The sequence below is a fragment of the Cupressus sempervirens genome, chromosome 4, assembly GCF_028749045.1.
Source record: "Cupressus sempervirens isolate cs-2001-9-10 chromosome 4, ASM2874904v1, whole genome shotgun sequence".
Classification (NCBI taxonomy): domain Eukaryota; kingdom Viridiplantae; phylum Streptophyta; class Pinopsida; order Cupressales; family Cupressaceae; genus Cupressus; species Cupressus sempervirens.
Window position 1 is genome coordinate 691,280,285 of NC_143121.1, and position 139,716 is coordinate 691,420,000.

General features: G+C 34.8%; 2 protein-coding genes across 2 annotated transcripts; both read right to left on the minus strand.

Annotated features, from left to right (window-relative positions):
- Nucleotides 1-27,601: 27,601 nt before the first annotated feature.
- LOC149563158 (cysteine-rich receptor-like protein kinase 10) lies at nucleotides 27,602-96,025 on the minus strand. Its single transcript, XM_089826553.1, has 12 exons — nucleotides 94,998-96,025; nucleotides 94,716-94,856; nucleotides 94,469-94,611; nucleotides 94,175-94,385; nucleotides 93,858-94,092; nucleotides 93,586-93,736; nucleotides 93,260-93,491; nucleotides 29,674-29,807; nucleotides 29,352-29,562; nucleotides 29,028-29,262; nucleotides 28,766-28,916; nucleotides 27,602-28,669 (listed from the first exon to the last, which is right to left on the minus strand). Exons 1-12 carry the CDS (start codon nucleotides 95,821-95,823, stop codon nucleotides 28,343-28,345), a joined length of 2,997 nt encoding a protein of 998 aa, XP_089682679.1. The 5' UTR covers nucleotides 95,824-96,025; the 3' UTR covers nucleotides 27,602-28,342.
- Nucleotides 29,682-31,073, minus strand: LOC149563159 (antimicrobial ginkbilobin-2-like protein). Its single transcript, XM_089826552.1, has 3 exons — nucleotides 30,194-31,073; nucleotides 29,915-30,077; nucleotides 29,682-29,816 (listed from the first exon to the last, which is right to left on the minus strand). Exons 1-2 carry the CDS (start codon nucleotides 31,047-31,049, stop codon nucleotides 29,920-29,922), a joined length of 1,014 nt encoding a protein of 337 aa, XP_089682678.1. The 5' UTR covers nucleotides 31,050-31,073; the 3' UTR covers nucleotides 29,682-29,816; nucleotides 29,915-29,919.
- Nucleotides 96,026-139,716: the final 43,691 nt, after the last annotated feature.

Below are 139,716 nucleotides of genomic sequence, written 5' to 3' on the forward strand. Positions count from 1 at the left end.
TTATAGCCATTGAACCTGCTCTTTGAATACCAACTTGAGAATCATCAATAGAAATGCCTTCCTCTAAGAATAAAGGATTAAAGTAAACATTGTCTTCATAGAGGACATTAGCATCCAAGGATTTTGAGCACAAGGTTGGAGTAACTACATCATAAGAGTTTTCTTCACTAGATTCCTCCATGAGATCCCTTGCTAACTCATTACTTTCTTCATCATGGTCATTCTTCTCATAGAAGCTCTTTGGCATAGGATTTCCTATTTGATAAAAAGACTCAAAAAGAGGATTTCCTTGAACTTTGAATGATCTATAGGATTTTGATTGCACTTCTATTGGATTAGATGAACTTGTCTTCATATCCATATAGCTTTCATCTTCAATACATTCAATGATATCTATCCCCTTTTGAATCATCATTTCTTCTCCAAGACATTTTTCATGAAATGTGAAAGTTGGCATGCATGATAGAGAATAAAGGCTAGATATTTTATTTTCTTCTATTTGAAGCTGATTTTTAGATTTTTCATCAACCAATCTTCTAATCACAAGTTCATCAGTATCATCAAATGTAAAGGTCTCCAATTCCTCAGGGAAAGCAGATATTTGTAGAAGTTCATTGGTGCTTTTATCTCTATCAATGGTAGTGGTTTCAAATTGTGTCATAACATCTAAAGTATTGATGTCATCAATAGATTCATCATCTTGAATGATCATTGAAGGATGAATGGTAAGATCTTCTCCACATAAGAATTCATCATCTAAAGCATTGAGGCACCAAGTAGGAATAAAAGTATTATAAAATTAACCTTGATCCAGATTTCCCTCATCTTCAATCATATGTTGCATAGTTTCTTGAGATTTTGATATTTGTTTTTGTTTCTCATTAGGATTGAGATGATTGAATACTTTCTCCTTGTTTTTGAAATTTTCACAGTGATAACTTGATACATTACTAGACCCTTCTTCTTCTATAGGCACCATTTCTCGACCATCTTCATTAGACATAGGATCCCCTTCTTCTTTCATGCATGAAGATTTAGATGAATCCTTTCTAACATTTGGATCAAGAGATGTTCTACTACCAATAAAATAATTCTTGCATGGGTCTTCTTTCTCAAGTTCTTGTAGTGTTTGAAGTAAAGAAGGATGTACTTTGTTAAGATCCAGGCGTGCATTGCCGTACAAGCTTTTTAAAAACTCAACTTGATTGGGATCAATGGAAGTATGATTTTGATGAGAAGTAGGTATAAGTGTTGGGACACTTTTTATACCACCATTATCCATCCTTGAGTGACATGAATCATTTTTCTGATCAAATTCCTCCTTATAATCATACGTTGAACTTCTTTTTGAAAATGGTTTTGGCTTGTGAGAGAAAAAATGATTATCTTTACCATCTTCTTCATCTATCTTTTGCAAGGTTTGGATCAAAGATGGATGGATTTTTTCTAGATCTAGTTTTCTTCCACCATAGAAACTCTTCATGAAGTTAGCCTGCTTAGGATCAATGAAAATCTGATTTTGTTGAGATACAGGTGCATGAGAGACATTTTTAGTAGTCCTCATTGCTGATTTAGATGAAGCACATTTTTCAGCAAGGCCTTCTTTATTTTTATATGCTAAATCTTTTTCCAAGAAGGATTCTTGATTAGGAAAAAGAAAACCATAATCCTTTCTATCCTCTTCTTCGATCTTTTGCAAAACCTGAAGTGGAGATGAACTATTTTAGGATTTAGCCTCCTGCCACTATAAAAATTCTTCAAGAATTCAACTTGCATAGGCTCATCAGGAATCTTCTTCTTGGGATATGAAAAGTATTCATCATTACTGTCACTCTCAAATTTTCCCTTGTACCATACCATGATTCTGAATGTCCAACTTCAAATAGACTCATCGATAATCAATCTTTAAAATAGAGTCACCACCTTCATTTAAAAGAAGGTACCTTTTCAACCATGTTACTGATTATTGTTCACTTGGTCTTGGATGTGACCAAGATTTTGCATGTTTCCTCTTGGAATAGCTACTATTCTTTCAATGACTATGACGTTCTGACCAATAGGAGCTCTTCATAAGATTTCTCCAAATTCTTCTTCTTCTTCAAGTGCTTGATGATATTGTTGTGCACTTCATCTACACCTCTAGGCTATGGTGTTCAAGTCTGAAATAATATCCTCCTAGGTGCCTTGGAAGCCAAGATTTGGTTGGAGAATAGGATAAATGTTCTCATGTGGCAATACCATCTTGCTCCATTAGAGGCAACTGAATAATCTTTCTTGTTTGATTCCTAGTAGAGTTGCTAAAAAATTGTTGGTAAATAGATTTGTCACTATAAAAATTGTCCAACGGAGTGTATGTGGCAAACTATTCACAACAGTTGGATAGGCCCTTGGTATGCAGCTTCCTCTAATTTTAGAGGGGTAGCTCCCTCCTATGATATAATTTTTAAAGATTTTCAAATAAAGAATCTAAAATTTTAAAGATCGAGAGAAAGCCGTTAAGGAGGAATGCACCACATGACCTCACAACTTTCTTGAGTCAACATTGAGTGATAACAAAGGCAATCAAGAACTACGCTTGAAAATTACCTTTATTACCATTTTGATTCAAGATTCATAAATGTTCACACAATACCGTGAGAAAATTACTACAAAAGAATCAGTAGTTTATACTGCAACAATCTTGATTTTAGAACAAGAAACCAAAAGCATCTCTCATTTCATTTTCTTGCACAAAGAACACAATAGAGATTTTCAATTTCAGAGATAAAAGTTGTACATACTTTCCAAAATTTGTCTCCTGATCAAAATTTCAGCATAGTGTTCCCTTATTCTAAAGTCCAAAAAGTCCTCCTTACAAAGCCAAAAATGACTCCTTATATAGACACAAAGTTTAAGAATTAACTACCTCCCAATTATGTGTTTTGGGAGGGGTTAATTACCCTCTACAAAATTAACCTATATGACCTAAAACTTAGAACTTACATACTTTGGTAAGAAGATTGAATAATCAATCCTTATTGATCCCCTTGTGATCTTTAGATCATTTATCCAAATTACATCACTTTATTAATGAAGGCATTTCTATCTTATCATGCTGCTACATATCGATACATGATATCACTAAGGTTAGCCTTCCCATTCTTTGAGAGAATTTCTAAATAACTATTAGGAACCTCCATTTTTGACAAGACTTGATTATTAATTGCCATAGCTGCCTTGAGAATTTGATTGGTGCATTCTCGATGATGTTGCAACTACTTCCTTGCATTGTTGCCATCCCCATTTAGCTTCTTCCACCATGTTATTTTCATTTGATCAAAGAGATCCAATCCATCACTCAGAAGGCCATTCTGAGCATATCCTATTTCTAGAGCTTTTAAGCGACCACATGCTTGCATAACTTTGACGGTGTGTGTATTTGGTTTCACATTTGCTAATCGCATTTCAGAAAAGACTCCTAGGGCTTCATCTCGATTCTTATGCTTTCTATACCCTAAGATAATAGTAGTCCATGAAGTGACATTGGGCTTCTAACCAACCAATTGCATATGACAGAAGATTCTCAAGGTTTCATCTAGTCTCCTAATTTGTGCCAGGCCAGTAACTGCAGAATCCCATGAAGTTTTGTTTTCATGAGGCATTCCTTTGAACACGTGCCACGCATCATCCCCACTCCTACATTTTTCATACATATAAATGAGAGAGTTCCCCACAAGGAGGTCTGACTCAAATCCACATTTTATCAAAAGAGCATGAATCTATTTTACCAGTTGTAAGGCCTCCATTCCAGCACAAGAATTAAGAGCAGTTGTAAAAATTAGATCATTTAGCCTTACACAGTCCTTGTGCATTTGGAAAAAGAATGTGAGGCTTTCTCTAATGTGTACTTGCCTTAAATAATCTATCATAATGGTAGAAAAAGAATGAATATATGGGTTATGCAGTCTATCAAAACCTAAATGTGCATATACTATACTACCACATTTGGCATACATAAGAACCAATTTTTCTTTTAGAATGTCTTCTTCATGTCCAATTCTTAGAATGAAGGCATGGATTTTTTTACCAGAGGCCAAACATTTAAGTGATGCAGAAATCTCCAAAAGAGATGCATAGGCATTTGAGTCTTGTTTTTGCAACTTATATGTTTCAACTAGCACTGCAACTATCACTGCTCTTACTTTGAGCAAAGGTCGCTGAGAAATGGTCCTCTAAGTGAGAGATAGTTATTATTGTTGGGTTTCATAAGCTACATGTGAGGCCTTGTTCCAATGCTACTAGGCTGGGACACACTAGTAGAATAGTGGCAATGGTCACCCAGTTTGGCTCTGATCCTATCATTAACATATCATAAAAGAACTTCAAGACATCCTCACATGGGCTACTATGAATGTAACCTACAATAATTGTTGTCCATGAGACCATAGTTGGCTTCATACCTTCCATTTGCATTTGAGAAAATAATTTTTAGGCCTTCTCAACCTATCCATTCTGTACATATCCTATGATCACAACATTCCATGTAAAGACATCTGGTTTCATTTTTTCTGACTGCATTTAAGCGAAGACTTTCATGGCATCATCAACATTTCTTTGAGCATGCCCTATAATAATTGAATTCCATGTCACCACATTTTTTTCCAGGCATTTTATCAAACACAAGACGTGCACTATTTATTGCCACATTTTCCATACATTTTCACAAGGGTAGTCCCAACAACAACATTTGAGTCAAACCCCATCCTAATTCAATAATCGTGAATCTATTTGCCTAGTATTCTTCATTTAGCATACATATTTCAAAAGCTCAAGCTTCACATTAATAAAATTATCCTGTTACAGTGGCGAGAAACATCCCATCCGCTTGTGCACATTCTTCATTTTCCATTTTTTGGCATTGATTTCTCTGACTTCATACTCTAGGAGAGGAAGATTGGATGTGCATTCGATGCCAAGGAAAAAGATTTTGGTTCAATCACAATTGATTGTGTTTCGTAGTTCTATAGTTTCATATTCCTTCCAACTTTATTTCTCAAGATCTTCCAGTGGATGTCACCATAATTTTGTCATGTTTTCATGTGGATATGACTCATCTTTTGATCTGCAACCTTTATCAACTTAGTTAGAGAGGTTAATTAACCACCTCCAAAATACGTCTTTTGGAGATTAACTTTAACCTTTTAAAAAGTTAATGATGGGAGAGAGAATATGTAATTTTTGAGAGGTTAATTAACCACCTCCAAAATACATAATTTGGAGCTTAACCTTAACCTTTTGAGAGCTTAATTAACCATCTCCAAAATATGTAATTTGGAGCTTAACCTTAACCTTTTGAGAGGTTAATGGTTAATGATGCAATTGAAAATACATATTTTTGGTTCTTCCATTAACCTGCAATAACTTTGGACTCGGAAGTTGGATTTTGAAAATTCAAAGTGCTGGATGGAGCTGGGAATGAGCCAAAGACATTGAAGGGCATACTTTCTCAAAAACTCAAAGAGGAAGTGATAATTTTAATGCTTAAAATGAAGCATATTTTGGAAATAACCATAGCATCAAAAAGGTAAGAATTGAGGTGATTTGATATCCAAGTAACAATAATGTAGTTTGTTATAAATGTGTTGATATCGAGTTTGTCATATTTTGTACATCACTTGATATAATCTTGTAAAAATATTTAATTAGGTCATGAGCACTTTTTTCAATAGAACCACACACATGACTCTATCAAATGGCCTAAAAAAATAGCACATTATGGATGAAATTGATTATTAATCTTCTCATAATCATCATATATTATAAATCTACTCCACTAGTACAAATAAAATCATCACCAAAACTTCAAAGAAGCCCTTCTTGGAACCTTTTAGATGCTAAACCTTTCAACATTAGGAACTCCAAATAAATGAAATAAAGAGATAAATAAAGTTAGTGTTGTTCTTGATATTTATAGGTTAACATTATGAAAGTAAAATTATATTCTAGGTTTTTAAATTAAACTATAAAAAATTTAAAATGAAAACTAAATTATAATAATATAGAAAGAAATCTCATTTGAATTTGAATGCTATGTTTATTAAATAAAAACTAAATTTTATTAATACAATAATATAATATTTAAACTAATTTACATTCATTAAAAAAAAATTGAAATAAATTTTAATAACAAAAGTAAAATTATATTACCAAACGATTTCTAAAATAAAGAAAATTTATTTTAAAATGTACACATTAGAAAGTTCCTAAATTAGGTTTGATTTGTTTTATAAGAATTCTTAGTTAGATTTGATTTCTTTAAAATTAGAAGTTAGTAAACTTTATCAACAAAAACACATAATTGATTGATTTTGAATTGATTTTTGTATGAATTATCCAATATATTAGAATATTTTTATGCAAATCCTACCTATACTAGTCTATAACTATATCAATAAATATGGGTTCACTAATCTAAACACCAACACTACTATGCATCATTACTGTAAAGGTTTAAACAAGCTAATAATTAAAAATTGACCTACAACTTCATATTTATAGTGTGCAAAAAGTCTATGTTATTTGATGTATTTTAAGATTTAGTAGATTCATAGAGGAAGCATGTAATGGATTTGTGATATCTCCATAAATTTCATGAATGTATGCAAGTAAAAATGATGAAAAATAGGAAAATGTAAGATTGAACTAGAAATTATGAAATATTACAACCATCCTAGCTATGATATATTGTTTAAGCTAACATGCAAGATAAAGAAAATTAAATAATAATAAAATATTAAAATGCTCAATGAAAATCAAATGTTAAACTAGTAGCATAACAATAGCATGAATGTGAGATCCTTTGAAATGAGGTAGAGGCCTCCTTTTATAGATTGTAGAAATGATTGAATGGACAAGATGCAATAATAAGCAATGGTGGAGATTTAATTATTTGTGATCTGTGTGCTAATATTTTAGAAGTTTCCCAAAATTATGCACTGAAGTGGTGTTATTTTCTTTTCTTTTCCTTTAGAAATTAAATTTAAAGTACATATAAGAAATGAGATTTTCATTATTTAATTAAAAAGGGTGATGTTTCTTCTCATAAAATAAACTTAGGATATAATGATGAAACCTTAAGATATTATCAATTAATGACTATTTGATGAAATGATTGCAGATTTACTAATTATTTTGATTATACAAAATGGATTTAGTGCATAATAGAGTCTAATATCAATTAATTTAATTATTCATATTGGAGGCACATCATTTACTAGACCAAAATAGGTAATTAAAATGATATTATCAAATATTATTATAAAATATCAATAATAATTTGAATTTAGTCATTTTTATTAGGATGACTAATTATGTGCTCATTTATTTGTCTACCTAATTATTTAGTTATAGTTTTATCCAATGATTAAACTAGTCACTTATTTAGTCATTTTTAATTGTGAATAGAAAAAAATTAGGGAAATTTGATCAACTTTAGTCACATGACTAAACATTTTAGTCACATAGTCATTTATTTGTCAAATTTCTACTAGTGAACTCTAATTCTAACTCATTCATCCTCTTTTGCAAATCTAAAAATATTTTTTCTTGCATTATCTTTCTAAAATTCTCAAGTCTAGAATCCTCAAAACTCATCCAATCACAAAAGTCATCTTCTTCTTTCTCTTCTCCATAATCAAGTATTCATAAGACAAACTTCATGCAGCACAAACACCTCATGCAATCTTCATCATAGTCGATGATTTGTGTACATACAAGTTTAGCTCAAATCATGATACTCATGCAAACTATGTCACATTTGGTGATCTATCTACACAATTAAGAACTTCTTCTTGACAAACTTCAACCAACCCAAGCTCCTAGTGCAAACTACCTCATGTTTGGCAACATGTTTGCATGCTTAGGAACTCTCATTGTGATATCACTAATGTAGGTACACTTTGATATCACTAACAAAGGTATGCTCTAATATCACTAATGAAGGTACACTCTGATACCACTAATGAAGGGCCACACCGCCCTTACCAACACATAATCATAAGCACAATAATATGGAGACAAAGAGAAGACAAAATGCTTCACAAAGCACACTTTTATTATTCTTGAAGATCCTTACAATATTCTCCAAATGAGAGAGCTCCAAATTCTTACAATATGAGAGTGCTCCCTAAAGAAAGCTTCCAAACCAAGAGCTTCCAACTAGCTTGCACACTAAGAGCTTCAACAAATTTATAACTTCTACAAGAAGAGTCTTCAAACCAAGAGCTTCACCAAGAGCTTCTACTAAGAGAAATTCCACAAAGAAGAGCTTCACCAAGAAGAAACTTTCTCTCAAGATCTTACATACTAATATCTTTCACCTCCAAGATTGCTTACAAGATATTACATTTTGAGAGCTTGATTACAAATGCTCATATGCCTTGCTTATGTAGGCACTTACCACCCAAGATATTACAAACAAAACCAATGTGGGATGAAAGGTAAATGAAACTACCTTACAAAAAATATTAAATTCCCACCCAAGTACAACTAAGCACCATCATGTGGGCCAATTAAAAAATTACATTACCTTTGTGGATCACAACAAATATTAAATACATAATTTCAGTAACTTTCCCCAAACTTCTAAGATGACACCTACAAACCTCGATAAATAAAAAGACAACTATTTTTCTTTTTATGCCACCCATGCACCTTGGTAAATGAAAAGCTTTTTTCTCCATCTTTAATTTTAAAAAAAAATTCCTTCTATTTTCATCACTTTCTCTCTCCTCAATTTTTTAAAAATAATTTTAATCATGCCCCCTTTGTTTTTGGTGAGACAAGATGCTCGTACATGAATCACATTATGTTTTCTTGCAAACATATATCCAGTATAATCATTCTTTTGAGTTTTAAAATGATAAGAAGTTTTTTTTTTTGTGAATTTAGTATTTGGAGTCATATATAAAAATGGGATAAAAGGGTAGGCAAGTAGTTTTTCATTCAAGAAAAAATAGCTATGCTTATGTTTAAAATTTTAAGATGTGAAAACAATAATGTAATAATATCTGAATCTAATTTATAAATTAGTGTTTATTTAAAGTAATAGAGATTAAGAAAATAAAAGAGAGGAAAATATAATATGGTAATAGGTGTTCTTTTTGTGAAATGTTTATATTTTAAAGTATTCTATATATTAATTTATTAAATAATTAACTAACATTAACTAGTTTATATCATTTTTGTGTGAAAATATTAATAAACATAAGATCATTTTTTCTAACTTGCATACATACATGTGTGTGTGTGTGTGTGTGTGTGTGTGTGTGTGTGTGTGTGTGTGTGTGTGTGTGTGAGAGAGAGAGAGAGAGAGAGATTGAGTATCTTAATTGAGAATTATTATTTTTCTATATGTGTACAATGAAGTTTATTATAAAAAAATATAGTTTATTTAAAAATTTAATTGTTGGATTAAAAAAGACACTATTTAAACATTATGCACATTTTAAGGGAAAAATAAAATAAAATAAAACACTAATAAATGAAATTAAAGCTCAAAACCTTAGTTTATTGAGATTATAAAAGATGTGTGTAAAAAAGTAATAGAGCTCCATATTAGGCAAAAGCCTACAACGCAACGGTAACTTGCGAGCCTCTCATGTGTGAGGTCTTGGGTTCAAATCTACCCTCGCTTAACATATAATAATAATTAATTCAAAAAATAATAATAATTAATCTAGGCTTCGGCCGTTTACCGATTTTTTAAATTAAAAAAAAAAGAGCTCCATATCATCGTGCCATTTTTCCAAATAATATCTTAAAATGCATAAGTTAAAATTATTTTTCACATCTTTTTTTTTCTTTGAGTTCTCTTTTATCAACATTATACAATTTAAAATACATCATAAGATGCACATGATGTGCTAACATTGAATGTTTTAAGCATCTATCAATGTTTTAGCTTCATATTTTTTATTGTTCATTTAGTTAATGATTATTCATTTACACTGATGTCTGTTGGTGTTTTAAAAAGTACTAAAACTACTAAGCAACAAAATGCTTAATACCAAAATGACAATACATACACAATCTAAAGACAAGCCTATTCTTATTAACAATTGCATATGTAAGTTATTTGGACCCAACTTCAACAAAACCACAGATGGTTTTCTACTCTTTTGGCTCTGCAAAACTAGGGTGGGTGTACCCAGGGATGGTTCACAACTAGAACAACTGTATGAGGATTATTCTTAGTTTCATTCTGATTCTCATTTCAAGATCCTCAAACATATACATAATTCTTACTAACTTGGTAAACACATCCCATAAACAAATATGGCCAAGAATTCTTCTATAGATCTGCAGATGTTTTCAACAACATTGGCTAACTAAAGCTAAAACATTCCATGCAGACAAGTGTTGGCCAACTTTGAAGATCTACAGTAAATAAAAGTAAAATTTTATTTGATGATGCATTTGAAAAACCATTTGTAATATATTTCTCCTTCAGCTGAAATAACTTGATCAGTGCCTAATCCATTGGGGTTCAGAGTCTATAGTAGATTCTTAGATCTAATTTGTTGCTTTACAACAAATTCTATCAGTAATTCTTATCAGAATTTATCATTCAAAATCCTTCTCAATACTTAAGGAATCTTATCACATTCATCAAAGCCTTTATTTAATCCATTGAATTAACAGCAATGATAAAGGGATATACAACCTAACTAGATTGCATTCAATTGCACAAGCTTTTACTCACACAACATCAAGGTAGCTAAGTATTTAAAAGGAGACAAAATTCAGAAAGAACTGATATGGGGACAGTTCATAATTTGTATTTATTTCCTTTGAAATGGGTATATCTTTTACAATAGACTTAGAATGACCTTCAGAAAGAAACACAGTTCATTCTATATTCATGTATTCTCAGAGAATTTGATAGAAAAATACATTACAAACTTGCTTTCAAAATTTGGACCAAAAACCAGACTAAGCACAATACTTAGAAGAAATAGAATTTGGACCATTCTTTAGCCTTGGAATCTCACTTAAATAGTGTGAGATGCAACAAGCTTCGGGCTAAAGAAAGTGACAAGTGTCTTCTAAAGGATACTAACAAATGTCTGTCATTAAAGACAAAAACAAATAACAAAAAAGTTAATACATCGAACAATCCTTGGTGGGTCCCTTTCTGTTATGCTTCTCAGTTGTTGAAACAAGAAGATAAGATCTAATTCTTCAATTATTCTTCATCCTCAGAGTAATTTATAGCCATGAGGTTTGAAAGTGATGTATCATCTTTAGTTACCTGTAAATTTATTTCAACCTGGGGATTTTCCACGTCCTCATTATTAACTACGAGGGTGACTTTTACTTTTACATTTTCCTCCTCATCATCTTCTGACATTTGTTCTAGAAACTGATTTTTCCATTTATTAAAAGCATCATCATCTGGCCAATCAAAACTTAGAGCTTCTCTTTGTATCATTATTAAAGAATTTGCACTTTCTTCTAAATCATCAAATTCTTTTCTCATAGCAATATAAAATAATTGTATTTTTACTAGCTCTTCATTTGTCTTTGCCCAGAACTAGTGGCTAGTTTCACTCATGATGTTTATTATTCTTTCATTGAATAACTCATCCATCTCCCTTTTCCACTTTTCCTTTTCCTTTATTGTATCAACAGATTCTAAAGCACAAGGAAATAGGGTGAATTTTTCAGCAATATATTGGGAAAAATAGAGTGTTAATCTTCTCTATAAAGAATCTCTTTCATCATCAAAATTCTCTAGCTTATTTAATAAATCAAAAATCTTCTCAACTTGATGATAAGGCATTTGGACTACAGATATACATATGATTGTAATATCATTATTTCTCTCCCTCCATTTCTGTGCAAGAAGAGTCAGTTTATCCTTATCTCTGTTCAACTCATCCATGAGGGTTGCAATTCTTGTCAACTGATCAAAAAAGGTTGACCATTGTATTTTATCCCTCAAATATATCACACCCTACTTTAATTTCTCTTCATATTGATTTCTCAATTCTATCTGCAACTCATGCAATTTTGTTTTTTCCTCTCCAAAGTCCTCTATAGTATAGAATTGGGGCCTTTCAAGGGTGTTAGGTATTTCAATAATAGGGGTTGATCCAGATCCAACCAATGGCTGTGAAGGGTATGCAATTTTAGGTGCATTGGATTCTCCCATTTTTCTTTTCCCAAGTATCCTCTCCATTTGAGACATCTTGTTTTCCAGTGATTGTATTTGTATACCCCTTTCCTCATATGCTTTCAAAACTTCTTCAAACCTAGCATTGAGTTGGGAAAACTTATCTTCTTCTTGTCCAGATACAACACCACCCAATTTTAGCATTTCTGAAGCCATTCCCATTACTTGTTTACTACTTACCTCACCAACCCTGTATACTGTCAATGTACCAATATGTTCTGCAGTGGGAAACTCATGCATCCTGGTACTTTCTCTCTTATCTATGGACCACAAAACAAGGGCTTGGTGGTCATCACTAAATTTGACCCCTCTATGAGCCTGTAGTATTTATTCAGCGATTGTTAGTTGAACATCCTTCTGCTTCCTTACTGAATCAAAAGCAATAGCATTTTCTATATCCCATTCTGGCAGAAGGAGGACTCCTGATTGTCTAACTATTTGCCTTCCAGCTTCAGGAGTGAACTAGGCAAAATCACTCAAAAACTTTGATTTTACCTCTTCCTTGATAACCAGGTCAGATTTATTTGGTTGCTCGGCCTTGATCTTCTCACAGGCTTTCTCAAAATTCTTTATATTTAATCTCCATAAAAACTGAGCAAAAGCCCTAGATCTTACAAAATTTTCATCATTAATAAATCTTTCAGAGGCTTAGGCAACAATTGGGTCAATTTCCTTACCTTGGTAATCAGCAATGGTCAAGTCCAAGGAAGGTGTAGGAGGTTCTTGTGGCTCTCCAATATCCAGGTCTGTAGAAGTGACAATCACATCCCCTTCTCCTCCCATTTGTCTATGTTGTTCCTTTAGAGATGCTTCATCATCTATCTAGATTGGAGACTGGCTTGGGGAGTATTGTTCTTTTTGAGAAGAAGAAGACCCCTGCTCTAATTTTCGTCTTTTTGGAGAGCTGGCTGCAGATGGACTTCTTGACCTTGGCTCCTTATGAGGGGGTACCTATTGCACACTTTGAACCATGACATGACCTGCCTTTTTCTGCAATGTATATTGGCCAGGAGTTACCACATTTCTACCATTCATTCTTCTTTGTATTTCTGTTGCCTTGTTTGGGTGTGTCTTAATAAATATATCTTTCTTTTCATTCATAGTCTGAATTATTATAGCAAAATTATTCGTTAATGCCTGTATTTTATCTCCCCAGTATTTTTTATCTTTCAATGGGTCGTACTGAGGGTCAAAAGCATTAATGAATTCTAGGTTTTTACTGAAAACTATCCATTTCTCTTTCTTTAATTCTTGCTCCTGCAATGTGAAAATATTTTTGATTATATCTTTCGGATAGTAAACCCGATGTACCATATGGGAAGCTCTCACCCTTTATCTTAATAGATCATAGAATCCTTCAGGGTCAATGAATCTGGTGTGAGATTCTGCCATGTTATATTCATTCAAAAACAAATTTAAATTCTTCCACCCCTTTTTAACAAAAACAAAATCATGCATTACAGTAACCATTGGAAAGAAAGTGCCCTTCTTGACCAATTCCCTCTCATCTATAGTACCTATCTGCCATAAGAGCTTGGCTATCCCTATCTTCAAAGGTACATGAAAAGGTAACACATGAGGTTTTCCTAAGAAACCATAAACTCTTATTACTGTTGAAACATTGTAGGGAATTATATCCCCCCAGTTGTGACTGACAAGTAGCCCTTTAGCATGGTCCTTGGGTCTGACCAATTTTAATAATGCTTGTGGGATTCTAGGGCTATCTCCTCTTAAAAGCAGTCTAAGCTTTGATGCAAAATACCTGTCAAATCTTACATAACTAGCATCAATGGCCTCTGAAGTCATATCCACACTCCATAACCGCACTGGATTTCTTTCTCCATCCTTTGTGGTTTCTAACTCCATACCCTTGGAGAAGAAAGTATATCCTTTATATAAACATACATGCATCATCAATGAATACCAACAGAATGGTTTGTTTACTTTCCCCTTTGCTATTCCAACCAGATCGTTGTGAATCTCTTTTGCTAGGAAAGTGGCAAAATCCAGAATGGTACTCATTCCAAATTAAAGGGTTTGAGCAATTATAAGGACCACAGAACCTGGAATTTGATCACCCTCGTCTATCCCCAAGATCTTGCAAAGAGAAAAATATAGTGCTTGAGCTCTCAGATTGAAATGTCTTCTTAACAATGGTTCTGGAGTACTGGCTATGATCATAGGCAAATTACCAACCCTAGCAGCATGCTCCTGTAGTGGCCCTATTCTCAAGTACACTCGTTGTGCATCATATCTAGCTTGCAAATCATCTAGATCAATGATTTCATGCACAACGTGGTTAGGGTTTAGGTTGAAAACCTCACTGAATAGCTCAGGGAAAACCCTAAAAAGGTTGACCCCTAAATGATTTTTTACCCACCTTGTGATAGGATCATACCTCTTTGCCAGGTCCATCAATAAATCACTATCAAAGAAGACACTGGGGACTACTAATTTTCCAATGTCAAATTCCCATACATTGCTCATAGGAGTGTCCAGTTTTCACTCTGAAAACCATTTCTTAAACAACTCCAAACCTCCCATGGAAACCTGGGCATCCCTTATCCAATTAGCTTTGTCATAAAATCCTTCTGCCACAACCAATCTAGGGTTTTTTGGAATGAGTTCCCTTCCCTTAGTTATTTCATGCACTGATAAGGGGAATTGTTCAAGAAAATCATCATGCACTGAACGTTTTAGATAATCTTTTTGTCCAGTAAACTCTTTTCGAGGTGGCATTTTTAATGAAACTTTGGAAAATTCACAACAGCAGATGCTTCAAATTTTACTCAGAAAGTCACAGAGCACTTACCCACCAGAAATCGCACTACTGCACTATATGATGTCTTCTACAATTTTATTGGAGTATTAATCGAGAAATTTCATGCCTTAGCTCTGAAATCTTGAATGCCCTTTTCTTTCTGTGCTTTGGTGATTCATTAATGGTGAAATCGTGGGTTCTTTTTATGAATTAAAATCACACGCACCAGGTCTGGATCACATTTACTCTCAGTAACCGTTGCCCGCAATTTGCACTCAAATTTGAATCCCATCCATAGATTTTATTAGATCGTACAGTCCTGATTTAAAAATAACAAGCTTTACAATCTTTTTTAGAAAAATGCTACATGTCACCATTGCACTTCCCCGCATTACTTAAAAACTTGCATCTTTATTATGCGGGGATGCACCAACCGTCGATCAGGACAAGATCGACGATCGGAATAATCCATTTTGTATTAACGACTAGCTAGCTGTACTGACCAATAGGAAACTACCATATTAGCTCATACTGTCTGACAACACTTCACGCCAGCGGATACCGTATCTTCTTCTGAGCAAGCAAGTGTTTGATGTCATCACGGACACGCGTCACAAATGCGCTTCCCCGCATTACTTAAAAACCTACATCTTTATTATGCGGGGATGCGCCAACCGTTGATCAAGACAAGATCAATGGTGATAAGACTTTCACCTTCATTAAGTAACCAAAAACCCTTCTGTGCATACCTAGCATTACCCGTTATCAGTCGTTTGCAGTGTAGCATATTGAAATACAAATACCTGGCTCCACTTTGCCACGCGTCACCACTGCGCTTCCCCGCATTACTTAAAAACTTGCATCTTTATTATGCGGGGATGCGCCAACCATTGATCAAGACAAGATCGACGGTGATACTGCTTGGTAAGTAATCTTCATAGCTGTGCCAACGAATCCACCAATGATATCGCGAAAAAACAAAACGTGTGCAAAAGTACTGACAAAGCTGACATACAAGAGCTTTTGCAGCGTACTGGATCTCATAAAACATCAGGGGCTACGTGTCGCAAATGCGCTTCCCCGCATTGCTTAAAGACCTACAACTCTATAATGCGGGGATGTGCTGACCCTTGATCTCTGATAGATCAATGGTGATTGAAAAACACTTCAACTTGGCATCCTTTCAAACGAAAAATCACAATTAAAGGTACATGAAAGGTTTACCAAAGGCATTTTGACTTAAATAAAACATTAGGATAAAAAGCCCTACCAAAATTCTTGAAGAAAATACCTTTTTTCAAAAAATTGAAAATGAGGGCGCCACAAAACAAAGGCATAACTGTTTTTTCACCCAAATATCAAAAATTTTCTATACTATGAAAAATCACACCAACAATGTCAAATACCATTCTTGGTTTAGATGGCTTGTATGAGATATGATGATAGTATATATCATGTTTAGATATATATGCATCTTATGAATTATGTTTAGACCACCTATATGTTAGACTAGTGTTGATTTTTGGTATATTATTAGCATTGAATTACATACATGATAGTGTGACAGATCGTTGAAATCTTGATTTATTTAAAAATGTGATTATATTTAGGCATTTAAAGCCTTATGCATGTTGCTACCATGATTAAAATTTGGATCATGTTGTATACCTTGCGATGCAAATGTTATACTTTCTAGGGTTAAATCATTATAAAATTTTATGTCATTGTTATCCTTAGATGTTTCATTTCTTGAAGTAATCCTACAATAATGAGTTGTTCTTTCTAGAAAAAGATAAAACATTTGAAATAATATTTCATTGAATCTCCACTTTATGACATGTATTTAAGAGATAAACCATTAAGAATTTTAAAATGAAGAGAACTAGGGATTTATCAGATTTCTACTATAGATTCTATACATTTTTTGAGGAAAATTAAAATTAAATTGTCAATTTTTATAATATATCTTCTAATAACTTGTATTTTATATTAAATAATATTTTTAAAATGTAATATATATGTTATAACCCACCTTTTTTTATTCATAGATTCAAATTCTATTCTTTTAAAATATAGATTTATAACATCAACATCTAACTTTTTTTATTATGTTTGATAAGACTTTGTAGCATTATCATTTTTTAATTAAGTTTTGAAGTCAAAGTTATTCTAATTTATACATAAGTGTATATCAAAATATATAAATTTTTTTGTGCATATTAGAATTTCAAAAAAAATAGAAAAATGATATTAATACTATATATATATATATATATATATAATAACTTTTATAATTATTTTATTGCTTCTCTAAGATGTATATTATTTTGAATTGCAATCATGAGTGATCCAACTCAATTATTGTTTAAACATATTTAGTCATTTTGGAATTCTAAAAAAATATCATTTGAAACTAGGATGACAAATTTCTAATCAACTTCTTCAACACTATTTGAATTCTAATGGATACAAAGTTGAAGTAGTTTGTTTCTTTTCAACCTCAAATAAATGAAAAATCTAATTGTCAATAGAGAATTATAATAATTCATATTTATATTCAATAGTATTGTTAAGGTTAAAAAAATTGGTACACACAAGAACTATCTAATAGGGTTATACACTACAATGAATCTATATCTATTTAAAGGTCATTATTGTATGTGGCCTAATTCTTTTGATGTTTATTGAGAAAAAAAATGAGAATAAATATTTTACAAAAAGAAAATATCAAGGTAGAAGAGGGTAACATATTTATTTATAAATTTATAAAAATGTATCATCAATCTCCATATAGTCTCTTTAATAGTTAGAGATCTTATCCATGTAATCAATGTTGACAAGTCAAGGTTGCTTGAACCTTCTTTCTTAGATTATGTGGACATTGATGTCAATTCTCTTGGTGGAATGCATATTATTTGAAATTTGAGTCAAATATGCTAAGGCATAGTGTTTATAGAGAAACACTTCATAAGACATGTACAAGTGAGCAATTTTCTTCATTAAAAAAAATATACAAATTATGCATAATGATTAGAACATGGATTTAAGAGTGCATGGGATTATAAGTACCTTTGTTTTCTTTAGTTCAAAGTGAAAACAATAGACCTAATTAAAAAATACTCGGTGAGTTTGTTATTTATAATAGAAAAAATTCATGAAACATCATGGAGTGTAGCAAGTTATCATGAAAAATAGTGAAATTGTAGTGCAAAACGATTACCCTTCCCAATTAAATTTGAACCATGACATGATAAAGTATGTAATAATTTAGAATTAAGAAAATTGATATTTCTATTATAGGAACATAATATTGTGTGTGTATGTGTGTGTTTCTCTTTGAATCAATTCATTCTCTCTCTCTCTCTCTCTCTCTCTCTCTCTCTCTCTCTCTCTCTCTCTCTCTCTCTCTCTCTCTCTCTCTCTCTCTCTGCGCGGGTGAGCGTGTTTCTCTTTGAATCAATTCATTCTATGTCCTTTTCAAACTGAAGGCATAATATATGAGCATGTGATGCATATACTTGAAGTAACTTGGGTATTGCATAAGTTTTCTTATTTGAGAAACCTTCTTTTAATTTTCATTTTGTATATTCAAGTGAGATATTAAAGATTTTCCTTATTATAGGAGAGAATGTGTGTAGAATATTGCACATGTAGTTGACATCTTAATGAACATTTTTGGTGATGTAATAATCCTAATAGATATTTAAGTAAAAAACATCAAATATATTAATGTATTCTTCTTGACTTGATAAATATATATATTTGAGTTTTCTCTAGTTGGAATTTAGGTTTATGCTCCTATTTTATGTTCTCAATCTCAAATTTATATCCTTTTCTCATTTTATCATTTGTGATCACAATTATTAACTATTCTAGTGTTCTCAACAAATTGATAAATAAAAATAATAGAGGGTTTATATTATTAAGATAATAAATAATAATATTAATAAGTTATATCCTCAATGTTGTATAGATTAATTATCACCATAGTTAAATCCTCATAGACTTCAATGTTACATAAAAATAATTGAAGGGTTGATTTGACTCTTTTTCATTTACCCTTCTATTTCTTTTGCAGTGGAGCATTCTAGTAGCTAGTTCAACTAGAAAGGAGATTGAGGAGATATTGGGCAGTTGTGCTAGCAAGAGAACAAGGATTAGAACATATAAAGAGTACCTAGTCAAATGAAAAGGAAGACCAATAGAATATTCATCATGGCTAGCAAGGGAGGAGGTTTACCATCTTGGTTTTCCTCTTAACACCTAAGACATGATAGGGTCACTTCTCAAATTACCCTAGGTTTTTTATGTAGGAGCATCATGGGTGTATGAGAAATCTTGAATCACCCAAAAATATTTCCTCTTTGCTTCTTGAATAAGGGTTGTCTCAGTGTAGAGTTGTTATTATTGAAAGTTTTCTACTTAGTAAGTTAGTCATACAATCTTAGATTATCCTAATTTCAGAGGTGGATGTTCATCTTGGATATATCAAACTACTAGTTGAGGCTTAGTGTCATATCATGAATATTCACAAAGTTATTATAGTTTTTTGATGCACAATTTTGGTATAAAAACTTCAAACTTAGGTTTGAAGACCTTAAAGGCCCTAGATGGCCTCCAAAATGGGGTTGATTGGAGGATGCACAAATAGAGCCCTATAGATCAGAAGCTGAGGATTCAAAAAAGTGGTTATAATAGCCAATTAGAGAAACAGGTCAAACATTATGATCTTTCAAAGTTGGGCTAACCAAACTTTCTAAAATAAGTGTCAAAGGTGTACCAAGCCGACTCTATATGTAAGTTTAGAGTTAGTAGATCTCAAGGATTAGGGTTTGATGTCTAGAAACTTCTTAGATGGTGTAAGATACATATATATAAGGAATGCTCATACATTATATAGGGGAGTTTTGAGTGATAGTTTCTAGCTCTATGTTGCAAATTATTGTAAGGAAGGTGTCTATGGGGATTGTATATTGTATTTCAAAAAAATTTAATTCCACACTTGTGATGATAATAAGAAATCCATATTTTGTTCTCGCAAATTATTGTTGTTTCTTTTTTTTTGCTATGTGTTTGTGGTATTAAGGGGAGCACCCTTCAATAAGTTAAGTATGTTGTAATTACAATGGACACTTGATAAGTTTTTATTTGACAAGATAATGTGATGTTTCATCATAATATTAAGAAAAGAAGACATTTGAGTTAAATTCTACAAGTAATAATTGATGAAAGACAAGGAGAGTAAAACACTAAGCATGAACAAGTGACATTTTACTAGGTCAATGAAGGAGTTGAAGTATCTAAGCTTAAGGAACTTAAGAAATAGTTGAGCAAATGATAGTAGCCAAGTGATAGTAATGGTCAAGCAAGATGAACAAGAAAATGGTAGTAGTGAACGAGGGCAATAAAGATCGAAAAATAAAGTAAAAGCCTAGTGAGACAGAATAGTAAAGAGCAAGCTCTCTAGTGATGATCAAGTTGAAGAACATAACTTGATGATTGAGTGTTATCAAATTAACAGTTTGTGAAAGATTCAATATTTAAGGTTGAAATAGTTGAATTTATGAATTGGTCAAAATGCGTAAATGATATGGATTGATAAGCTGGTGTATTTAATGCATGAATTGAGTTCGTTAAGTGATCTGAGACGAGGATTTAATGAGAAGTTTCTAGAAGTTCCAAGAAAGGAGTAGAAGGAAAGAATGATGGATAGATTCAATGGACCTAATCATACCCTAAAATCTATGGTGATGTTTAAGCAACAAAAGATTAAAGCTACCAATTTCATGAGGCACAATAGATGTTTATCTTGTTGGTTGATTAGAAAAATTATGAAGAACTTGGAAGGAACAAAGTAGTAGAGGAAGAAACAAAAGTTTGTAAAGAGTGATTTCTTGAAGGGTTCTCAAGAAAATCTGAGACAGAGAATACATAATAAAGTCTAGTTAATGAACCAAGAATGAGCTAAATGGAGATTTGAATTTCCAAAGTCATTTTTGTTTTCTCAGATCAAACCTAGCACTTACTTTCTAACCATTTTGGTAGTATGAATCCTTTAATCAAGTTTGACCTAACAGTCATATTGTAAGTCATTTAATCAAGGTAACATTCTAATAGAATGATCTAAAGTCCTCTAAAAAGGCCACTCCTAACAGGGTGATTAAATCCTTTAACATGGTCACACCTAACAATGTGTTTTGTAATCTTTAATAGGGTTGGCTCTTAACCAAGCTCACTTCAAAAGAGAAAAAGAATGGTAGAATGTTTCTTGGTGGTTTTTCCAAAATTGGGTTTCCACATTAGATTTTGGTGTCATACATGTGGAAATGTTATTTTTATGTTTCATGTTATTTACTATTACACTTATGTTATTGAACATGTACTAGACAGAGAACTAAGTGTTGGATGATAAGTTGAATTGGTGGTAAGTTACACTATTGGTTGATGGATTTGTGTATTTAAATAAGTTGTTTGAAGTTGTTGAAAGTTGAATTGGTACATCTAGACTTGAGGATAACTGATTCACCCCACTCCCCTATATTAGTTATTCTAAATATTCTAACACTATTTTTTCTTCTTCAATCTCTCAATTATTTTTAAGTATTCTCTAATCTCTCTTTTAGCTTTTATAGCTTTTATTTCCTTTCACTTATATTCTTTAGTTCTTTTGTCAACTTGAGTACTTATTTAGTCAGGTACATGAATTTATCTATGTGATTATGGCCACTCTCCTCTCTCTTCTATGCATTTTTATTTCTAGGTATTTCTTTAGCTTCATATTTGGTTAAGATGGAACTATCTTTTTCTTCTTGAGATTCTCTCAATTCCCTTGTCAACTCTTCTTTCTCTCTCCTCATTTGTATGATTTTTTACTTTAACTTTTCATTTTCAGCTACTAGATCTTATATGTCATATGCTAATCCCTCATATCCACCATAATTCTCTAGAAATGTTGTATGACTTCTTTGTTTTCACTTACATTTATCATTAGCTTCTTTCTTTTGTTCAAGGACTTTCTTAGGTTGTCCTTGAAGCCCACAATGGTGTTAGATGCTTCATCAAGTTGCTTTTATAAATGGTATGTTGCCATTATATCATCCCTAAAGATGTCAAGCTTGTCACTTGCAAGATTTGATCTCCGATACCAACTGTTGGTCCAAACTAGTACTAAAAGAGATGGGGGGTGTGAATCAGTATGAACTTTTCTACTAGTCAACTATGTTAAAATACAGTGTATTCCTAACACTAGTTGTCTTAATAGTAGTGCAACAATAAAAGTAGTTCAATAGAAGTATACATGATCACATACAAATGCACATAGCAAGTGACACAATGATTTTGAATGTGGAAACCCTCAATGATAGGATGAAAACCACAATAGCAGTAGTATACCCACTAGCCCTTATAATTCTTGTAAAGGGTTGCCTACTCAAGAGCTATAGTTATGCCTTCTATGAACACATTTTTATTTCTAGGTATTTCTTTAGCTTCATATTTGGTTAAGATGGAACTATCTTTTTCTTCTTGAGATTCTCTCAATTCCCTTGTCAACTCTTCTTTCTCTCTCCTCATTTGTATGATTTTTTACTTTAACTTTTCATTTTCAGCTACTAGATCTTATATGTCATATGCTAATCCCTCATATCCACCATAATTCTCTAGAAATGTTGTATGACTTCTTTGTTTTCCCTTACATTTATCATTAGCTTCTTTCTTTTGTTCAAGGACTTTCTTAGGTTGTCCTCAAAGCCCACAATGGTGTTAGATGCTTCATCAAGTTGCTTTTATAAATGGTATGTTGCCATTATATCATCCCTAAAGATGTCAAGCTTGTCACTTGCAAGATTTGATCTCCGATACCAACTGTTGGTCCAAACTAGTACTAAAAGAGATGGGGGGTGTGAATCAGTATGAACTTTTCTACTAGTCAACTATGTTAAAATACAGTGTATTCCTAACACTAGTTGTCTTAATAGTAGTGCAACAATAAAAGTAGTTCAATAGAAGTATACATGATCACATACAAATGCACATAGCAAGTGACACAATGATTTTGAATGTGGAAACCCTCAATGATAGGATGAAAACCACAATAGCAGTAGTATACCCACTAGCCCTTATAATTCTTGTAAAGGGTTGCCTACTCAAGAGCTATAGTTATGCCTTCTATGAACACATTCTGCTAGAAATGTTTATAACATGTTAGGGTTATAGAAGCCTATGAAAGCTACTTGATTAGAGGATTTACAAATCTCCTTCTGAGAAACACATTGTTAAAGGATTTACAAAAGCTTACTATTAAAGCTTTCCATCTGAAGATTTGTAAATAGATGCAATGGTTCAATAGAAATCTAAATAAAATTGATCTAATGACAATATTGTCTTGCCTTGTAAATTTTGGTTGCATATTCTTGAAGATGCAATAGTATTCTTCTAACTTTATCTACCCTATGAGCCCCTCAATCTCACCTCTATCTTACAATTCTAAACATGTTTGTTGTTACACTGTGTTTGGCAACCATGTTCTTCACTAGCTTGCATTTTGAAAAATGATGCCAATACTCGTCTAGTATTAGCAAAAACATAAAAATTCAACAACTAATAAAAACTTCACAAATAAAGTTTGACTTCCTATATACACCTTACAACTAGGTGGAAATAATTGGAATAAAATCAAACTCATTTTCAAATTGGAAATTCATGCTCGAGTTATTTATTGAAAACCTACAACTCTATACTAGTAGCCCTACCAACCCAGTCGTGAGCCTATCTATAGCTTATGTCCTTGTGCCCTTCTGTTGCTTTGACCAATAGCCCTATGATGTCAACTCTACTAAACTTGCATCTTGTCACATCCATGGTGACTCATCGTAAATGCACTATCTACAACTTAAGCTTCATGCATGTATGTTAGTGGTGACTTAAACTGTATTTCCATACTATGTATATTGGTCCACTCTTCTACTAGTGGAAATATTACCTTGTAATTTTTACATATTTATTGACCAGTTTCTAATCAATAACAACACTAATTTATAAAATTCATGCCAATGATACTTGTAATTCAAACAATAAGTGACCATTCTTATTTTGAAATTGGCAAAACTTGAACTACAAAGAGAAATCAAAATTAGAAAATGTGCAAACAATAAGGATTGTAGTACTCTATATAGCTTCTAAAATAACTAAAATTTTCTAGAAACATATAATATTAAGAGGGTCAAACACTCTATGCATGAAAATTTATTCTTCATTTGTTTAGAAAAACATAGTGTAGCTATTTTTGTGCACTCAACAAAAGATATAGTTAGATTTAATGTTTTGAAAAAAAATTAGGAAGGATGGTAGGTAACAGTAAGATCTAAACATTTTGTAATTTTTCATAATTTTTAGTTGAGAATTTTTTTTTTATGGTTTTTTGAAGTGTTTGCATCCTAATAATCTGGTACTTGTTCCTTTGTTGGGCATAACTTGCATCAAAATAATCGATTTTAAAAAAAAATGTATATAGATTAAAGTGTACAACAGTAATAAGTAAATTTTTTTTGTAATTTTTGAACTACAACAAAAGTTAATAAAAAATGGTAGACATATGTATCTGACTCTTGTAAAGAGACAGGAAAAGGAAATCAAATTTTAGTATGTTAATGCTCTCCAAAAACTGAAAAATTTATATGGTTAGAAAGACAAGAAGGCATGTGAGATTATGGTGGTAAATTTAAAGATACCCACTTGATTATTTATAGGCTCAATGAGTAAAAATTTGAGAGTTCATGTTGGAAGATGAAAAAAATGTGAAAAATGGGCTTTTAATCCTTATGCTCATTTCTCAACCCTTTTTCCAAGTAAAAAATTTGTAAGGATGTAAAGGCATGTACTTTATGTTTTACAAAACCTAGATATGCGTTACAAATACATTAAAACAAACAAGGTCTGAAATTAAGAGAAGACTACATTTATGTATATATAGTATATGTCTATGTTTGTATATATAGATATCTATAGTTTTATATGTATGTGTGCCTATGTGTAATGATTTGTGCACTTAGGTATGTGATCATGACACTTTGGTCTATCTATCCTTAACTACACACATGTCAATTCTCACTATAGACTTTACAATATCAAAACTACCTCTATATGAATATTCAATTGTCTGATACTTACACAATTTTATGTCTATAATCATCAAATCAATAGCTATATGATCTGCCTTCTATTTGAGAATAATATGTTTCCATAAATGATAACCCTTGACCATGTATAAATGCATTCTCTCTCTCTCTCTCTCTCTCTCTCTCTCTCTCTCTCTCTACCCTCCTTTCCTAGCTTCCTATTTTCATAAACTCATGTATGAGTTATTGATAAATAATATATGTTTAACTTTTGATTCTTCATAGCTCGTATGGGTTATGAGGACTTTTTTTCTTCATAATGGACACAAGTTATGGAGAACCCAATTTTTTTAATATTGAAACGAGGCTCAACAAAAACTTGTTTTTTTAAGTCTGCAGATTTTGAATCTCAAATAACCTAAGTAGGTTATGAAAAAATATAGATTTTTTTATGTGGCCACTTTTTTTCACACCATCTTGGTGAACTTAGCCATTATCTTTCACGCTAGAAGCATTATATAACATCCTATGACTCTAGTATAAAGTGATTTCAGTGAGTCTTTAGGGACTTAAATTATAATTCATTTATGTCAATCTTATAGGTCTCTTTATCTTTATGGTCCTAAGAACACTCAATGTGTATGTTTCCAAGAGACATTTGCAATGGATTGTATGGTCATGATAGAAGCTATGTTGACCAAAGCATTCAACATTAATGGTTAGATAAATTGAAAAAAATATATTTAATTTAACTTATAAACATATATTATGATTGTGAGATTAACTAAATTAGTAGAATGGTTATAATGAAAGTATAAGGTAATGGACAACTTACCCTAGACTTATAATGAACCTCTACCACCAAATTTAATGACATCACTGAGGTAATACGTATGTAACTATTGCATCAATGAGCCCTTGATCTACTAGTGATGTTGAAAGGTTTTTAAAGAACCCACAAGGGATCGAGTCTTGCTGAGTGTGTGACTCTAACATTGAAAAGGGATAAGGTCGAGATTGTGCCTCGGGTGAATTTGGCAGAATAGATACCCCTTAGTCCTTGGCTCTTAGCTGAAGAGGTTTAGTCATAAGGCTCATGCTCCCATGTCAGTTAGCTACAAATATTTCGTGGAGGGCCTTCATAATAAAATAAGAGTATGTAACTATTGCTAAATAGAAATATAGATAGGAAGATAATTTCTCCAGGAGGAAACTGGAGGTCATTAAAATCAACCAACCATTCCTTCAACCTTAACATGGATTTCCATTGAAATCTTAGAAATTCATCGCATTTATTTTCCTCTATAGATCCTTTCCTTCAATTTGATTTGGATGCCTCTCCTAAGTCTCCTTCCCCTTTTGGATTTGATCTCCACTCTCCTTTCCTCCCTTAGTATTCTCCTTACCCATTTCTCTTCATTTTGTTCGTTACTTGCATCTCCCCTCATAATTTTTTGTATCCCTCCATCTTCTATGTGGTCCTCTTTGTTTATCTTTCCCTTGTTATGTTTTGTCTTACCTTCATCCATATTTTTTTTGTTTTTGTTTTTTTTAAATTATTAGATTTGTGTTGTTCTCCCTATTCTTCTAGATTTGATTCATTTAAATTTTAGTTGTACTTGTTTTCCTTCTTTATTCTTCTATTTTTAGTTTAGTATTTTTTATGCTCTTTTTCAAAAATATATTTTTTACTTTCTTTATATTCTATAAATTTTTTAAGCTTGGTTTTTTGGTTGTCATTTGTTGTTATTTTCCAATTTAGTGGGTTGTATTTATTTTTTATCATTTCCACTTTCCTTTATTTTATCATGGTGTTTTTTTGTATATATTTTATTTTATTTTATTTTATAATTATATGTTATAACAACCATGATGTGCATGCATGTGTGTTTGTGTGTGTGCGTGCGCGTATGCACGCACTAGCATGTGTGATTTTCTTCTCATGGTGTATTGGTCAACTGGAGGTGTTGTTGTGGCCACCAAGATTCAAACCCTTGCTAGGTCATTGTGATCATATGGTTGTCATCCAATATCCTTGCAAGTTTGAGCCTCAAGCTTTGACACTTGGGCATGGGGCCTCCCATTTGTTATCTCATCTATTCATAGCTACAGGTCCAAAACTTTTAGTGGTGTTGTGGCCAATGGGGTTCAAAACCCCTACTTGGACATTGTGATTACAAGGTTGTGCTATTGCTAATCCAATGTACTTTTAGGTTTGAGCATTAAGGTTTTCTACTTGGAGATGAGGCCCTTGTTTTTTACCCTCACTAGTTTATAACCTTGGGTCAAAAGGGTTTTGGTGGTTTTGTTGTTATGACCACCAGGTTTCAAAACCCCATTGGGCCATTGTGATCACAACACTATGCACTTGTTGATCAATGTAATTGCAAGTTTGAATCTCAAGCTTTGATACCGGAGACGAGGTCCCCTATTTATGACCTAGTTGATTCATAATTATTGGTCAAAAAGAATTTCACATGTTGTTCTACCATTACAAATCATATTACAAAGTTTGGTAGTTGAAGATGAAGTCTTCCATTAATAAGTTTAATGATTCATAACTCTGAATCAAAAATATTTTACAACATATAAAGCATTTTTCACACGCAAATTAAACTTATTTATATACACTTCTAATATTTTTACTCACTCTGTTTCAAGTAGTTTTGGTCTTCGTCCCTTCTCTCTTCTATTTATTATGTTCTCTTAGCTTGCTTACTTCTTCCTAACCGTAAATCAGATAGTTTAGTAAAAATATATGTACCTTCCCCGCCACTGCCGACCATTGACCCACTACATCTTATTTTCAGAAGCTACCTAAACAAGGACATTCAGACCCGTCTCCTCTTGTCCCGGCATTCAACTCAATAGGAACCGGAAGCATTAACTTTACAGTTGAATTGGCGAGATAAGGATGAAGCGATATGGTGATTTGAAACTGACCCAAGTAAAAAGCAACTGGACCAAACACCTGCAGATCTGATATTCTGTAATAATGGGAAAGTGTATTTGTGGAGCTTAATCTTGATCCAAACATAAGTAATTTATGGTAACACCAACCATTTTCTTCTGGGCAATCGGCTCTCATCATCATCGTAAATTGTAAATGACCAGACCGTACTTAACTTTATGAATACACCTGCACTAAGGACATGCTACAGGTAGCCATGTCTGTCTACTGAATACTCAGAAGAGTCACGAGGTTACACCACGGCTAAATAATTTGGCTGCACAGAAGACTCCGTTGGGATCTCACCTTGATTGAACTGCAGTGACGGAGGCTTCATTTATTGAAGGACCAGTCGATGCAGATGAGGTGGTCGTTCCAGATGACTGGGATTTTGTAACATTCTTCTCGCTACTACTTACGAAGGCGGGCTTGGTTGGGTTTGGCAGTGTCACTGAACCGCTAGAGATCATCATCATAACATTGGAGATCGGTGGACGAAGTACTGGATCGGCTTGAATACATAGAAACCCAACATGAATACATCTTAATGCTTGCTCCTCCAGGCATGTTTCTGATACTCTTGAATCCACTATGCTCATTATGTTTCCGTCCTTGTAAAGCCTCCAGGCCTTCAAAACACACAGACACACAGGTAATTTGGTAAGTTCGGGAAAAAGATATCAACCAGGAGAAAAAGAAAGATACAAAAAGCCTGAGCTTTTTACCCATTCTAATAAGTTTTGCCTCCTCTGGTCTAAATGGGTATCTAAGTTTTTTCTCCCGCTGACAATCTCAAGCAGTAGAACTCCAAAGCTATAAACGTCGGCTTTAACAGAAAGCTGCCCTTGCATTGCATACTCCGGAGCCATGTAACCGCTGCAGTATGCACCACATCAACATCCGCTCACTTAAAATACCCATCTACAAAAACTCAACTATCATCAGTTAAGATCCGAAATATAATAGAAGACGTCTAGTTATCCTTACTATGTGCCTGCAACTCTGGTTTGTACATGCGTTTCTTCCTCATCAAATAGTCTAGCAAGGCCAAAGTCGGCTATCTTTGGATGAAGTTTCTCGTCAAGCAAGATATTGTTTGCTTTAATATCCCTGTGAATGATTTTCATCTGTGAATCTTCATGGAGGTACATAAGGCCACGAGCAATTCCAATGATAATATTATACCGTTTTTCCCAATCTAGCGCCCTACGCTTTTCTGAATCTGTAACCCCAAATCCTAAACTTCGTCATATTTTTCAAACAAGAGCCGCAATACTAAAAGAGAAAAATAAAGGCCCATATCTGAATTACCAAAAAGAAAGGCGTCGAGGCTCTTGTTGGGCAAATACTCGTAGACAATCAACCTTTCATCTCCCTCAACGCAACACCCAAATAGCTTCACAAGGTTTCGGTGCTGAACATTGGCCACAAGCTTTACCTCGTTCATAAATTCTTCTTTGCCTTGTCTGGACTTTGCGGCCAGTTTTTTAACTGCTATTTGCTTTCCGTCCCTTGTTCTTCCCTGAAAGATTACAACAGAATTAGAGCCCTGCGTGTCTATTTTAACGGCCTTCGTGGTCTAACTAAAACTGTATTTCATCAGGTCAATAATTATAAATAGTGGAATTCACACCTTATATACGGCACCGAAACCCCCCTCTCCGAGTTTATTGTTGTCATGAAAATTAGCTGTGGCTTCTGCAAGTTCTTCCAAGCTGAAGATAAAACTTCGCTCTTGTTGAAGTAACCCAGATGGAGGAGAAAATGCTTGCCTTCCTGTACCATCAGAAAAAGAGTTCAACAGACTCAAAACTTAAATTAAAAGGAAAAAGAAGGCAAAAGTAAGAAACCGAGATTAAAATCGGAAGTAGCACCTTGGTCATGTGTAGCAGTACTTGTTGGTCCTCCGAAGATGGCAGATTTCACTCTTTTTCTCACAACAATTAAACAGACGAGTATCAGCAGAACCGTGCCTATGACGACCCCCAGTACTATAGGTATTGTTTTCGAGGATTTCTCTGCGGGACAAAACCTCTGCTGTTATTTAATGAAATTGAAGAGATCAGATACCCAAACAGAACCCATCTCACAAACAAAGAAACAAACATATTCAAGAGAATAAAAATGACAAAGTGGGTGAAGAGAAAAACTACTTGATTTCCCCTGAGCAGTTGGATTACCTGCCGGTGGAGAAGGGGAAGGGGAAGGGGAAGGCGGGGATGCAGGGGATGCAGGGGATGGGAGATTATGGGAATCAAGAAAAGGGTAGATCTCATATCTCACTGTGCAGCTTCCTGACATAGCATGAGCTCCTTGTTTTGAAGAACAGCACTGCAGCAACTGTTGCCTTGCTTGAAACAAACATGATCTGCAGTCCTTCACCGATAAATCTCTCCAGCACTGAACGAGACCGTACACCTTATCGGAAGTGGAGTAGGATTCTGATCCCACCCCAAGCAGCTTATTTGCAGGGAGGTAAGCTTGATCAGACAAATTGGACAGAAAACTTGGGGTAGTGGATATGAAAGCCTGCGAATTGCTTGTCACATCTTTCGTGTTTGTCAGCAGAATGAAATTGGTATCTAGTGTAGAAATGAAATTGGAGTTATCGTAGTGCATGAAGCAGTTGCCCATCCACACCCGCGCACCTATGTCGTTGGCGCAGAGTTCTTGAGTGATGTTATGTGCTTCCACGGAACAATTTGCGCATTTCGCTGCTGATACATTCCCGATACACTGGAGCAAGCCATAGGCTTTGTTGGGGGACTGACCACGGGACGAGGTGTTGAAACCTGAACTCTGAGGTGCATTGCGAGAGAGATCGGCGATTACTCGATTCAAGTTTGTGGAGTATGAACTCCCCTCTGTGAAAGTTGAGGCGTTGTTGCAGACTGACCATCGGTAATCACATAAGACTAGTGATGGGAAAATTGCTAGGAAGAACAAGAGGAGAAACATATCTCTGCAAACTTTGGGAAAGGCCGGAGAGTTACACCTCATCCTCATCATCTTCAACCGCGTTCCCAATCTGCCAAATCAAAATAAAACTCTAGTGGCACTAAATAGGGCGTAGATTTCACTCCAACTTCTTCCGCGTTCACAAAGATCAACGGAATTTGGTGTTTTTATTGACTTGACTCAAGACCCCCGAAATTGGGTGTTGTATTTGCCTAAAATGACACGGGAAGTCAAGCACAAGAATGGGGTAGTACGTACGGGGGCTTTTCAGCGTGAACGTGGTTCAGTAAAGTCGCCGAAGTTTGCGGTCAGAAATGTTTTAACTACGTTATATAATCGTCTTTATAATTCATAATCGTCTTTATAAAAACTACGTTTTACTTTGTTGTTTAGCTAATATATTTTGTTGATTTAGCTATTATTCATAATCGTCTTTATAAAAACTACGTTTTACTTTGTTGTTTAGCTAATATATTTTGTTGATTTAGCTATTATTCATAATCGTCTTTATAAAAACTACGTTTTACTTTGTTGTTTAGCTAATATATTTTGTTGATTTAGCTCTTATTCATAATCGTCTTTATAAAAAACTACGTTTTACTTTGTTGTTTAGCTAATATATTTTGTTGATTTAGAATGTTAAGTAGGTTTTAGTTTGCTCTTGAGCCTATATTAAGTCTACATGATACTTTGAAGATTTAGAAATGTGTTCAAATATGCTGAGATTTGAAGGTTAAATTTTTGAATGGGTATTGCAATGTTGTTTAAATGTAAGAAATACTTCTTAATAATTTTGTATGATCTTTTGTACTATAAATTTACTAAAAAAATTTAAAGGACATATACTTGATTAAAATGTTTTATTAAAAGAATATAATATGATATAATAAAAATAGATAGACAATATTGTGATTGTCAACCAAATATATTTAATTAGCTAAGGCAAACAACCTCATGAATCATAGGGGTACAAAATGAAATAATCCTAAAATTTGTTAAAGGTTTGCACTCACCTATCATATTTCACACATCTTTCTTATAGTTGCAAAAAATAGTGTTTATCTCATTTAGATGTGTAGAATATTGTTCCCTTTTAACTACAAACACAATAAGCTAAATGAAACATACTAGTAAAGTAGATGTTAGAATATTTACTTTCTTATTCAATATATGCTAACAAATTATAACTTATAGAACTCTTAATAAGGACCTTATTAGTACATATATATAAGATTTAATTTCTATAGTATTTAATTTTTATTTTATATTTTTAAGAAAATATAAATCGTAAAGAAATTTAATGAAAATTTTTATATAATTTTTTAGTTAAATATTATTAATCATGTAAGCAATAAATAGTTTATTTATTATTTAAAAATATAATATTATCTATATTTTAAATTATTATAACTACCAAAATATTAATGTAAATAGTTATAAACAAGAATAGGGACTCTCAATCATGTAAATAAATAATTTAATATTTAAATATAAGTCTTCCTTTTTTAAATTTAAACTCAAAATTATTTATTTCTTAAAAATGATTTCTTACTTATTGTTTTCCATTGAAATAATAAAGAATGATCTAGGTTATACACAAAATAAAAGATTCTGTGGAGGATCAACATCTCATATTTATTATGTACTATTCCATGTCTATTATATTTCATTTTGACTTACATCATTTAAATAAATTTGCATTAATTCATTCAATCTACAAATCCAACTTTGTTACTTATCATCTTTACATGTTATGTTTTAAAAATCACAACTCATAAGAAATAATACTTGTGGTGATTGAAAATATAGCTTTGCATGAATCCATTTGATTAAGATAATGTTTTCAAATACTTTGTGTTATCAAATACTATTTGTGTATGTTTCATCTGAAGACCTTCTAAATCAAATATAATGAATTAATAAAAGAATTCTAGCTCCTGTTTACAAGCACAAAAATAAAAAATGATATAAACTCAATGTTATTAATTGAGTCACATTTGCACCAAATTACTCTCCTAAATTGGACTTCACTTGCTCCTTTCAAAGATGATGAAGCACAAGATTTATGCAAGACAATTCTAGCCACACACGATAGTTAAGAATGAAATAATCCTTCAAGCTAGAACTTAGAAGTTCCAAGGTTAAAGTTGTCCTATTATTTTTACAAATAATAAAATTTTCTATCTACAATACCTCCTAAGCACAATCTATTGACCCAACATACATAATACATCTTCCATACCTTGTTTTCCCAAATTATTTTTAGCAATTTTAAAAACTTAAATTGGAGTAATACTTAAGAAAATAAAATAATAAAACATGTTTAACGATCAACAATAAAATCAATCAATTGATCTAATAGTTTTAATTCCAAAGCATTGTTTTAATGTAAGACATTCATCAAAAGGTATTTTATATTTTGTCAAATCTCCCTCTTTTTAGCCTATAAGAATTTGGTTCACAATTTCAATATCATCATCCTTCATTGAAAGTTCTAATATAGGATGGTGTTTGTTAAAGAGTTTATACAGAACTTTTGTTAGGTTCCTTGGTGCTTCTTTGAGGGTTATTATAATGCAACAAATATTATTCAAGGTTTACGATAAAATACATTTCAATTTGCATCCCATGGTTTGAACCTAATAGTGTGCTCAAAACCATAACTTAACACATATACTAATCATCTCTAAAACTAAATTTTCACTATTAATTACTATTCTCATAGGTGAGATTAAAACCGTCATCAATTTTCTAAACATATTACTTCCAAATCTTTAAAATATAAATTTGAATATAGTTTTAAAATAAATTTAAAATTTAAAATTGACCATCGTTATTATCTAAAGTCAAAATTTAGTTTTAATATGCAAAGCCAAAAATCATAATGTTAGTAAAAAAAATAAAATCCACATTACAAGGTGCATATGTGGCTTTAGAATTTATATAAAATCGATTATTATTAAGGGTTTTCTTGAGTTTTACTTTTCTAAAGTCCACCTTTTCCCCATCCCATACTTTAAAACATCGCAATTATTTAAATTATTTTATTCTAGACGATTGGGATTTGTTTATTTCATATTATACTTTGTAATCAAATAAAAAAAATTGAGCGATCTTTTCCTTTAAAATCTAACTCATGCAACTCTTTTGATTAACTATCCTTATTGTACTTGTTGTAAGCAGTACTATTGTATTCACTTGTGCAAACAAGTGAATTGATTGGAACCAATGAAAATGCTTAATTATTTCCAATATAAAGATGATTGTACTTTTTTAAAAGTTTTTATTTACATTTTTTATTATTTCAAATAATAATTTTTATTTTTTTTGCAATCTGATTAGTGTACACAATTTTGTGTTAGATGAGTTCTTTTCTCAAAGCATCCACAACATTACAATATTTTTGCCTATATTTCCTTGCACTATGACTAGATTTTACACAAATCAATGTAGTTTCACATTAACTATCCATCGAAATTAATTAATTATTTATTAAACAAACTGTGACCATTCAAATAATTATTTTAAAGTACATATAAATTATTTAAATTATATATTAAGATATTTTAAAAAAAAATTTAGACAAACAATCTTATAGTTTACCAATGTTGCATTGTAGATATCTTAATTTTTCATTTAAAAAAAATCTAACTTGTACATTCACAATTATGCATTTAATTAGAGTGTGTAATTAATTAAACAAAAATTAAATCATTTATTCAATAAATTATGAACATTGATGCAATTACTATGGTTACTGATGTCATTAGTTAAATTACAAAAAATGTATAGATATGAAATGGTATTACTAAAACAACCATATATGGATGAGAAATTAGAGTTAGGACAAAAAGGTAAAAGTTAAATTCTTTACTTACCTAACTAAAAACCATTATAGGAATTTAGTAGTCCTTTTAAATAAAAATCACTTTAAAGCAAGGAACAAACTATGCATTCATTTTATAATAACTTTTATATCATTTGTTAAATTACAAAAATGTAGGGATAAGATATGGCATTGCAAAAGCAATGAGATAGGGATTAGAAATTGTAGTTGGAAAATAAGGGAAAAGATAAATTCTTTATTTGCACATTAACTATGCATTGATATTAATTAATTAATTATTAAACAAATTATGACTATCCAATTAATTATTTTAAAGTATGAAATAAATTATTTAAAATATGCATTAAATTTTTATTTTTTTAAATTAGACAAAAAATCTTATAGTTTGCCAACATTGCATTGTAGAGTTCATAATTTTTCATTTAAAAAAATTACTAACTTGTACATTCACAATTAGGCATATAGTTTTTCCATTTATTAAACAAAAATTTAATTATTTATTAAATAGATTACGAATATTTATGTAATTACTATGGTTAGTGATGCCATTAGTTAAATTATGGAAATGTAGGGATTAGAAATGACATTGCAAAAACAACCATATATGGATGAGAAATTACAGTTAGGAAAGAAAAGTAAAAGATAAATTCTTCATTTACCTAGCTAAAAACTATTATAGGAATTTAGTAGTCTTTTTAAATAAAAATAACTTTAAAGTAAGGAATAAATTATGCATTCATTCTAGAATAACTTTTATATCATTAGTTAAATTACGGAAATGTAGGGATAAGAAATGGCATTGCAAAAACAACCATATAGTGATGAGAAATTGGAGTTAGGAAATAAGGTAAAAGATAAATTCTTTATTTGCACATTAACTATGCATCGATATTAATTAATTATTTATTAAACAAATTATGAATATTTATTTAATTACTATGGTTAGTGCTATCATTAGTTAAATTACGAAAGTGTAGGGATTACAAATTGCAAAAACAACCATATATGAATGAGAAATTAGAGATAGGAAAAAAATGTAAAATATAAATTCTCCATTTACCTAGCTAAAAACTATTAAAGGAATTTAGTAGTCTTTTTAAACCAAAATCACTTTAAAATAAGGAACAAATTATGCATTCATTTTATAATAACTTTTATATCATTAGTTAAATTATGGAAATGTTGGGATAAGAAATGGCATTGCAAAAACAACCATATAGGATTGAGAAATTGAAGTTAGGAAATAATAAAAGATAAATTCTTTATTTGCACATTAACTATGCATTGATATTAGTTATTTATTTATTAAACACATTATGACTGTTCTATTAATTATTTTAAAGTACAAAATAAATTATTTAAATTATGCATTAAGATTTTTTTTTTAAATTAAGAAAACAATCTTATAGTTTACCAACGTTGCATTATAGATTTCTTAATTTTTTATTTTAAAAAAAATACTAATTTGTACATTCACAATTATGCATTTAGTTTTGCCATTTATTAAAAAAAAGTTTAATTATTTATTAAATAAATTATGAATATTTATGCAATTACTATGGTTAGTGATGTCATTAGTTAAATTACAAAAATGTAGAGATTACAAATTGCAAAAACAACCATATATGGATGAGAAATTAGAGTTACGAAAAAAAAAGTAAAAGATAAATTCTTCATTTACCTAGCTAAAAACTATTATAGGAATTTAGTAGTCATTTTAAAGCAAAATCACTTTAAAGTAAGGAACAAACTATGCATTCATTTTATAATAACTTTTATATCATTAGTTAAATTATGGAAACATAGGGATAAGAAATGGCATTGCAAAAACAACCATATAGGGATGAGAAATTAGAGTTAGGAAATAAGGATCCATTTGGTTGTTGGCATACGAATTGAAAATTAGAATAGAAAAATGGAATGAGAATAGAAATGGAGAATGAGAATAGAAAAGGACAATTCCAATTCTATTTGGTTCACATGGAATTCGATAGGGAATATGTTAATCCATTGTTAGTTTGTACAAAAATAGAATAGGAATAAGGTTAGGCTTTGTATTTTAAAAAATATTTCCCTTAAGTTTTTTCCTTTTTTCTTTATTGTTTTTTGGTTAATTTTTTAATAATGGTAACAAGGTTAATTTATTTTTTATTTTTATTTTATTTATTTAATTTTTTTGAACAAATAGATATTAAAAAAAAGTTATTAAAAAATATTGAAATTTTAAAAATTATTAAAAAATCTATTATTATTATTATTTTTTTTAAAAACTTAGATTGGGAATAGGAATGACCTATTCTAATTACAACGTTTTTTGGCATAGACATATGCTCATTTTAGGGGCAAAATTGGAATATGTCTTCCTATTCCTAATTCTAATTGAGCATAACAAACAACGAATATAAAACATATTCTAATTTTCTCTTCATATTCCAATCCTATTCCAGAAACCAAATGGGCCCTAAGTTAGAAGATAAATTCTTTATTTGCACATTAACTATGCATCAATATTAATTATTTATTTATTAAACAAATTATGACCATTCAATTAATTATTTTAAAGTACAAAATAAATTATTTAAATTATGCATTAAGATTTTTTTTAAAAAATTAGACAAACAATAGATTATATTTATCAACATTGCATTATAGATTTTTTAATTTTTCAAAAAAAAAAAAAAAAAATACTAACTTGTACATTCATAATTATGCATTTAGTTTTGCTATTTATTAAACAAAAGTTTAATTATTTATTAAAAAAATAATGAATATTTATGCAATTACTATGGTTAGTGATGTCATTAGCTAAACTACGGAAGTGTCAGGATTACAAATTGCAAAAACAACCATATATGGGTGAGAAATTAGAGTTTTGCAAAAAAAAGTAAAAGATAAATTCTTCATTTACCTAGCTAAAAACTATTATAGGAATTTAGTACTCTTTTTAAATCAAAATCACTTTAAAGTAAGGAACACATTATACATTCATTTTATAATAATTTTTATATCATTAGTTAAATTACGGAAATGTAAGGATAAGAAATGGCATTGCAAAAACAACCATATAGGGATGAGAAATTAGAGTTAGGAAATAAGGTGAAATATTATTTTTTTATTTGCCTAACTAAAAACTATTATATAGGTATTTAGTATAGTTTTTAAAAATCAAAATCATTTTAAAGTTCAAAGAGTGATATCATTAGTTAAATTAATGAAATTTAGGGATAAGAAATGACATCACAAAAGCAACCATATATGGATGAGAAATTAGAGCTAGGAAAAAAGCTAAAAGATAAGTCTTTATTTACCTCACTTAAAACCATTATAATAATTTAGTAGTGTCTTATTAAAATAGATAGCCTCCATACCTAATGATTGGAATGGAGATTGTCAAAAAAAATTGAAAAATGTGACGATCCTTGATCTGTGAGGTTTTGAAGAGCATATCAAATGAAAGGAACTAGTAATAGTAATTCCAAGATCGAGTTTTCACTATTGCTCATCAATCAAAAACCATATTATTCAATAAATTCTAGGTTCCATTCATTGCATTTAAATTATTTGTGCATATTATTCATTAGAAATGTATGTGCATTTTATTCATTGAATTATGTAAATTGTTACATTGTTTGATATTACTTTGTAAAAGTTTGGAAGTTAGGTATTTTGATTACGCATGCCATAGCTGAGATAAATTCTTAGATAACTACCAAAATTATTCTAGTTATTCATTTGTTTTTAAAGCTATATATGGTCATATTATTTTTGTTCGTTTTTATTTCATTCAAAAACAATTTACTTTTTCTATTGCTAAATCAATGGAAGAATGCTTAGAAAATGCAACTTCCCTTATACTCTATTGACTTTTGTTTATGTTGATTTACCTTGCCTACTTTTATATTCTCCATCTTTTCAGTTTACCTTAATACTCCCTTCTCATGCCTACTATTCTAAGTGTTTTATCATAGAGGAAATATTTTAAGAAAACCTAAGTAGAAGTAAGAGTAATCTCTCTATATACTTTCATCCAATCTATGAAATTGTTCACTATAAATTAGAGACTTTGGTAATGAATGACTTGATTCCTACAAAAGGCCTATCATGTCTTGCCTCAAGTTTGGTTCCTAGGTTTTCCACAAGTTATTTTTGCTACTTCGAATTTTAAGTAATAAATGAAAAGAAAACACATTTAGTAAAAGAAAACTAGAAATATTTCTACCAAAAGAAAACACATATTCCCCATAGTAATTTTACAAAACTTACTTTCCCAGAAGTGACAAACAAATTACCCAAAAATCTGCAAACAAATGGTTTATACACAAAAATTGCCACATTTACATATATTCCTCAAAATAAATTTTTAGAACATACTTTCCCTTAATCTTCTTGTTGTTTGTTGAGGAAAGCCTCATTTAACTCCATCCAAGCAACTATGGAATTGATAGTTTTTAAACAAAAGATAACATGTGCCTAGTTCATAAATATTCTTGGAACAACAATTGGAATACTTTGTATGACCCACTTCTTTTTCTTAAATTTGACTAAATAGATTTTCACAACATTGGACAATGACCATCTTCTACAATCTTTTTTTAGCCCTTTTTATTTTGTACGAATTAAAATTGTCTGATTAGATATTATTGTTACTAAAAGTTTACACGTGTAAAATTTAAGTATGAAGACAAAAAAGTGCATAAATGCTATTCATTTCATACAAGAATGTCCTTATTTCATCAATCAAAAATAGATACAATTGATATTTGCACGATGAAATGAAATAAAGTGCTAAAAGTAAATTCTCTCACACAAGTGACTATGAGAGCAGCCCCTAAAGTCTGTTGATACACATTCTTACTCTATCAAAATGCATAGAATGAAAAAAAAAAAAAGCATGGAGTAAAGAGGGTCATAGGACACCAGTCATTACCTGTAATGAACAATTATTTTGCACTAGTCGATTTCTATTTGTTCGCTACCCCAAACTACATCTCTTTTGAATCTCCAAGTCTTGCATTCATAGAAGGAAAAGTGTTAGATCCAATGGATCTAAGCAATGACGAAGCATCTCATCTCATACATAAAACGTCCATGCTATTCTTATGCTATACAATTTCATAAAGAAAATACATCTACCAATAGAACTTAGGGCAAATAATCAAATCCAAAGTGTTTTACTACTACCATGTTTTCTTTTTGTGTAACATCCTATTTCTAACGAATACGTGGATATAACCATAGGCTCCCACAAGGGTTTTTGAGCCTAGTGTACCTGTTAGAAATGAAACTTACAAGGATGATCAAGACATATAAACATAGTTTGCAAAAAACTATAAAGAATAGAAGCCATTAGAACTTTCAACAAACATATAGAAAGGAAAATCAGTTTGCTTTCCTAAATGTTTTTGGTACCAAAAATGTGAGTGTCATCAACAAAGTATAGTAAAGATAATGCCCAGATTTTCATGTATCTATGACTGAAAAATCATAAAAAATCTCAAGGAGACACCTTTAATATCTTTTCATAAGTGGATACGGCCATTAAAAGTTTTATCTTTTCATTTTCAGAACTATAAGAATAGGTTCATGCATCCAGAAGCTCAAATCTGAGCAAGAGATTTTGAAAAAAGTAAAAAATTCCTCATGGCACTAAGTGTAATTTTCATATTGTGGCAAGTATTTGGTTTCCCATGGAATATGTGTTTTAAAAACAATAAAAAGGGAAAGCAGTTATTTCAAGATATCTAGTATAAGCCATGAAAAATACATCAGATTTTTGTGCATAGAAATGACTAAGAGGAAAAATACATTTTTCTTCTTTTTTAATGCAATAAATCTTAGATTTTGTAAAAAAGAGTAAACATCAAAAGACATGAAAGATACCAAACAATATAGTTGCATACCATGATTATCTTCAATCAAAATTGCAGATTTAAACTTGATGTTTCAAGCTCGAAAAACTTTGATTTTTGAGCTACAAATGGCTTCAAAGTGTCATCAAAATCCTTTTTTCCATCTCAAGGTTATAGATCAATAGAACCTAAAGATGCAAATGCATAGAAGCACCCAAATTTCTTCAATTTTGGAGCCATAAATGTTTGCAAACAACAGTAAAAATATGCAGAGAAAATACCTAGGAAAGAGTGAAAATGATCTTTAATTTTTGAGCCAAGAATGTGCCCAAAAATTGTAGATTTTGATCTGTTATCAAAACTTAAAGAAGGGCATAAAATTGACTATTTAATAGTAGAACAAAATGCCCCAAAAATTAGAATAGCAAGAGGAACAAAGCCAATAGGAGCTCGAAGGTCTTCATATTTACCCAGCTATTACAAAATTGCCCAACAAATGATGTAAATGGCAGCCATAGAGAAGAGAATAACCAATGTTTTGAGCCAAGGAGAAGAGGAAAACATTCCCAGAAAATAGAAAGAAAATTCCAGCAAAGCATCTTCATTCTTCTACCTCTAAACCCTCTTTTTTTTAGCAGGCTAGAGCTCACATGAAGACCAAATCAAAATGAAATGAATGAAGTTGTTAGGTTACCTTTCCCTAATATCTCTTCACTCTCCACATGAATGAGAAAGGAAAAAAAGAATTTTCTTTTAAAATAAAAATATGTTATTTTAAAAAAAAAATCCTAAGTCCATAGTAAACATGAAGTGGAGAGGAAAAGGACTTTGCCTTTATGTTTCAAATTTTCTTAGTTATGCAAATATCCAAAGTTTTAAAGTTCCCCATTTCATTAATGTCAAATATCAATCTTAATTAAAGTAATGGTCTTATAAATCACTTTATTTATATTTGATATTAAAGCTTTATAATATTTATTAATTTTTAACATTATAGAAATATAAATTAATCGTAATATATTTAAATATTTTTGAGAAATTTAAATTTTATTTTTTAATAAATATATTATATTGACATTATTAATTGATTAAATGGTTAGTTAATAATATCAATATAATTAGTATTTATTAATAATAATTATTACATTCTCATTTTGAATATTAAATATGTTATAAATAATTTTTTATATTTTTATATATTAAAGATTAATAGATATCTTTGGTGAATTGCTAAAAAGATATGGAAGCAAGTTGTAGATATTTTTAGCCTGAGGAGAGTTGTTGCATTTTAGAGACTTTTGGAGGTCTTTTTGGGGATAAGACTGCATTTATGAGGAGCAATTATGATGATATTATCAGGCCATAAATTTTGGACCTTTTGTACATCTTTTTTAGGTCTTTTTATGGGCTCAAAAAGTGCCTTTTTGACTGGGCTTTCCCAAGGAGTGGATGTTTTGTATTTATGATGCAAGTTGGCTATAGAATGCATAAGTATTGAACTTTGGGCTCATTTTAGTGAGAGTTCTAGAGTTTTGATTATGCAGAGGAGATTTTCATGACATCTTCTTGTGTCCATGGTATCTTTTGCATCTTTTGTGATTCAATTCTAAGATACTTGATATATGTATTGAGTCATTTAGTGATAATTTTTCTGATTTTGGATATCTAGCCGTATCCATTCTATTACTGTGTGTGAATAATATCTAATTTATATAATTTTATGTGAGTTTTAGGATTCCTTATCATTTTGTCTCAGTTGTCACCTAGTTGCAATTTGAACTTTTGCTTGCAAGTTATAATTTGTGTTGTTCCATTTTGGGACTATTGTGTGAACTTTTTCATGTTTTCCTTAACTCTCATTATTAGGACCTTATTATGAAGTATTAATGCAAGCTAGTATAGGATTTATGTGTTGTGATCAATAAGGAGAGTTTCATTGTTTTGATAGCAGTAATATATTCAATACTCATAAGTTTTTGGTGTATCACTTTTCACCTAGTTTCACTTTCAGGTTTCTTTCTACATCTTTCTCCCTTTTCCTATCAAGTTCAATTCATTTTAAGTTAGGAGAGCTTAGGTGATTATCCAATAGGAACCAGCCTAGAACCCAAAGATTCACTCCTATTTCTAGTATGCCCACTACCCATGAGTGTTTCCATGTTTCTCATAGTGACTGAGTTTTAGGACTTAGTCAGGGTCCAACTTTTAGAGATAACAATAACATTAAATTGTTTTATCTTTTTTCTCTACTAATGATAAGTCAAAATTGGTTTGTGTATTCAATCTTTAACTTCTTCTTTAAATGAATGTAAACTAGATTTTATTTTGAAGTTACCAAATATTTGAATTAGTTGTTATACGTTTCTACGTTGACTTGCATCCACCCATAATTTGTCATGGGAATTTGTTCTACGAATTTGTTTGTAGCGTGGAAATGAAAACTTATCCTAAGAAAATAAAAATTGGTTCATATTTTTTAGTAGAATGTTGAACTCAATCCCTTGAAATGAACTATAAACAACTAAAACAAATTTGAGCATTTGAGTCTTTCAATTGAATATTTGGTTAAAATATTTTTGAATAATTTTTTGTTCAATTTTTTAATATTTTTTGATAATGTCATGTAGTTGTTATGAAACTTACATAGCTTTATTAGAACCAAGAAAATGTTAATCTAGATACTCAAGCACGTCTTTGATTTCATCATTACTATTGAAGTGTCATTTATTTGGAAAATGTTGTAGACCCATTAGCATTTTATTCCAAATGTTCTTGGTACATATTATCTTGTCATTTTACTAGTTTATCTTATTTGAAATATAGAAGCCCGTCACTATGTTTAGGAGATTTGTCCATTTTCATTTACACTTAGATAATTTCCTCCAAATATTTCCCTTGAAGTATGCTTAGGAGGCAACTAATTTCTATGTGGCCATGCAAATGATTCATTTGATTTTCTACAATCAATATATATTGTCCTTTGTAATTACATCTTCTTCCTCTTTCATGACTTGTAGGGCTACATGATGTCATTGAATGATTCACTCCTTTTAGTTCTATCCTTTTATTTCAATCAGGCATTGCATAATTTTTCATTTTTAAGTCCTTTATCAAACTTCATACTTTGTATCTTGAAAGCACACCATTACTTCTATTAAAGAACATACAATAATGCTCACCTCTAACATTTCTAATTAGTTTTGTTTGTTTATAGTTTAAATTTCTTAAGAAATAAGGGAAATTGGTTGTACATCAAATCTTGACATTTTTATAAATTTATTGTAAATAGATGTTAGACAAAAAATATTTTTTTAATATATTTACTTCGAAATATTGTTTACTTCCTATTTAAAATAAAAGCAACATAATTTTTTTTTTTTTTTAAGAACTTCAAATATAATTTTCATTTGGAAACTGGCATATTCACTCTGATAAGAACCCCAAATTGCAGCACACTATTACTTTTATCATCTTTACACTTTTTCTTTACATTATATAAATGTAGAGTGGTATTTGTCCTCCTTTCTTAATAATATCATTCTATAAATTTTTTATCGATAAATGCAATAATATTTCTTTTACCACATCCCTCCATTTATACAATGCCTATAATTTGTATTTAATCAGCCATAACGAATTGATTGCTAACTTGACTTCCAACACATGAGCATATCACCTCATTTTCAAATTCAAATATCTATCAAATCACTGACTATCAATTATCGTGTTCAATAAAAACTATGAAGTAGTCGTAGTCAAGTATTCCCAATTATCGACCCTCGGAAATGACACAGACGGGACTGCCCTACTTTACTAAAATAATATTAAAATATGTAGTTTAGAATGAACATTGAAGCAATAGTAGGTAATAAAAAATGAGGACTCTCCGCTCCCCACGTCTTCAATCTCAACTACGTCATTCTCGACTGAGTCATTCATCACGCGGACAATGAAGAAAATCACGACATGAATCTTCTATGACCCTATTTAGAGAGATAGTTATCTACGGAACGACTTAAACATCACAAACTAAACTTAATTTCTATTAAATAATCATAGTTGACTTTTTTTAACCATCCACTAAAAACTATCTTCTTTTTAAAATTTCAGCGATGAGAAGGATGGTTTGAGGAGGCGTCGTCGACTTTGAAAAAACAGAAAGTGATGGAGACAGCAGCAGTACGCAGAAATTTCCAAGGATCCGTTTCGACCTTGCCATATTCAATAAAATAAAACCAACAACTTGGGAAAGATTGAGTTGAAAAAAATTGCAGCATGAATTATTAATGCTCTTCTATATGTCACAAGCGTTGGGCTCATTCTTGCACGGTACGGGATTAATCTTGAGCAGTTGGACAATGAATCTTAAAGATACAAGAATGATATCTTAGAATGTATGAGTTTGAAGAAGAATATAGTAATGGTTAAAATGATGACGAATGTATAACATAAAAACATGTTAAAGATGGAGAAGAATGTGTCTATGGAGTTGGGTAAAGGAATGTATTTAACCAAAGTTCTTTAGATGCTATAAATAAAGAAGATGGTCAATTAATATTCTACATTAATGGACAATCTTGGAGGACACAAATCTTAAACAACCTTGGTAGACACAAATCTTAAAAGATTTAGATTGATGGATGTTAATGGTAATAAAAGTAAAAGCATCAATAAAAATATTTTAATGAAGTGTATCAATTGGGATTTAATTTTGAAAGCTTGAATCATAAAAGGATAAATAACTATTTAATGTAGATCATAAAATATTTTATAAAATCAGTTTCAATAAGAATAGATTTTTAATGAAAATGTTCATCTTATCTCATTCCTTTCCAAATAATAATAATATTATCAGGAATATACTTAGAATTTATGAAGTCAACTTGTTAAGGATGGAAAATTTGTAGAGGAATGGAATAAATTTAGAACAAGAGACTTGATAGTGATGAGTAAGGTAAAGTGATTTGTCTCTAATTGCATTTGTTTTAGGCCTCTAGATTTATAAATTCATTTTTTATTTCTTTTTGCATACAATATGACTTTGAAATCTTTTAAACACATTGACCTTTTCTAATGCACGATGAATAGTTAGCAAGTATGTCTTTAGAAAAAATGATGCCTGTTTATCCTTAACATATTAAACCACTCAATGTAAAGCCATATGAGAAAATGATTTGAAGGAAATTCAACAAAGGGTGCACTAGTAGGGGAAACTAGAAAGTGAAAAGATATTATTTTGGCATTACGAATTTATCAAGTTATCAGTAAGCTATATCAATCATAATCAAATTATTTCTCCATTTATACCATGACATATGATCATGATAATGACCAAGATACAAATTAGTGAAAAAAATTAATATTTAATACTCATGTCATACCTCTCCTTTACTAATAATTACGTCAAAGGCATTCACTATATGAAGAGGAGCTAAATTTTCCATACAATGGTAGGTACTATATTAGAGAAGCAGGACGACCATAGAAATGATCTCATCCGTTCATGTTCATTTCTACCAAGTCATTTTACACGTATTTGGTTAGTCACAAAATAGTATCTCCATCTCCCACAAACCTGGTGGTCGTCGAAGTCATTGTCCCGAACAGTTTACAACAGTAAAATTTTGACATCAGCAGATAAGACGTTCAAAATATTTCCGACTGCGCCACAGTGAACACCTCGCTTCCACTCCAAATGTGCAAACCAACACCAAGTGGCCGCCGCTTTGCACAATTTGATCACACAACAAAACAGTGAATTGACGGACATTTCTGCCAGGAAAACTAATGTCCTACACTTCAGGGTTTCGAGTCACAGCTCAAGCCCATGGCATTCTCGAGACGGCCCTGTGCACAAAAATTTGTAGCTACATGGGAATTTTTGCCTGCTCTGCTTCTTTTCTCCACATCTAAACACAATCCCTCGCCTGGAGAAAACTATGAATCGAGGAACACTTAAAAAAAAACTCGATTCAACAGCCTGTGCCTCATCACCATCATTTACCAATGTTTGTGATTCTGGGCTGGAGGAATCCCTTTCATAAGCGCTAGTTTCTAGACATGTTTCACAGCAAGTCGTCTGCGATGTTTCATGGCTTCATTTGCCTCTGCTTTCCCTTACAAGTAACAAAGGCCATTCTCGTTAATCTTGGAAGCTCAGACAATTCATGCATTGTTGTCCAGAAGCATTGGGAGAATCGACTGGCTACCACCGGTACATGTGATTGGGTCAATAAATATTTTAATGACTTCTATTATCTTAAAGTAAAATAATAATAATTTTACATTTAATGTTTATTAGAATGTTCCAATTAAATGATGATCCTTGCCCACTCTTATATCTCTATCTCGCTTTCTCCTCACTATTCCTTTGCTCAAATATATGATGCTTTTCTCCTCTTTTATGTCAACCTGGGAACAACTGAATCTAATGGTACAGGACAAGAAGGGTGAGATTGTGATATATTTTTTCTTTCAGGTAAATCAATATATAATTTAATGTTTAATTGTTGACTTCAGTAGGTAATCTCAAATTTATTTATTTTTGGTGCACTTCTAGGAGGCAATCTCAAATTTATTTATTTTGTTGACATTAATTTTTTTTAATAGATTTAGATATAGGGGAGACGATTCAGTAGCCACTCATGCATCTATCAATATAAATCTCTTCTATTACTGCTCATAAAAAGCTTCAAAAAATGATAGCACATGCTTTAATAGCTTATCACACATGTAGTAATAGGGTGAACCCACAATAATGGGTTCCACTTTAGTGGGACGAACAAAAATGAAAAAAATTGCAAAATGAGAAATTGAGTTTACCATATGTTCGCGCAAACTTTTTTGTTCATCATGTTCGCGCGAACATATGTGATAAATATGTTCGTGCAAACATGGTAAACATGTTCGCACGAACATGCAAAATCACAAAAAAATTAAATTTTTTTAATTTTTTTTTTTGCTCTTTTGACTTCCATAATTGCAGGAGAATGATCTCCTACTATAAAATAAAAAATGTCAAAATGTGCTGCTCGGAGCAAGCTTTCCAACGACTATAATTTTAATACATAATTTAATCATTAAGACATTCAAATATGAGTTTAACTAATTATAGGTTCATTACCGATTGAACATCAACCAACTTTGACACCTCGAAAAAATTAGTAAATTAGGTCAAATTTTTTTTGAAAAATATGGAAGAACTGGCTTATTAAGATAGCTTTCTATTAAAAAAAAAAAGAAATGGTTTATGATAATTTGACTTCAAATTATCTGTGTCAAACAGAATGTATGTCTGAATTACGGTTCATGTCACTTCAAAACTTCATAAACTATACAATATTCAACCAAAATAAATCAAACCAAATGCATCCTCTGGATATTGATGTTACAAATCTAACATCAAAAGAATTACTTCATTATCATTTCTAGAAAAAAAGTTATGTGTGTCAAACAGGCTATCACTTTTTAAAATATTGAATTTTATTATGTACCACTTTTCAGAGGAGATAAAAAAAATTGACATAAATAAATTTTTTTGTAGATTAAAAAATATGGTTACAAAGTAGGAACAAAGTACTCAAAATCACTAGTTTATGTCCTCTTGAAATTATTTATAGTTTTGGAGATATAGTCACTTGAACATGACGTTTGTTGCAAAAATATTGATTTCAGTGTCAAAATTGGTCAAAAAGTGGAACCCATTATTGTGGGATCACCCAATAGTAAATCATTTTAAAGCTTTCATGGTTGTTGATTGGTCCATTTGTACAAAAAACATTATTGGTGAGCGTCTATTAGAGGGTGAACATAACGGGTTTCGGGCGTAGGTTTCAAAATGACACCTTTAGACTACTAGTTCTACAAAGAGTTCCATAAATGTGGAAAAACTGAAAGATTGGCTTTAAGCTCTTCACTCACCTTCAGAGGTTAACCGAAAAAATTGGCAAATTTCAAGGTACAAATTAGGAGTTTTGGAGTTCGATATTGTAAAATAGGTGAAATTATGAAACTGAGCAAATGGCTCCTGAATTTGTCAAAATAGAACAGTTTGACCCACATATCTTCTTTTGCATTTCTCACTTGTGATAATCTACAGTCAATTTCCATTAATTTTTTATTTATTTGAAAAATCAAACGTTCAAATTTGAACATGAGACATGCACCACCACTAGAAATGTTTCCTTCATTATTTCTCCTCATCGGCTTTACATTGTCATGCTAAGGATGATATCCATTGAACCACTATTGCAAATGTTTGTTTCATTGACTCTAGCACTGCCTTCTATGGGAGGAGCCTAATTTATGCCTTGCATCTCATATCCTGTCAACGAAACAAATGAGAAGAACTCAAGTTTTTTATACTCTCACACACCATGGGCAGGTCCATCCTCAGCATCGTCGATGATCCAAAATGGCCACATTAGTGACATAGATTTGCTTAAAACTAATGAATCACCATTGCATTTGTCTTCAATAATCATTTTTAATTTAGCTAAATAAACTTAAATTCTATGGGCAAGATGTGATAGACTAGAGACTAAATAATGACCATAGAGTGAATCAAATCAAATGGTTTCAGTGCACCAAGAAAAAAATCTAAAATAGAAGGCCATATAACAAACTATTTGTATGCTAATTTCTAAAGGTTCTATATTTTCTATGTCATCGGGATCTAAGAACCATGATTGCAGAAGGATGAATTTAAAACATAATCAAGAAATACAAAATATGATCTCCATCACCAACAAGCCCATTTTTGTAGGGTTTTGAGGATGTGTGAAATTGGAACGATAACAATAATCATGGTTTTCAATGAGAACACATTTCTCATTTGATTTTGTCTAGCCTTTGCATAGGGAGTTCCATATAGTCAAATATCTATAGATCCTACTCACAAACTCTACTTTGGATATACTTTGGCAAGGTTTGAGTTGGTCTTTCGAAATAACATTTCTTTTCACTGGATTTTGGTGAGATTTGCAACTACAAGTTTGTTAAAAATATCTCATCACTATCTTTATAATTAGGAGTGTTCATTGAATTATTTTTGAATGAACATCATATCAATTCATTACTAAATTTTTAAATTAATCAAATGTGATGACATATGTAAGGAAAATAATTTGTTTGGATATGATATATAGGTCAATTGAGTCTAATCAATTAAAAATTAAATATCATTTTTCATTCATTTTTAATTATTAAAATAACATCAATTAATTTTATTGAGGATCAATATTTATTAATAGTGTACAACAAATTGGGATCTTCTTACACTTTCTATTAAAAATAGTTGGTATGGGGATTTTAATTTAAAAACTATAAATGAATGTGTCATTCCAATATATGTGTATTAATTAAATAGTTGTATTATATAATCACATTGTCTACAAAGAAATGATTTTATTATAAAATAAATTGAAGTGCACACACGCGCGTGCACATGCGCGCGCGCACACACACACACATCATGAATAAAGTCACTTTGAATTGAAATCTAAGATCATAAGATGCATGTCTAATATATTACCTATAAAAGAAGCATATATTATCTCTTTCATTTAAAAATTCATTCTCACAATACAGTATACATTAATATCATTATAACATTCTTATATTTTATAAGTATGGAGTTTTGTTGGATTAGTGCGCCAACTAAAGATGACCAATTGGGAGTTTAAGTTGAGTCTTGAGATAAAAAAAACATCTCTATTGATTATACTTAGTAACTAGTGAGAATTAGACACTAACATATTTCACCTTCATTAAGTGATATGATGATGATAGTTGAGTATGTGTAAAGGATACTTTTTTACTATTAAATACCAAGAGCCCATTAAAAAGAGTATCAAATGAGAATATATTTTCTGAAATGATCTTTTTAGTTCCTGGTAGTTTGCCACTAGTGCTCTTCACTACATTGCCTTCGAAATTTGTCCATGGCTATAATTTTGTTTAGAAAAAATTGAAGTTACTATTTTTAAATCATTTGATTAAATTATCAAAAAAAAAATTTAAAAAGACAAATATGTTAAAGTTTAATTTCATTTTCTTTCACACTTTCGACACATGTCAGTGAATTCATACGATATATTTTGATATCCATTAATGTTTGTCTAAGGTTTAAAGACTTTTTCAAATGTTTTGGTCACATGAGGAATATGGATTATTTTGATGTGAAGAGTACATTTAGCCTAATGCTCTCATAAGGTGGAGTTAATTAATCAATGTTTAATTCAAGTTTACTTTTCTAAAAGTTTAACTACTTTTATTAAATTTTCTTTGTACCACTAAAAAGTTTAAATTTAATGAATTTAGATTTTTTTAATTGTGTCGTTTTCCAAAAAAAAAATGGAGGAGGTGAAGGAGAAGAAGGAGGAGGAGGAGGAGGAGGAGGAGGAGAAGAAGAAGAAGAAGAAGGAGAAGGAGAAGCATATACTGAGAAATTATAAACCAAATGAATGTATTCATTATAGTTTATGCAGATTTCAACATTCTTATTTTAGCATTATGAAATCCAGATACTTTTAAAGCATTATTTGTAATACACAATTCAATATTCCTTTAATTTTTTCCAAAAAGGGATTTCCAAGTGCACTGCAAGGGAGGAAGAGATACCCAAAGGAATATTGAGATATAGAGGGATAAGAATGGGAGATATAGATTTATAGGAAGACAAGTGATGTGTGTGTGTGTGTGTGTGTGTGTGTGTGTGTGTGTGTGTGTGTTGGGGTGGTAGTTGGGTGGGACAGAGGGGTGGTGGATCTGAAAATATATTAATCTATAAAGAAGATGAGATGGGAAGAATAATAAAAGGAAAAATACTTAGTTGACCTTTCATATCTATTCAGTGTACCTATTACACACTAAGGTGCGATTGCTAGTTTGTTTCATAGGAAGAACATCACATTTATCGCAAGTCATTTTGGAGCATGTGCATAAAGACGAGGCACCAAAAAGTGGTCACAACCAGTTTTTGACCCATAGAAAGAAAATCCCAAAGTGTATTATAACATGTTTGTATTTAACATGCTCCCATTTTTTGACTATTAAAATAAATAAAAGAGGTGAGATTCAACATTTTTTTATCCAAACATATTGGAATTCCTATTTGAAGATAGAAAATTTAACTGAGAATAGATTTTAGTTCATTGAGTTGATGAAAGATATCACAATGTTGAAGCTCTATTTTTTTTCACCCTGCTAGGGTTTCATGTGTTTGCTATGTATGACTCTTTGTCTGAGCTTTCCTTCTGTTGTCTATATATGTCATACCAAATTTAGTGCGAAAGGTTTTTAGGGCTAGTTTATAATGGCCCTAGCTAGTGGTGACCCAGTAGTTGATATTGCATGTTGCTTCGGATAGCTATGGAACCTCCATTGAACAAACATCCTTGCAAGTTCATCTTGAAGTTCTTTCATGAGGTAATCCTAATATTATTCTTCCCCTATAAGAATTTGATGTTGCATGTGAATGGTCACAACAACATACATTGATAAGTTATTTTATGGCTAGGACTCCTCCTAAAGACATGCTCAGAGAATGGGTTATCAAGAGATGGACTCCTCATGGAGTTCACCTTGAAGCTATGCAAAACCTTTCCAAAGGTTTTTTTTATTTCGCTCTTTTTAACCTGTCCCAGGCTAATGCAATTTTTGGCAATGGCTCTTGGTCGATTTGTTCCTTCTTTCTTGTATTTTAAAGGTGGTCACGAGGCTTTATAATCTCTAATGAAAAAAAGCTTAGGGTTCCTATTTGGATTGAGTTTCTTGGTCTTCCCTTGCCACACTAGCCTTTTATTGAGTCCATTGCCAACACTCTTGGAAAAGTTGTTACCAAGGAACACAAGAAGGTTTTCAATGCTCACCTTAAAAAATGTATTTGTGTTGAGCTTGATCTCTCCAAGGATCTCAAGAATTCTATCGAGATTTAGATTGGCCCCCACACCTTCTCATAGAAGGTGCTTTAGTTGAACTTGCCAAACACCTATCATAAGTGTTAGTCAATGGAACGCAAGATCAGGGGTTTCCCTTTGGCGGTGCCTAAGGTTAAATCCCCACCCAAGGATGCTCCTGTTAAGCCAACAAAAGGGAAGAAAAAGAGAGGAATGGACCACTATTGGGCATAAGGGCAAGGCTTCCTCAACCCCCATAAAATTGAATGTTGCTTCAGCTTCTACTCCTCCTATTCATAACGAAGCACAAACCTCAACCATTGTAGGATCAATGGTAGTTTCACTGGAATCAATTCTTGTTGTTTCACAAGATTCAAAGCATGTTGTTTCATAGGGGATCAAGATGGCTACGAGGGCTACCACTCTTGTAGTGGTTCACACTCTAGTTGCTACATCATCCATCAAGACTCAAAATGTGTGGCATTCTTGCAATCCTCCTGAATGTATTGAGAAACTAGATGAGAAGTGATGGGTCATCATTCCCAAAGGATTTCCCTCTAGTTTCAACCCAGTTCCTATGTTGTGGCAAAATAGCTGCTCCTCTCTTGAGGATGAAGAAGATATTGAAGAGTTTTCATGAATTTTTTATCATGGAATGTACAAGGTCTTACAGACCTATCTAGAAAGTACTATGTCTAGGATACCCGTCATAGACTTGGTAATTTAGATTTTCTTTGTAGGCAAGAAGTTAAAATTTCTGGTTTCATGCTTTCTTCTACGCGTCATGTCATTTGGCTAGATGACATTATGTTTCTTCTCAACAAAAAATTGGTAGAGGTGGTGTAGTTACTCTCTTGTCACCTCTTCTTCATTATGTTATTATTTTGCATCGTAGATGACCCCATGCACATAATTATTTGGACTTTTTTTATATCAATAATCATTCCTTTGGTATAGTTAATGTTTATGCTCCCAATGATGATGTGAAAAGATCTCAACTTTGGTGCTAGATGGTTGACAAATTACCACAATCTACTTGGGTTATGTGTGGCAATTTTAATATGGTTGAGTTAGCTTCTAACAAGGAAGGTATTCTCCCCTTTCGCTGGATAGCTAGGTAAAGGGAAACATGGTACTATATGCTCAATAAATTAGGCCTTTTTGATCCCAATGCTAACCACTGCTAGTAGAGTGGCGTCAGGCACACTTGGTCTAATTTTTGAGTTTTCTCTAATCGCATTTTAAAATATCTCGATCATACTATAATTACTACACAATATTTTTTCTCCATTTCTAAAGATCGAGAGCTACCTGTCATTCCTCTATCAGATGTGACATTATTAGACCACTATCCTATTTCTTTTACTATTTCTTGGCAAACAGTTGTCTAATGAGTTGTCAGAAAACAAATTTTCCTCAACATGTCAACGTTGATGCATGCTTCAACTATTGCTTAGATCCTATGTGTTAGGAATTTGGAGCCACGTCCTCATTCTCAAACATGATTGATTCAATGGTAGAATGATGATGTTACGAGAACTACTAGGTTTCTTCGCATCTATGGGCAGCAACTATTTTTAGAAAAAGATCTTATGAAGCCAATATTAAAGCTCTTAGGAAGGCTTCTGAAGCTCTTACCCTTAACCCTTTTCATTCCTGATTTGCAAGTCCATCTTGCCAAGCTTCACCATTAGAAATAGATTACTAATAACTATGTTGCTTTAGGTGTCCAAATCAACGCTCAACTCTACTAATTAAAGGTTGGCAATAAAGCTTCTAAAGAATTCTTCTAGGCTCTCAGAGCCTATCATATCAACTTTGGTATTAAAAAGATTAAATAAGGAAATTCTATTATTTCCAATCTCCTTGACATTCTGCAAGCCCTTTCTCATCATTATGAAAATGTTTTTGCTTCATAGGGAAATTTGGTTGCCTAGGAGGAAGTTCTTAGAAAGTGTATTTATGATGAGGGCACAACCCAAGACAAGATGATAACAATAAGAAAAGGGGAATATTATTATCAGAAGTGATATGCTATTACATTCAGTACAATGAAAACAATCTCAATGGCATGCCCTAGGGGCTTACAATGTTGTCTACTTTTGGAGAAGAATACTCCTCGTAGTACCTTCTCCCAAACTCCACCAAAAAACTGTGTTTACAATGCCAGAAATGACCTTAAGTAACCTGAATTAAGTTTAGGGTTAGGAATACATTTTTTAATATTCCATTTGAGATCCACCACCAAAATAGAAGGTTCTAGAAAATACGTCAAAAGTTGGTGCAAAATTAGAAAAATCCAAAAATGGTTCTCCAACTTTTGGGAGGCATAACTTTTGATCTGGGACTCCAATTGACAAGCCATTTACATTTCTAGAAAGATCTCCAAGCAAACTATACCCCTATGGACTAGCTTTTCTAGTCCCCCATTTTTCAAGACTATATGAGGATGTTTAGTGCCTTAAATCTGACTTTGAAGCACTCTTAGGGGTCTCTAGGCAACTTAAAACTATAATAACTTTCAAACCATCAAGCCTTTTGACCTGATTCTTTTTCTGGAGTACTTTAAATTACAATTATAATCATCCCTTCAACTTACACCCTCTAACTCGTCATAGTTATGGCTCAATTACAAAATAACATATTTTCTACATTGGCACATATCCTAAGGTGCTCAAAAACACTAACCCAGAAAACTCAATAATGGAACTATGAGAGTTGGAATATCTATTCGACCCAAATGGACATCTAGAAATAAAAACACATTAAGTAGAAACTAACAAGTTAAGAATATTTTTGGGTGATACAAGATTTCCCTTACACCACTAGATGCTCTTGCATCAGACAACTAGGGTAAATTGAAAAGTGACCTTCTCACTTTATAGCTGGTAGAGGAAAACTAAAATGGGCAACCTCCACCACAAATATCCAAGTTGAATCTTCCACTAGTCATCGTTTCCATTTCACTAGGCATTCTTCATACTACATGTTTCTGGTACTCTGGCCAACACAACTATCCAGAATTTCTTCAATCTCTTCCTTCTTAGAAGTAGGAATTGGACATGGCTCCAGTATCAACTCCTCCTCTACACCATCATCATGATATTCTATTAAGTCTGCAATATTGAAAATAGGAGAAATGTTAATCCCATCTGGCAACTTCACCCATATGCATTTCCTAAATCATGATTCTTCAAAATTTTGCAGGGACCAAATTTCTTCATCTTTAGCTTGTTATATGGTATGTGCAGGATCATGGTGTACCAAACTATGGCCTTAAGTGGCAGTGAAAAATCAGAAAATCAGGGTTATGTCAACTTGACACATAATTTTAAAGTGGCTATGGAATTTATATCAAAAAGTTGTAAGAAAATAATCTGTAAGAAATTGAATGTAGTTTCTAAACTACTAGGCCTTATCAGGAGAAAAAAATAATTAATTGGTCAAAAAGTTGAATTTTAATGTAGTACTACAAAAATTTCAGGGCAAAAATAAAAAGTAGGTGTATGTCTGACCACCTTAATCAAAATCAAATGATAATATTTTTTTAATATAATTATAGATATGAAAAGTAGACTCATGCCCGGCTGTGACACATATTTTTCGGTATTTTTATTTCAAATAAATAATTAAATATGAATTTTTTACCAAAACTTTTTCGGAAAAAAAAAAGTCCCGTGTTTGACCACCTTAATTAATAGAAAATTTTACCAAATTTAATTTTATTTTATTTTTCCTTATACTAGGCGAAGCATAGAATGTGACGCAACTTTTAGATTTAAAAAATGTTATACCTTTTGAAAATTATAGTTGTTTTTCAATCAGTATGTCAATCAGCACTTTACAATAATCTTCATTGATAATTAACTAATAAATAGTTATCGATCTCAGAATTTGACAGAAATTATACTGATGGAATCTTCAGAGTGATATTAAAAAACCCTTTTCATTTCATTCAATTTCAATCAAAATAACATTGTCAGACGACTACCCGAAGTCTGAGTATCACTAAAACCCTCTTCAAACATGTCTTTTGGGTTGACTGGGTAGGCTTGGTAAATACCAAGCCTAATCGGATATCGTATTTGAAATCGGATATCGGATTTGAAATCGGATATCGGATTTCAAATCGGATATCGGATTTGAAATCGGATATCGGATTTCAAATCGGATATCCGATATGGCTAGGTGAATTTTGGTGGGAAATTTGAAATCCCAACCCATTTTGGAGGGAAAACCAGATTTAAGACTTATAGCTTATGATTTATAAATTATTTTTGTTATATTACTATGTAAATATGTATTATAATATATTATATATATATATTATAACGTAATGTAAAGATATAACATATAATATATTAATATATAATAATATATTATGTTATTCTCATTATAATCTATAAATATAATTTATATTATTATTATTTTTACTAAATATAATAACGTAATATATATATATATTATATATATAAGTATGTTATTAATATATATATATAATAACGTAATATTTTTATTAAATATAATAAAGTAATATATATATATATATATATTATAACGTAATATTTTTATTAAATATAATAACCTTATATATATATATATATATATATATATATATATATATATATATATATATATATATATATATATATATATATATATATATATATATATATATATATATATATATATATATATATATATATATATATAATAACATAATATTTAATAGCCTATAATTTATATAAAAAAAAATTATATTACTATGTAAATATGTATTATAATATTATATATATACATATATATATATATAAAATAACGTAATGTAAAGATATAACATATAATATATTAATATATAATAATATATTATGTTATTCTCATTATAATCTATAAATATAATTTATATTATTATTATTTTTAGTAAAGATAATAACGTAATATATATATATATATAATAACGTAATATTTTTATTAAATATAATAACCATATATATATATATAGATATATAGATATGTGTGTGTGTGTGTGTGTGTGTGTGTGTGTGTGTGTGTGTGTGTGTGTGTGTGTGTGTGTTATTAATATATATTATTATATTAATATGTATGTTATTAATATATATGAGTCAAAGGGGGTCATAGGTTGACCTATGACCCCCTTCGACCCATTACATAACAACATGTCCCTAGGGGTCCTAGGAACCCTAGTGACATATTAGAATCGTTCTTATGGGTCGAAGGAGGTCATAGGTTGACCTATGAACCCTTTCGACGCATTACATTATGACATATGTCCCTAGGGGTCCTAGGACCCCTAAGGACATATTAGAATCATTCTTATGGGTCAAAGGGGTCATAGGTTGACCTATGACCTCATTCAACCCATTAAATGATGACCCCTAGGGACATATTAAAATTGTTCTTATGGGTCAAAGGGGGTCATAGGTTGACCTATGACCCCCTCTGACCCATTAAATGGGTCCCTATGACCCCCTTTGACCCATAAGAACGATTCTAATATGTCCCTATGGGTCTTACGATCCCTAGGGACATATTAGAATCGTCCATATGGGTCAAAGGGCATCATAGGTTGACCTATGACCCCCTTTGACCCATTACATGACGACATATGTCCCTAGGGGTCCTAGCACCCCTAGGGACATATTAGAATCATTCATATGACTTGAAGGGGCTCATAGGTTCACTTATGATCCCCTTCAACCCATTACATAATGACACATGTCCCTAGAGGTCCTAGGACCCCTAGGGACATATTAGAATCATTCTTATGGGTCGAAGGGGGTCATAGGTTGACCTATGAACCGCTTCGACACATTACATGATGACATATGTCCCTAGGGGTCCTCGAAACCCTAGGGACATATTAGAATTGTTCTTATGGGTCAAAGGGGGTCATAGGTTGACAATTGACCCACTTCGACACATTACATGATGACATATGTCCCTAGGGGTCCTAGGAACCCTAAGAACATGTAAGAATGCATCATATGGATCAAAGGGTGTCATAGGTTTACCTATGATGCCCTTCAACCCATTAAATGATGACATATGTACATAGGAGTCCCAGGACACCTAGGGACATATTGCAATCATTCTTATGGGTCAAAGGCAGTCATAGGTTGACCTATGATCCCCTTCGACCCATTAAATGATAACATATGTTCCTAGGGGTCCTAGGACCCCCAAGGACATATTAGAATCATTCTTATGGGTCAAAGGGGGTCATAGGTTGACCTATGACCCCCTTCGACCAATTACATGACCACATATGTCCCTAGGGGTCCTAGGACCCCTAGGGACATATTAGAATCGTTCTTATGGGTCAAAGGGGCTCATAGGGTGACCTATGACCCCCTTCGACCCATTAGATGATGACATATGTCCTTATCGGTCAAAGGGGGTCATAGGTTGACTTATGACTCTCTTCGACACATTACATGATGACATATGTCCCTAGGGGTCCTAGGACACCTAGGGACATATTAGAATGCTTCATATGGGTCAAAGGCTGTCATAGGTTGACCTATGACCTCCTTCGACCCCTTAAATGATGACATATATAGCAAGGGGTCCTAGGACCCCTAGGGACGTATTAGAATCGTTCATATGGGTCAAAGGGGGTCATAGGGTGACCTATCACCCCCTTTGACCAATTACATGACAAAATATGTCCCTAGGGTTCCTAGGACCCCTAGGGACATATAAGAATCATTCTTATGGGTCTAAGGGGGTCATAGGTTGACCTATGACCTCCTTCGATCCATTACATGATGACATATGTCCCTAAGGGGTCCTAGGAACCCTAGGGACATATTAGAATCGTTCTTATGGGTCAAAGGGGCACATAGGGATACCTATGATCCCCTTCGACCTATTAAATGATGACATATGTTCTTAGGGGTCCTAGGACCCCTAGGTAGATATTAGAATCATTTTTATGGGTCGAAGAGGGTCATAAATCAATCTATGAGCCACTTTGACCCATATGAACGATTCTAATATGTCCGTAGGGATCGTAGGACACCTAGGGACATATGTCATCATGTAATGGGTCGAAGGGGGTCATAGATCAAACTATGACCCCATTTGACCGATATGAACAATTCTAATATGTCCCTAGGGGTCCTAGGACACCTAGGGACATATGTCATCATGTAATCTGTCAAAGGGGGTCATAGGGATCATAGTTCAACCTATGACGCCCTTGAACCCATAAGAATGATTCTAATATGTCTCTAGGGGTCCTAGGACCGCTAGGGACATATGTTGTCATTTAAAGGGTCAAAGGGGGTCATAAAACAACGTATGACCCCCTTTGACCCATAAGAATGATTCTAATATGTCCCTAGGGGTCCTAGGACCGCTAGGTACATATGTCATCATTTAATGGGTCAAAGCGGGTCATAGGTCAACCTATGACCCCCTTTGACCCATATGAAGCATTCTAATATGTTCGTAGGGGTCCTAGGATCCCTAAGGACATATGTTGTCATGTAATAGTTCGAAGGGGGTCATAGGGTATGACCCTATGACCCCCTTTGACCCATAAGAACAATTCTAATATGTCCCTAGGGGTCCTAGGACCCCTAGGGACATATCTTGTCATTTAATGGGTAAAAGGGGGTCATAGGTCATCATATGATCCCGTTTGACCCATATGAAGCATTCTAATATGTCCCTAAGGGTCTTAGGACCCCTAGGGACATATGTCATCATGTAATGTGTCGAAGGTGGTCATAGGTCAACCTATGACCCCCTTTGACCCATAAGAGTGATTCTAATATGTCCCTAGGGGTCCTAGGACCGCTAGAGATATATGTCATCATTTAATGGGTCGAAGGGGATCATAGGTCAACCTATGACACCCTTTGACCCATATGAAGCATTCTAATATGTCCCTAGGTGTCCTAGGACCCCTAGGGACATATGTCATCATTTAATGGGTTGATGGGGGTCATAGGTCACCCTATGACCCCCTTTGACCCATAAGAACGATTCTAATATCTCCCTGGGGGTCCTAGGACCCTTAGGGACATATGTCGTCATGTAATTGGTCAAAGGGGGTCATAGGTCAACCTATGACCCCCTTTGGCCCATAAGAATGATTCTAATATGTCACTAGGGGTCCTAGGACCCCTAGGGACATATGTCATCATTTAATGGGTCAGAGGGGGTCATAGGTCAACCTATGACCCCCTTTGACTCATATGAAGCATTCTAATATGTTCGTAGGGGTCCTAGGATCCCTAAGGACATATGTCGTCATGTAATGGTTCGAGGGGGGTCATAGGTCACCCTATGACCCCCTTTGACCCATAAGAACAATTCTAATATGTCCCTAGGGGTCCTAGGACCCCTAGGGGGACATATCTTGTCATTTAATGGATAAAAGGGGGTCATAGGTCATCATATGACCCCATTTGACCCATATGAAGCATTATAATATGTCCCTAAGGGTCTTAGGACCCCTAGGGACATATGTCATCATGTAATGTGTCGAAGGTGGTCATAGGTCAACCTATGACTCCTTTTGACCCATATGAACGATTCTAATATGTCCCTAGGGGTCCTAAGACCCCTAAGAACATATGTCATCATTTAATGGGTCGAAGGGGGTCATAGGTCAACCTATGACCCCCTTTGATCCATATGAATGATTCTAATATGTCCGTACGGGTCCTAGGACCCCTAGGGACATATGTCGTCATATAATGGGTCGAAGGGGGTCATAAGTCAACCTATGACCCCCTCAGACCCATATGAAAGATTCCAATATGTCCCTATGGGTCCTAGGACCCCTAGGGACTATGTCATCATGTAATGGGTCGTGAACAATTCTAAGACGTGGGAAAATATATCATCATGTAATTGGTCCCTTTGACTCATAAGAATGATTCTAATATGTCCCTAGGGCTCCTAGGACCCCTAGGGACATATGTCATCATTTAATGGTTCGAAGGGGGTCATAGGTCAACCTATGACCCCCTTTGACCCATATGAACGAATCTAATATGTTCCTAGGGGTCTTAGGACCCCTAGGCACATACGTCATCATGTAATATATCAAAGGGGGTTAGAGGTTAACCTTTGACCTCCTTTGAGCCATAAAAATGATTCTAATATGTCCCTAGGGGTCCTAGGACCCCTAGGGAGATATGTCGTCATTTGATGGGCTTTGACCCATATCAAGTATTCTAATATGTCCCTAGGGGTCCTAGGACCCCTATGGACATATGTTGTCAGGTAATGGGTCGAAGGGGGTCATAGGTCACCCTATGACTCCCTTTGATCGATTAGAAGGATTCTAATATGTCCCTAAGGGTCTTAGGACCCCTAGGGACATATGTAGTCATGTAATGGGTCAAAGGGGGTTATAGGTCAACCTATGACCCCCTTTGACCCATAAGAATGATTGTAATATGTCCTTAGGGGTCCTAGCACCCCTAGGGACAAATGTCATCATTTAATGGGTTGAAGTGGGTCATAGGTCAATCTATGACCCCCGTTGATCCATAAGAACAGTTCTAATATGTCCCTAAGGGTCCTAGGATCGGTAGGGACATATGTTGTCATTTAATGGGTCAAAGGGGGTCATTCGTAAACCTATGACCTCCTTTGACCCATATGAACGATTCTAATATGTCTCGAGGGATCCTAGGACCCCTGGGGACATATGTCATCATGTAATGGGTCGAACAAGGTCATGGGTCAATCTATGACCCCCTTTAACCCATATGAATGATTCTAATATGTTCCTAGGGATCCTAGGACCCCTGGGGACATATGTCGTCATGTAATGGGTTGAAGATTTTAATATGTCCCTAGGGGTCCTAGGACCCCTAGGGGTATATGTTGTCATTTAATGGGTCGAAGGGGGTCATAGGTCAACCTATGACCCCCTTTGACCCATATGAAACATTCTAATATGTCCCTAGGGGTCCTAGGACCCCTAGGGACATATGTTGTCATGTAATGGGTCAGAGGGGGTTAGAGGTCAACCTATGACCCCCTGTGACCCATAAGAATGATTGTAATATGTCCCTAGGGGTCCTAGGACCCCTAGCTATATATGTCATCATTTAATGGGTCGAAGGGGGTCATAGGTTAACCTATAACACCGTTTGACCCAAATGAAGCATTCTAATATGTCCCTAGGTGTCCTAGGACCCCTAGGGACATATGTCGTCATGTAATGTGTCGAAGAGGGTCATATATCAACGTATGACCCCCTTTGACCCATAAGAACGATTCTAATATGTCCTTAGGGGTCCTAGGATCCCTAGGGACATATGTCGTTATCTAATGGGTCGAAGGGGGTCATAGGTCACCCTATGAGCCCCTTTGACCCATAAGAATGATTCTAATATGTCCCTAGGGGTCCTAGGACCCCTACAGACATATGTCATCATTTAATGGGTCAAAGAGGGTCATAGATCAACCTATGACCCCCTTTGACCCATATGAAGCATTCTAATATGTCCCTAGGTGTCCTAGGACCCCTAGGGACATATGTCATCATGTAATGTGTCGAAGGGGGTCATAGTTCACCCTATGACCCCCTTCAAACCATATGAAAGATTCTAATATGTCCCTAGGGGTCTTAGGACCCTTAGGGACATATGTCATCGTGGAATGTGTCGAAGGGGGTCATATGTCACCCTATGATTCCCTTCGACCCATATGAATGATTCTAATATGTCCCTAGGGGTCTTAGGACCCCTAAGGACATATGTCACTGTGGAATGTGTTGAAGGTGGTCATTGGTCACCCTATGACCCCCTTCGACCCATATGAATGATTCTAATATGTCCCTAAGGGTCCTAGGACCCCTAGGGACAAATGTCGTCTTGTAATATGTCGAAAGGGTTCATAGGTCATCCTGTGACCCCCTTCGACCCATATAAATGACTCCACTAGAAATAATATAGTAAAAAATATAATAATATAGTATAACAATCATATATATATATATATATATATATATATATATATATAATTTATAGATTATAATAATAATAACATAATATATTATATATTATAATTTACATATGATAATAATAATAATAATATATTATAGATTATGATTTATATATGATAATAATAATAATATGTATTAATAACATATATATAATATATTACGTTATTATATTTAATAAAAATATAGTAAAAATAATAATAATATATTATAATAATATATTATAATAATATATATTATATTTATAGATAATAATAATAATAATAACATAATATATTATTATATATTAATAGATTATATATTATATCTTTACATTACGTTATATATATATAATATTATATTATATTATTATATAATATATAGATTATATATTATTTTATATATAATAGTTATGTTATTATATTATATATTTATAGATTATATATTATATCTTTACATATTTCATAACTCAAATTAGTTATATCACTTTTAAATTTGTTTTTCCCTTTAATTTTTGTCCCTTTTCCCTCCAATTTTTATGCCGCCGATATCGGATATCGGATATCCGATAAGGCTTGGGCCTTACTTTCCAGGTTTGGTACCTGGATAGATGAAAAAAAGTCAGAGCGGATTTTGAAGCGCTTTTAGACGTGTTCAAACTCTATTTTTTTCACATTGCCACTTTTTGGCACACCATGATCCTGCACATACCCTATAGGGACCCACTGGAAATCGTTTCTTCCTCAAGTATACCATAGTCAGATCCCCAACTTGGAACTCCTTATGTCTCCTCTTTTGATTTTCTCTAGCCTTATACTACAGGTTCATCTTGGCAATATGTACACGTACCTCCTCATGTAGGTTCTTGACATGTTCAACAACTTAGTCTTTTTCCTCAACACTTGTCCTCTCTTATTGCCCTATCTTCTTCAGCTCTAGTGCAATCCTTAGACTACTCCCATACATAATTTGGAATGGTGATCTACCAGTACTCGTATTCGCAAAATTAATATAAACGAAGTCTACTTGTGGTAGAATCAAATCCCATCCCTTGGGATTATCTCCTATTATGCACCTCAGCAAATTTCCTAGACTTCTATTCACTACTTATGTTTGTCCATCAGTCTATGGATGATGTGCAAAATTGAACTTCAATTCTATCTTCAACTTCTTCCACAAAGTCCTCTAGAAATACCCAACAAATTTAGTATCTCTATCAGAAATAATACTTTTTGAGAGACCATGTAGCCTCACCACCTCTCTAAAAAACAAATCTGCAATATGCACTACATCATGAGTCTTGTAGCATGAAATGGAATGTGCCATCTTGGAGAACCTATCAACCACCATAAATACTGAGCCATTACCTCTTTGTGTCCTTGGCAATCCAAGAGAAAAATCCATACATATGTCCTCCCAAGGCTTCGATGAAATAGGAAATGGATGATAGAGTTCTATATTTTGACTAAATCCTTCGGATTTTTGACATACTCGACAACTTTGCACAAACTTCTTCACATCCTATGACAATTGAGGCTAAAAGCAATGTTCACTAATAATGGAAATGGCCTTATCTCGAGCAAAGTGTCCTACCATCCCTCATCTATGTTTCTCATTGATCAAGCTCTGCTTCATGGAACTCCTTGGAATAAAAAATTGACTACCCTTTGAACAACATACCATCTTGAATCATGTAATCTAGCCACTGGATCCTATCTAGAGTAACACGTTCTTTACAAGCCTTCCAAGCCTTTGCAAAGTCAGGGTCCTTAAAGTATAGATTTTTGAGTTCATCAAACCCAACCACTTCAACCTACATTTCTATTAGTAACAACTGTCTCCTACTTAATATGTCTACAACCTTATTAGACCTTTCGCTTCTATGTTTCAATACAAATGTATAGCTTTGTATGAACTCTACCCATTTCAAATGTCTCTGATTCAGTCTACCTTGTCTATTTAGGTACTACAATGCCTGATGATTAGTATACAAGACAAATTATTTTGGCAACAAATAATGCCTCCATTTCTTTAAGGCCCAAACTATTGCATAGAACTCTTGATCATAAACATAATACTTCTTTTTTGCATCACATTTATTTACTAAAATAGACAATAGGTTTACCTTCGTGGCTCAACACAGCCCCAATAGGACTACCACTACCATCACAATCTTCCTAGAACACTTTGTTGAAATCAAGAAGTGCTAACATAGGTTGCTTTTTCACCTTCTTCTTTAGTAATTCAAAACTCCTTGCAACTTCTGTAGTCCACTTGAACTCTTTTCGATCCCCCCTTATTGTTTGTTAGGGGTGCACATATACTACTAAAATTCATAATAAACTTCCTATAAAAACTAGCTAGATCATGGAATGACCTCACCTCAGTGGTAGACCTTGTAGTAGGTCATTCCAAGATGACCTTCACCTTCTTTGGGTCCATTTTTAGACCTTCAGCTGATACAACAAACCCCAAATAGACTAACTCCCTTTTGACAATCCTACAATTCTTCAAATTAATCAACAATTTCTCTTCCCTCAACCTTTCAAGGACACTACAAATGTGCAATAAATGTTCATCTAAAGACGTATTGAAAATCAAAATATCTTCTAGATAGACAATAAAAAAATTTCTCAAAAATTTATTTTGTACCTCATTCATAAGCCACATGAAGGTTCTTGGTGCATTGGTCAGTCCAAAGGGCATCACAAACCACTCATATAGACCCTCCTTGGTCTTGAAAGTTTTCTTCCACTCATCTCGCTTTTGTATCTGTATATGGTGATAGTCACTCTTGAGATCTATCTTTGTGAAGTATTGAGCTCCACTCAAGTAGTCCATAAGATCATCCCTCCTTGGCAAAGGAAATCAATACTTGATGGTTATTTTATTTATAGCCTGAGAGTCTATACACATTCTCCATCCTCCATCCTTCTTTGGTGCTAGCACTATAGGTACTACACATGGACTCAGGCTCTCTCGAATCAAACCTTCCCTCTATAGCTCTTGAAGTTGTCTATGTAACTCCTTAATCTTAGTAGGAGTCACCCTATGAGAAGCCTTGTTAGGGAAACTAGCTCCAGGGACTAAATCTATTTGATGACTGATTTGCATTATTGGTGGCAACCTTTTTGGAACATTATCAAAGATGACATCTCCATACTCACTTAATAGACTCGAAACTTCAAGTGGAACTTCACTACCTTCCTCATTCTTTATAGGAATTAAAGCATAACACATATGTTGATGTTTCATGTCATCCAAAAAATTTCTTCCATCGACAAGACATACTATAGCACTAATGCATACCTTTTCACCCTCCTTTATCAAGGCCTTCAATTTTTGGTAAACTCCATCCTTTGTCAAATAGTATGTATTCACATGACCATCATTGATAGCATGCCTATCATACTACCATGAACTTCCCAATAGTAAATGGTAGACATGCATTGGGATGATGTCACAAAGAGCCTCGTCATGGTAAATCCCAATATTGAACTTTACCCAACATTGCTCACTAACCAAGACCTTATGATCATCTTGCACCCAAGCAATTTGATAGGGATGGGGATGTTTCTCCCTCTCGAGCTTTAGCTTTGAGACCATTTTTTCTTACACCAAGTTGTCAGTGCTCCCACCTTCAATAATCACATCAAAACATTTACCCTTACACTTACATCTAGTATAGAAAAAACTCCTCCTTTGTCCAGGTTCAGTCTCACCACTCAAAAAGACCATTTCATTAACTAGAACCTCTCCTCTCTCTGCATCCTCTAAATGCAATGACTGTGCATCATCATCCACATGAGTAACCCTTGCTTGACCATCAACTCTCCTATTTGTCCTTCCTTGGCATTGAGGGCATTCATAGGTATGATGACCTTCTTCATTGCAATGAAAATAGGTACCATGGAAGCCTCCTCTTCCTAAACCTTGTCCACATCCTCTACCTCTTCCTCTCTAATATTTAAAATTTTGATCATGGGAGCAGTTGAAACCCTCGTTCCTTGGTTTCTGTTGGTACCCACATCTTCATTTTTCTTTTGGTTCTTATTTTGGCTTCCAAATGACCTGCCACTGCCCCTTCCTCCTTGACTTCACCCTCTTTTCCTTCCACCAATTTTTTTTTAAAACTTCTTCTCAACTTGCAAGGCAAACTGGTATGCCTCTTTAATGCTAGTCATTCTAACTAGACTTAACTCCTCCTCAATGCTAGGTCTTAACCCATTAAGGTAACAGGTAACCTTCTTGTTTTCTTCTGCATGCCCCATCCTAATAAGGACACGGTAAAAATCCTCTATGTATTCCTAGACATATTTTCCCACTTGCTCAAACCTTTTCATCTTCTTGAAAAAATCAAGCTTGCAATCAACAGGATTGAACTACTTCTTTAGTTTGTCCACCATGAGATCCCATCTTATGATTTTCTCTTTTCCTCTTCTATTTCTTTCCAACTGAACCTCTTGCCACTAAATTTTGACATGGCCTTTCATTTTTCCCTTCACAAACTTAACCCTATCAATGTCCCCAATATCCTCATACTCAAAATATTCCTCTAGCTCATTGATATAGTTGATCAACTCATCTGGGTTTAGATTTCAGGAAAACATGCTGATGTCAATTTTAGTTTTTTTCCCAGCTTGGAAATAGCCCTAAAAATTTTCTCCTCCACTTGGTTTAAGAATTCTCCATCTCCTTCCCCTTCCTACACAATATTTCCTTCTTCTCCATTTTTCTCCTCACTTTCATCGCCTACAACAATATTCATCCCTTTATGAATCTCCTCTTGCAATGCCTGAACTTGTCTTTAGAGGGCTCTAACCTTAGGAGGAACAACTCCAACCCTTCCACCACACTCTCATTGTTGATAAATCTTTTCTCTATATCAAAACCCACAACCACATAGTCCTAGTGTAAACTACCTCACAATTGACACTCTATCTATACACTCAAGAAAACCTAGCTCTAATACCACTTGATGAGGGCACAACCCAAGACAAGATGTACACAATAGGAAAAGAGAATATTATTATTATAAGTGACATGCTATTGCATTTAGTACAATTAAAATAGACTCAATGACATGCCCTAGGGGCTTACAATGTTGTTTGATTCTGGATAAAAACACTCCTCACAATACCTTCTCCCAAACTCCACTGAAAAATGTGTTTACAATGTCATAAATGACCTTAAGTAACCCAAATTAGGTTTAGGGTTAGGAATAAATTTTAGAATATTCCATTTGGTATCTACTGCCAAAATAGAAGGTTCTAGAAAACAAGTCAGATGTCGGTGCAAAATTAAAAGAATCCAGAAATGATAGTCCAGCTTCTAGGAGGCATAACTTTTGATCCAGGACTCTGATTAATGAACCATTTTTTGGAAATGTAGATGGAGTAATTGAGAGGGGGGGTGAATTAGTTAGTACAAAAATATTTCTCACAGATCCTTTAGATTTTTGATAAAACTAATTATTGTTGTCACTTAGTAAACATATTAAAAATGCTATAACTCAGTAAATTTAGAGTATATTTAACTTCAATAGATATAACATCAATTGAAATGAATTGCAAACATGAGAGAAAAGAAATAAACACAAGAGCAACTAGATTTAACGTGGAAACCCAATATGGGAAAAACCACCAATGTAACTAGTTATTGATTTTCACTCTTCTGATGTGAGCCCTGTTAGGAGCCAACTTGGTTAAAGGTTACAGAACACACTATTAGGTGTGCCCTTATTAGAAGATTTAATCTTCCTATTAGGAGTGGCCTTGCAAGAGATCTTAAAACGATTCAATGGAACTGTCACCTTGTTAGAGGATTTACAACTGGCTGTTAAACCAACTCTGTTAAGAGCTTTTGGATCACTGCTACAATGGTAAGAAAGTAACAATGAAATGACCTATTTGAGATGCAACTTAATTGTTGAATCTAGATCTTTGTTCTATTTATGAAAACTTGGTCCTTCATAATCAAATATTACTTTACTGTTCAACAAGGATATCCGACCATCCTTCAAATTCACTCACACACTTGCATACTCACACACACACACTAGAATCTCCTCTTGACCTTTCATATATACCATCTAGATTATCAAGTCAGCCTAATTACAAATTACAGTGACCAATAATCATGACCACAGTTGGTTTAAATCAATACTTGAAATAATTAAACCTCATATCCAAAATCAACAAAATCCTTTGATACCCAACCCATCTCGGTAAACATTGATCCTGAAATGATTTCATGTGTTGACCAATAAATGCTTAGTTAACACTATGAACTTGCAAAATCCTTTGACAATAGAGTGAACTTGGTGAACACTGACTCTTATCAACATTCCTTTGTTAACCATGAGAATTCAGTTAACACTACTTTTTTCCATAATTTCCTTCGATGCTCAAGTGAGCTCAGTAGACACTATTTTCATAGAGTAATCTCTAGGAATGTTTGGTAGACAAGAAAAACTATCTTGCTAACTAAGTGAGCTCAGTAAGCACAGACTTAAAACTGATATGACATTTGTGTAACATTAAATACAACACACAATTAGATAATTGTATCAACAATATCCCTCTTTGGCATTGATGGCAACACAACATGTCATAGCACAATGAAATTTGAAAACAAGATTTTCTCTGATAGAAAGTTTCTCCCTCTTAGATTTTTACCAAAAGCTTCTTCTCCTTTCATGCAGTAATCTCCCTCTGTGAAGGAATTACATAGCTTCTTTCTTCAAACAAATGTTAGAAAGATATGACAGTAGACTCTCCCTCTTTGACAACACATGCCAAAGACAACACATACCAAATAAGTATCAATGTACCTTGTGTATTGATTCATATGCAATGTTTTCTTGATTATGCAACATCAATTGATAGATCTTCAACTTAGTTCCTATTGATGCATCACTAAAGCTTTACTTAATGAGCTTCAAATAGGGGAATGACCCCTAACTTACCTCTTAGGTACAAAAATGCATCCTTAGGTAATGGCTAGGTAAATATGTCTACAATTTTTTCTTTGTATGGACACATTCCAATCTGATTTCTTTTTCCTACACCAATTATCTGACAAAATGATATTTTATAGCAATATGCTTGGTTTTGGAATGCATAATTGGATTCTTAGATATGTTAATTGCACTTGTATTATCACAAATCATGACAACTAGTTCTTTGATCTCAACCTTCATGCTTTCCAAAAACTATTTAAACCAAACAATATTAGAACAATTCACTACTGGTGCAACATATTCTACTTCTGTTGTGGATTGGGATGTGCAATTTTTCTTTTTCCTTGTCCAAGATACCACCCTTTTACCAAGAGAGAATGTTCTACCACTTGTACTTTTTCTGTCATCAAGATTTTTAGCTCAATCAACATCAGTAAACACTTTTAGGTCCAAATTCCTCCAAGTTTATACCATAGACCACAGTCTTCAGTGCCTTTCAAATATCTCAAGATTCTTTTGATTGCCATCATATGATTTTCTTTGGGTTTAGCTGAGAATCTTGCTACTATACCAACTGCAAGAGCAATGTTGGGTCTTGTGTGAACTACATACTATAATTTTCCAATCATTGATCTATATAAGGTCTGATCTACCTCTTTTGAATCATCATCTTTGGTAGGCTTTAATCTAGTACACATGTGGGGGTTCCAACTGGTTTTGAATCTTCTATACCAAGCTTCTTGAGTATCTCCTTGATATACTTAGATTGAGTAATGTAGATACCATTCTTGCTTTGTTGTATCTGTAATCCAACAAAAAATTTAATCTCACCAAACATAAACATTTCAAATTCTTTGTTCATTTTCTCTAAAAATTCTTTGCATGGATCATCTTTCCTTGTAAATAAAGTATCATCCACAAATATTTCTGCCAATACAATCTTGTTATCTAGTCCTTCCTTGATGTACACACTATTGTTATCATTAGTTTTCTAGAAATTTATTTGTATAAGGTAGTTGTGCAACCTCTCATACCATGCTCTAGGAGCTTGTTTCAGACCATACAATGCTTTGTGTAATTTGCAAACCATGTCCCTTCTGTCTAGATCAACAAAACCTTCTAGTTGTTCAACGTAGACTTCTTCATTAAGAATACTATTGAGAAATGCATATTTAACATCCATCTTATATACCTTAAATCCTTTATGTGCTACATATGCAAGTAAGGTCCTAACACCTTCCAATCTTGCAACAAGAGCAAAAGTCTCACCATAATCAATGCCTTCTTCTTAAGAGTAGCCTTTATATACCAATCTAGCTTTATTTCTTGATACCTTACCATCTTCATTCAACTTATTCCTTAATACCCATTTATCACATTTATATCTTTAGGCCTAGGTACAAGAGTTTAGGTTTTGTTCTTCTCTATTTTCTCTATTTCTTCATTCATTGCCTCAATCCATCTTTCATTTTCTAATGCATCTTTAACATTTATAGTTTCAAAATCAGCAAGTAAACATGTACCTTTTAGCTTACTTCTTGTCATAGTACCTTCTGATTTATCTCCAATAATCTAGTCTGGTGCATGATGCCTCCTAACATACTTGGCTAATACAGGTTCTTTTCCTTTTGAATGAATTCTACTGTCTTCATTTTGAATTTCAACTTCTGGCTCTGGTTGTTTTATCTATAGCTCGAGTCCTTCAGACTTGATAGACATTGGCTTGATAGCTTCAGATTGTGACTCGAGTCCTTGTGACTCAATTTGAACTTCTTCCAACTCAATGACTAAGGAAGATTCAGGAGTAGAAGTCTCCTTATTAACATATTTATCTAGCAACATATCAGGTTCAATATAAACAAATCTCCTGTAGTCTTCTGGTTCCTTTTTTCTTTCTTCTTCAATCATTTCTACAAACTCATCAATCCTCACATGTGCAATTTCTATGATTTTATGAGTAGTGAAATTCAAAAACCTATATGTTGTACTTCTACAAGAATATCCTAAGAATATACCTTCATCACCTTTCACATTAAATTTTCCTTTTCTAGATTCTCTCAAGATATAACATTTACTTCCAAATACTTTCAGGTAACTTACATTGGGTTTGTAGCCATATCATAATTCATAGGGAGTTTTATATGAGTCTTTCTTCAACTATACTCGGTTTAAGGTATGAACTACAGTGCTGATAGCTTCCTTCAAATATTTGATAGCAACGTTCTTTTCAATCATCAAAGTTCTTGCACAATCCATGATGGATCGATTTCTTCTTTCAGCTATTCCATTTTGCTAAGGTGTTCCAGGAGCTAATACATGTCTTTTGATTCCTCTTTCAATGCAAAAGTTATTGAATTCATTAGAGATGAATTCACCATCTTTGTCTGATCTTAAGCATTTTAGTATTTTTCTTGTTTCTTTCTCTACTCTTGCTAGATACCATTTGAATTTCTCAAATGCTTCTGACTTTTCTCTAAGATACATAACAGTCATCATTGTTGAATAGTCATCAACAAAAAGAATAAAGAATTTTTCTCCACTATAGCTTTCTATTCCAATAGGTCCACATAAATTAGTATGCACAATTTCTAAGATATCTTCAGACTAATAAGTTTTACTTTTAAAATTAGTCTTTCCCATTTTGCCTATCTAATAATTCTTACATAAACCAGCATCTAGTTTCTTCAAACTAGGAATGCCTCTTACTTTCCTAAATTTGCTTATTTTCACCATGTTATCAAAATTTACATGACATAACCTTCTGCACTATAACTAGCTTTCTTCTGAAACTTAAGCAATAAAACATGAGCAATAACCAAGATCAAGATAAAATAGGTTACCTTTTTTTTTTTGCCTAATCCAATCAATTTTTCTTTGTCATCCAGCAGTCTTGTCTTGCCATGCATGAATTCTACCTTGAATCCAATGTTGATTAGTTTTCCATACTCAGTAGATTATGTTTTAGTCCTTCAACCCAATAGGCATTGTCACATACAAGTTCTTTGGTTAATGAGATTCGGCCTCTCCCTTTTGTGCAACAAGGTTCATTGTTTCCAAACCTTACACTACCACCATCATAGTCTTCAAAATGTTTAAATTTTGTTTTGTCACCATTCATATGATGTGAACATCCACTATCTATGATCCATGTATCATTTTTTCTCACATGAGAGATAAGTGTCATCTTATCTTCTTCTTCATCAGAATCATCTTTTACAACAATGTAAACTATTTCATCTTCACTACTATTACAATCCTTAGCCATAAAACAAGTTTTCTTACCTTTTTCTTTGAATTATTTATGACCTTTGAAATCCTTCTTGCCATTGTACTTGTGACTCTTCTTTTCATTCTTATCTTTGTTTAGGCACCTGGCAACAATATGACCAACTTCTTCACATAAAAAATAGATTAAGGAAACTTTACCTTTGTATTTTCCTCTACCTCTAGAATATTTCCTTGCAAGTAAAGCTTCAACTTCAAGGCCACTATTAGAACTTTCCTCTAATTCTTCTGCACTTTCTAACTGAATGTCCTTTATTTTCTTGTCTTTCTCCTTAAGTGAAAGCTTGGCCTCAAATGCAGATTCAACATTCTTTGAAGTTCGAACATAATTGTCATAGTTGTCTAACTCAAAGCCTGTCAATCTTCCCACTAAGGTATCCAAAGTTATCTTATGATTTGTTTCACATCTCCTTTCTTGAATAGAATATACTCTAATTGCATAGATAGAAAGCAATGTCATGAAAACTTTACTTACAATAATTTCTTCCTTGATTTCTCCTCCAGATGCTTTAATTGCATTGACACTGGCTTTGATTCTTTCCACATATTTGGAAACATTTTCATGTTCTCTTATTCTCATATGATCAAAGTGTCCTCTAAGGCTTTCAGCTTTGGCTCTTCTCACATTGTCATCACCACCACAGATGTCTTTTAGCTTGTTCCACATATCAAAAGCAGTTTTGCAGTCCTTGATATCATCAAATTCCTCATAGCTAAGATCAGATGCAATATCTATCATCATGGTGTTATGGTTCTTTTTCTCAGCAATATCTCCAATAGATAATGTACCAGTGGGAGTTGTGTATTCTTCATCAAGATATTTACATCCTAAATCACCAATGGAAGGCATATGAAGTCTCATAAGTCCCTACCATGCTGAAATATTTTCTTTGTTAAGCTTTGGAATTTCTCTCTTCTAAGACATTCTGATCTTTAGCTTAGGTTCTTGAAATCTTTCCTGCAAGCACCAAAAGCTCGAATACCAATTGTTAGAAATGTAGATGGAGTAACTGAGATTGGGGGGGGGTGAATTAGTTAGCACAAAAACATTTCTCATAGATCCTTTAGATATCTAATAAAACTAATTACTATTGTCACTCAATAAACATACTGAAAATGTTGTAACTTGGTAAATGTAGAGTAATTTTAACTTCAGTAGATCTAACATCAATAGAAATGAATTGCAAACATGAGAGAAAAGAAATGAACACAAGAGACACCAGATTTAATGTGGAAACCCAATATGGGAAAAACCACCAATGTAACTAGTTACTAATTTTCACTCTTCTAAAGTGAACCTTTTGACCTGATTCTTTTTCTAGAGTGCTTTAAATTAAAGGTATAATCATCCCTCTAACTCACCATAATTTTGGCTCAATTAAAAAATAACCTATTTTCTACATTGGCACATATCCCAAGGTGCTAAAAAACACTAACCTAGAAAACCAATAGCAGAAGTATGAGAGTTGGAATCTCCATTTGACCCAAATGGGTATCTAGAAATAAAAAAATATTAAATAAAAACTAACATTAAGCATACTTTTGGGTGATACAAGATTGCTCTTACACTACTAGATGCTCCTACATCAATTTTTGTTACTCCAAACTGCCTAGTGGTTGAGCAACAAGCTGTCTATAAACAACTTCTCACCATTAAGGACCTCAAGGAGGATGCCTTTTCTATGGTAGATGAAAAATCCCTTGGGTGTGATGGGTTCCCTTTTGAATTTTATAAACACCTCTAGGAGTCTATTCATCTAGACTTGCACAAAGTATATCTTGAAGCCTACCACACTAAGACTCTAGGAGCCATCATTAACAAAGAAAACATTAAATTCATACCTAAACTTGGTGACCTTGAGGATATTTTCAACTGATGTCCCATCAAAAGATCATTGCCAAGGCTCTATCTCTCAGGATTCAACATCTTTTTTTGTTAATGATGTGCCCAGAACAAATCAGTTTCATCAAGTCCTAGTATATTATTGACAACATCATTGCTATTTGGGATTGCATGGAGTTGGTTTGCAAGTCCAATTAATAGGCTATGTTCTTAAAAATTGATTTTTTCAAAGCTTATGATAAAATTGAATGGCCCTTCATTTTGGCTATGCTCCAGGCTTTGGGTTTCGGCCCTAATTTTTTTCAATCTACAGAAATGCTTTTTGGTGATGCTAATACTTGTATTACCATTAACAGGTCTCAATTCGAATGTAATACCGCACTGGAGAACCCAAAAGAAATAAACTTAGTATATACAAAGTTTACTGAACTATCTTTTTTTAAAGTTTAAACGACATCAAAGTAAAAATAATGAGGAATGAGTATATACATACACATCAAGAACACGTAATCAATTACAAATACAATTTCAATTCCTCAAGGGTTCCTTCACGTTGATTCATATTTAAGAAAGTTTTATTAATAAATTTAAGTCTCAATTACAATGTCCATAATCATAAAATAAATAAACACATACATAAACAAATGAATAAGTACAACTAGTATTGTGAAAGAACATCTAATGAATAACATCCATTGCACATGTCACAAGGTATATGAAAATAGATACAAGTACATCAATATACAATACAATATCCCATAGGATCTCAAAACACATGATACATAGATACATTAAATGAATAGAAGTCTTCAAGATAAGAGGACTATATAGAGGAGCATCCAACATCTATCAATTGTCTTAGTGGGACCCAAATGGTAAGAATACACAGACCTCCCAACTATGTGGTCATCTAATCAAGATCCCACTCCCACCATACAGGAGAGATAATGTGCGATGCACACACAAATAAATGAATCATAAAATAATCGAAGGCAAGGAATCATGATAGCTAAAACTACCTCAAGGGTAACACAAACTACTCAAGAAGAAGAGATAATCATTTAATTGAAAGGACACTCATTCCAATACTAACATCTCATACCAAGTCAACATACAAATACCAAGACCAAAAATATAGAACCACCTCGAAATCAATCTCAAGTGTCACAAGCACAATGACGAATAGATAACAACTATTATCAATAAAAGTATACTACCAATCACTAACTCCAACAATAAAAACACCACTAATGAATAATTGATCATTCATTAATAAAATTCAACTTTTAACAATAAATTACATCCAATCAATGAGTAACAAATCACAATGAATACATCATCAAAAGTAATATCTAACAAATACACCACTAGAGGCAAATATTTAAAAAATCATGATGGAGGCTCAGGCTACATACTATGGAGTGTCATCGCATGAGCCAACTCTAAGGTTACCCTAGTAGTCTCTTAGGACCCCGGCCCCCCAGTGAGTCTATGTGGAACCAAAATATCCTCTCAAGGAATCATCTCTATCTCATCCTTAGTCTATACAAGCACTCAATGCATAGACGAGGAAAAATCTCTAACTTATCTTTTTAATGTATCTCAAGGAAAGGGCTAGGAAAGGTATTTTAGTTACTATGTTATCACTTGTTACACAACTTACAATGAGTTACCTTGGTAACCACTTTGGATCCTAGCCCCCATTGCAAGCCACTCCCATAGACATGCACTTAGACTACCTTTCCAAAAATCACAAACCAGAATAGTGTCCCATACCATAAGAGTAATATTGATTGAATTTGGGTTCTTAACAGATAACACAAAAATAATATTAGTTCTCAAAATCCAAGTTCTCATAAATGCTCAGTAGCATAAAGCTCATAAAACATAAATCTCAATTCAAATCATAAAGTTCATCATGACATCCAGTCAACTAATTATAAAAGAAATCTCAAAAATGTCTGTAGTTCATATCCTAACTTGACCAACTAAGCAACCTACAAAGAAAAATCATCATGAAAAAAAAAAACATCACAAGACTATAAATAGAATATTAAAAAATACATAATTTTCAGCCACATGATTTAATTCCACCAATTTCTCTTGTTTAGTTTGGGTCATAAGGATGTGTTTAAAAATAAAGTAAGAATATACATGTTAATATAAATTGTTATGCTAATATACTTATCTAAAATAATAAGTATATAAATATCCAATCTTTTTGTGTATATAAAATATCATGCAATATTATCATATTATTAATTTAAATTATCTTAAATCATAAATGATTTAAAATCAATAACATATATACATACATACATACATATAATTAATTAGATTAAATATTAATATCAATTTTATTTCTAAAATATTAATTTGACTTCTATTTAAGAACAATATTAACATTTACTTTTCCTTTAATTCATAATGCAACTAGAGATGAAATTATTAATTTAATTTAATTACTTATAATTTCTCTCATAAAATCAAATAGTTATTAACTAAATGATTATAGAGTGAACTCTACCACAACTTCTCTTAAAGTATAATAAAATTATAAATATTTATTTAGTAACTTCCCTCTTGTATTAATAAATATTAAATTATTTGTATGCAACTGAGAGTTTAACTAAACATAAAGAAACACTAATACTAACATTCACTTTCACTAAATGAATAATATTTATATAACTTTAGAAATTAATAAATTATTATTACTTTTTTTATAAATAAATAAATCTGAAAATTAAATTGTATAAAATAAAAATACATATGCAATTAGTATTTTTGCACGTCTTTGATCTCCCCTATCATTCAACCATATTATACTTAGTTTTTTTTTCTATTTTTAGCATATTTGTTTTCACATGCATGTAACCATACTATACTTAGTTTCTATTCTTAGCATAATTGTTTTCACTTGCATATAACCATACTATACTTAGCTTTCTATTTTTAGCATATTTGTTTTCACACATGCATGTAACCTTACTATACTTAGCTTTCTATTTTTAGCATATTTGTCTTCACATGTATGCATAAGTTTAGTTACAACATGCTTTTCTCTCAATTAATCTTTTTTTTCTTTTTTCGGATAATTTTGCAATTAAATTGTTTTAGATATAAGAATAATATTTATCAATATTTAGAAAATTCATGATAATCTCATGGTTATAATGATTGAAACCTTGATTGTTCAATTTATTGTTTTCTTCCAATTTTCAATAACCAAAATTTTCATTATATTAGAAAGGGGTTTATAAGAATATAGTCACAATAATTTTCTACAGTTTTTTTTTATAATTTTCCTCAGTCAAGTTTTCTTGATTAATAAGTTTTCTTTATTCAAAATCTACAACATAATTTTTTTTAACAATCAATATGGTGAATTAATAAGTAATATGCAAACAACCAGGAAGACACGAAGTAGACAAATCTTTCAATGCAATTCTACAATGGGTTTTCCAACCCTACCTCAAAACCATAGCTTAAATCTAAGACAATTTGTGAATGCATGAAAATTTCAAACCCTCTAAAACTCTCAACAATTCTTTTGATCCAATTTTGAATTTTGCTACCCAAAACTTGTGTAATTGTAAAATGAGCTCTAGATCTCTGATAAAGAGTTCTCAACTAAATTGGGGCTTTCATTGTGCAATCATGAGAGGGAACTCACTGATCAATTACTGTTTATTACTTTATTACCTTTTACCTTTTCATACACAACTCTTTTAGATATTTAATTGCAAAATATATTAATTCAAATAATTAGCTTTCTCCCTTTGATTAATTTTTGAAGCAATTTTAATAATATATTTACTAATTTAATTAATAAGATTAATTAGAGGATGAATGTAAATCATAAAAATTTATTGTGCTCTGCAAAATGGCAAAAAAAGTGAATTTGTAGAAAATGTCTTTAAGCAAAACATTTGCACCATTCCAACATGCATATCAGCATCAGAAGAAAGAGATCAACCCTTTGCTCACCAGCAATCAGTTTGAAGCCCTCTCCCCTCATAATGACCAACAAATTTGCAAACCCAAATTGGATAGCTTTGAAAACCTAGTTCAGTGCCATACAAAACAAAATGCAATAATCCTAGAAAGGCAGCACAATAAAGTCGAGGAAGGATGGTAGATCATCAAAAATAAGAAAAAATGAAATTGGCGATGGCTACCATAGAGTAAAGAAGGCACAACATCAAGACTATGAATCCAAAGACAGTTTTTCATCAAAATGAAGTATGCAACTCCGGTAGACCAAAACCCTAGCCCAAGGAAGCAAATTTAGAGTAAGCAACCAAAACAGCCTAAAGCAATTTTAGAGGCCAACAATACACCTTTAGGCCCTAACTTGACAAATTTTTAGAAGCAATCTAAAGCTCATAACTTGCAAGCAAGCACCCTCAAAAATATCTCAGGGAAGGAAGTAATTCCCCTAGCAAAGGAGGCTTACATCCCTCCGCATCAGAAGAAATGGCAAGAAACTACTAACCAAAGAAAGGAAGGGATCCCTAACCTAAGGCTTTCAACAAAAAATAGTAACAATAATGCACTAATCATCAGCAATTCAAATAGCGAAGCCAGATGGATGGAATGCGCTAAGAAGGGCATCTATGCATACTAGAACGAGCCATCAAAATATAGAAGCAAGATGGTATGTAACATATCCAAGAAATGGGGTGACAAGGTAGGTAATATAACCCCTTTTGTAGAAAAAAATTGGTTAATTCAATTTCGGAATACAAAGGTTAAATTTGAAATTTTAAGCTCTGCAAATTATTTCTATAAGGGGCATCACATTAATTTTATAGCATGGCAACCAAATTTCAACAAGAACCATATCAAAAATATTCAAACAATCAAATGGATGGAATGTAAAAACATACCATCATAATTAATGGAGTTCAATATCACCAAGAGAATAGGTAAATCTCTAGGATCTCTCATAGGAATCAAAGCTAGAAAAATCAAAACCAACAAAACCAGAGTATTGGTAAAAGCAAATCTAAGTAATATAGTAAGTAGGAAAATCATAACCAACATATCTATATATCACCAAAATGCATATCAAGAACAACTTTAAAGACAGTCCAAAGAAAAGGAAAAGTATAGGTTTGGGAAAAGGAAGAACTATGGTAGAGCTACAATAGTAAAGGACTACAGAGATAATCAAAGGATATCAGAAAAGATTAAAAAACAAAATAAAAGAATTCTAGAGAAAAAAGAGGAATATTAATAGGAGGGTCCCAAAAAAGAAGGGGTGGAGGAAAATGATTGGATAACAAACATAAATTACCAACACACACTGAATAAATGTAAAAGTGCAAGGACTATCAGATGGAAAGAGATATAGTAGCAGAAATGGAACTTAATATTAAAAAAAAAACAAGCTATTACATGAAATCCTTCTATTACAAAATGATCTGATTGATCAAAGCATACTAGTGGAGGAAGCTCATAAAGAGCACAAAGGAAAAAGGATACTAACATTAGAAATAGAGGAAACACCAAAAAAAAAAAAAATAGGCAAATCAAAGTCCCAGAAGAAGGATCATCAAAAACCCTAGATGAAATACCAGGAATTAAACAGAGGGAACAAGAGAATAGTAAAAGAGAAGAATCAACAAAAGATAGAATTCAAGAAGATGCCCATCAATCAAAGATTTTAGAAAAAGAAATCAACATTCCACCAATAGATTCAACCCAATGGAGCAACATTACTATTAGAAAGAAGGTAAAAAAGAAGAGTTACAAGTTCTGGCAAACCCTTAGCAATGGCACAAACATGTTTGCCCCAATCAGAGAAGGGACAAAACTAGAATAAGAAATAAGGAACTTAACTCCAAGACTAACAAGCTAACATTATGAAGAGCAAGCAATATGGAATGAATTAGGGGACAACTCGAACAAAGGAAAAGAAAGTAAAGAGTTAAGATTAAAAGAAAAAGGACAAAATTTAGAATCAAAAGATTATCAAACAAATAAGATGATAATCAAAGAAATTTTTATAGAAGACTATTAGGCAAGAGAAGATTCAGAGATAGCAAAAAAAGTGTTAAAAGAACAAAACCTGGAAAAGATAGGTCTCTCAGTAAATTAGGAAGGAATGAAGATGCCAAATTGCGGGAAAACCAAGCAGAAAAGAATGAGGAAATCACTAAAAGAATTAAGGGAGGTTGCACGACAGGTAAAAGAACAAACAAAGATTTCTGACATTCTATAAGGTGGGAAGGGGAAGAGCCTTCCCAAGGATCAATGAAAATCACCACTTTGAATGCTAGGGGCCTAAACGCCCCTAACAAGAAATGTTTATTAAAGCATAATATCACATTGTTAGATTAAGATATTACACTAATAGAAGAAAAAAATTAAATAGAAAAGAAGGGATAAAATTAAGTCAAAAATTGGGCAATTGGAAATTAGAGTTTAAAGAGTCACAGGGAGCCTTAGGCAGACTTGATATCATATGGAATTCTCGACAAGTCAATATAGAAGATATATCTACCCACACTAACTAGATGGGAAGTACAGCTATCAGCAAAAAATTAAACATATAGTTGACTGTAATAAATGTCTATGGGCCCACTCAATCATCTGAGAAATCAATAGTTTGGAATGAAATCAGTGCATTTATTAATACAAAACCAAATGAGGCAGTTATCATAGGAGGAGATTTTAATGTTATTTCAAGAAAAGAGGAAAAATATGGTGGAATAAGCTCATTTTCCAGAGCTATGGAAGACTTCAAACACTAGATCCAAAAGAACTCCCTTATAGACATCACTACCAAAAATGGTTTATATACTTGGAATAATAGAAGGAAAGGCTTTTTTAATATTGCAGAATGATTGGATAGATTCTTCCTAAAAGGAGAGGTCAGTATATTGGATAAAGAAGTCAATGCAGAAATACTACCAATGGTAGGTTCAGATCACTTTCTAGTAAAACTGGAAATCAAAGAGCAAATTAAACCAAACAAGAACCCTTTTAAATGCAAAAAGATGTGATTTATGGACAAATCATTCATGGATAAAATAAAAGGATGGTGGCAAGAAGAAAAGTTCTAGGGGTCAAAAATGTTTTTCTTTGTTTCAAAGATAAAAAGCATAAAAGAAAAAAATCTAAAATGGAATAAAACACAATTTAAAAACATCTTCAAAGAAAAACTAGACATTGAAGAAAAATTAGATAAACTAAACAAAGAAAACATCATTAATGGAATGAATAATGAAACTTATCAATTAAAAAAAGAGTACCTTTTAAAACAAGAAGAAATTTTAGCAAAGAAGAAATATTTTGGAAGCAAAAATCCAGAGAGAAGTGGCTATTAGAAGGAGATCACAACACAAAATTCTTCCATAACAACACACTACATTATAGAACTTGTAATAACATAACAAAAATAAAGAATCTGCAAGGTAAGCAAACTGAAAACCTAAAAAAACTAGTAGAAATCTTTGTCGACTTCTTCAAAGATACCCTCAATAGTTTTAACTCTTCAAACAAGGTAGACCAAGAGGAAATGTTAAAATCTATTCCCAAGTTGATTGCAAATGAAGATAATAGAATCCTTAATAAAACTTTTACTCTTCAAGAACTCAAAGTCATCCTTTTCAACATTAATCTAGACAAATCCTCAGGTCCAAATGGGTTCCAAGCATTCTTCTTCAAACAATGCTGGTATATTCTAGGTGAAGACTTATGGAAAGATTTGGAGGCTTCTAGCAATGGAGGATCTCTCTTATTAGAAATCAATCGTGCCTTCTTAACCCTAATCCCTAAAAATAACTTATGTTTAGAACTAGGTGACTTCAAACCCATCACACTTTGAAATACTATTTACAAAGTATTCTCAAAAGTCTTAGCCAATCATCTTAAAAGTTTTCTCCCTAAACTCATATTAGAGGAACAAATAGGTTTTTTTCTAGGTAGATCCATCCTTGATGGTATCTCTATCATCCAAGAAACTATCTGCTTTGCAATAAAAAATAATGAAGCATGTATGTTATTAAAACTAATAATTCAAAAAGCTTACAACAAAGTAGACTAGAGATTCCTATGTAAAACTCTTGAAGATTTTGGATTCTCAAAATAGTGGATAAACATCTATATCAATGTATATCCACCCCAAAAATTTCCCTTCTCATTAATGGTACTCCGAAAGGCCCTTTCAATATTTCAAGGGGGATCTGACAAGAAGACCCTATATCCCCATTTTTGTTTATCATTATGGTAGAATCATTTGGAAGAGCAATCAAATCCGCACAATCACATAACAAAATTAAAGGAGTCAAAGTAACAAATGATGTAGAAAATATGACTCATCAACGGTTTGCTAACGACACAATCCTAGCAGGAATCAACTCTCTGAATGAGGCAGAAACATATTCTAAAGCCTCAGGACAAAGAATTAATGTTGAAAAATTAGAAATCTTCTTCTTAAATACACTAGAGGAAAGAGGAGAAAATATGCAACAAATTAGGATTCAAAAAGAGTACTTTACCATTTAAATATCGAGGAATTTTCCTAGAGAAAGGGAGCAAGACCAACCTAGGTTGGGAACACATCCTAGGGAAATTTGATAACCAAACAAAGACTTGGAAAGGAATATGGCTAAATAAGGCTAGGAGAACTACTAAAATTAAAGCTTTTTTATCAACTATCCCCACCCATCAACTATCCTATACACAATTACCTAAGAACATAAACCTAAAAATTGAAAAGAAACTCCGAGACTTTTTCTGGAATGAATTAAAGAATAAAAAGAAGGCAGTTCTAATCAGTTGGAACAAAATTTGCAAAGCCAAAGAAGTTGGGGTTTAGGAATCAAAAATCTAGAATGGCAGAGTGAAGCATTATGAGCTAAACAAGTTTGGAGACTGTACCAAGAACAAGACATAAAATGGGCTAGAATCCTATATAAAAAATACCTCAACCATCAGATAGGACCTCATTATTTAGAATTAGAGAGCCCCCTAAAGGCTCTCCAGGATGGAACTTCCTAGTAAAATGCTGATATTTGATATCCAAATACCATACATGGGATATTGGGAAAGGTGATAAAGCTCTATTTTGGGAGGACTCATGGAATGGACATCCACCTATAGATCTATCAAAAATTACCCCAGAAGCCATAACTCACCTTAAGATAATATAGGGTTCAAAAGTGAAAGATTATATATAGGAAAAAAACTCTGAGTCAGAAAAGAGTTGGAAATAGAAACCCCTCACTCACTATGGCCTCAACCAAGTGGACCAAGATATTCTAGAAAACATCCTTAAAAATTGCCCAATTTTAATTAAAAATAGGGAGGATAAATTGATTTGGCCAGCTTCTAAGGATGGAACTTATAAAGTCAAATAAGGGTATAGAATAATTACAAATTCTCAAAGATGGGATGTCAATGCCCTCCCCATAAACCTATGTTGGAACTCAGTAGGGCTTCCCAAAGTAGGTACATTTCTATGGCTGACTATGAAAAAGAGAATATTAACAGTAGATAGAATTTTAAAAATGGGTCTTGAAGGTCCTTCTAGATGTATACTATGTAAAGAAAGTTAAGAAACTCCAAAAAATTTCTTATATCTTTCTAAATACACTCAGGAATGTTGGAGGTGGCTCAAATACCAACTGAAGTGGACAACTCCCCTTGCAGGAAATTGGCTAGATCACCTAATAGGCTAGCCAAAAGACCCTCCTAATAATGTATATGGGAAACTTTGAAATATCACCTTAGCAATCTTGACTTGGGAAATCTGGAAAGAAAGAAACTGATGCATCTTTCAAAATCAAGAGCTTAACTTGCAAGTTCTCATTACAAAAATTGAAGTCACCATTACGAAAGTTATAAATAGTGATCTAAGGAACAGACTGAAAGAAGAAGGATCATTTAAAGAATGGGATGAAGAGATTAAAAAATTATGGCCTCTTATAATAAATCCTCCTCTTTCTTACAAGAAGAAAAATAATTTAGCCAAGAAAACATGTAAATGGGAACCACCACCAATAGGATCGAAGAAACTGAATTTTAATGGAGCCTCTAGAGGCAACCCATGCAAGGTAGGCATAGGATGCATTGCTAGGGGAGAATCAGGAAACTAGCTTACAAAAAGGTCTAAGCCACTAGAAATAATGACCAATAACTTAGTAGAATTAGAAGCAATAGAAGAAGGTCTAAAAATATGTAGTAGTCTTAGCATCAAAAATATTATAATCGAAGGAGACTTACAAATTATATTAAATGCTCTCAAGAAAGGGGGAACACCAAACCGGATCATAAATTCTAGACTAGAAATAACTTTTAAACTATTAGAAAAAAATTGAAGAGGTAAGATTCTTGCATATCTTCAGAGAAGGAAACATGAGAGCTGATAGCCTAGCAAATAAAGGTATTGATGGAGAAAATCAGTTAATTTTCAACCAAAGTGAACTAGGATAACTTGTTAAATTAGTTCTCCCTCCCAACCTTACGATATCATGATTTTAGTTATCATTTAATCAAGTCCTGTACAAGATTTTGATGCATATCTTTCATCCATGCATAAAAATTTGCCTAATTATGAAATTGAGTGACATTTACAAACTTGTTTGGATGACTATGTCATCATTGCAGGTTCTAGATTTTTCCTCCTAAAATATATAACTAGTGGATTTTTCTTTGAGGCTTTAATTGTCACTATAGGTCTCTGGTCTAAAATATTGGTTCTCTATGGACACCAATATTTGTTTAAATCATGCTTTCAAAAATCGCATTATGGCCTTTTGTGGTTTTGTTAAGCAAGAAAGATGGAATAGGATATTTTGACCGATAGATGACATGAGTCAAATTGCAATCAGTAGAGCATTGGGTGAGGGGGTTTTCAACTACGAGTATACGTAGAGAACAAATAGTGACATTCTTGGGCTATGGGTAGGCTACCTTGCTAGGGTAGGGGTTGACAAGTGGGACATTGTCAGGCTTAGCTACAACCTTTTTTACTCTTGTTGGCTGCTAGGGCTAGAGATAGTGGTAGCTAACATTGATGAAAGGCTATGAATCCCCCTTCCAAAAGAATATATGGAACATGAATTGGGAAGCCCAACACTTGCCAGTAGCCCTAGGCATTTGTGTCTAGTTGTCAGAGATAACATTCAATTTTTCAGAGAGTGGCTAAGGATGGAAGCAAGCATCAACTTCTTGTTGAGATGGAGAGGAATTATTGAGGACCCGAATAGAGACTGGCTCCTAAATTATTTGCAGGCCTATGATGCATACATCCACCTAGATGTGGACCTCTCCAACTTGGAAGATGTGGAATTTTGTCTCCCAAACTATGACAAATCTAGCAGAGGTAGGTCTGCCTATGAGTTTCTACCGAGTGTGAAGGCCAAAAACCTGCATGAAGCTTCAAAGATTATAATGGTGTTTAAGAAATAGTATTGATAACTATAGTTGTAGTTCTGGGCCAATTTTGTAGTATTAATCCGATCCAGTTAAGTATAAGGTATAGAATATGTATCTAGGTTTAGTTATTAGAATTTAAGCTTGCTATTTCCCTTTATAGACATGAAATCTTGTATAAGGTTTTATAAGGTTGCTTTTTATAAGCAATCTTCTTGTTGGATCATTGCTAAATTTTCATTTAGTCTTTCTCTATAAATATCACTTTTTGGAATATATTATAACTGTTTCTCATTATCATCTCTCTCATATTCGTGAGTTGATTTTGATGGCCTTTGTGATTTCAGCATGAGGATCTCTTTCCAGTCTTTTATTTTAGTTTGGCTCTCATTATTACATGTGTCACTCTTTCTTTTTTGCTCGATATTTGCCATGTATGGTATTTGATATCTTTCAAAAAATTAAACTCATTTTGTCTTCAATTGATTTTCCTTATAATTTTTTCGAATATAATGTGTTTTTTCCTTGACAACTCTATTTTTTATGATATAGCTAACACTCTAATCTCTGGTCTTTTGGAGTGTCACAAACTCTAAACTATGACTGTTATTTTGATGGGTTATGCTCCCTTCAAATTCTTTAATGTACAAACACATTATGATACATGCCAAATCATGTCTTTACTAACCTTTAACGTTACTTGATGTTTAAACTGTGATGTCTTATAGATATCAAGATGTATAGCTTAACTCATAATATGCAGCAGCCAAAAGTTCAGATGGATTAAAAAGATCTAATCTCTCAAGAATATCCTTTTATCATGTCATCCTGTCTGATTAATGTACACTAGGGTATTCCCCTTTTACTTATGTAATAATATAGAACTTTAGTCCTAGGCAAGACTAGAGGTTTTCTTGCTCCATTCTTCCCTTCCAGTGCCATCAGAATGGAGAAATTCTTGTAACCATTTCAATTTTATTAATATAATATATTAGAAGGCTTCAGTCATTTACCGATAAAAAATAAATAAATATTAATTAGAGTTTATTATTAAAATAAATAATCCTAAATAATTATCATTAAATTAAATAAATATAACTACACCACAATTAGAACTATAACTTTATCTTTAAATTTCATTCTTTTATATTTTATTTTCCTCTAGTTTATTAATTAGTGCAAGCACTAATTAAAGCATAGTTTATTATTTAAATTAATAATAATAATAATCAAAGCTCATTGTTTAAATGTAGCTCTAATTTAATTATTATTAAATAAATAATTATAATAAAGCAATATTAAATCTGTAATATTTTAATTCTCTTTTTTGTCCAACTTCTAAAATTAGACTTTTAAATTAAATATTTTTAAAGTACATATTTAATTAATTAAATATCATCATATTCTAATTTCTCTTTAACCAATTTTCTAAATTTAGACTTCTAAGTTAAGACTTTTAAATTAAAGCACACATTTTATTAGTTTTTGTAATTAATTAAATGTTCTCATGCTTTAATATTTTTTAATCAAATAATATTTAATTGTATGATTAACCCAAATATTAATTAGAATTAAATCATTTATCAAATAAATCACATAGTGAAATCCACATAAAAGCAACATTACCAAAACAGATCAAAACTCAAAATCAAACAACACAGACAAAGATAAACTCACAAGTTTAAAAAGGTGGAAAGTCAATTACAATCATCCTTGCAAGACAAGTATTCAGGCTATGGCTAGGATTGAGCCTGAACATTATCCCTCCATTCTTACCGTTAAGTTATTGTGATAGGGCACACTCATCCTGGCAATTTAGAGAAGTTGATGCTCAATACCTACATTATGCATAAAAGACGATCATGTACATGTATATAAATATATCTAAACTAAAAAAGCAATGATAGGGAGTGGTACATCATGTAGATCCCAACTAGCAGGTGACTATGAATCCCTCTCTTAACCACATCAAACATGACAAACAGAAAGATAAAACAGACACATGCACTATACACATACAAGTATGGAGTAAGTACCATAATAATTATAAGTCAAACATAAAATGCTCAAATAAAATAATGCAACATTACAAATATGAAGTAATCATTATTAAAGCATCATCTGATATTGCTATGAAAGAAATCACATTTATTAACTACGAATCATTAAAGCATCATTAGCACACCAATAACCATAATCATTAAACAACACATGAAATATAGTCAACTAAGTAATCATCGTTGATATATCTACAGTCAAAGTTATGAAATAATATCCTTGAAACTAACACATCCATGAAATAGGCATAAAAGAGTTTGATAAATATAACAAAAAAATAAACTATGGGTGGGCACTACACTGAAGCCTTTGGGTGTTTTCGATCTATTCCACAGGGTTTCCCTCTGGCCCTGACTTTGTATGTTCTTGCTAAGTACTAAAGGGTTTGGTTACTTACTTTCCCACTCTATTTCTATTGGTTTGGTTCATGGAATTTCATTGCCTAAGTCTTCTTCTCAGCTTGTCAATGGCCACTTTACTGATGACTCTTTTCTCACTCTCTTGGTTACCCACAAGGATATTTTCCATTTTTTGGGCATCCCCTTTGCCTTTCAAGCTTCTCCAGTGGAATTATGGAATGTTATACTCATGAAAATTGAGAAGAAGCTATATTATTGGATTACTAAACCTCTTTCTCTTGCAGGGAAATTTTAGATTTTCTCTAAAGTGCTAACGACTACTCATGTGTATTACTATTCTTCCTGGGCTCCTTCCAAAGCTTCCTACCTCAAGCTAGAGTATTTTCTTTGTGACTTTCTTTGGGCTTCTGGGTCTGATCATCATGGTTCTCATAAGGTTGCCTAGAATTTTTGTTGTCTCCCCAAAGAGTCTGGAGGTCTTGGCCTTCTTTCCACACAAAAGCAAGGGTTTTCTCTTTGTGTTAAGTGGATTATCTGTGCCCTCACTAGTGATGAATCTTGGAAAGTGTTGGTTCGACATTGTATCTCCTCTAGTTTCCTTGTTAGCAGGGATTCATGGAAGGGGATTTATCTTCAAACCCTTCACATTATGCATGAACATATTCATATCCAGGGCTCTTTTGTTATCAAAAGCATATGGAAAGCTTGGGAAGTTTTTAAGCCTTGGCTTCACTGGGATGGTGATGGGCTTTCCTTGAATCAGGGGAACCTTTGGTGGTCATCATTGGTTTCCATTTAAGGTGTTCCTCTAGCCAAGAATCAAGGTGCCAGTGCTCTGCATTTTTTCAAATGTAGCATCAAGACTCCTAAGGATCTCTTTTCTAAGATCTCCATGAGTCTTAGATCTTGGAAGGATATCCATGTCCAGTTCCATCTTGCTCATCTAGTTCCATAGACTTTTGATCTTCTACTCTTTGCCCTTCTAAATCATTTGATCCACAAGGTGGGCATCCAATCTGTGCAACCTTGATGGAAAGACTAGAAGTGGTACCTTGCCACACCCTTTATCAATTACAAGCCCAACTTAGGATATCGTTGGCTTTTTCCTCATCTTCCTATGGTGGATACTCTCAACTAGTGCTGACATCTTCAGTCTTCTACTTATATTGGAGAATGTGATTTGACACTATTTGGAGTGATATCACTGATCCAAAGATTGGCCATTTTTCCTAGTGCTTGTTGTGTCAAGGGCTTCCCCTCGAGTCATGACTCAAATATCTTCATGTTCTAGATCCTTAACATCGTTTTTGTGGGCATCTTAAGTCTTTTTTGCATTTTTTTGGTTTTGTAGGCATGCTTAGAATTATTGGAATTGGATATATGATTTTTTCAAGCCTTTCAGGCCAGAATGCTTTTCTTGGCACATGATTCTGCTAGGTGATTCCCCCAGGATCCCAAGGAAATTTTCCCAGATTTGGCATACTTTCAAGATGGAGATTTTCTTTAGTTTATGGAAGGATAAGAATGTTGTTCTTTTCACTCACAACTTTCCTGATATCAATTTTTCTATCACACTAAAGCATACATTTGTAATAATGTCATGTTGTAGATACAAGTCCAAGCTAAAAAGGTGGCTCTGGAGTTGGCCCATCTTCACGAGCTACTCAATCACTAGGGTAACATGCCTTGCACAGTTGCTACGGTGCCTCCTGGCTCTGCTGACCATATTCTACCCCAGGGCCACCATCGAGGTCACAACTCTTCTACTCACTTCCACTCACACAGGTTGCACTCATAGGCCCCCCCCCCACTACTCTCCAAGTGGTTGTGATGATGGCTGATAGCGTTACTCAGCTTCTCCACCTCATCGCAGATCTGGTTGGTCCCCAGTTCCTATGGCTCCCCATCCTACTTCTCCTCCTAGCGTTGTTAGCTCCAAATGGCCTTTTTTCTTGAATTTTACTATCTCTCTACCGCAGGCAGAAGATAAAGATAAAGAACAATTTTCTAATGATGATGTTGACAGTAGGATTATTCCTTGTCCACCTACCAATCCCAAGGATGCTTAGGGTTTTAATGATCGTGATGAACCACCTCCTGCAGTTGGCACTAGTCTTGTGGCCTGAGGGAGCTAGTTAAATGTTTGTTTTGATGAATAATTTTTGTATCCGGCTTCAACCTTGTGAACTCTTGTGGGGTGATCTTGTATCCCTTAAACCCTTTTTAATGAATTTGTAACTAGTATATTAATTTATTAATAGAAAGGAACTATTCATAAAAAATAGATATCATAATGTTGTCATATCGTAGATAAGATTGAGAAAGTACATTTTTTAATATTTGAAGTCATTTGGTGTAGAATAAAATCTATTTATATTTAAATGTAAAATAATAAGGAATTAAAATCCTTGAACACCTCTCAACATCCAACTATGGGTGTGGAATTTCTATCAGAGAGAGAGTAAAGTCCAACCTCTAAAAAAATTAGAGATAAAATGTTGAAAGACTTTAATGCAATTCCATCACATAGAGCCCTCCTGACATCATTGGAATATATAATTTCTCATATAGATTCAATTAAGAATAAATATAGGATCTATCATAGGCAAAACATATAACAATCATAGCCTACAAAATTATCATATAAATAAGTAAAAAGTTAAAGAATTAATATGTTTTTAATACTCTATTTATTGATTTAAAGAGCCAATAGACCTTTTCACAAAAGTTGTAAGAGATTTCTTATTCACTAGTTTCAATACTACAAAATAAGGGGGGGAATTTTGGAATAGTTAATTGATAGTTTTTTCTAAGGAAACCATTTTTTTATTTTTTTCTCAATAAGATTCTAAACCATGTAATATTTGAAAGGTAGACAAATTAAAATTAAAATTAAAAAGTATAAATTATCAAAATATTTACATCATCTTAAATTGTTGTATACTTACTTTTTGTGCTGAAAGATTCTAAATTAAAATCATAAAACAGTTAATAGACTTCTAAGCAAAAATATTCTCCATAAATATTTACAAATACCTTGTCTTTACAACAAACAAGCAACATTAAAAATTAAGATGTGTACATTTTTCCAAAAGTTGCTAGAAATAAATTTATGTCAATAGGTACATCAAATCAAGTAGACATTTATCAATAAACAGTCAATCTCCAGAATCAATAATCTTGAAGTATATCAACATTGAGAATCTATAACAATGGGAAAAGGGGGCATCAGCTTTCCATTGCCATTTATCAAAACAAATATCACATGTACTTTATCTCAATGCATGATGTTTAACAATTCTTTCCATGTTCCTCTTTTAACTTAAATTATCTGATGTGAATCCAATTACAATTACGTAATATGAAAAAGGCATTTTCCTTCAACAGTGTAATAGACCGCATTTTGCCCCTCAAAACATAGTCAAATGCCTTTTGCTTGCCAGGCCGCTCTTTCAGCTGAAAATTACAGCCTCACGAATCGAGCTGGCTTGCACTCTACTTTTCAAAACAATGGGCATTTTTTATCCACAGTCAATCCCAGTCAATCCCACATTTTACTCTGCATTGTGCACGAGTCGTTATATTATAAGACTATATTAAGAGTGGCCAGCAAAGCTCCCTTGCAGATATTTTATTTTAAACTCCACCGTCCACCCATCTATCTACCTAGGGTTCACTTGAGTAATGGAGGCATCATTTACTGACGGAATTCCTGATGAGGATGACGTCATCGTTCCAGATGTCCCCGTCTCATAACTTTCTACACCGGACCCCGAGCTTTTCTTTCCTCGTGCTTTTGGGCCATGGCTTTTGCTCTTGCTGATGAAGGCGGGCATTTGTGGATTTGGCAGTCTCACAGAATTGCTGGATATCATCACAATAACACTTGACATAGTTGGGCGAAGTGTGGCATCTGCTTGTACACACAGTAGCCCAACCTGAATAAATCTCCACGCTTTCTCCCGTGGACATGTTTCTGCAACTGTTGGATCCACCAAATTCTTAACATCATCTCCTTCGTATAGCCTCCACGCCTGCATCACATTTCTGTAATTCATTATATTTTTGGCTTTGAAGAGCATTAACTTTGAAGATAAATACATCATGGTATGTCGGCCAGTTGCTTACCCATTCTAACAGGTTTTCCATTTCGTAGGGAATATTTACATCACTAATTTTCCTTCCACTCATAATCTCAAGCAGCAGCACTCCAAAACTGTAGACATCTGCTTTAACTGACAGCTTCCCTTGCATTGCGTACTCCGGAGCCATGTAACCGCTGCACCACATCAAAACATTAATGGGGATAATCACAAAATTTAAAACCCTAATAATCCTTAGCCATATCTGATATAGATCTCAAGTACTTAGGCCAACATTTTCATTGTGGGGTTTCTTACTATGTGCCTGCAGCTTTTGTATTGACATGTGTTTCATCTCCACCAAATAATCTTGCCAGGCCAAAGTCAGCTATTTTGGCACTTAGTTTCTCATCAAGTAAAATATTGTTTGCTTTAATATCCCTGTGAATGATTTTCAATTGCGAATCCTCGTGAAGATAGAGGAGGCCACGGGTGATCCCAATTATAATTTTTTTACGCTTTTCCCAACTTAATTCTCTGCGCTTTTCCGGATCTGTAATCCCAATTTTTGTTATTTTGTGTAAAGCATAAATATCTACATCTTTATCATGAACAGCGCTTGTCCTGCAACTTACCAAAAAGAAAATTGTCCAAGCTTTTGTTGGGAAAGTATTCATAAACAAGTAACCTTTGATCTCCCTCAGCGCAACATCCCAACAGCTTCACAAGATTTCGGTGCTGAACATTCGCCAGCAGCTTCACTTCGTTCATAAATTCTCTCGCGCCTTGCATAGATCTCGCAGACAGCTTCTTAACTGCTATTTCCTTTCCATCTCTTGTTGTTCCCTGAAATATCACAACAGATTTAGAGCTGCATATATTCTTCTTTAACCGGACTCTTTCTATTAAGGAGTCGAATCCAATCCCACCTTGTAGACGGCACCAAAACCTCCTACTCCAAGCTTTTTACTCTCATCAAAATTTTCAGTGTATTCTGCAAGTTCTTCTAAGCTGAACACAAAATGTCTCTCCTCCATAATTAATCTGGCTTCAGATAAATATCCCGGCCTCTCTGTAGTCAAGTGGATAAACAAATAAGATCAACTTTTGCAAAATAACCAGAAAAAAGTTAAATTTCTATAATAATAATAAAATTTGAAAATTTGGAAGGAGCACCTTCGTTCTGGGTAACTAGAGCTATTTGTCCTCCTGAAATGGCAGATGCCACTCTTTTTCTCATTGCGATCAGACAAATAACTAGAACCAGAATCAGGCCTCCCACGAGCCCCAGTACAATCGGTAACGCTGAAGACTTTCCTGCAGTGTAGATCTTCATTATTAGTCACAGTAGGGATCCCCATGAAACCCTAACACACATTTAAGAGCATAACACAGGACATGTGGTTATTTTTGCATAATCTTTGATAACACCTTGGAAGATCTCATTAGATAAGATACCAGAATTATGGGCTTCTTCGGGAGGTGAAGAAGCAGGTGGGTTCTTTGATTTCAATGGTAACATGGATTCGGCAGATCCAAAAAAAGGGTATATCTCAAATCTAATCTTGCAGGATGTGGACAGAACCTGAGCTCCCTTATCCACCGAGCAGCAAAGGCGTGCTTCTTGCTTCGCATAAAACAAGCAATTCCTGCAAGGATTGGCTTCCAATGTTCTCCAACACTGGACTAAGCCGTAGATTTCTCCTGAGCCAGCGTAAGTAGTGAACCCAATAGCGAAACCCTTATTTGCAGGTTCGGAAGCTTTCTCAGACAGATTTTGCAGCAGACGACTTACCGCGTCCCCGTAAGCCTCTGAATTGCTAGTTATACGACTTTCATTGGGAAACGAAATCACAGCAAGATCGACATCCGCAAAGAAATTGAATTTGTCATAACGGAGGAAACAGTCGTCCATCCATACTCGCCCACCTATGTCATTGCCGCAATATTCACTAACGGTTTTATATGCATTTTTCGAACAGTAGGAACATTTATCTGCTGATATGTTCCCAACACACTGTAAAAGGCCATATACGGTGTAGGGAGATTGACCATGTGAAGATGTAGCGAACTGCGGAGTATCAAAATTATTGCCAGACAGATCGTTGATAACTCGCTTCAGGTTTGTGGAATATGCATCGCCATGTGCATAAGTTGTATCATTGTTGCAATTAACCCATCGGCACTCACATATGACCCAACAAGTACTCAAAATAATTAATGAAGAAAGAACGGAATCACGCTTCATCTTCTTCCTGACTGTTAATTGGTAGGTCTTCTTCATTTACAGTGGAATTCAATCTGGAAGGCCTCAAGCGCAGGATAAAAACATATCTACTTCTGATGGTGGATTTGCCGAGACGCCTGGTTTTCATTCACTTAAACCCAAAATTTACCGGAGCTGAAATAAGCAGTAATGAATTTCCGTGGAGTAGGTACTCAACCAAGGCGCTCTTCGTGCGTAACTTTTAATCTACAGACTTTTTGTTCTACCAATGGGCAAACAAGTTATATATCGAGAGGATATGTCTCATCGTGAAATCTGGCTACAAACCTCAGGACACGTCAGTCGAAAATTTCCGTGTTCAAACAGTTGGGTAAACTACTCTTCGCGTTTTTACAAGAGGTACCTAGGTAGTGACAATAGTGTGACGTTCCATGGTTGAAATTTTAGTATTCAATCTTTCGTTTCAGTTGTATGGAGGTTGATTTTTTTTCTGTTTTTATTTGGCTCAATTGATAATTAAGGGTATAATTATGTTAAATTCTCTCTATCTTGTATTCATAAATAAGTTTTGGTTAAAAATTTTAAGCTGAAATATTTTAGGTTAAAAATTGAGAGGTAACCATTTTGTCAATTTTTTTCACATTGTGATTATTATCTTATCTTTTAAAATCTAAGAGTCTTACAATCACAACCATCTATGGCTTGTGAAGCAAGGAACTCCTTATGATTTGTCTTCCCATCATAATGTATTAGCATGGTTAGTTGGAACCTAAAAGAGGAAAAATGGCTCTTGGCAAGGTTGTGTTGAATATAAATGTTATATCTTGCAACAATACATTCTTTGCCACTATGGTAAAATCGACAAGAGCGAATGAAAATTAAGATATTTCATTTTAGAGGGAAACAAATATACTTATAGGTTTAAATATAACATCCATAGGTTCCATTGATTTTGAACACCACTCCATCATAATTTTGCAATTTTTACATCAACAGCTGGGTGGAAAGAATAGAGATAATATAGGGTAAGTGCACCAAGTTGTGGTGCCAAAAGGGGGTTATAAGTGGATACCTTTTTTTCTAAAATCAATAATTTCTGAACTTCAACAAGAATTTGAAGATAGTTACGCTCAAAATTTTAAGATATAACAAAAAAAAAAATAGTAGTCATTTGAATCTAGTTTCTAAACTACTAATTTTTTTTCAAAATGGTTTAGTTTTAGGTCCTCAAAAGGGGGGGGGGGGGGCACAAAAAGTGGTATTGTTTATTCAGAAAAAATATAACATAGTACAAAGTGTGCCCCCCTAAAATTTGAACTTTTTTTTTGAAATTCTTTAATCGCTCTGATCAAAAGTTACCTAACACTATGTAGTTTATCCCAAATTTTTCAAGTAATTTTATAATGTGTATTTTTTTAATAAATTTTTTAATTGGAAACATCCCTAAAATGTGAAATATTTGTGTGCTCCCCCTAGAAATGATTGAAAACTAATTTAAAATCAAAACTTCTTCTTTTTTAAAGTCTGTAGAATAGAGTCTAGTTTCTCAAAAACTAAGTTGTTGCAAAATTCGATGAGTGAGCTAAAATCTACAACCCAATTAGTACATGTTGGTTTTTGACAAAAAATGGGCATACATTTAAAAGAAATTATAGTTGAAAGGCTTGAAATAGTTCAAATAAAAATAAATTATATGGTTATATAGCTAACACAAAGACCTACAATGTCATGTAACCTGATTTTGTCGATGCTCAACCACGAGGAAACTTGAAGGAGAGCACACAAGAAAAATCAATCATTTTTTGTATGTTTGCAGCAAAACACATCTCAGACCAATTTAGACACTCCAAACCTTTGGGTTGGATCCCCAAGGCAAAACCAAGCCTTGGGCTTGGTAGAATGCAAAGCTTTGAATAGCATGTGTGCAATATAGAACATTCACATTATAGCATGCATGCACTATTTAAAGTTTTTTTAAGTTTGGGTCTTAATAGTGCGTACACGCTTTAGTGTGTATGTGCTTTAGTGCGCACACACTATTGCGCACACACTATTAAGACCTAAATTTCAATAGAGAGGGAAGGAGAGAGGCAAAGAGGGTAGAGCATGAGAGAGATTAGAAGATGGGAAAAGAGTAGGAGGTGGGATAGGGAGAGAGGGAGGGAGGGAGGGAGAAATAGAGAGAGAGAGAGAGAGAGAGAGAGAGAGAGAGAGAGAGAGCGTAGGCGATTGGAGAAGGTGAGATAGGGAGAGAGGGACAGAGAGAGAGAGAGAGTAGGGGATGGGAGAGAGAGAGAGATAGAGATTAGGGGATGGGAGAGAGAGAGAGAGAGAGAGAGAGAGAGAGAGTAGGTGGAGAGAGAGAGAGAGAGAGAGAGAGAGTAGGGGATGGGAGAGAAAGAGAAAGAGTAGGGAGATAGAGACAAGGATGGGAGTGTGTGTGTGTGAGAGAGTAGGGGATGTGAGAGAGAGAGAGTAGGGGATGGGAGTGAGAGTGTGTGAGAGAGAGTGGGAGGTGGTAGAGAGAGAGTAGGGGATGGGGGAGAGAGAGTGAGAGTAGGGGATGGGAGGGGGAGGGAGAGAGAGAGAGAGAGAGAGAGAGAGAGAGAGAGAGAGTAGGTAGTGGAAGAGGGAGTGGGAGAGGGAGAGTGAGAGAGAGGAGGAATGGGGGAGAGAGATGGAGAGAGTAGGGGATGAGAGAGAGAGTGAGAGAGAGAGAGAAAGTAGGGGATGTGAGAGAGAGAGTAGGTAGTGGGAGAGGGAGTGAGAGAGGGAGAGCGAGAGAGAGAGGGGGGATGGGAGAGAGAGTGGGGGTGGGAGAGATAGAGTAGGGGGTGGGAGAGAGAGAGGGTAGGGGATGGGAGAGAGAATAGGGAGTGGGAGAATGAGAGAGAGTAGGGGATGGGGGGGAGAGAGAGAGAGAGAGAGAGAGAGGGACAGAGAGAGACAGAGAGAGAGTAGGTGGTAGGAGAGGGAGTGGGAGAGTGATGGGAGTGTGTGTAACAGAGAGAGAGTAGGGGACGGGAGAGAGTGTGAGAGTGAGAGAGAGAGAGTAGGGGGTGGTAGAGAGAGTATGAGAGGGGGGAGAAAGAGAGTGAGAGTAGGGGATGGGAGAGAGAGAGTAGGTAGTGGGAGAGGGAGTGGGAGAGAGAGAGAGAGAGAGAGATGGGAGTGAGAGAGAGAGAGAGAGAGTAGGGGATGGGAGAGGAGAGAGAGAGGGGGGATGGGAGTGTGTGTGTGTGTGTGTGTGTGTGAAAGAGAGAGTATGGGATGGGAGAGGGGAGAGAGAGAGAGAGAGAGAGAGAGAGAGAGTAGGGGATGGGAGGGAGAGAGAGTGAGAGAGAGAGAGTGGACGGTGGGAGATGGAGTGGGAGAGGGAGGGAGAGGGAGGGATGGCAGAGAGGAGAGAGAGAGAGAGAGAGAGAGAGAGAGAGAGAGAGAGTGAGAGAGTGAGAGAGAGAGGGATGGAAGAGAGTGTGAGAGTGTTAGAGTGTTAGAGAGAGTAGGGGATGGGAGAGAGAGTATAGGATGGGAGAGAGAGAGAGAGTAGGGGATGGGAGAGAGAGAGAGTGTGAGAGAGAGTAGGCAGTGAGAAAGAGAGTGGGAGAGGGAGAGTGAGTGAGAGAGTAGGCAATGAGAGAGGGAGTGGGAGAGGGAGAGTGTGAGAGAGAGAGAGAGAGAGTAGGGGATGAGAGAGAGAGAGAGAGAGAGAGAGAGAGAGAGAGAGAGATTAGGTAGTGGGAGAGGGAGATAGATAGAGAAAGAGTAGCCCGAGAGAGAGAGAGAGAGAGTAGGGGATGGGAGAGAGAGAGAGAGAGAGAGAGAGAGAGAGAGATTAGGGGATGGGAGAGGTCCAGACAATGAGAGATAATAATCGATGGGAGAGGGAGAGAGAGTGAGAGAGAGTAGGGGATGGGAGAGGAGAGAGAGAGAGAGTAGGGGATAGAGTGTGAGAGAGAGTAGGCAATAGGAGTGAGAGAGGAAGAGAGGGAGAAAGAAAGAGATGGGAGGGATGGGTGTGTGTGTGTGTGTGTGTGTGAGAGAGAGAGAGAGAGAGAGAGAGTAGGGGATGGGAGAGGGAGAGAGAGAGAGAGAGAGAGAGAGAGAGAGAGAGAGAGAGAGAGAGAGAGAATAGGCAATGGGAGAGGGAGTGGGAGAGGGAGAGAGAGAGGGGGGTGGGATGGGAGTGTGTGTAAGAGAAAGAGTAGGGGATGGGAGAGAGAGAGAGTAGGTGGTGGTAGAGAGAGAGAGATTATGGGATGGGATAGAGAGTGTGAGAGAAGGAGATGAGAGAGACAGAGTAGAGAGGGAGAGAGTGGGAGTGAGAGAGACTAAGAGAGAGTAGGGGATGGGAGAGAGAGAGAGAGAGAGAGAGAGAGAGAGAGTAGGTGGTGGGAGAGCGAGAGTGAGAGAGAGAGTATGGAATGGGAGAGAGAGTGAGAGAGAGAGTTGGCAATGGGAGAGCGAGTGGGATAGGGAGATAGATAGAAAGAGAGAGAGAGAGAGAGTAGGGGATGGGAAAGGAGAGAAAGAGTGAGAGAGAGTAGGGGATGGGAGAGGAGAGAGAGTAGCTTGAGAGAGATAGAGATTAGGGGATGGGAGAGGTCCAGACAATGAGAGAGAGTAGGCCGTGGGAGAGGGAGTGGAAGAGGGAGAGCAAGAGAGAGAGAGAGAGAGTGTGTGTGTGAGAAAGAGTAGGGGATGGGAGAGGAGAGAGAGGGGGGATGGGAGCATGTGTGTGTGTGTGTGTGTGTGAGAGAGAGAGAGAGAGAGAGAGAGAGTAGACAGTGGGAGAGGGAGTGGGAGAGGGAGAGGGTGAGAGAGGGGGGATGAGAGTGTGTGTCAGAGAGAGAGAAGGGGATGGGAGAGAGAGAGAGAGAGAGAGAGAGAGAGGGAAAGGGAGTAGCCCAGGAGAGAGTGAGAGAGAGAGAGAGAGTAGGGGATGGGAGAGAGAGAGATTGAGAGAGAGTAGGGGGTGAGGGAATGAGAGAGAGTAGGGGATGGGATAGAGAGAGAGAGAGAGAGAGAGAGAGAGTAGGTGGTGGGAGAGGGAGAGTGGAGAGATAGAGAGTAGGCAGTGGGAGAGGGAGTGGGAGAGGAAGAGCAAGAGAGAGAGTAGGGGATGGGAGAGAGAGAGAGTGAGAGAGAGAGAGTAGGTGGTTGGAGAGGGAGTGGGAGAGGGAGATGGATAGAGAGAGAGAGAGAGTAGGGGATTGGGGAGAGAGAGAGAGAGAGAGAGAGAGAGAGAGAGAGTGGGGGGTTCGAGAATGAGAGAGAGTAGGGGATGGTAGAGAGAGTGAGAGAGTAGATGGTGGGAGAGCAAGAGCGAGAGAGAGAGAGAGAGAGAGAGAGAGAGAGAGAGAGAGAGAAAGAGAGAGAGAGTAGGGGATGAGAGATATAATGAGAGAGAGTAGGCAATGGGAGAGGGACAACAAGAGAGAGTGAGAGTAGTGGATGGGAGAGAGAGAGTACGTGGTGGGAGAGGGAGAGGGAGAGGGAGAAAGATAGATAGAGAGAGTAGCCCGAGAGAGAGAGAGAGAGAGAGAGTAGGCAGTGGGAGAGGGAGAGCAAGAGAGAGAGTAGGGGATGGGAGAGAGAGAGGAGGCAGTGGGAGAGGGAGTGGGAGAGGGAGAGAGATTGAGAGTGAGAGAGTAAGGTATGGGGGAGAGAGAGAGAGAGAGAGAGAGAGAGTAGGGGATGGGAGAGACTGAGAGAGAATAGGCAGTGGGAGAGGGAGAGTGAGAAAGAGAGAGAGTAGGGGATGGGAGAGTGAGAGTGAGTGAGTGAGTGAGAGAGAGAGAGAGAGAGAGAGAGAGAGAGAGAGAGAGAGAGAGAGAGAGAGAGAGAGTAGGCAGTGGGAGAGGTGGAGTGAGAGAGAGAGGGAATAGGGGATGAGAGAGAGAGAGTAGGTGGTGGGAGAGGGGGAGGGAGAGAGAGAGAGGGGATGGGAGAGGAGAGAGAGTGAGAGAGAGTAGGGAATGGGAGAGGAGAGAAAGATTGAGAGAGAGTAGGGAGAGAGAGAGAGTAGGGGATGGGGGATGGTGGAATAGGGAGAGCAAGACAATTTTTTAGTTTTCCAAAGCATGTACGTGCTATAGCACATATGTGCTTTAGAATTTTTTTTTTTTTAAAACTTAAATATGTGTCATGTTTTTGGCACCAAAACTTGGTGCACATACCCTATGGTTAAGGGGGGTCAAAAAGTCAGTAAGTTCAAGAACCAAGCAAAACTACAAGAATTGATTAACAATACCACCTTAAGACTCACACAAAGAATATTAACTATGCATCAAGAAAACAATATTTCAATGTGATGAAGAGTTTCTTTCATCCAATAAGAAGTCACAACTCAAGTAATTTGCAAGGAAAAAAGGTTTGTAATATATTAAGATACTGGCACCTATGCAAATAAAGTCATTGTTCTTAGCAAAGCACAAAGCATTAATGGAAGGAACAAATCAGAGGAGATGCTATAATGACAATATCAAGCTAAAAGAAAATCAAGCTAAATCAAGCTAAATCAATACGTTATGAATCTTTTGTCTAAATCAAGCTAAAAGAAAATCAATGAAACCCACAAGAAGAGCACTGCATAAGGTAAAGAATACACACAGAGTCACTAAAGAACCAACATCTATGGTGCATGGAAAAGAAAAGGACCTAGAAATTTTAGTCAAAGTAAACATGGTTATCCATTAAAAGTGCCCACAATATCAATAAACCAATTGCGGGTCGTATACCACTAATCATCAAGATTATTTCTTCCACTCAAACATGATCAACCTTTTTATGTGTGAACGGAATTAATAAGGTATTTCTCCTCATCCTGTGTCTTCCAGATTCCATGAATTAATAAGTCACACACAAAACCACTCTTGCAAGGACAAGGATAATGAATTATAAGCCATAAGACATTAAATCACTATATGGCTTTTTGTAGACATATTTTCAATATAATTTTACTTTTGAATTATAAAAGGATAGAAAGTTTATTTTGTTTTTAAATTAAAAGTAGCAAAAACTAGGGGCTAGCCCATAAACAATCAAACTGGACAACTACTAGTAGATAACCATCAACCAAAACTACCCCCTACCACTTAATAAGACAAAAAAAAGGTTTGGAACCATAATTAAAAGAGTATCAGCAGGCCTAACATATATACAACATGTATTAAAACTATTAAAACTATAGACATATATAAACAAAGGCATGACAGCCTTAAACCCCTTCTAGTTCAACAACTCGCAGAATAACAACATAAAAAATGAATAAGAGAGAACCATTAAGGCTTCTTTGCCTCCTTCCTCCCCAAGAGGATGTTTGTCCAGTCTTCTACAAGGAAGTCAAATAGCATTTTTGTGTCCTCCTTTGGCAAGTCTCCCTCTGAGTCCTTAAGTAGGTTTAGTGTGGTGGTAGCAACATGTGTCACTTTGATAGTGAACTTAGTCAGTAGGCTCATTCTCTCTTCTAGCACATGAATTCTATCCCACACATCACTGCTAGCCTTCTTCATGATCTCCATGTTGACCTCCTACATGTCACTAGGAAGGCCATCCCCTTGCATCATAGTAACTTCTTGCACAATAGGGGGGTTTAGCATTATCCTTAGAAAAAGCCTTAATAGGGGAGGAAATCTTTATGGGGGAGGGCACCCTATCCACCGTATCAGGTAATTGTTCCCTCATTAAGTCCACACACCCCAATCCGATGGTTTCTGAAACATGAGACACTTCCTTTCTCTCCTTCAACCCCTCACCCAAGCCAGACCGAGAAGAGTTTGAGATCTCCTCTTCCTCCTCCTCCATTCTCCCTTCCCCAAAAGTTAATGCATTCTCTTTCATCCTCCATTTTGGGCAACCCATGTCTTCATAATCTATCTCCTCCTCTTGCGAGGCCCCTGCTTTTAGTTTCCTCTTAGCATTAGACTTAGCTAACCTCCCCCCCCTCTCTCCTCCTCAGACTCCTTTGGTTCCTTCTCTTTCCCTTTATCTTGTTTCCCTTTTCCCCCAAAAGGAGTGGGCTTTAAATCCATAGGGGACCCACTAGGCAAAGGTTGTGGGGTAGGGGCTTTGGGACTCATGATCATAAGGGAAACTAGTTGGGGTCGGGGGTTGAGGTGAGCTAGGATATCAATTTCCACAATCCTAGGGGGGGACCAAGGCAAGGTGGAACTGATACAAATGTAAAATTAACCCTTGACGTAAAATGGTAAAATTAACCCCTTTTGTCATTTTTTCATTTACATCAGTAACTTTGTCCTCAAGATCATGCAATAGAAAGAACATAATAGAAATTAAATCATGGTGATGAAAATGATTTAAGAGGGGAAAGTAGTAGTAATAACAGACACCATACCTCCCTTCCAGGGTTAGGTACTTCATCAACATCAAACAAACCTCATTCCATGGCTCAAAGAGCTTCTCTTGCATAAAACCACCTCTATGCCAAATAAGATCCTCCCCATCCAAGAATAAACATTGTAGACTCACTTCATCAGCCACCCTTGTCACCTTCTACCACTTCCTACCCTTTATGGCCAAAATCGTCGCCAGAGAAATGACTTCCTTACAGATATGGAATGATATGCCATTTATCATAACTCTGCGGTCCTCCCATGAATTAACAAATTGCATGGAACAATTTTTGTCATGCCAATTATGTGCCTCCATAAATGGCACAAAACTGCCTTCCTTCAACATATACCACACCAGCGGCTTCCTTGCATTCTCCTCAATCATGGACGGCTCAATGCGAATAAGGTCACCACCCATCTCTAAAAATTTCCCTAAACCTCTCTTCTTCTTCAAAACCTAGAAACACTTGCTACAAATGAGTCCACACTTAAGCCAAAAATCCCTTAAATGACAATAATGGCCATTATTATTAGTAATTATACTTGCGTCCTTAGTAGAAATTAATGTCACATGTTGAATGCCTCTATCTTTCTCCCAATCTTTTCCATCATTCCCAATATAGACTAACCATTTAAAATTTGAACCTTTTTTATGCCCGGCCTACCAGCACATGCATAGGAAAATCATTAAAAAACCTTTCTTCTCAAACATCAAAAATCTTTCTTTTTCAGGCCATGTTAATTTATTATTACTAGTACCATCTCCTTCACTCCTAGCCATCTGTCCTTCCTGGCTTTGTCCTTTCTACCAGCTCAGCAACATGATACAAAATTTTAAAATATCTCTCTAGCTAGGATTCATCATTCTTTATTTCTTGACTCACTAAATCTTTTACCAAATTTTGCAAGGCATTACATTCCCTCCAACATCTTAGTCCTTTCGCCTTTAGGCCTAGCACCACCATACCATCTACCACACTATTTCCCTCCCAACATATATGATTCAAATCAAACCTATTAAAATTGGCTAATAGGTGTTTGATATCTTCTATCACTCGCTTTATGGTTCATCCTATTCTCATATTACCTTTAACAGTTTCTATGATGATATTAGAATCACCTTCGATTTCCACATTTCTCCATCCCATGCTCATCACCAATTTTAAACCCCAATATAGAGCCATCACCTTCGCAGTATTGTTAGATACTTTCCCTAGCTATCCAGAATATACCAATAGCATCCTTCCCTTGTTGTCCCTGACCATTCCTCCTACCGTCGAGCCTTCCTTCATGGCAGCACCATCAAAATTAAGCTTTACCCAATTCATCGATGAAGGTTCCCATCTAGTCCTTTCTCTAGCCAACAAGTTGGAGTTATCAATTTCCATTATCCCCTCCTCCAATTTCCAGCCCCTAGCCACTCTAACCTCTAGCACTCATGGGAGGAATGCCAGTTTTCTCCACTTGCTGCAACTCATATTCTCTACCATAAGTTTATATATCCTTTCCACCACAACTTCCTCCTCTCTCTCTTCACTCCTAAACACCCTATTATTTATCTCCTTCTAGATGCCCCCAAAAACATGGGTAGGGGGGTGGATCACCTTCCACAACCTAACAAGGAGGGGGTGAGTAAAGGGGCCTTATCAATTCTCCAAAAATTGCACTAGAACCCTATTAAACACCTAGTTTACCTCCAACTTTTGTAAAAGCCTCCTCGAAACATTAGAAGCATACCTATAGTGTACAAAAAAGTGGGGAATATTATCCTCCTCCATCTTACACAAGTAGCATCTATTTAATAATTAGAAACCCTGTTTCATAAAGTTATCTATAGTCACGAGTATTTTCCCATGGATAGTGGTCCACCAGAATATATTAATCTTAGGTATTAGATAATTAAGCCATATATTCCCCCAATCATTAGGTTCCAAAATTTTATCAAACATTAATTTATAGGTAGACTTAACAGAGAACTCCCTTGTCAATGTGGCCTTCCAAATGAATTCATCATTCTGATCCCTTCCCAAGATTCTATACCCCTCAAGAAAAAACTTTAGCTCTTTTAACATGTCCCCTCATATAGCATTCTACTACAACTCGAGCTTCTTCCATTTCCTCCTAGGGCAAATAAAATAAGCTACCATTCCTCCCCCCTGCTCCTAAAGGTGGTTCGAAAGGGGCCCAAACTTTTTTTTGTTAACAATTAACCTGTAAGCCACAAATCCTCCTAGAAGTTAATTTGATTCCCATTTCCCACTAGCCTCACACCTTCTTTCAAAAGGGTTCTGTTCTTCATAATATTTCCCTAGATCTTAGATCCCTAAGGGAGATCATTTCTCTAGGTGCAGTGAGAGAACTTCAGATGCCCAAGATACTTAGCCTTCATAATATTGTACCAGTTGGATTCCTCCTTCATCAGACTCCACCCTATCCTGGTAAGAAGTGCATTATTCAAATCAGCTATCTTCCTCACTCCCAAACCTCCTCTACTTCTCGGTTTACAAACTATATCCTAGTTAACTAGACTTAGCCTTACCTTCTCACTTCCTCTCGACCAGACAAAAGTATGTTGTATTTTCTCCAATTTATTAGCCATGCTCTGAGTAATTTTGAACAGTGATAGGAAGTACACAGGTAACCCCTATAGGGAGGAAATCAAAAGTTGAAGTTTTCCTGCACTATTCAGAATTTTGCCTTTCCAACCAATTAGCTTTTTTGCATCCTCTGCAAAATACTATTCCAAAAGTTGTTACTTACATCCTTCACCATCAAAGGGAGGCCCAAATATGTGTTAGGTAAATCAACAGTATTACACCCTAAAATATTCACAATCTTATGATGTATATCAAGGGGGTGTTAAAAAAGAACACTTTACTTTTATTCAAGTTAATTTCCTATCGTACATTAGCTGCATATATCTCCAACACTGACTTCTAGGCTTTGGCTTCTCCCACTGAGGAGTCCCCACTTAGGAAGGTGTCATCCACCAACTATTGTATCACCTCTAGTAGAAGTGTGGAAGTAGGTCTAATGCCTATAAACCCCCTTTCCATCTTTCTCAAGAGTGCCCTACCCAGAACTTCAACAACCATTATAAAAAATATAGGGAGAGATAGGGTCACCCTGTCTTAGTTGCCTTTCCTCGCAAAAATTCCCCTAGTATGAACCATTCACCATCACCGAGTAGCTGACAATTTCCACCATCGATTTCACCATCTTTATAACTTTTTGATTAAAACCAATTTTACCCAAACCTCCATATAGGAAAAACCAATTAACCTTATGATAATCTTTGGAGATGTTAAGTTTGAGAGCCATACCTAAATTACCACTTCTCACCATTGAGTGCAAGACTTCATTAGTTGTTATGGCAGCATTGAGGATTTGACGACCCAGGACAAACCCATTCTGGGTTTTCCTAATGAATTTATGTAGCATCAATTTTAATCTATTCACCAAGATTTTTGAGAAAATCTCATAAGTAGTGTTGTAGAGGCTGATTAGCCTAAAATCTGATAGGACCTCTAGGTCTTTAACCATCAGGATCAGGGCAATAAACATTTTATTAAGTTGTTTGAGAAGCTTCATAGTTCTGAAGAAGTCACGAGCCGCTTGGAGGAGATCCAATTTAATAACATCCTAAAAGTGTTGGAAGAATGTCGGGGGGAACCCATCAGGTCCCAGGGACTTATAGGCTTTCATAGAGAAAACTACTCTATGAACTTCCTCCTTGGTAACCATTTGAGCAAGTTCCTCATTTTCTTTAGCCAAGATCACTGTATGCATGGAATCGATCAGCCATCACCTATCCTCTTCCCTAATATTTCTCTGCTCTTCCAAATAAGAATTCTTGAAATAGATAGTCGCCCAGTTTCCTATTTCTTTAGTTTTTTTAAGCTTCATGTTATTTTCATCTTTGACATTACCAATAGTATCCCTCCTTTTATGGATTGAGGCCAATCTATGAAAAAATGCAGTATTCTTATCTCCCACCTTGAGCCATAAAACCCTAGATCTCTACTTCTAGAAGGTTTCCTCTCTGATCATCATATCTTTCCAGACTTTTCTACATTTGTCCTCCTCCTGAATCATATTTTCCATGACAAGGCCCTCCCCCATAGATTTATGGATCTCATCTAACTTTTCCTCCACCTCTGCCTTAGTCTTAAAGATATCACCAAAATGTCTCTTCTTCCAAGGCCACACATTCCTTCTAAGATTCTCTAGTTTAGCAAAATGTCTATAGATAACAGTCCCTTCCATAAAAATCCCCCACCATTTCGCCACCCTAACACTAAAGTTAGGATGGGATTTCCACATAAGTTCATATCTAAAAGGTCTTTGGCCCCCCTGGGACTCTTCTTTCCAAGTAAAAATGATGGGAGTGTGATCCAAGATAGTCCTAGGTAATCCTGTGAGGGAGGAGGAAGTTAGGCCCTCCCAACTAATCGAAACCAAAAGTCTGTCAAGTTTGACTTGGATAAGGTCAGCTCCCTTCCTATTATTTGACCATGTGAACTTCACTTCATGCATCTCCATATCCAGTAAATTTTTTTTATTAATGAACTCAGCCAAATCCTTCATGTTGTCATTAAAATCAACCATTCCTCCAACCTTCTCTAAAGGGTACAGGGGCGAGTTGAAATCTCCCATAAAAAAAGTATTTTTATTTCGAGAGAGAAAAATAGATAGCTACTCCCAAATGCAAACTCTTCCTTGCCTAGTATTAAGAGCATACACATTGACGATATTCCATATCTTATCACCCTTCTTATGTTCAGTAATAAGATAGTATCCAGAACAATGAAGTAAACTTCATTTACCAGCACTTGGGTTCCAGAAAACTTAGCCACACCTCCTAACTCCTCCTCCATTTTACTATAATAGAAATCTGCCCCTAGCCAAAGATAACTAGCAATACTCTTCAAATTAGACATGGTCATTTTAACTTCCTGGATCAAAAGGATATCATTTTTTGGGCTAGACAGCTGCTACTTGAGAGAAAACTGTGTTTGAGGGCTATTCGACCCCCTCATATTCTATGATAGAATAATAATTTTCTACCCTTTGTTAGGGACTCCAAGGTGGGCTGCCTGCCACTTGCCACCTCCCTTTCCATATTCTTCGTTCTTCTACTCTATTTCTTAGATTTCCCTACATCCATCTTTAACTCCACTACCACCTTAGATTTCTATGATACTCTAGTCTACCTTCTCTGAGTTTTCCACTTCCCTTCCCCATCCTCCATCAAGGCCAAACAATCCACCCTCTTAAGAATTGATGGATCCTCTTCACTCCAACAAAGAATTCTAGCCACCTCTCCCCCTTCTGCCAAGTCTTTTTCCTTTCCTTTATCTCTCTCTCCTCCCCGAGCACCTCCTCAATCACCAAGTTTCTTGAAGGAGTACTTAGGAGCTCTTCAATACCTTGCAGAAAGGGTAAGATCTCTTCTTCTAAGGAGATTTCCCCTTCCTCTAACCCACATGGCTGCCCTTCCAGTTCATAAGGCTTCTCAAAGATTTTTATCCCACAGGGCTCCCCCTCACTTTGGTGAGGCTCCAAAGCTTCTATCCTAACCCTCACCATCTCTTCTTGAGGGTTAATGCTCTTATCTTCAAGCACCTTCCTGGGTAAAGAAGTCTCTCCCTTCTCTTCCATCTCTCTATCTCCTTTAACTAAAAGCACTTCTCTCTCTTTTCCTCCACGGCCAAAGGAGCCACCTCCACTTCCTTTTCCCTTGGTACCTCCTCCTCAGGCATCTTATTGAACTTCTTGCAGTCCACAATCAAATGCCCAAATGATGAGCATTTATGGTAGTATAGCCCCAAATTTTTGTAAATGATGGCTTGCACTTTTTGGTCCCACTTCAAGCTTAGAGTAATAGACTTAGGTAAGGAAGTACCTACAATCACATGTACACTGAATCTTTCATACATCAACCTAGACCTTTATATAGTGGCTATATTTGCAATAACAAAATGTTTGAAGGAGTTTCCTATTGATTTCAGGATCCTCTCATCCCAGAACTTGAGTGAGAGTCATGGAAGCCTAACCCAGATCAACACCATCCTTCTTAGCTCTTTCGTTAGATCTAGTGTTAATGAAGTACGTGCTCTGATATCACTAATGAAGTACAGCTCTGATACCACTGATGAAGGTACGCTCTGATACCACTGATGAAAGTATGCTCTGATACCACTGACAAAGGGCTACACCACCCTTACCAACTCATGACAAAGAATGCAACAAGATCTCTCAAGATCCAATCCAAACCCAAGCTAGTCTAGATCCACACTCTGGTAGATACCTCTAAGATCTCAACTTGTGCTCGCAAGCCACCAAGCAACCTCCTTGTTTCTAAATCACAGCCACTAGCTCTTCTCACAAACCTAATCCAAGATCCAAGTGTAAAGTACCTCACATTTGACGCTTTGTCTACACACTCACAACTCCATCACAATCCTATTGTAAACTGCCTCACATTCGGCGCTCTGTCCACAAACTCAAGAAAACTCACTCTTCACTTTCCTCTTTCTCTTTCATACCTTGAAGCCTTCCAAGCTTTCCAAGCTTCACCTTCCACAACTTTCACCTTTCCAAGCTTTCCTTCCAAAGCTTCTACTTATCAAGCTACTCCTTCTTGAGCTTCTCCTTGAGCTTGATTAGAAATGCTCATATGCCTTGCTTGAATAGGCATTTACCACCCAATGCATGACTTATCCACAACCTTTTAGAATTCCACCTACACAATATCCACAACCTTCTACAACTTCCATAACCTTCTACAATATTCATAACTTTCTAGAATTCTACCCACACCTTGATAAATGAAATGACAACCATTTATTTTTATTTTTATTTTTTTTTCTATTATGCCACCTATACACCTCGAAAATAGAAATCCCCTTTTCCTTTCTTTTCTCCTTTTTTTCTTTTTTTATTATTTCTCCTCTAATTTTTGTCACTTTCTCTCTCCTCCACAAATTTTTTTTTTCTCAATTTTTTTTTTTTCCAATAATTTTCTCATGCAAGATGCTCCTGCATCAGACTCCCCCGGTAGATAGAAAAGTGTGTCCCACACTTTGATGTCAAAAGGAAGATCTACCACAATCTTCATCTTCACCAAAGGCTTCCACCTCAATAGGGACAATAAAATCACCATGCAAATATTCCACATCTGCATTACTCTATCAAACACCAGAATCTCAACCATCCAATCAACATGCTCACTCCCACAAACAAACTGAACATAATGCTTCAACAGAAAACCCTCATCCACATCAGCAACTAGTGAATCCATACCAGCAATAACAAGCTCCACATCAGCAGCCACATGTAGATTTCCATCAACACATGCCAAACTCTCAACACCAGTAACCTCATTGCTCACAACAAGATGCTCTGCAAGATACAAGTTACCACCAACAACAATTGGATCATCCACAACCGAGTGCTCCACAATCTCCATGTCAGACTCAATCAATTGATCATGAAAACTAACCTCTATCCCAACATCAACAACATTAGGAATATCTTTAGCAACAACCTCTAGTTGTTCTGCAGGGTCTGCATCAAACTCCACAAATTGATTAGCAAAACCAACCTCTTCCACCTCAACCTTCTTAGCTTGATCAGCCAATCTAGCATCCAACCGAGAAATCATCTTAGAAAAATTCCTCTCCACTATATCATGGATTTTCGCAATCATCTTAGGGTCCAATCCTCTTGGATCCATCTCCCAAGATCTTCGTAAACCCTCTGCAACAAATCCTTCCCACACTCCTTGTGACAACCAAATTGTTTGCAAGTCAGATCGCAACTTGCCACCTCACACGAACAATCAGGAATCACATCACAAGTCTAAGACCATGGATTTGCAATCCACAAGCCCTGATAAACTTTTCCCAACCAAGGTCCTGGTACAAACTGCCTCACACTTTGGCGATCTGCTTGTACACTTAGGAAAACCTGCTCTGATAAACTTCACCCAACCAAGGTCTTGGTACAAACTGTCTCATACTTCGGCAATTTGCTTGTACACTCAGGAACTCCTGCTCTGATACCACTAATGAAGCACGTGCTCTGATTTCACTAATGAAGTATAATCCTGCTGTAAACTGCCTCACATTCGGCACTCTGTCCACAGACTCAAGAAAACTCACTCTTCACTTTCCTCTTTCTCTTTCACACCTTGAAGCCTTCCAAGCTTTCCAAGCTTCACCTTCCACAACTTTCACCTTTCCAAGCTTTCCTTCCAAAGCTTCTACTTCTCAAGCTACTCCTTGAGCTTCTCCTTGAGCTTGATTAGAAATGCTCATATGCCTTGCTTAAATAGGCATTTATCACCCAATGCATGACTTATCCACAACCTTTTAGAATTCCACCTACACAATATCCACAACCTTCTACAACTTCCATAACCTTCTACAATATTCATAACTTTCTAGAATTCTACCCACACCTTGATAACTGAAATGACAACCATTTATTTTTATTTTTATTTTTTCCTATTATGCCACCTATACACCTCGAAAATAGAAATCCCCTTTTCCTTTCTTTTCTCCTTTTTTTCTTTTTTCATTATTTCTCCTCTAATTTTCGTCACTTTCTCTCTCCTCCACAAATTTTTTTTTTTCTCAAATTTTTTTTTTTTCAATAATTTTCTCATGCAAGATGCTCCTGCATCAAGTGTTGGGTGCCACTTAACCACCACCAAGCTATGTTTTCCACATGACCAAGACCCAACCATTACCATTGTCATATCTTCAACCACTTTGAATTTAAAGTAGAACAGACCACCCACCATGGTTGACACCATCACACTCCCCTTCAACTTCCATCCCTGACTAACCCACTTCTTGATTATCTCAATCAATGGGCAAAAGGAAACAAACCTGCCAATCAAGCAGAGCTTTAGATTGGTTGACACACTATCAACCAAGCTATCTGGAACAAAAATTTCCACCCCTCATCATTGCTGATCACCTTGGGGGCTTCCAATAGGGGAAGAGTCGCTTTCTCTCCTAGGACCACTTCCTTCCAACCTAGAGCCATTGTATGACTCACTAACTCCTTCTGGCCCACCATTGGTACCACCATAGACTCCACTGGCACCCCACCACTAGGGAAAATGACATTCGCATTTCCCTCGGTCACCCCAGACACAATTAGAACAAGTTGCAGGTCTAGGCAAGAATTCAAGACTAGGCCTGGCCCCTGGGGGCCAACCTCACACATCAAAATTCAAATGGCCAAATGAGTGGGAACATGCGAAAAAGTAGATTGTTGTGAATAAATTATTTGGATTCATATATATAAATGAGATAAAAGGGTAGACAAGTAGTCTTTTCAATTAAGAAAAAATATCTATGCTTATGTTTAAAATTTTAAGATGTTGCAAGAATAATGTAATAGTTATTTATTTAAAGTAATAGAAATTAAGAAAATAAAAGAGAAAAGTAATAATATGATATTAAGTTTTTTTTTTGAAATATTTATATTTTAAAGTATATAATATATTTATTTAACAAAACGTTAATTAACAATTATCTAGTTTATGTCATTTTTGTGTTAAATTATTAACTCTAACATCTTATTGATAATTATTATTTTTGAATATAAGTAGAATCAAGTTTATAATATAAAAATAATAATTTATTTAAATTTTTAATTAGTCAATCAAAAAGACACTAAAAAAATTATGCACATAGTTTAGGGGATTTTTAAAAAAAAAAATACTAATAAATGAAATTGAAGATCAAAACCTTAGTTTATTGAGATTATAAAAAATGTGTGTAAAAAAGTAATAGAGCTTTATGCCATCGTGCCATTTTTTTCAAATAATATCTTAAAATGCGCAAGTTGAAATTTGTTTGCATGTTTTTGTCTTTGAGTTCTCTTTTATTAACATTATAAATTTTACAATCCACCATAAGATGGACATGATGTGCTAACATTTGACGCATTGGGTATCTATTGATGTTTTAGTTCTTCATCATTTTTATTGTTAATTTAGTTAATGATTATTCATTTACAGTGATGTCAAATACCATGATCAATGTAGATAACTTGCAGGAGATATGATGATAGTATATATCATGTTTAATATCCATGCATGTTATGAATTATTTTTAGATCATCTATACGTTAGACATGTGTCAATTGGTGGTGTATTATTGGCTTTGAATTACATACATGATAGTGTGATAGATCATTGGGATCTTGATTTATTTATATTGTGATTATATTTGGGCATTTAAAGCCTTGTGCATTGAGACCATGATTAAAATTTGGATCATGTTGTATACCTTGAGATGCAAATGTTATACTTTCTAGGTTAAATCATTAAAAAAAATTATGTCATTGTTATCATTAGATGTTTCATTTCTTAAAGCAATCCTACAATAATGAGTTGCCTATTCTAGCAAAAAGTAAAACATTAAAAACAACATTTTCAATTGAATCTCCACTATGACATCTATAAGAACTAAACTATTAAGAATTTTTTTTGATGAATAGTCCTTTTCAATTAATAAAATTTACTAAGATTACAATTCACAAAAAAGGGTCAGGGGATACAGGATCACCTCGCGAATGAGTTCAATCGGCCGAAGCTGGAGCAAACAACATGGTTGTAGCCAGCAACTATAAACTATTCATCAAAAAAAATTTTAGAACAACCTCATGTTGCCAAGGCAGTACCAGTAGAGGGAGGAGGATCATCTTTATTAGGAAATCCCCATGCATCAATGGAATTGTGAGGCAGACTAGGAACAGTCCAGCTGTCAGCAACATCCGTAGGATCTGGGGTAGTTGCAATCTCCGCATCCTTCTTGTCTGGCCGCAGAGGAGAAATTACCAAGGCCAACCGAGGAAACTTGCCAGAGTGCGCCCGTCCAGGGGGAGGAGCCGAAGACCAGCCAGAGGCCCGCCCAGGGGGGGAGTCGGGGACCAACCAGAACCACCACGCGATGGGGAAGCGGAGCGGCACCTCCAACCGCCATGACCACCACTGGGAGAGCGATGGCAGGGACCCTGGGAGCATGGCGTGTGCGAATGGCAGCCAGAGGACTGGCGTCTGGAACGATGACCGCAGGATGAGGAAGCATCAATTGAGGCATCGGGAGGCACTCTGGCAATGGTACAAGGATCATTGCCCCAGTGGTTTAACAATTCTTGTAAGTGGGCAACCTCCAATGCAACTTTATTAGCTTGCACCTGTATCTGCATAATGACATTGTTACAAATGCATGCCTTAGTGTACATTGCAATGTTAACATCCAAAAAATTGTGAGTGAATAAAACTGCATTCCTATCTTTCCATAGAGAAAACAAAATTTCCATCCTGAAGGTATGCCAAATCTGGGAAAACTTTCGAGGAAATCTGGGGGAATCACCCAAAAGGATCATGTGCCATGAAAAAGGTTCGGGCCTAAAAGGCTTGAAAAAATCATGGATCCAGTGCTAATAATTCTGAGCACGTTTGCAAAACCAAAAAATATGCAAAAAGGACTCAGGTTGGCCATAGAAGGGGCATCTAGGGTCAGGAACCCCAATGTGCTTGAGCTGAGGCCCCAGGGGAAGACCTTTGAAAGCAAGGCACCAAGAAAAGTGAGCAATCTTAGGTTTTGTAATGGCACTCCAAATGGTGTCGAACCGTTTTCTCCATTGAGAAAGTGAAGAATGCAAATTCCACCATTGATTAAGCATGTCCACCATCGAAAGGTGGGGCGAAAGCCATCTATATCCCATATTGGGCTTATAATTGGTAAATGGAGTGGCAGGAAACCACTTCCAATCATACCACCAAGGTCGAACAGACTGAATCCCCACTTTATGAAGTAAGTGCACAGGGATGGAAGACAACAGAAGCTCATAAGTCTGACGATCGGCACGAAAAAGGCGGTATTGAACTTGCATATCCTCCCAAGACCTGAAATTCATGGTGACTCTTGAAAAAATATCCTTAGTAGTGCGAATGCCACGTTTATAGAAACACAGAGCACTAGCACCTTGAGTCTTGGCAAGAGGAATACCCTAGAAGGAAAATAGGGGAGACCACCAAATGTTCTGCTGATTTAAGGACAACCCATTGCGAAACTCATTACCAACCCAACGAAGCCAAGGTTTAACAGCTTCACAGGCTTTCCAGATGCTCTTTATAACGAAAGAGCCCTGTATGACCACTAGTTCTCGCATAGTGAGAAGGGTCTGAAAACCAATTCCCTTCCAGGCCAGTCTGTTAGCAGGGAAGCCTGAAGAGATGCAATGTCTGACAAGAATTTTCCAGGCTTCATCTCCAACAATAGCTCTAATAATCCATTTAGCACAGAGGGCAAGGCCCTGCTTTCGAGTGGAAAGCAGGCCGAGACCCCTAGATTCCCTCGGGAGACAACAGAAATCCCAAGTAACTCTGTGAAAACCATGATGGTCAGAACCAGAGGCCCAAAGAAAATCTCTGAGCAAACGTTCTAATTTGAGGTATGAAGCTTTGGAGGGATCCCAACAAGAAGAATAAAACACATGGGTGGCAGCCAAAATCTTAGAACAAATCTGGAATTTACCAGCAAGAGAAAGTGGCTTAGTGATCCAATAATCAAGCTTTTTGGTTATCTTTGTAAGCACAGCATTCCAAAGTTCCATAGGGGAAGCCTGGAAAGCAAAGGGAATGCCAAGAAAGCAAAAAAGTTCTCCATGAGTAACCCATTTCCATTGGAATTGGCTGAGCCAAGGTGGAGCTGGCAAAAAAGACTATCGGTAACAGAGCGTTTTATGCCATTGAATGGCAGAGCCAGAGGCTTGACAAAAAAGTGTTAAGACAATCTAACGCATTTTTGATGTTTTCTTCATCTTCAAGAAGAGTGATAAAAGAGTCATCAGCAAAATGACCATTGACTAACTGGGAGGAAGAATCAGGCAAGGAAATGCCACGGACCAGCCTAGAAGACACAGAGTGAGCAAGTAAATAACCAAAGCCTTCGGCAGCAAGGACATAGAGCGTAGGAGCTAACAGACAACCTTGTCTGATGGAACGAAAAATTCCAAAAGCTTTAGATTGTGAGTTATTGATGTTGATGCAAGCATTGGCATCACCAAAGAGCATCTCCACGAACTGAAGGAAATTGGGAACAAAACCTAGAGCCTGAAGCATAGCCAAAATGAAAGGCCATTCAATGCGATCATAGGCTTTAGCAAAATCTATCTTTAAAAAGATAGCCTACTACTTGGACTTACAGGCCCATTCCATACCTTCCCAGATAGCAATGATGTTATCAAGAATATACCTGGATTTGATGAAGCCAGTTTGTTCAGGCCGCACAATTAGAGGAAGCATATGGCGGATTTTGAGAGAGAGCGCCTTAGCAATGATCTTATAAGACACATTGAGGAGGGTGATGGGCCTCCAGTTGCAGATGTCCTCAGGATCACCAGCTTTAGGTATAAATTTAATATTGCCTTTATTTATGATTGCTCCTAAGCTTTTAGAATGGTATGCTTCAAGATAGACTTTGTGCAGATCAGGACCAATTTTCTCCCAAAGATGTTTGTAAAATTCATAGGGAAATCCATCACACCCAGGGGATTTGTCATCCGCCATGGAGTAAGCTGCCTCTTTAAGGTCTCGGAGGGAAAGAAGTTGCTCACAGAAAGCGCGTTGCTCAACTGCGAGGCGGTTTGGAGTAACAAAAATACACTTTCTGAGAGCCTCCTGAGCAACTGAATGGCTCTGCGAAGCAAAAACGTTCTCATAGTGAAGAACAAAAGCTTGCAGGATGTCTGGCAGATTGGAAAGAACATCAATTCCCTGTTTTATCTTTTTAATCCCAATATTGGTATGATGGGCTCGGAGAGCCTGGAAGAACTCCTTCGAGGCTTTGTCGCCAACCTCCAACCAGTGGAGACGGGCTTTGGTTTGAGCTCCTCGGGTAGCATAGTTATCAGCAATTTGCTTTTCATGGCGAAGCTTGGCAAGCTGAAGTTGCAGATCCACATCAAAAGGGTTGAAGGTGAGCGCTTCAGAGGCTTTTTTGAGGGCAAGGGTGTTGGCTTCATAAGATCATTTTCTAAAAATTGCCAGCTGACGCCCGTAGATGCGCAAAAAATGAGCTGTTCTGGTAATGGCATCATTCCACCATTGAATCCAACCGCGATGGGAATGTGGACGTGGTTCCAAATTCCAGACACGTTGTATGTGGGAGATAGTGGAGGCATGCAATAACATAGACGTGTTGAGGAAGAATTGAGACTTAACCACTTTGGGGACAGCTGTTTGCCAAGAAATGCCAAAATAAATGGGATAGTGGTCTAACAACGTCACATCTGTCAGGGGAATGACAGGTAGATCACGATCTTCAGAAAAATAAAAAAAAGATTGCGCCAAGATCATAGCACAATCAAGACGTTTCAATATGCAGTCAAGACCGGCTCAAAAATTGGACCAAGTGTGCCAAGCCCCATTATCATGACAACAGCTAGTATTGGGATCAAAGAAGCCCAATTTATGACGCATGTGAAACCAGGCTTGTCTTTCCCCAGTTGTCCAACAAAAAGGCAGAATGCCATCTTTGTCAGAGGCCACTTCAACCATATTGAAGTCCCCACACAGGACCCAAGTAGCTGGCGGCAAGTTGTCAGCAAGCCAAACCCACATTTGCGCCCTTTCCACAGCATCATTGGAGGCATAAACATTAATGACTCCAACTATTAAGAATTTGAAAATTAAGATAACTAGGGATTTATGAGATTTTTTCTATTGATTCTATATTTTTTTTTGATAAAAGTTAAAATTAAATTATCAATTTTTATTACACAACCTCTAATAACATATATTTTATATTAAATAATATTTAAGAAATACAATCTATATGTTATAACCAACCATTTTTTCATTCATAGAGTAAAATTCTATTGTTTTTAAATATATATTTGTAACATCAATGTCTAACTTTTTAAATTTTGTTTCATAACATTTTGTTACAGGGTATGTGCAAGATCATGGTGTACCAAACTATGGCCTTAAGTGGCAGTGAAAAATCAGCAAATCAGGTTTATGTCAACTTGACACATAATTTTGAAGTGGTTATGGACTTTATATCAAAAAGTTGTAAGAAAATAATTTGTAGAAAATTGAATGTAGTTTCTAAAATATTAGGCCTTATCAGGAGAAAAAAATAATTGATTGGTCAAAAGTTTGAATTTTAATGCAGTACTAAGAAAATTTCAGGGCGAAAATAAAAAGTAGGTGTATGTCTGACCACCTTAATCAAAATCAAATCATAATATTTTTTTAATATAATTATAGATATGAAAACTAGACTCATGCCTGGATGTGACGCATATTTTTTGATATTTTTATTCTGAATAAATAATTAATTATGAATTTTCTACCAAAACTTTTTCGGATTAAAAAAGTCCCGTGTCTGACCACCCTAACTAATAGAAAATTTGATCAAATTTTTCTTTTTTTATTTTTTTGTTATACTAGGCGAAGTATAGAATGTGACGCAACTTTTAGATTTAAAAAATGTTATACCGTTTGAAAGTTATAGCTATTTTTCATTCAGTATGTCAATCAGCACTTTACAATAATCTTCATTGATAATTAACTAATAAATACTTATCGAACTCAGAATTTGACAGAAATTATATTGATGGAATCTAGAGAGCGATATTAAAAAACCCATTTCGTTTCATTCAATTTCGATCAAAATAACATTGTCAGACGGCTACCCGAAGTCTGAGTATCACTAAAACTCTCTATAAACACGTCTTTGGGGTTGACCGAATAGGCTTGGTAAATACCAAGCCTGATCGGATATCCGATTAAAAATCAGATATCCGATTTGACATCGGATATCCGATATGGCTCGGTAGTCAAATTCCAAAAATCTTCAAATTTTGGAGAGAAATTCGATTTAAACGTTCTAGTTTATTATTTTTAAATTATTTCACTTATATTAATATGTAAAGGCATATTTATATATATATATATATATATATATATATATATATATATATATATATATATATATATATATATATATATATATAATAATGTAATGTAAACATACAAGATATAATCTAGTAATATATAATAATATCTTATCTTAATCTTATTACAATCTATAAATATAATATATATTATTATTATTTTTACTAAATATAATAACGTAATTTATATATATATATAAAATACGTATTATATATTATTATATTAATATGTATGTTATTAATATATACAATAACGTAATATTTTCATTAAATGTAATATGTATTATATATTATTATATTAATATGTATGTTATTAATATATTTACATGATAACGTAATATTTTCATTAAATATAATAATGTATATGTATATGTATATGTATATGTATATGTATATGTATATATATATAATTATATGTATATGTATATTATTAATATATATGTATATTATTAATATGTATATTATTAATATATAAGAGTCAAAGGGGGTCATAGGGTGACCTATAACCCTCTTTCACCCATTAAACAACGATATATGTCTCTAGGGGTCTTAGGACCCCAAGGGACATATGTCGTCCTTTAATGGGTCAAAGGGGGTCCCTTTGACCCATTAAATGATGACATATGTCCCTAGGACCCCTAGGGACAGTCGAATCGTTCATATCGGTCAAAGGGGGTCATAGGGTGACCTATGACCCCCTTTGACCCATTAAACAACGACATATGTCTCTAGGGGTCCTAGGACCCCTAGGGACATATTCGAATGGGTATTATGGGTCAAAGGGGGTCATAGGGTGACCTATGACCCTCTTTGACCCATTAAAAGATGACATATGTCCCTAGGGGTCCTAGGACCCCTAGGGACATAGTCGAATCGTTCATATGGGTCAAAGGGGGTCATAGGGTGACCTATGACCCCCTTTGACCCATTAAATGACGACATATGTCCCTAGGGCTCCTAGGACCCCAGGGACATAGTCAAATCATTCATATGGGTCAAAGGAGGTCATAGGGTGACCTATGACCCCCTTTGACCCATATTACCCATTCGAATATGCCCCTAGAGGTCCTAGGACCCCTAGGGACATATGTAGGTCCTAGGACCCCTAGGGACATATGTCGTCGTTTAATGGGTCAAAGGGGGTCATAGGGTGACCTATGACCCTCTTTGACCCATTAAACGACGACATATGTCCCTAGGGGTCCTAGGACCCCTAGGGACATATTCCAATCATTCATATGGGTCAAAGGGGGTCATAGGGTGACATATGACCCTCTTTGACCCATTAAACGACGATATATGTCCCTAGGGGTCCTAGGACCCCTAAGGACATATTCGAATGGGTAATATGGGTCAAAGGGGGTCATAGGGTGACCTATGACCCTCTCTGACTAATTAAACGACGACATATTTCTCTAGGGGTCCTTGGACCCCTAGGGACATATTCGAATTGTTCATATGGGTCAAAGGGGGTCATAGGGTGACCTATGACCCCCTTTGACCCATTAAATGACGACATATGTCCCTAGGGGTCCTAGGACCACTAGGGACATATTCGAATGGGTAATATGGGTAAAATGGGGTCATAGGGTAACCTATGACCATCTTTGACTCATTAAACGACGACATATGTCCCTAGGGGTCCTCAGAACCCTAGGGACATATTCAAATCGTTCATATGGGTGAAAGAGGGTCATAGGATGACCTATGACCCTCTTTGACCCATTAAACAACGACATATGTCCCTAGGGGTCCTCGGACCCCTAGGGACATATTCGAATCGTTCATATGGGTCATAAGGTGACCTATGACCCTCTTTGACCCATTAAACGATGACATATGTCCCTAGGGGTCCTAAGACCCCTAGGGACATATTTGAATCGTACATATGGGTCAAAGAGGGTCATAGGGTGACCTATGACCCTCTTGACCCATTAAATGACGATATATGTCTCTAGGGGTCCTAGGACCCCTAGGGACATATTCGAATGGGTAATATGGGTCAAAGGGGGTCATAGGGTGACCTATGACCCTCTTTGACCCATTAAACGATGACATATGTCCCTAGGGGTCCTTGGACCCCAAGAGACATATTCGAATGGGTAATATGGGTCAAAGGGGGTCATAGGGTAACCTATGACCCTCATTGACCCATTAAATGATGACATATGTCTCTAGAGGTCTTAGGACCCCTAGGGACATATTCGAATCGTTCATATGGGTCAAAGGGGGTCATAGGGTGACCTATGACCTTCTTGACCCATTAAACGACGATATATGTCCCTAGGGGTCCTAGGACCCCTAGGGACATATTCAAATGGGTAATATGGGTCAAATGGGGTCATAGGGTAACCTATGACACTCATTGACCCATTAAACGATGACATATGTCTCTAGAGGTCCTAAGACCCCTAGGGACATATTCAAATCGTTCATATGGGTCAAAGGGGGTCATAGGGTGACCTATGACCCTCTTGACCCATTAAATGACGATATATGTCTTTAGGGATCCTAGGACCCCTAGGGACATATTCAAATGGGTAATATGGGTCAAAGGGGGTCATAGGGTGACCTATGACCCTCTTTGACCCATTAAACGACGACATATGTCCCTAGGGGTCCTCGGACCCCAAGGGACATATTCGAATGGGTAATATGGATCAAAGGGGGTTATAGGGTGACCTATGACCCTCTTTGACCCATTAAATGATGACACATGTCCCTAGGGGTCCTAGGACCCCTAGGGACATATTCGAATCGTTCATATGGGTCAAAGGGGGTCATAGGGTGACCTATGACCCTCTTTGACTCATTAAACGACGACATATGTCCCTAGGGTTCCTAGGACCCCTAGGGACATATTTTAATCGTTCATATGAGTCAAAGGGGGTCGTAGGGTGACCTATGACCCCCTTTGACCCATTAAACGACGACATATGTCCCTAGGGGTCCTAGGACCCCTAGGGACATATTCGAATGGGTAATATGGGTCAAATGGGGTCATAGGTTTGACCCATTAAATGACGACATATGTCTCTAGGGGTCCTAGGACCCCTAGGGACATATTCGAATCGTTCATATGGGTCAAAGGGGGTCATAGGGTGACCTATGACCCTTTTAACCCATTAAACGACGATATATGTCTTTAGGGGTCCTAGGACCCCTAGGGACATATTCGAATGGGTAATATGGGTCAAAGGGGATCATAGGGTGACCTATGACCCTCTTTGACCCATTAAACGACAACATATGTCCCTAGGGGTCCTAGGACCCTTAGGGACATATTCAAATGGGTAATATGGGTCAAAGGGGGTCATAGGGTGACCTATGACCCTATTTGACCCATTAAACGAAGACATATGTCCCTAGGGGTCCTAGGACCCTAGGGACATATTCGAATGGTTCATATGGGTCAAAGGGGGTCATAGGGTGACCTATGACCCCCTTTGACCCATTAAATGACGACATATGTCCCTAGGGATCCTAGGACCCCTAGGGACATATTTGAATCGTTCATATGAGTCAAAGGGGGTCATAAGGTGACCTATGACCCCCTTTGACCTATTAAACGACGACATATGTCCCTAGGGGTCTTAGGACCCCTAGGGACATATTCGAATGGGTAATATGGGTCAAATGGGGTCATAGAGTAACCTATGACCCTCTTTGACCCATTAAACGACGACATATGTCTCTAGGGGTCTTAGGACACCTAGGGACATATTCGAATCTTTCATATGGGTCAAAGGGGGTCATAGGGTGACCTATGACCCTCTTGACCCATTAAATGATGATATATGTCTTTAGGGGTCCTCGGACCCCTAGGGACATATTCGAATGGGTAATATGGGTCAAAGGGGGTCATAGGATGACCTATGACCCTCTTTGACCCATTAAACGACGACATACGTCCCTAAGGGTCCTAGGACCCCTAGGGACATATTCGAATGGGTAATATGGGTCAAATGGGGTCATAGGGTAACCTATGACCGTCTTTGACTCATTAAACGATGACATATGTCTCTAGGGGTCCTAGGACCCCTGGGGACATTTTCGAATCGTACATATGGGTCAAAGGGGGTCATAGGGTGACCTATGACCCTCTTGACCCATTAAACGACGATATATGTCTCTAGGGGTCTTAGGACCCCTAGGGACATATTCGAATGGGTAATATGGGTCAAAGGGGGTCATAGGGTGACCTATGACCCTTTTTGACCCATTAAATGATGATATATGTCTCTAGGGGTCCTAGGACCCCTAGGGACATATTCGAATGGGTAATATGGGTCAAAGGGGGTCATAGGGTGACCTATGACCACCTATGACCCTCTCTGACCAATTAAACGACGAGATATGTCGCTAGGGGTCCTAGGACCCCTAAGGACATATTCGAATGGGTAATATGGGTCAAAGGGGGTCATAGGGTGACCTATGACCCCCTTTGACCCATTAAACGACGACATATGTCTCTAAGGGTCCTAGGACCCCTAGGGACATATTCGAATGGGTATTATGGGTCAAAGGGGGTCATAGGGTGACCTATGACCCTCTTTGACCCATTAAACGACGACATATGTCCCTAGGGGTCCTTGGACCCCAAGGGACATATTCGAATGGGTAATATGGGTCATAGGGTGACCTATGACCCTCTTTGACCCATTAAATGACGACATATGTCCCTAGGGGTCCTAGGATCCCTAGGGACATATTTGAATCGTTCATATGAGTCAAAGGGGGTCATAGGGTGACCTATGACCCCCTTTGATCCATTAAATGACGACGTATGTCCCTAGGGGTCCTAGGACCCCTAGGGACATAGTCGAGTTGTTCATATGGGTCAAAGGGGGTCATAGGGTGACCTATGACCCCCTTTGACCCATTAAATGATGACCCTCTTTGTATTATATATTATTATATTAATATGTATAATAATATAATATATATATAACAATGTAATATTTTTATTAAATATAATATATATTATAAATATTATTATATTAATATATGTGTTATTAATATATTTATATAATAACGTAATATTTTAGTATATATAACGTAATATTTTAGGATATACTATTTATACTATTTTAGGATAATAATTATAATATAAATAAACACTAAATATTAATATTATTATATGTATAGTAATAATAATAATACTATTATAGCTATAATAATAATATATATTAATACTATATATTGTAGCTTAATATAAATAAACACTATATATTTACACTATTATATCTATATTAATAATATTAATACTATTATAGGTATAATAATAATATTGATACTATAGGTATATTAATACTATTTTATATTAATATTATTGATATTTTATACTAATGCTAATATACTATTAACTTAGTTATAAATTAAAGTCGTTTGCCTCCAAATATTTTCATAATATTAATATTATTGTGGCAAAGGAGGGAAACCTTAGCAAGTTTTCCCCCCAAAAGTCCTTTTCCTATATCGGATATCCGATTATACTGGCATCAATTTCAAATATTTGACTGTCCCTACAGACCCGACAACATTACTTTTTAACCTCTTTTTTCACGGGATTTGTAAAAAGTCGTGTTTTGGGGCCCAACCAATTGAAAAGAATTTGAAAATATAACCTTAGGTGTTCGAATTTTTCATCTGAATGGGGAGCAGTAGTCGTCGAAAGAATAAACGTAAAAGGAAGATATCCAATGAAGACATTGCAGCATATAGGGAAAAGGACAAAATGAAACACTGAAAAAAAAGACAAGGTATGCTAAATATCAATCAAGTTGACGATGAATTAATAGAAGGTGAAATCATAGAGTCAGATAATGAAAATGTACAGTTGGGGAATGAAAATATACGTATTGAAAATGATAATGCGGAAATTGAAAATGTAGAGATTGAAAATTTTGAAGAAGAAATGCCACCAAGTCATAATCCAAATTGCATAATTGACCATGTCGAAGATGACAATGCACAGGAACTTAATGCACAAGAACCTTACATATCTCCTAATTATAATCGACATGAAAGTTCTAAAACACCAAAATGGATAATTGAAATTGATTAAATGATTATGACTAGTTTGGAAGGAAAAAAATCAGAAAGAACCATTCGGTTATGGGCTTCAAGACTATATCAGATGTTTTTCGGCAACAAGACAGTGGTAGAGCAATGTCAGCTTTTCATGCACTTATTAAAGATGCAAAAGATGAGACCTATGCTTTCCAAATTGAAAATTCGTGTCAATAAAAAGTTGGAAAGAAATGCCATTATTGTGAAGAACCTTTTCAGTGCTCTCAATAGCGTTGGAAAAAATAGCAGAGAGAAGGATAATAGAGCTGCTCGAAGGGTTATTACAACCTCTTTGGTAAGTCATCATTTGAGAAAGGGTAGATATATGAGACAAACTTGTATTGATTTGAATCTAAATCGTACTACTTTGAGAAGAGCACTTAGTCGACGAGAGAAAATTGATGATCCTCTTCAAAATGAAACATGGGCATTTTGTGGGAGACTTCCACGTTTTGATAAGAAGCTATCCGACGATGTGAAGGAAGAAATTATACAATTTTGGCACACTAACTCACGAGTATCACCCAATGCTAAAGATGTCTTAAAGTTGAGAATTGGCATCAGAGACCGCACGCCACATCCTAAACACTATTTGAAGGTAAGTCAAACTATGTTGTTCAAACAATTTAGAGAGAGTCATCCAAGTGTTCATATATCACAAAGGGCTTTTGAATCTTTGAAGCCATTTTATTGTGTGCCACTCAAAATTTGAAATACATGTTGTTGCAAATATCATGTTGAGTTTTCTATGCACCATGAACTATTATGCTCCATCCGTTCTACTTTGCATAGTAAAGAAATGTTGGAGGATTGTGGGGCTAGTGGGCTTCCAAAATCATCAAGAGACTTGTTAGATCAACTCTTATGTCATAGAGTTGATGGTTGTTCCTTTTATAAAAATGCTTGCTTAAATGAGAAGTGTTCTGAATGTGGTGGCTTATCCAAGTTTGACACATGTTTCCATGAGGGGTGTGAACAAGATCTTGGAAAGACAATAGTGAAAAAAAGGGTCTATGAAATGGTGAAATACACATTGAAGAGTGGGAGTGAGAGCTCTAGATCTGAATTGGTTGGAAAAGATATCAATGTGGCTAATTTTATTTCAGATTTCAAGGCAAATCTTTTTTACAAGTATGCAAGACATAGTCACAAGTCTTAGTGGTTGGATCAACAATTTAGAACGTGTAAGGAGACTTTTCCCATTGGCACTATTATATCAGTTGTTGATTTTGCTGAAAACTACACATTGCAACCTCAAAATGAGACACAATCTCAGTATTACAACTCTATTCAGATTGCAATTTTTGTTCACATAACATATAGACATGCCCCTGATAGTGCGGAAGATAATCGAAAGATTATTAGAGAGTATCATTTTTATATGAGTGATGATAGATCTCACTCTCACGAGTTTGTGCAACATTGTTTCGAGAATTTTTTTTATTTCTTACACGAGCATGCAATTGCTATGGATAGACATATCATTTGGTCAGATAACTGTACAAGTCAATTCAAGAATGCTCGCATGTTTTATTAGTTGTGTAGGATGCACGTAGAGAGAGGGGTGCCTCATATTTGGAGTTTTTTTGAGTCCGACCATGGAAAAGGGGAACATGATGGAGCAGGGGCATGTGTGAAGAGAGCTCTAGTTAAGGAGCAACTGAAGATTTCAACAACAGAGCTTCTTGATGCTCGTAGCATTGTTGATTGGTGTAGTTTAGCATTATCACAGGGGGGGACTCTTAATTCAGTGGTACGCAGGTTCTTTTGGTTGGTTGAGGAAGGGTCCATAGGTGATAGATCAGATTGTGCTACAGTGACAAACTCATCAAAAATGGATTCATTTCGGAGCTCTAATTCTAGTACATGGACCATTTGGACATGACAACTAGCTTGTTTTTGTCGTACTTGTTTTCAGTGTGATTGGGATCACTGTGAGTCAAGTGAGTGGGTGGACACATGGGCTCCACATTATCTTACTCCATTGTCTATCATACCCTCTATCAAAAATGAAGACATGGAAAGTTCACTTGAGCATAATCATCTATCAGATCTACTTCAGCCAGGACATGTCTTTGCATTGGTTGCACCACAGGGGAATGATGAGAAATCCGATTATTGGTTAGCACGTTGTGTAAGAGGAAAACAAAAACTTGTACAACCGATCACAGATGATGATGGATTCACATATCCTACTAGTTCAGTGGTTGTTGCTGGAACATGGTTGCGGACATACATGCTTAGAAGGAACGGAATTCCTACATTTGAAGACTATCAGAAGCACAAAGTAATTCTCATATATTCGCATCTTATTATAGCAACAAATGTAAAGTTATTGAAGCATCAAGGAAGACCAAAAGTATAAGAACTTTTTACTATTGCTAATGTTGATCATGAAGCCTTGTTGGAGACCCTAAAACAGAGAGAGGACCCTATTGGAATACTTGACTAGGTATATATACTTCTTATGTTATTTTCTTCATAATGATTTAATGAATTGATGATTATCTTGTTTAATACAATAAGTTACTAATTTTTGTATGATATTGGAATGTAGGTACATCATGAAGAGTTGGAGGGGGGTGGTATTGGGGAGAATTTTTAAAATTTATGATGTATTATGATGTAAAATGTGTAGTTTTTTGTATATGGTTTTTGTATTTTGGTAGGTTCTTTGTAAGAAATTATAAGAGGAAGATATTGAACAAGTTCTTCCAAATCATATTTGCATGTGATACAAGGCTATAATGATAATTTTAAGAGCATTTATAACTATATGAAAGATAATTGCATGCGGATTTCTTATTACAAATTTGGTTTTTTCCTTATTTGACATAAAGCTGACATTATGATTATTAAAACTATTTTTATCAAACTAATCAAATAAGAAAAATCCATAAAGTACGGATGAACAATTAGAATACTTGATTTCTTCCATTTTACAACCAATCATAGCATTTGAAAGCATAAAGAGTCATAATATTGTATAATGTTTTGAAAGACTTTCATATTGAAAAGTTGTATGAAGCACATTTGGGATAAGCCATAAAATCCATGAAAGAAGATAGCATGTAGGATAAGCAATTAAAGCCAATAAGCAAGATAGCACATGCATACTGACATGATATGAAGTTGGATATGAAGGCTATGAGTGGATGAGTCATTAGAGGTATCAAAAATCCCATCATAAATGAGATCTTGGATTTTATGTTTCAACACTATGGAATCTTTAGTTTTATGAAATTTTCTTCCATGGAGATTAATTTAAGAATGCCTCGTGTGTATGTAAAGGTCTTAAGGGAGATTAATTTAAGAATGCAATATTCTCATCTAACCTTTTCTCAAGTTTAGAATTGATTTCTATCATGTGCTTAGAGAGATGAAGGTAAGAAAGATTATTTGTCTCTTCTAGCTCTTTGTATTGAACATATAGAAAGAGAGATGACAAGTGAACAAATTTAAGTGTAGTCAATAGATCAAGGAAACCATTTAGTGAAAGAAATTCTTAGTATGCATATCATAGACCATGAAGTTAGAAAATACCAATAGCTCTAAGACCAAAGAGCCATTTTAAGTATGTTCAAGCACTAGAGACATAGAAAATCAAAGTCAATTTATGAAACTCCCCTTAGCAAAAAATGCAAACAAATATTTGCATTTAACATTTTGACTTGGTTGAAAAAGTTTGACAATAATTGATAATATTGCAAGCTTGATGTTCAAAAGCAATTTTTTTTCCAAGAAAGATAGTGACACATGGAGTAGTCTTCAAACAATCATCCATCATTTGCGGCCACCCCGTACCGAGGAGTCTCCAAGGTGCTCTAAGTGCATTTGGAGGTCAATCTTTCGAGGGTCATAACTCAGAGCTCGTGAGGGCTATTGATGAACTGTCAAATGCTACAGGATGATGATCCTGAGGCCTAAAATAACCTATCTCATTTTCAAGAGATCACATTCTGTTTGGATTCAGCACAGTGATCTCGCTCGATGCCAAAACTCGCAGTGTGCCTCAGTTCATAGGTGCACCACAGCGTAACTTTGAAACCGCTGATCTTGGCATCGAATCGTCAGTGCCATTAGCTCCGGATGGGCGGGTGAACCCTAGTCACACCCTTGTTCTGGCCATGAAGACCATCCATAATTTGCGGCCACCCCGTACCGAGGAGTCTCCAAGGTGCTCTAAGTGCATTTTGAGGTCAATCTTTCGAGGGTCATAACTCAGAGCTCGTGAGGGCTATCGATGAACTGTCAAATTCTATAGGACGGTGATCCTGAGGCCTAAAATAACCTATCTCATTTTTGAGAGATCACATTCCATTTGGATTCAGCACAGCGATCTCACTCGATGCCAAAACTCGCAGTGTGCCTCAGTTCATAGGTGCACCACAGCGTAACTTTGAAATCGCTGATCTTGGCATCGAATCGTCAGTTCCATTAGCTTCGGATGGGCTGTTGAACCCTAGTTACACCCTTGTTCTGGCCACGAAGACCATCCATCATTTGCGGTCACCCCGTACCGAGGAGTCTTCAAGGTGCTCTAAGTGCATTTTGAGGTCGATCCTTCGAGGGTCATAACTCAGAGCTCATGAGGGCTATCGACGAACTGTCAAATGCTACAGGACGGTGATCCTAAGGCCTAAAATAAACTATCTCATTTTTTAGAGATCACATTCTGTTTGGATTCAGTACAACGATCTCGCTCGATGCCAAAACTTGCAGTGTGCCTCGGTTCATAGGTGCACCACAGGGTAACTTTGAAACTGCCGATCTTGGCATCGAATCGTCAGTCCCATTAGCTCCAGATGAGCGAGTGAACCCTAGTCACACCTTTGTTCTGGCCACGAAGACCATCCATCATTTGCGGCCACCCCGTATCGAGGAGTCTTCAAGGTGCTCTAAGTGCATTTTGAGGTCGATCCTTCGAGGGTCATAACTCAGAGCTCGTGAGGGCTATTGATGAACCGTTAGAGGAGACAAGTTCGTAAGGATGGAGTGGCTTAGTTTTTTTGCTAAAATAAGTTAGTGGGAAGGCTTTATTAGAGGGTCTTGGCCAAACTAGTGGGGTGTTTGCCAAAATTTCTTGTTTTATTTCTACTTGGTTTTGTTTTCTTGTTTTGTGCTTGAGTATTGTTATGGGATTGGGACTTACACTGACCCTTGTGGGAAGGGAAGAGAAGTCCAGGGTGAAGGGCTTAAGTTGGGTTCAAAAAATGTATTGAGAACCTTGGAGTATGGGCTCCATTGTATGCCATAACATTTCATATCTTGTTGGGGGTGATAAGGAAAGTATTGTGTAGAAAGGAAGTTTGAGGAGTTACAGCTGATGGTAGTGGGTTTGGAGGAGGAAATGTGGAGGCCCCGAGAGGGCATTAAATGGTTCATTTATGATAGCCCCGAGAGGGCATGAAATTTGGTGAATTATGATAGCCCCAAGAGGGCATGAAAATTGTTTATTGCAAATATGGTTTGGTATGGCAAGTCTCCATTTTAGAACACACCTTCACCCTATGTTTATGGTTCCATCTATGAAGCCATTGTGAAATAGTCTTGGGGGGAAATTGTTCAAGTTTGAAATGTAATGTTTATGCATTGAAAGATTGTATGTGTATCCCAGTTTGAGCCTTGTTCCCTAGCGCGGGGGTGGTCTCTTTGAGGCCTATGGTTGGGTGAAAAGCACCCATGGTCCTTGTTATTTTGTTGTGTTGCATATGCAGATTTGTGTCCAAGGGAGCAATGGAAATGGCTTGGAATGATCATCTTGCAGATTGATGTTGGATGAGAAAACTTGACATTGTGCCTTCATTTGTGAAGGAGGATTCACCAGCTTGTTCATGTTCTCAACGATCATGTTGGACAATGTTCATGCTACTCATTGTCCATATCTTTCAATGTCCATGTTCCTTATTATTTTGAAAAGTCCCTTATGTTGCCCCATTGTGATGGAAGGAGATTGTATCATTGTTACCTAATGTACGTGTAGAAGAAAATATTGATAAGGTTGTCTATGCATGTTTCATTTGGAGTTTATATTGTTATGAAAGCATTGGTACGAGTCACAGATTTTCTTTGACATCATTGTTATCATTTGAAAATGTGAAAGAAAGTTTTCTCCTTGTGGTATTGTAAATGACTAGTTGATAATAACAATCCATAGATGTTATGTGATACCATTGATTGTATAAATTTAAAACTTAGTAGATTGCTTACAATCTTGTTGTGCACTCAATAATTTGGTGAGGAAGCAATGTTGATAGATAATGAGGATATAGTAATATACTAATTGTCACATTAATATATATTGTAATGATTAATGAATGTGTGTACATTGGTAATGAGGATAATAAGTAATTCTGATCCCCTTCCCTTACATGCTAGAATCACGACCTAGTCCATATGATACAAATGACAGACCCTAATAGAATATTAGTATCAGAGGCTTGTTAGGATATGAATTACCTCACTCATTTATGAGTGTTGTATCTTGAACTTGCTCGTTTGACTCGTGACACTAACTTGAACTAGACTGTCATCCAATCTATTTGAAAACCACCTGTGACTAAAATGTTAACACCTTCACACTATTCACATGAGTCTTGAACTCCTATTCAATGATAACCTTGTTTTACAATATATAATTTCTTATGCGACTTCATAAGCTTTAAAAAAAAAAAAAATTGTTGTGTTTTTACTAGTAAAATTTAGGGCATGACACATGATCCACGATAAATTGAACAATACTAGATACTAAATTAATATGTATATCATTGTGCACGTAAATGATAAAAATATATATCAAAATACATGTATCCATAGACAAAATTTTACACAAATATATATCAAAGATCATGTATCCATAGACAAAGTACTCAAATATATATATATCAAAATACATAGATCCATATACAAAATGTGGCTGATCCTGCCATCAGAATGTGTATAATATCAATGTTTCTATATACAATGTGGCATATGCCATCTCAAAATGTCTCATGATGCATCCTACGAAAATTACACTATCCTAGGGTGCTGGTGGATGATCAAAATGCAGCCTCTTCACTGCACTAGGTGGATCGGATGCCTCCTACATAAACAAAAAAGGAAAACCCAAAGTTAGACTACTAAATTTATATGATTCTACGTATCTAACATTGAATTACTCAAATGCATAATGATCTTTTCCGTATTGGAGATTAATACTATCAAAATTTCATAATAAATACCTCTCTCATCGACCTCCTGCGTCGGTCAGGAGTCCTCTCGTATGCCCTCGGCAATGCTGGTACCTCTGTGATTGTGGGCTATATATGTTCAAATACCTTTGTCAGATGAATCTACAATTTAAACTATAATATTATAATTCATAGCATGCTAAATTTATAACATATTTAATCATGAATTCAAACTACAACTTACTATTGTAGGCTCCTCCTCAGGAGTGAGTGGCCGCATCATCAAATCTACATAACTGTCTCGTCGAACCTCATGTGCACTAGGAGTCTCCTATGAGATACAAAATAGTAGTTGTTAATATCACGAAAATTAGTTTTGAATTTATTTATGAAGATAAGTGATGCAAGAGCATCCCATGCTCATCAGGGGAACATTGAAGATCCAAGGCATTACAGAGGTCATGGAACATCTCTTGAAGTCAATTGGGCAATCCTTGCACCAATTATGGCTCATGGAAGCATACAAAGTTATAATGTTGGACTCATATGTGGAAGAAAGTTGTAATTGGGCATGAGATAGGATTTTAGGATTTCATATGGTAGATGTGTCATTTGATAGGTTCATGTAGGTTGTCATGATCATATCTTGTCATTAGACAAGTCAAAACGTTCTAGAATTGAGTTTTGGGGTTTGAACAAGCAGGCCCTGGTTTTTAAGCCATTTTAAGGAGGGTTTTGAAGTTTGGGTGTTTAGGAGTGTGACCAAGACCTATAATCTTGAAAATCCTTAGTGTGTTGGTCCCCTTGTTGAAGCCTTGGTGTGTCTAATTCCTCCTTGTGTGTCCCAGAGTTGAAAGGTACATAAGTGGTGTCCAGAGATTTCTTGGTGAGGAAAGAAAGAGAATCAGTGAGTTGGCCCTTGGGAAGGAAGAAAACTTGTTGTGAAAATGCCTCCTAAAAATCAAATGGCTAGAGAACTTGAAGAATTGAGAAAAGAGTTGGCAAAAGAGAAAAGAGAGAGGAGAGAACTTGAAGCATCTAGAGTGAGGGAAGAAAGACAGATGAGAAGAGAGAGGCTGAAGCTTATTGCAAGGATAGAATCCTTAGAAAAGGAAAGGCAAGAACCTAGAGGAGAAGAGGTTAGAGGAAGAAATCATGGAGAGAACCATGAAGAAGAAGAGGTTGGTAATGCAAGGCAAGAGCATGAGATAGCAGATGATCCTGAAGAAAGGAGATTTATGAGAATCATTAAGGCAGTACAAGGTAATGGTGGGAAGAACCATATTGATTTTCCAATATACCAGGGTAAAATGGATAGTGAAGAAGTGCTAGGGTGGATAGAGGCCCTTGAGAACCACTTTGATCTTGAAGACATAGAGGCAGATAAGAAGGTAAAAGTAGAAACAACAAGACTGAGAGGAACATCACTCACTTGGTGGACTAGTTTTCAGAATGAGAGAGAGGAAAGGTGGTGCAGGGCACCTAACCTATGTGGCAGGGGGGAACAAGTATCTCTGTTGCCAGACACCTTGCCACTCCATGAAAGCGAGGATTCAAGTAGATTAGGAAGTTGGAATAAAGGTTTGGTCCATATTTTACAAGTTGGTCTATGTTTTGTAATAAAGGCACATGTAAGGCCCACAAGCATTTTGGTGTGGTTATAAACCAAGTGACTCCATGGGACCAAAAGGCCTTAGAATAGGGTATTTAGAGTCTAAACAGTATTAGCAACAAGTGGTTGTTTGTTTGTTTTATGGTTGGGAACGCCTATATGGTTGTTCCAACGGTCATGTAGACCTTTATATATGTCATATGTGATCTCAGTTGAAAGGGGGAGATCAGAGTGTACAGTGGTTTGGAGAAAAAATAATAAAAACTTCAATTTTCTGGAAATTTACTTAGTTGCATTTAATAAATCCATATGACCAATTTTGAGTCAATGGAATAGTTTAGAAAGTTAGGGAATGCATAAAACTATAGTTTGAAATTTGAATTTCAAATTCAAACGGTCATATTAGTTTTGGAGGGAAAGTAGTAATTTGGTATTTGTTTGATTAAATAAACCTTTGTAACCAACTTGGTCGGTTGGATAGGTGCATATAAGCCTATTTAAGTTGTAATGAACATATGCAAGACATGAATCATTATTGGTATGGAAAAAATTATAGAAATTGTATAGAACAACAATCATACTTTCCTCTGCATCAATTAAAAAAATAAAAAATAAATGATACTTATACATACAATGGGGCTCTCTGTGCGAATGAAAATCCCTGATGATCTAGGACGTCGAATCTGTACAGGCTCATCACCAGTAGCCACACCCTATATACAATAAATAATGTAATTAAATGAGATTACCACAAACATTTTACAAGAATACATCAATATTTAATCAATTAGAAAACATCTAATTACCTTTCCTTTGTCAATGCATGTTGGCTCACCCCCCGCACTTTGTCCCCCCGGGGCAGGTGGTATCTGCAAGATAAAAGAAAGATTAGCAACCATATATGCTACAATATCAAATAGAAAAAAGAAATGCGAACACAACATAATGTACCGTAGATGTCTCAAGGCCAAATGAAATGGACGAGAGTGTAGCATCATCTATCTGTCTGAGCTCCTCCTCGGTCATCAACTAAACATGAATGAAGATCACATACATGTAAAAGTCAGTATGGCTTATAAATTAAAATTACTCTATTATAAAAATGAACTTTAAATCACATATGTCATAACAAAAAAATGTATACACGTACCGACACCGAAGGAGTCCATGCCTCTACATTCCCCTCCTCTCTCGCATCAGGGTCTGTAGCCTCTGCACGTGCGTCTGGTGTATCCTCGTCTAATACAAAATGATACTCAGGAAGATCACCTATGGGACCCAGGAAAATATTCTTGCATGTAATGCAAGTGTGAGGCACACAAACGTGTGATGAGCTAGCCGATGATGAACTGGCACCAACATCATCAACACGAGGAGGCAAGACTGACCTAGCCTGAGATATCATTAGGCTACTCAGCCTATGAATGGCTTTGATGGTCTGAGAGCTAGCCTCTGCCATAATATCTGGATGCTGCACTCGAGGAGGGTGGGAGATATCAGGGGGGGGACAAAAGTGCCAAGTTTCTTCCACTGGGAAGAGGGTCTATCCTGAGGAGCTCCTAGTCCTAAGCCCATGTTGGGCTTCATGCTCCAATAGTTCACTTTAAGTTTCAACACAAATTCTGCATATAATTTTTTAAGGAAATAAAATGGTATGTTTAAATTGCCATGTGGAGGGATATCAAAGACCATCCACCAACGGTCCCAAAAATTTGCACGTATGGCGTCATTTGTGCACCATTTAATCGATAGTTTGGTTTTTTTTGGGTCAACTGGTATACCCATTTTTGGGTTAGCAAAAAGGCTTGCCAAATCGTCTTTGGTTATGTTGAGGGCCGCGACCTCATCATAATCCAAACCATCATCAAACATCTGGTGCATTTCATCACGCCAACGAAGAGCAGCATTTTGTTGGTTTGTAAGAGTTTCAATGTTATCCACTATGGTGTTTAACGTGGATAACATAGGAGCCAGTGCAGGTACATTATTGTATGTTCTATGCAAACCTCTCAACTCAGTGAGATTTTCATTTATCAAATCCTCGATTCGAGGAGGGTTTTGAGGAGGTAGAGGATCATTTGGTGGACGGTTTTGTGGGGATACTGGATCGTTTGGTGGTGGGTTGCGAGGAATATTATTCCTTGCCTCAGTGTCATCATTTTGATCAGCCATTCCTATTGAATTGCAAAACGTAATATATATTAAAAAAAAATCTAAATTTTAACCATTTTTGTCAAAAAAACCCTAGATTCAACTAAAACAAACAAAATCTTGTTAAAATCTATTAAATTTAGGTTAAAAATGAGTCGGGGGGGGGGGGGAACATACCTGATATCTGATATCTGATTTGCTATCTGATATCCGATTTATTATCTGATATCCGATCTGACTGGCCCAAATTCGCATGAAAATAAGGGCCGCGGGTCTATGATTTTGTGTTTAATCCATGCACAGGTATCGGATATCCGATATTATATCGGATATTCGATATTATAATATATATAATATAACATATATATTACATTTTATATATTTTTATATTATATTTTATATTTATTATATTAATTTACTATATATTATAATATAAAATATTATTATTATACTATATTATTATAATTTATAATATATTATACTTTTTTATTATATATTATATTATAAGATATTACTTTTTATTATTATATTATATTTTATATATATATATATTATATTACATTACTATATATTATAATATATGAAATATTATATTATATTATTATAATATAATATGTTATTATAATATTATTATTATAGTATAATATTATACGATTATAATATAATAATAATATTATTATTATATTATAGTATAATAATTATTATAATAATAATATTATTATATTATAGTATAATAATAATTATAATAATATTATTATATTATAGTATAATAATTATTATAATAATAATATTAAATAATAATATTATTATTATAATATAATAGTATGATATATTATTTAATATTATTATTATTATTTTATATCAATAATAATAATATTAAATATTATATCATACTATTATATGATTTTAATTATTAGCCGGATATTGGATTTAAAATCGGATATCCGATAAGGCTCGGCTTAACCTTCTAGGTTTGGTTCCTGGATAGGTAAAAAAAAGTCAAAGCGGATTTTGAAGCGCTTTTAGGCGTCTTCAAACTCTTTTTTTTTCACATCGCCACTTTTTGGCACACCATGATCCTGCACATACCCTACATTGTTATTTTAAATTAAGTTTTGAAGTAAAAAAAAATTATAATTTAGACATAACTGTATGTCAAAATATATAAGTTTATATATATATATATATATATATATATATATATATATATATATATATGAAATTTACAAAAAAAAAAGATAAGAAATGGGATATTAATGCTTTATTCATATATATTTTTGATAATTTTTAATATTAATTATTTGCTTCTCTAAGATGTGTATTCTTTTGAATTGCAATCAAGAGTGATGCAACTTAGATTTTGTTTAAACATGTATATTCACTTGGAAATCCAAAAAAATATCATTTGAAATTGGGATACCAAATTTCTAATCAATTTCTTGAGCACTATTTGGGTTATAATGGACCAAATTAAGTGAGTCTATTACTTTTCATCCTGAAATAAATGGAAAATCAGACTGTGAATAGGTAATTATAACAATTCATATTTAGCTTCGATATGATACTAGAAGTTTTAAAAAAATGGTATGCTTGAGAACTCTTATGATAGAGTTATTTGCTACAAATGAATTTATATCTATTTACATCTTGTTAATATGGTTGTATGTAGCCTAGTTCTTTTGATGTTCATTAGAAAAAGAAAGAGAATAAATGTTTTACACAAACTAGATATTAAGGTAGAAGAGAGTAACATATTCATTTATAAGTTTACAAAAATCCGTCATCAATCTCCTATAGTCTCTTTAATATTTAGTGATCTTATTTGTGTAATCAATGTTGACAAGACAAGGAACTGTCCAAACCTTATTTCTTGAATGATAGGAACATTGATATAAATTCTCTTGTTGGAATGCACCGTATTTGAAATTTGAGTTGAATATGCTAAGCCAATAGAATTTATAGAGCAACACTTCATACGACATTTACAAGTGAGCACTTTCCTTCATCAAAAATCAATAGAAATTTGTGCATGATGGTTAGAAAGGTGTCTTTAAGAGTGCTTGGGGTTATAAGTACCATTTTTTCCTTTGGTTTAAAGTGAAAAAATTAGATCCAATAAAAAAATACTTAGTTTCTTTTTTATTTATAACAATGGAAATTCGTGAAACATCATGGTTTGCAGAAAGTTATAATGACAAGTAGTGGAATTGTAGTGCAACATTATTACCCTTCATAGTTAATTTGAACCATGAGATGATAAAGTATGTAATAAAAAAATTAACAAACTTAATATTTCTAGGACATAAACATAAGATAAAGTGTGCACATTTTATTTTGTCTTTGAATCAATTCATTATATGTCCCTTTCAAACATAAGGCATTATACATGAGGAGATGATGTATATATGTCAAGTAACTTGAATATTGCATAAGTTTTCTTATTTGAGAAACCTTCTTTTAATGTTCATTTGGTATATTCAAGTGAAACCTTCTTTTCATGTTCATTTGGTATATTCAAGTAAAACCTTATTTTAATGTTCATTTGGTATATTCAATTGAGATATTAAAGGTTTTCCCTATCACGGGAGGGAATGTA

Excerpts from the sequence above, each read along its gene's own strand:
- LOC149563158 (XM_089826553.1), bottom strand. The coding sequence starts at position 95,823 with ATGAAGAAGACCTACCAATTAACAGTCAGGAAGAAGATGAAGCGTGAT. Across the intron at positions 29,808-93,259 it reads CAGCAAGAGCAAAAGCCATG|CATTTTCTCCTCCATCTGGG; the intron begins GCCCAAAAGCAC and ends CAGGAAGGCAAG. Across the intron at positions 29,263-29,351 it reads CCTCGACGCCTTTCTTTTTG|ATTCAGAAAAGCGTAGGGCG; the intron begins GTAATTCAGATA and ends TTGGGGTTACAG.
- LOC149563159 (XM_089826552.1), bottom strand. The coding sequence starts at position 31,049 with ATGATGAGGATGAGGTGTAACTCTCCGGCCTTTCCCAAAGTTTGCAGA. Across the intron at positions 30,078-30,193 it reads AACTGCTCAGGGGAAATCAA|CAGAGGTTTTGTCCCGCAGA; the intron begins GTAGTTTTTCTC and ends ATTAAATAACAG.